The sequence below is a fragment of the Apis cerana genome, linkage group LG9 (genome assembly GCF_029169275.1).
Source record: "Apis cerana isolate GH-2021 linkage group LG9, AcerK_1.0, whole genome shotgun sequence".
NCBI lineage: Eukaryota > Metazoa > Arthropoda > Insecta > Hymenoptera > Apidae > Apis > Apis cerana.
The window spans coordinates 832,774-948,157 of NC_083860.1; the positions used below are offsets into that span (position 1 = coordinate 832,774).

A 115,384-nucleotide genomic window follows, 5' to 3' on the forward strand; every position below is an offset into this window, starting at 1 on the left:
AATCTTCAATCATATAATATGTTCTGTAAGTAATGGAACATCATAAAGATAATACTATTTATATCAAAATAAGTGAAAAATATAAAATAAAACTTTTTCATTTTATTTTTAAGAAAAATTTTATATGAATTTAATATATTTTATAAATTTTTAAAAAATTATTATTAAAAAAAATATATCGAATTTTATTTTATAATACTTTCTATTTTATTTTATTATTTTATTTAAATTGCTAATAAACATAATAATAAACATATTTTATCTTATTAATAAAACAATAAAGGATATATTTATGAAATAGTATAGAATAATATAGATTTATGAAATAGAATAATTATTTATAAAATAGTAAGTTTAATATAATTTTAAACGTTTCTAATTTCAAATATCTACTTCCATATATCATTTATAAAACGATTTATTAATAATACACATTTTAAACAAGAATACATTATTTTTTTATTATTTATATAGTAATAAAAAAAATGAACTTAATTAATAAAAAATAATATTAAAAATTATACTATAATATTATATTATATTATAAATAGTAAATGTATATTAATCTTATATCAAAATATTTTATTATTTTTATTATCAGATATTCTGAAAACGAATTTAAAATATCTTAAAAAATATTTAAATTTTAGTATTTAATAATTTAATTTTTTAATTTTTAATTATAATTGATGATAAAGATTCAAATTTGCGCGCGTAAGATCGATAAAGTCGACTAAGCAGTAAATTCAACCCAGTCACCCCCACTTCGTTATATCCAACTCAATCGATACTTCTTTATCGACTGTACAATCAGTCTCCTCAATGATCTCAAGCACTGCAGTTGTCGTGACACATTGTGTTGTATTGTGTCGCAATAACATCTTGAAATTTCTTCTAAAAAATACAAGAGTGACACAAACGGTTTTCTAGTTCAAAATACGTTTAAATACGGCCAATTCATAGATTTTATTGATACGAATGCCATGTAAAATCTCAAAGAACCGCGTGTGCTGTTAACTAGTGGACGATTTCGACCGAGAAAGTCTTACTTTCAGAGGCCTTCCGGTTTCTATTTTCTGTGCGGTATATTCACTTTTTTTCACAAGTTTAATGTAAATATGCATTAAGTGTGCTTTGTACCGACTTGAGTCTAAATTCTTGAAAATATCTTCTCTATTTTTGGTAATGGATTAAAAGCAACGTGTTTTAATCGACAATCTCAGGTGAGTCCACTTGTTCTGTATCGATAGAGCGTCTTTTTATAGAAATATAATATCGAATTGGTTAATTATATGTAATACATATCACTTGGTATGCATAATATACTAGAATATAATTTATAAATATTATATATATTTAAATATAATACTGATATAATTATACTTAAATGAAAAATAATACGAATGAATTGAATAGATAACAGATATAAAAGAATGATTACTTAGAAGAAAATGAAAAAGAAAAAAAAAATTATAAAGATGAATGACGAAATACATAAAACTATGAAATATAAAATTAATAAAAAGAAAATAAATATATGTATTTCTTTAAAATTATCTAAAATCATATATAAAACTATATCATTAATCATTTATTAATAAAAACAAAAAAATTTTATAATTACATCAAGTAAAAAATGAAGGTTAAATAATATATCTTGAATCATATAATTATTTAATGTTAAAATAAATTGTCATTGAAATAATAATAAATATGTATATAAGAAAAATTGAATATACATATAGATATAAATAAATATTTATCAATATTCTAATAAATATTGTGTGTAAAATCACACAAGGTTAAGTTCATATATATATATATATATTCATATCTTATATATTATTTAAAGAAGTATGGATTTTTATTCATATTCACTAGATAATTAATAATTGCGATAATTATTCATAAAATAATTATATATACGTATTTATTAAATTAAATTAAATATATATAAAATATATAAATATGTTTAAAATAAACATATTATTAAAGTTATTTTATTATTGACATAAATTAAAATTTTAAAATAAATCTAATTTCTCATTTAGATTAATATTATTTAGCATTCATAAAATAAAAATTCAATCTCGAATTTCATGATAAAATAAATTATATACATAATTTAATTATTGTTCATAATATAAAGCTATTTTCTATAATTTTTCATAAAATTATTTAAATATATACATATCACAAGTAATAATGAATATATAAAAATATTTAATTTCTAGTACAAATTAATATATATTACAGTTGTATTTATTTTGACAACATTTAAAAATAATTTTAGAAAAAAATATTTTATTAATTAACATATTTTTTTCATTAAATTCTTTCTTCTTTTTATTGTTTGTATTATATTGTATTATATATTGCATTAGATTTAATTCTTAGTAAAATTTTTTATTATTAAATATATTATATAATATTTATTTAATATTTATAATTTACATTTTACAATATCGAATATTATTTTATAATATATTTACATTATTTTAAATACATTTTATACATATATTTTAATACATATATTTTCAGTAGAAATTTAAATTATAAAATTTCTTACTATATTAAGAAATAAAAAATTTTATATCATTAATAAATATAATAAATTTAATATCTTTATAAATATTTATTAATAAATATAATATCATAATAAATATATATAATCATAAAACATATTTTTTATTTTGATTCTTTCATTCTAAATACGTGTAACAAGAAAGATGATATGAAAAAAAACGCGCATTAAAAGAGACATTGTAAATTTTTTAAAGAAAATTTGCTAGAGACGATCTTTTTCTTTAATAATCATATTCATGCATATGCATTTGTATTCAATTTTAAATTGTTGTCAAATAAGTATGATAATAATATGTAATTAAATTTTTTCGATATAAAAAGTAAAATTTTTTATTGTTTCTCATTTTACAAAATATTGTTATTAGTTTTTAAGTAATAATTTTTAATAATTTGTTACTCTATTCTTTTTTATTATATTTAAAAAAATAATATTTATTCAAAAACAAATAATTCGGTAATTTTCATTTAATATTATACTAATTAAATTGATTAAGTTTTTAATTTTATTTAATAAGTTTATGAAACAAATTTATGAATGATTATAAAAACAGGATTTCCATCCCTAGTTATCCTTAATAATTTTTTTTTCTAAAATTTTACTTTGATTTTAAATCTATTTTATATTAAAAAACTTTTTTTTAAAATATTTTTCTTTATTTTTTTTAACTCAACAAAAATATGTTTATATAATTATATTTATTTAAAAAACAAGACATGCTAATGAAGAAGCAATGATATAATACAAAAAAAAAGTTCAAAATTTTTTAACATAGCTAAATTATATTTATTGTTAAAATTATTGACAAAATATTTAGAAACTATCTCATTTATTTACGAACCAATAATGATAATAATATTGATAATATTTGATAATATTTTTTGATAGTATTAATAGTAAAAGAATAAAATAATTAATAAATTTATCATAAATGAAGAATCTTTTTGAAATTATTTAAAAATCTCGGCAAAAATATGTTACGGATTACTATTATCAAATTAAAAAACTGACATATTAGTAAACGTTTAAAAAAAATAGTAAAAAAAATAAATCAGTTCAGATTGAGTCAAAAATTTCTTTAAAAAAATATTATGTTGTGGTATAGTATTATTTATAAATAAATCGTTTATAATACAATATTGTGATTTTTATATTTAAAGAAATAATAATTAATAAAATAATATTAAAAAAATTTTTAATTATTTATTTAAAAAACTGATCCTTTCACAAATCATAATAACTCTTTTAATATGATCAATTTATCAGAATAAAATATACTTTTTTAAAAAAAAAGTAGAGAAAAAGAAATGTGAAAAAAAATTATATTTATAATTAGATATTATAATTAGATATTATAATTAGATAATAATATAAATAATATATTTATAATTAGATATTATTAATTAATTATTTTTTCAATGTTATCAATGTTATCAATGTTTAATAAAATAATGTTCTAATTTTTTTTATATCTTTTCAAAACAAAAATATCATCCTCTTCCTACTACTTTTCTATATTTATACTATGATTTTTTTTTTTGTTAAACTAATAAATATTTAATTATCGTTAATAACCGTTAAAACTATTTATTATTCAAAAAATATTTGAAATCTTTGAGATTGCAATCTTATATATTATTATATATATATAATATTTCCATTGAATCTATTGGAATATATATTTTTTTTAATTTTCTTTAAATTATAATTAAATTAAATAAAACACATTAAATTTTAAATTAATTAAATTAAATTTTTTGTTCTTATATTTTTAATTTAACATTCTAATTAATTTTCTAATATATATATATATATATACACATATATATTCTAGTGTCTTGTACTAAATATCTTTAAAATTATCAGAGATTAAAAAAAAATTACAAAATACAACTACAATTTTCTTTTTAAATAAAACTATAATAAAATTTTTTGCATAAATCAATTTCTTTGATCATTTTACATATAAAAATTTTGCTAATAATGTTAATGCTAATAAAAATATTTCTAATTATAGTTAAATACAAATAAATACGAAATATTTCAACTTTCTTAATAATATGTAAACATTTTTTTATCTGTATTTTATTATTTAAAATATTTATTTTATAGAATTTTTATAGAATTTTCTATAAAAATTAAAAAAGTAATAATAATAATAATAAATAAACTTAATATCAAAATATATACACATATAATATAATTGTGGCTATCGATAATAAATGAAAATAATTAGAATTCTTATTTTTTCTTATTTATTATTGAAGATATTATTAACGATTATTTATGAATTTCATTGAAAAATTTCATTGAAAACATTTCATTGATTTGATATATTCAAAATATTATATAAAATATCGTTAATATATCAATAACTCAAATAAAACTAATTTATATTAAATATTATATGTTTTTAAAAAAACAAAAAATAAATTCTATTTTTCTGTTTTTATTATAACTTATTACAGATAATATTTCTATGTACTTTAATAATAACTTCCAATAAAAAAAATTCCTCTTCTAGATCTAGTTAAACGATAAATATCGAGCATTTAAATTTTTTATTTTTTAAATTCGATTCTCAATCTCGTTTTATCCTTTATTTATTTTTTTACAGTTATTATCAATAAAAAATGAAATGAAGCTAGAATCTCTTAAATATATATAATATATATCCACAATTTATTCTGTGAATTACAAATAAATACATATAATATATGTATATAATTCATATTTCATGTTTCATTCTATTTTAAATTTAATTGATTGATAACATAATAAATTAAATCTAATTATATAACATCACATAATAAAGTTTATATATTATCATTATTTTTTATTCAAATAACATAAAATTAATCATAATTAAAATAGAAAGTTAATAAAATCATATATATATATCATATAAAAAGTCAAATAGAGATGAGAAATTGTTTAACTTAGCTTTATATCTATATAACTTTCGAAGATCATAAAGAAATGAACTGTCCATCATTTTAAACGAGTCATCCTTTGATTGATTGATTATATAATAAAGAAATGTATAGTAACATATATATGAACTACATGAATGAATAAAGAAGAGTATGTGAGTAAGATATTCAAATCATTTTATTTCATTGTATTTCATTATAAATCAAAAAACAACAAAACATGAAAGAAATAATACAACATGAAAAAAATAAATGAAAGATAATAATTTATATTTTTAATATGCATTCAAAGAACACATGAACTAACGCAGCTGTTTTCAAAATTTGCTTGCAGGAAATTTAATTAAATTGATATTAGTATGATATAATAAAAATTTCAATATCATCGCAATGATATTGGTGGCATTAAAAAAAAAACTGTTTGTTTTCAATAATTTAATAATCGAATAATCGAATATATCCCAATTTAAAATTCTTGATAGATTCATGTTTTTCTAGATTAATTCTAAAACATTTTTGCCAATCCATAAATTTTGAGAATTATGTATATAAATTATAACTTTCGTGTAATGTGTAATTCTTAAATTTGTGGGAATTATAATTTTTGTAAATAAAGGTGAGTTAACATATTGATATGTGGAGTCCTCATGAATCTTAATTTTTAAATATGTTAAGAAAATTTTAAGCAAATTTTTCTCTAATTATTTTTATATATAATAAGCAAACAAATTTCTATTTCCTCTATACTCTATATTCTCTATATTCCTCTATATTTTTAAAAATCATTAAAATCCATGAGTTACATATTGATAAATTTATCAAATGTGTTATAAGAAAGCTTTACAGAATTTGAAAACTGTTATATATTAATGTCAATTAATTTAATTATCATTCAAATTAATTTCTTGAAACAATTTATTGATTTATTTTAAATAATTACTATGAAGAATTAAAATTTCAAATTTTATATGAATTTAAAATTTAAATACATTGTAATAATCTCTAGAAATATTGAAAATCATAGTATTAAAGACAAAAATATTAAAGACAAAAAACATAAGAAGCGGCCAAAATAGCTTGATTTTTCACTAGCTTCAGTATATTGAACAGTTTTTTAAGTTTTTTAGAAAATTTATGAACGGAGAAATCGTAAGAAATCGTAGTATTTGTTTAGAACATTATTCAGTTATCAATCATCTGATCGCCGCAAGAATGAGAAATCAATCAAATATCAGTTAATAAAAATCGCAGAATTCAGTTAATCATTAATTGCAAAAACAATTAAAATTATTACTATTATAATTACTATTCAAAAAATTCACATTATAAATAATTGTATTGTTTCAAAACACAGTCTTTCAAGCAATAGTATTTAATTGAGACATTTCTTTTTTTTTTCGTAGAATAAAAAATAAAATTTATATTAATTGTATTAATTTATATTAATTGGATTTTATATTACATTAATTGGATATAAAATATCTTATTATTTTGTCTCGGATTGTAATTTAGAAAATTTTTATTTGAATCGCATAAAGTCATATTATATACTTCTTTAAAATCAATGTTCCTTCAATTTGCATATAGAAATTCATTCTAAATAATCTATCAAATATTTTATATGTTTATTAATTTGTGAAAAAACAATTTCGATCATCTTGATTTTGATATATTGATATCAAGAATATCATTCAACATTTATAATTTATAATTAACAATTTATAATTTATCAATGATTTTCGAAATATTTGCAAAAAAAAATTGCTAATATTGTACTATTACATAAATACTTTGTATTGTAGACAATTATAGATAATTGTAGACAATTGTGCACAATTATTTATATTATTTATATATAAACTTTTATATAATTATTTATATAAACTTTTTTATTTTATTACTTTATTATTATTTATCAATTTATTTATATATTAATTTATATATCATTTTATTTATTTATATATTTATAAACACATAACAGTTAACTAATACTAATACTCAAAATACATAATAAGTGAGCTTTATATTTATCCATAGAGAACATAGATATTTCGAATAATTTAGATCAATGGAATGTAAAAATAAATTCTATAAAATAATCGAAATTGCAAAATCAAAATTATAATGATCAAAATAATAATAGCAATATCAGCATACTCATTATTACTCATATTTATTACTATTATTTTGATCGACCAAAAATTGATTTATATTTTATTTTCTCATTTGAATCCGAAGGAATGCGAAATATCCACTATGAGTTAAGATTGACATATTAAGTCCATTAAAATTCATGAGGAAATTTTTTAACCGTTTAATCATTATATTTTTTGAATATCGGTCTGATATATTTATAAAAACAAATAAACAATGATCACATATTGATTATTATATTATCACAAATGCAAAATATATAAAATTCAATAACAATCATTTTTTATAAATATTCCAAAAATTGTCCAAATATAATTTTTACAAATATTCCAAAAATTAAAAAAAGAGATCGGCAATTAAATTATGAAAGAAAATTAGGATGATGTTCTTGAAAATATATATCAAGGTCAAAGTAATCGGATTTATCCTATAAAATAATACATAATTATCAATTGGGCAAAATTGTAATTTTTTTTTTAAATGATCAATTATATTGATTGCCTTTAATTATTGAAACAAGGAATTAAAAATAACTCGATTAAAAATTTACTTAAAGATTACAATAATTATAATTTGGATTAAAAATTCATTTTGCTAAAAATTTTCGAGATATTAATAAGAATTATTGCTATTATATAGTATTTATTAGAAAATATATGTATATACAAGATGATAGAATAATTTATGGTTATATGTTGAATTAAGAAAATTTATAAAAAATTCAACAGCTATATACATAATCAATCATTCTAGAATTATTTTATTTTATTTTCACATTTCATGAATTTAAAGAATTCACCATAGTTAATCTTTTTCTAAAAATATTAGCAACAATGTGATAATTTTTATGGAATGTTCAGTATGAGTTAGAATATTTGGAATTTATCACAATTTGAAATAACTAATTGATTCTTTATATATATATATGTATATATGTATATTATATGTATATATGTATATATATATATATATATATATATATATATATATATATATATATATATATTTACCTGATGCTTAATATATTTATATTAACAACAAATAAATAAATAATTCTAATACATACATTATATTATATTGTCATATAAGAAATTTTAAATAACAAATTTTTTTTCAAATATTTCAAAAATTAAAATCGAATGGCATAATGTATATAGCAGCTAACTAAATGCATTATCAGAATTCTGATTATACATATAGTAGTGATTAATGTATTTGCTCATGATGGGGAAATGCAAATATTTCGTACTTCTGAAATCGAAGTAGTGGGAAATTAATCGACGAGAAAAGATTCAACGCTCTCTTGTCCCGATGTCCCGAACTGAAATACAAATAATCGAACATTCTTAAAAGATTAAAAGAATAATAATGAAACTAATCATTTAAGATAAATTTGAGATTAAATAAATATATAAATATTTATTTATTTTCAAAATAATATTTTTGTAATTCAAACATAATAATAAATTGTAAAATTTTATACAGTTAAGAAAAAATTAGATTTTTAATTAGATTTATTATTTAAAAAAATATGTCATATAATTTAAAATATGTTTTTAAAAATGTTTGCAAAATATCAATAATTTTATTACATAGATTTATTTATATAAATATTATATAAATTGCTGTTCTGAAAAAAAATGTTTTACAAACATCAATAATATATTGGAGACTATTATAGTATTAGATAAACTATTCAGAATTTCCAGTTTTTAATATTATATTGTAATAAAAAATTCATTCAAAACATGATAAATTTGTTTATTTTTGTTTATATTCAATTATCAAACAAATAAAATTATAATTTTGGAAAAAAATATTCATAATAATATATTCATAAATAAATAATGTTTATGAAAAATATATAATTGCATAAAAATCAGTTTAATGTTTAAATGTTTAAATAAATAATAAAATTTTCCATTTAAACGGTTATCATGTTAACGTAAATCAATATGTTATATTATCAAATTCTTATTGTGCATAACTTTTGAACCAATATATTTCTCGATTCAAATATATAATACATTTCGTTTTTATTAGAAAATATAATAAAAGTTTAAAAAAAAACTGATTCTAAAAGAAAATTTAGACAAATTATTTTCCAAAAAATGAACAATTCAGAAGATAATTGTATTTATAAATTAAAATAGGTCATTCATATATTTTGGGAATAGAAAATTATATCAATTTTTAATAAAATAATAAACAATTTCAGATAGTTTATATATATTCTATTTATAATAAATTCATTTTACAATATTGATTGTTTATAAAATATATTGTATTTTTATGAGTTTAAAAATTAATATATATTAAGCAGGTCATAGCAATTAAATATATAACAATTTATATATTTTCATTTATATTTTCATGTTACATAAATTCAAAAAACGTACTAATACAACTATTCTTCAGAAGAATGTTTGCTATATCTTTGAAATAAATATTATGAATGAAAATATATGATTTATAAATAATTTAATCGAATTTCAAACTAAGATATATTAATAATTTTATCATTTAATTTTAAATATTATAAATAATTAATAAATAAATTCTTGAGAAAAATATAAAAAATAAATTATATATAATACTATATAACTATATATAATATTATATTTTATTAATCTTTTATTTTAAATTTTTCATTCCAATAATTTCATTATTTATTATTGAATGGATATCATATTGTTTTTTATTATTTTAATTTTTCAAGAGTTAATCATTATCTATTTTTTATGTTTATTAATAACATATTTGGATGTATGAGCATTTTTACATATAATATATATAATTCTAAAATTAATGTAAATTAAATTAATTGTTAATTTATTACAATTAGTTATATACATAAGTTATAATTAATCATTGTATGATATCTTCTAAAATATTCTCTCATATGTCAATCTAAATTTTTTTTCAATGTGTTTTGAATATATAACAAATTTTTTTTTTCCATCTGGTATTTTGCGATTTGAAAAGCACTAATTTTATTTTTTTAGTTTATATTATAAATGCAAAATAATAATATATAATTTCCCATCCAATTATTATTTCTAATCAGGCAATCGAAAAAATATATGCTTTTTTTGCATTATTAATAATGCAAAAATTTAAATAATATGTGTTATATTTTTTTGTATTTGGAAAAATTTATTTTATATTTGGAAAGAAAAGTAATGTCGAATCATACGTGATGTAGTATTACAAAGGAATAAGATTTTTATATTGTATAAAATTTAAATGATTTATAAAATTGGATGATGCATTATAATAAATTGATTTATTTTTGTTACGAAATTGATACTATTTTTTCATAAATTCAATGGATGCATTTACTTATTATTTATTATACTTTATTATTTAAAACAATAATTAAATAAAATGGAACAATTTAATTAATTATTTATAAAAGATATTATTCTCTTATTTTGTTAATTTTTTTTAATATATTATCAAGATCATCTAAATATAATGTTGAAAATTTTATTTCATAGTCGTTGTTTATTATAAATAAACTAACAATTAAATAAGTTTTTATTTAATTTTGATTTAAGAAATTAATCTTACAATTAAAATAAATTAATGCCAAACAAAAATTTTATTTAATTTCGAATTTATATTGAATTTGAATATATATTATATTAGATTTCATTAATAAATTTTTAGTAAAGATTGTTAAGTAAAATTTTTACAACGTATTAAAAAATCATCCAAGTATCAGAAAATGATACTTTTTTATAAATATTTATCTAAATATAAATAAAATATATATTAAATATTTTAAAAAAGAAATATTCATATATATACATATATATTTACAGGAAATATAAAATCATAAGAAGCGTGAAAATGCCGATGGAATTCTTGGATCGACTTCCAATCCCAAACCTCCGAGTATATACGGCAATCAGCTTCGCCGTGTTATCCTGCTCGGTATATTATGCTGTTCAAATCATTAAGGACCCAGCATGGAAAAGCAACCACACTTATGTGGAGACTGAGAGCGAATCGGCCAATAACATCGAGTCCGATCCAAGGAATTTAGCGATGCATTTGAAGGAATTGCTCGAATGCATGCTTGACGAGCCTATCTGCATTTGGGTAAGTGATATATTTCAATTGATTCGACTAAGGAAATTCGTTATAAAATAAATAAATAGAATAAATCCTGGAGAGATAGACTTTATTTTTAAAAATAAAATCTCATTAAATAAAATTTTATTATTTATCGTATTATTGATATTTAAAATTGAGATTAATTGAAAAATATATAAATTAAATATTAAATATATGAAAACCGAAATAATTATATAAACAAATATTATTTACATTTAAATATTAGTAAAATATTTATTTGAAAAATTATAAGCTTTAAAGATAACTATATTCAATAAATATTCCTTTTCTATTCACTAAAAATTTATTTATATTTATATATATATATTAATTATATATATAATTCTTTTTTTTAATGATACATAAATATATATATATATATATATTTGAAATATTATTTTCTTATATAATTATTATTTCAAAAAAATTTTATTAATTGCAAAATTCTATGTCGAAAAAAAGTAAAATTTCAGGATGATACAGAAATACATATTTATATTACGAGAGAAAATTTACATGTTAAAATTAAAATAAAAAGTTCAACTATGCAACTTCTTTATAATGTATTTCAGGTTATTTTAAGGACGGCCCACTTTTTATTTAAAGTGTTATAAAACAGCCAAAAAATATAAAAATTTTCAAAGTAAAGAGGTTTTATTTTTATTTTAAAAATAAAAGAAAAATTGAAACAAATTGAAGAATTTTTATAAAGTCATTTAAAAACAAATTTGCAAATTGTACTGAATGTTTTAAAATAAAAATTTTTTTTATAGAGTTTGAATTTGTAAAATTTGAAAAGAAAAAAGCAATTTCAAATTCACAATCCGTTTTATAATTGAGAATGAATTATTGAAAAAATGAAATTGAAGAATGTGAAAATAGAGATTTCATCCTTTAAAATGAACCCAAGATTACATAATTTATATAATTTAAGTTACATAATTTACTTAAATACATACTTAAATTGTTACATATTTTTTTAACAAACTATAATAATTTAAATATCAATTTTTTGACAAAAATTTAATTCGACTTCATTTCATTAATTTTGCATACTAATCTATGTTCATATGATCTAATCTTTTTTTCAGATTTACTAATAATTTTAATCTAATATTACTTCCGAAAAAAGTTTTTGAAATTGTAATGATATCAAATTCATTAAAAATTATTTTTAAAGATAAGTAATAAAGAAAAAAACATAATAGTATTACAAAAAAATATTTGTTCAGACATTAAACAAAATTATGCTGTGAAAACAATAACATTTTTAAGAGAAGAATTTGGATGACTCTTCGCTTTGTATATTTAAAAACAATTCAGCATAAATGACTGGAGTATCAATGTGATCCTAGAACCTGATATTTTTTCAGCCATGCCAATCTCAATAGCAATTAGCATTTATTTGGGAAGAATTATTGCAAATATTTGCAAAACAGTTTCTTGGCAAAAACAACGGATTTTATAATCCCTTAATCTCATTCTAAGAATTAGGAGTGTCGCTCAATCAGAAGAGTAATCCACAATGTTATTATATCATAGTCACTTGTATGCTGAAGACCGATTTCAACATGGAGGAGGCTTTAGAGAGTACCAGCATTTTAGGAGAATTTTTTGAATGACAGAACCTGCAAAAGCTTTGAATCTTCAGAACTTTCAGAAGACTTTAACCGTCAGAACTTTTAAAAACTATTGAATCTTTCGAATTTTCATAACACTTTAATCGTCAAAACTTTCAGAATCATTGAACTATTTGAATCTTTAGAATCCTCTAACCTTCAAGAACTTTTCGAATTTAGAACTCTTTCGAACTTGTAACCTCAAATTTTAATGATAACGTAAATTTTCATTAGCATATGGACTTTGCTTTTGATCATTTTACAATTAAACTTGTTAACAACGAACTTTGTAATAAATTAGTTTTATTATTACATACCATAGCTCCAAGAAGAAGTTGGAGCAACAATATTTAATCTTAAAAATATCAGAAAAACATATTATTGATTATAAATATTATTGATATTTATAAAGAAATAAATATTATTTTTTAAATATTATAATTATTTATTATTTTATATTAATATATATATTAATATATATAATTATTATATATTATTATTATCAATTGTATATTCTATTTTTTATATTTTATCAAATCAATATCACAACATTTTGTATTTTCAAAATTGCAAAATTTTTTAATTTTTTTTTACATAATAATTTTATAATTAATATTTTCTGAAATAAATCATTTCAGAACAAACAATTTTAGTTATAATTATATTTAATTAATTTTAAATAAAAGAAATATTAGTTTTTTATCACTTTTAATATATTAACTATCAATTAACTTTTGATTTGAAATAATTATCAATTTTGTTTTCTGTTTTTTAGAAATGCACATTGTTTCTATATTATTTATTTAGATCGTTATAATATTCATTTTTTCTCTTTTCATAATCATTTGAAAGATTCAATCTATTATTCAAATCATTAAAATTTTCTTTAATGAAATCTTTTTTATTTGTAAAAAGAAATTCAAAATAGAAAATAGCTAAAGAAATAATTATATCAAAGTTATTTTTTTATAATATCGGTACATATTTGATTTATATTATTTATATAATAATTGTTTTAATTATTATAATATATGATATATGATAATATAAATTTATAAGAACGAAGTTCAATAATATTATTAATAATATTTATATTAATTAATACTATAATTATAAAAAATTAAATAAAAAAATGGAAATGAATGGAAATTCGAATCCTCTGTTTTATAAATATTTCACTTTAACTATTTTATATATTTTTATAAAGTATATGTATATAAAAAATAAACATGTTTCGTTTATTTTTAAGTATGAATATAATCAATTATTTTAATTAAACTGTTATAATAAGTAAGATATTATAATATAATATAATAATTATAAATTATTATATACATTATAATATTAATATTGTACATTTTTATAAAATAAAATAATTTTAAAAAGTAATTTTTAAAAAATATAATATATGTATATATAAAAGTAGAAAAAAAAATTATTTAACTAATATAAATCTTGTTTAAAATGTCTAATTCCATATTACTAATAATTTTTTATTCTATATTATTCTATTCTATATATTCTATATATATTCTTAACAAATTTAAACTTAATTGGATTATTACCTAATATCAAAAATTAATAAATTGTAATGTTTTTATCTGTATGTTTTATATGCTAAAAACGATAGCAATAGAACATGTGATTTATAAGTCTCTCTAGGATCAACTAATATCAATTATTTCATAACGAACTTTCTTTTCTCTTATTTTTATCACTGCAGTTTATTTCGTAACAAGTATAACCAATCTCATTTTTTCATAATCTATTTATTTTATATTCATTATAGAATTTTATAAAATAATATGAAATAAAAATACAATCACAAAAATCTACATATTTTCTTGTAAGAAAATTCATTAATTTTGAAAATTTTAATTTTAATGAAAATTCGTATATAATGAATTTTGCATAAAAATCAATTTCTAAATTTTCCTCATTTTTTTTTATATTTTGTATAAATCTTACCTAAAAATATTTTTTATAATAAAACATTAGAACTTAATTATTTTATAATTGAAAATTTTACATATAATTCATATGCAAATGATTTTATGTATTTGAAATGATATTCCATTAATAAAAAAACATTTCCATACATAATCTATTATAATATATATATAATATATATATATATAATATATAATATATATATAATGCTTATATACAATATAAAATAAATAAAAATCATTGGTTTTGACAACACAATTTATTAAATTGATATTATTACATATACATTTATACATATGTTTATTTTATAAGCAACGAAAACAAATTAAATAATTTAATATATCATATATAATATATTATTTCAATTACATATTATCAATTCTTTATTTATTACAAACATTTTTTTGTTATTAAATATTTTTAAACAAGAATTTAAACTCAAAAATTGAAAAATAACGAATTTTTTTCATTAATAAAAAAATTGTTTGAACAAGAAGTCTACATTTATCATTAATATATGAATATAATATAATTATTTATATTTTTGTTAATAGGAAAACAAATAAAAAATAATTTATAAGAATAAATATATTTTATATTATAAAAAATAATCATTTTTTTATATTTAAAGATCCTATATCTTTTTAATTATTAAATTAGATAAGCTTTTAAATTAAATAGAATAATTATTAAAGAACTTAAATTCTTTTGGAGATTTTTATACTAAGTTGATATTTTTTTTAGAATGAAATAATCAATTTGTATATATTATAATTATTTTATAATAGCGAAAAAAAGTTATTCCTAAGATTTAATATACAAAAAGTGGTTTCTATAAAATTAATTTTTGATATTATAAGAATTTTAAAATTAATTTTTTGTTTTTTAAATTTTTAAGATATATTTATTCTTTCTTTTTTAGAATTTCTTTTCATTATAAAATTATTACATTACTTTTATCACATTATGAATTATAATATTTTTTCTTTATGAATCCTTTCATTTACTTTAAAAAATCTTTGCAATATAAATGAAAAAATTAATTAAGTTCTTGGAAAATAATTTTTTTTAATTTGTAAAAATGAAGAATAGTTATATATCTATTATCAAATAAATGCAATATATCGAATGTAAGAATTAATCATAAAGAATTCATTTACATATATATTTGTTATAATTCTGTATATAGAAATATCTTTAATTAAGTAATTTTTTTAATGTTATTTTTTTAATGCATGAATACAAATATTTAGTTTTCTTTTCATTTAATATAATAATTTAGTTTAATAAATAATATAATAATATAATATAATAATTTAGTTTAATAAATATTTTTTTGATTTTTATAAATTTAAATTAAGATTATTTTATAATTGCTTTCGATATTGGAAATAGTTTAAAAATTTTTTTAAATTTTAAATTTAAATTTTTATTAATATTTATTATTTTGTTGTAGAGATAAAGAGAAAGATGAAATTTTGATTCAATAATTCAGATAAAATATGTAATATGTAAAATAGTTATATAAAAAGTTTTTACAATAAATTTAATAATTTTTGAATTATGATAATTCAAAATCAATATATATTTACTTTAGACCATATACTTTCTTATATTTGTATATACATATAATATGAATATTTTTTTATGTTCATTTGAAATTCTGATCGTGATTTTAACCTATAAAGTTAAAATTGAAAAAATTAAAATTGAAATAATAGTAACTAGACTATTTAAAGAAAAGAAATAATTTAAAAAAGATAAAAAAAATTACAACAAAATTGGCAAAAATTAATATTGAAAAATTATAAATATTGAAAAATAACATGATTAAAATGATATAAAATGATAAAAAAAAATTATATATAATATATAATAAATATATTGCTTAAATTTAATACCAATAGAAAAAAAAAACAAATTCAAAAAATAAAAGTCTAAATTCCGAAGTCGAAATTGAATTAAATAAAGATTATAATATGACAAATTTTTAAACAAATAGTAACTGATTAAAAAAAAATTATTTTTACTGATTAAAAAATTTTATTTTTCCAAATATTTTTAATTTTTCATTTATATTATAAATATTTTTAATATTTTAAATATCAATCAAATCATAATAAAAAAAATTAAAACTTGAAATAGATACATTAAAGATTATTTTATAAAAATTACTTTTTATTTTTATAAATTTAAAGAATTAGAAGCAAATTTTTTTTTTTAATAGAATATAATCATACAATTTTTATTCTCTTGTCTATTTCTATCCTATTATATATATATATATATATATATATATGATAAATATATTTAAACTTAAGAAAAAAATAATTTTTATTCAGAAATTTTGATATTTAAAAAATTATGACTTTTTATGTTGCAAAAATTTAAATGTATAATTTAATGAATACATAAAATATTTCAATAACATATGATTAAAAAAATTATTTTTTAAATATGTTTATATTTAAAATTTATAAATTTTTAAATGATATAAATTTTATAAAAAGTGTTATAAATTTTTTTAAGTGATTTTAAAAATTTCTTTAAAAATACATCAGACATAAATAATATATATTATATGTAATTATATATATATATATATATATATATTTATTATATTATGATACCAAAAATATGTTAAAATAAGAATTAAAAAATATTTTTAATTATTTAAGTTTTTAATTTATTGAAATATATTGAAAAAAAAATTTTTTTTTATAAAAATTTTATAAAAGAATTACATTATTTATAAAGCAATTATATTTATTTTTAACTTCGAAAAAAAAAGTATACAAATTTTTTATTCTAATTTATTTATATAATTAATTTATTCAATCATAGAATTAATCTTTTAATTATTAGGTATTAATTAATCAATATTATTTATTCAAATAATAACTTAATAATAATAATAATAACTCAATAATAACTTAATAATAACTCAATAATAATTTATTAATATTAATAAAATATAATCAAATATAATATAATATAACATTAATGAATTTCAATAAAAATCTACATAACATAACATAACACAAATTTAAGTTAATTTGAATATTCAAGTAAGATCAGTAATTCTTAATTTGATTCAACAAGCATTATCGACTTCTAATAATATTTCTTGACACAGTTTTTTAGTGATGCTTATGAAGTTAAAAAAAAAAGTTGCCTTTCAAATTCCAAAAAGTAAAAATAACAAAAATATAAAATTATAAATGTTTTGTTTTAGAAAAATGTATTTTGTTTAGTAATGATTGAAATAATATCTTATATTTTTCTTTTCACATTTTTATATATGTTATATATGATGCATACTTCATATTTTATATTAAATTAGTACTATTATGTGATCCTTAAATTTTTATCCAATCTTTTTTTCTTTTTTTTTTCTTTAAAAATTTTTTAATTTTAAGAAATATGAATATTAAATTAAATTATTAATTCTGATTTAATAATAATTTATTATTGTATCGAAAATATAATCTTATAATTTTAAGAATATCTTTTAATTATTAATAATAATTATATAATATAAGTATATAATTTGTGCTTCTTAATTTATTTTATATTTATTTTAATTAAACAAATTTTTTAAAGTAAAAAATATAAATTATAATTTAATTAATTATAATTTAATACATGAGAAACTATAATTAATATAATATATAAAAAATATGATAATATAATATAATAATAAAGATAATAATCAAATTTGTATTAAAATTTGATAAATTTAAGTAAAAAAAAAATTATTTGCATTTTTTTTACAATAATTTCTATATTCTGAAACAATTATAATTAATTGAATCATTAATATGTTGCATCTTCTGACTTTCTTATTTACTAATTTAAAAATAAATTTTTATTTAATTTACATTTGCTGATCTTAACATTATTGACTTTAGCATTATTGATATATTTTTTTTTTTAATATGAAATAATTTACTAAATATTAAATATTTAATCTTTAACATTAAACATTTAACATTAAATGAAAAATCGTAAGAAATATATTTATTTCAAAAATCACATAAAAATATATTAATTTTAATTTATCACTATATGTAAAATAAAATGATATTATAAAATCTGTTAATTAGATGATAAAATTTAATGATAAAAATTAGATTATTAATAAAATATATAATATTATTATATTATATATAAATATATAAAATAAAATATATATTTATAAAATATATAATGTTTTATAAAATATATATATTTAAAAATAATGAAAAATGTTCATATTAATATAATCTTGTTTATAAAATAATATTTTTATATTATATTATATAAAATATTTTTATATTATATAAAAAAAAATAAATTTTTTTAATACTTTATATTTCTCATATTTGGGAATTCTTGTTCAATTTTGAATCGTAATATTATCTTTCAATATTATCTTTATCTTCAATGATTTAAAATTAAAAATATTAAACTGATAATATTTAAAACTGATTACTTTTTGATTATATTTATTATTATTTAATAATTAATAAATATTAATATTATTTAATAATTATAAATATTTGATAAGCGAAAATAAAATTCAAAATTAATTGTTTCAAATTGTTTTATTTATTACATATATATGAGAATTGATATGAGCTGACGTGAAATGTATTTTTTGAAAAGTGCAGCATCGTTTGTATTCAATGTTTGCATACGCACAAAATAAATTTTCAGATATATAAATTATATTCTTTATTTCAATTGTTTTTAAGCAAATAAATATAAGTTAAAAAAAAATATTTTTAAATATTTAATTTAATTATTTAATTATTTTTGTATATTAGCGATTTATATTTTTGATAGAAAAATTATAATTAATTGAATTAAAAAGATTTTATTGTATTATTTTTTATAAACCAAAAATGTAACAGTTAATCCATTGTTTAATGAAAAAATAAAAAAACAGAATTAAAAACTCTAATTATTTGATATCTCTTTTTGAAATATTTATTTATATATTGCTACAAATATTATAATACCAAATAATGAAATATATTAATCTTATAGTTCTTTTTTAATTATTCTTCATGTAATAATTTAATAAAGAAAAAAAAAGAAATTTTAGAAATATCATATAGTATAAAAATTGTTATGATTGATTGTTATATACTCAAGTGTATATTCAAATTCATTTTTATTGCAAAATTATTTGCAGTAGACATTATATTTTACTTTCGAATTATTAAGATATCATTAAGATAATAAATCAAATTCAATTCATCAAAAAAATAAAAATCAAAAGAAGACTCTTTGTTAGACTTATAGAATTCGCACAATTGATTATTTATTGATTATTTTATTTAAATAATAAAAACACTTATTTGCAAATAACATTTATTTAAATAATTCAAAAATAATGTTGCATATAATAAAATTATATGAAATTTATACTAAATCGCGTAAGTTCAAAAATTATATTGAGAGTCCATGATGTTCATTGTTTTGATTCCGTAAGTTTATTTTATTCATCTGTGAAATACTGCTTTGTAAAAAAAAAAATTATGCGTTGTCAATTCTGTTTATCTTTTATATTACGTTCTTTCCAGTCAGTTTCAGATTTTTCTACTGTTATAAAGTAACAAAAAAATCTAAGTTTGAAAATATATCCATTTTTTTGACCTATGTTCAATTATCTGTCAATTATATTCTAAAAAGTTTCATCATCTTGTTAGTCAAAATATCATCTTTTATATTTTCTTTACGTTTATAAATTTGTGATTACGTTTATAAATTTTTTAAATCTTAAATCTTAAAAATAAGAATAAAATAGAAAATGAATCTTCAAAAAGAGATTTCGATAACATAACAAGCTTAAAAACTATGAAACTGGCTCAATTTTTTTTTATTACTATATACTTTTATTATATCTTTTATTAATATAATTTTATATATATAGAATACATCAAATGTAGTAATGTAGCAACTTTTTTCAATTGTATATTTTATACTCAAGTGTAATTAATATCAAACAAAACATAAATTTATATATCAATTATTTTTATTGTTTTTGTGTCTCAAAAATATTGTTTATTTATTCTAATAGGTTATAGTATAATTTAATATTTGATAATTATTTAGAATAGATGGATTTTCACCAATTTTAATGATTTTTTGTTATTTTTGTTAAAGGACAAGATTTTCAATTACAAGAATAATTAATTCTTTTACATGTTATCACTGTTTTTCGGAATATTTAAAAACAAATTACTATATATATATATATATATATATATATGCTTATATATTTATAATATGTGATTGTCATTTATCTATTGTTTCTATAAACCAAAAATAACATAAACAAAATTTTAATGGTTGAAGTTAAAAATAAATTTCAATATTTCAATATGTTATTATTCAAATAATTTATTATTCAAAAAGTATGGAATAACTATAATCAAATGATTGAACTTATATGAAGAACGAATCAACTATAATATTTAATAAAATATAATATTTAAATGAATTAATGTTCAAACATTTTAAATTATATTATTAATTATTATTTAAAGTAACTTTATTCAAAATTTTAATTATTACTTTTTCAATATATTAATGCCCAATTCTTTATAATATTTTTAATATGTCTATATTTATAATATAAACATATCGTAACAAGTAATGTTCAAAATATATGATGGATGGATTGATTAAAAAATCTACTAAATATTTAATAAAATATTTTAAATCCAATACCAAACTTAGACGGTATTCCACGAATTCTTCAAATAAATCGAAATTATTATACAATGGATATTATTATAGAAATTAATACAACAACAGATATCAACAATGATATTAATATTCATAATTTTGGTTATCCAAGAATTATTTTATTTTATTTTATTTTTGCATTTCGCAAATCCGAAAAATGTTGTTGCTATGATATATTTTTAAATAGATAAACTGTGATTACAAATTGAAAATCTAATCAAAATCTAATAATAACAATCATTTTTTGCAAATATCTTAAAAACTGTAAAAGATTGTTGGTTAAGGAAATAAGGAAATAATAATGTGATTACTTCCAATATTGATATCAAAATAATTTATGAATTTTTGATGTCAAAATTTCTATGCATATTAAAAGCAAAAAATATCATAAAATATCAAAAGTATCAAAAGAAATCGATTCACTCTTCTTAATAGCTACACAAAAATATCGATATTTATTTGATATCCAATATAAGTATCGATATTAACGAAATATTTACTACTATTTATAAATATTTCATAAATATGTATGTGTATATATATATATATATATATATATATACACATACATATATATCATATAAGTCATATGCATATAACTGTAGATCGTATTATTTGTTTTTAAATTATATTCGAATCATAAATATGTAGTATTTAATTTACTTATAATATGAAGAGTATAGAGAGAAAAAATAATAAAATATCGATATTTTCATTAAGTATCAAATGAATATTCATATCTTTATAAAGTGGATTTCTATTCATTTATATTAGTATCAAATGAAAAAGAATGAGTATCGATAATTAATACTAAATATTTAAAATTTCGATACTTATCAATATTTATTTATTGAGTACTTTGATATCGGATTATTGGTATCAATGCCATCATTAGAAATAATTTTTTTCTGAAGAAAAGTTATTCATGATAATATTGTGGTCAAGATGATCAGAAGCTACTTTTTTTAATAATATATTACTGAATTTTTTCATATATAAACATAATAAAAAATATCAATATTTGTAGATTTTATATCCAAAAATATATCTTTCACATAATATAAGAATATAAAACACGATTCGATTATTTTAGTCCATAATAAGATGAAAAAGAATAGAACAAAATTCTTTTTTATTTTTCTTAATGTTTATATATCATTTAATAATTTAAAAATTTTCAAAGTATATTATACAGAAAATATTTAAGTTGAATTTGATTATTTCAAATTTTTTAAAATTCCTCCAATCATTATTATTTTAATTGATTTTATAATATTTTTATTCAATAATTTATATTATATTTATAATATGTATGATATATTTATAATATGTATTTAATTTTTATTTTTGGAAAATAATGTTTTTTTCTTTATAGAAATAATTTTGAATAAGAATATTTAGATCAAATTTGGAATAGAATTAAAAAAGATCATTAATATATATATTCTTATTTATAATATAAGATTAATAAAATAAGATTATAATATAAGCATAATTTTGTATTGATTGAAATGAAATTTAAAGAATGTCATAAGAAAGAGAGGAAGAACTTTAAATATCAAATTTTAGCTTTGGTTATTAGTTTCAAATATTATTATAAATTATATATAAATTTATTTTATTATAAATATATTTTATTATATATTTTATTATAAATACATTTTATTATATATTTTATTATAAATAAATTATTTATTATAAATTCATTATTAGTTTCGAATATTAATATAAAATTAATATAAAAATAAAAACTTTCATTAATGTATATTGAATTTTGTCTATATATTTGCTTCAAATATCAACTCTACTGATTTCAATTTTAACATTATGTCTATAAATTTATAATATTTCTTAAATTTATATTTTAAATTAAAATTTATTGTTATTAAAACCATAATAATGAAGAAAATTTCATATTTATATAAGAAAATGTATAAGTCAGTGATTTATATCAGTGAACAAAATTTATTAATTATTAAATAATATTTAATTTTTATACTTATATTCTTTAAATCTTAAAATCATTTTTAAAAATCACAATAATCATAATATAAAAAAAATTTAGAATAACAATTCAAGGAAACATAATAAAAAAAATTTTCAAATCATTCAAAATCTAATCTAAAATTTATGTCTAAATCTGATCATTGTTAATTTTGATACATTATATGTGTCTATTTTACGCTATCTAATATGTGTTCAATTTTCTTTCGACTTTTCGACTTTCGGATTTTGTTTTTTCATGATAAGTTTTTTAAGATTATTATCCTATTTTCCTAAAAATGTATTCATTAAAATGATTTATATCTTAAGATTTCTCATTCACATTACAAATTTTTTCTCTTTCTCTTATGAGTCTTTACAGTAACTAATTATACTATACACTCTTCGCATTTATTTATGCATTTCAAACATAGTATGTTTCAATGTATGTTTCAACGTATATGTTAACATACAATAATTAAAATTATTTTTTGCGATATCCGAAGAAAAATTATTTTAAAATAAAAATATTTAAACTGTAAATCAATTGTTACAAAAAATTAAAAAATAGAATAACGATCATAATTGAATTTTTTTATTTTTTTATAAAAATATTATATAGATATTAATTTCATTTGACGAAAATTAAAAGAAATTTTTTTTTCATTAATTGCGATTAAAGTTATTCAGTGACTATTAAATATTAGAAATCTTTTGTTTATGGCTTAACAGCATGTATAGAAGCATGTAATACAAGACGATAAAAAGTCGCAGTGATGTACGTCGTTATGAACGCATATATATAAGCAAAATTCAATGATATATTCAACGGTTATCTTGAAGGATTTTTCTTCATTCGACATGTATAGTCTTATCGCGTCAAATTCGCCCATACATTTTCTTACAGTATTATTATTTTTTTACTTATTTATTTTTATCCATTCCTCATTTTGCTTTTTTTAACGTTTTTTATTTATTTTATTATTAACAATTTCTTGTTTTTCTTGTTTTAATTGCTCATCAATTGATATTAAATCGATATGTTTCATTTATGTTACATTTTATTTATATATATGCTGATTCTATCTGTCTAGGTCAAAATATCAATTGATGAAGCTTATTTAATTAAATTTATAAATAATTGAATTTAAGTTTGAAATAGAGTTATGACGATCAATATTTTTATTGATAAATATCAATAATTTAATATATTGATAATATCATTAAGATATTAGTAACGTATAAAAGTAACTAAAATTTCTATTTTTTCTTCAATTCAATTTTCTTCAAATTTATTATTAAAAATAGTGTTAATGATTATTTATGGATAAATTATATTTCATTAATATATTCAAAATATCGTTGATATCAATAATGAATAGAAAAGATTTAAATTAAATTAATTACAATATTTAATTACAATAATTTTTTAATAAAGTCTATTTATTTTTATAACAATTTATTAAATAATATTTTTATATATTTTAATAAAAAATAATAGAAATTTCAATCAATTTTATTTCTTAACAATATTTTAATGATCTTAACAATATATCGATTATTAAAAACTATTAATAAGATACTATTAATAAGATAATAAAATAATAATAATCAATAATTAAACCTATAGAGATAGCTTCATCTCTATTATACCGTCATTTTGTTCTATCTCTATTTCATTTCATTTATTGCAAATTTAAATAATTTATAACTCAATAAATGGATTTCAAAAAATGTACTAACATTTATATTTATTTTGGCAAGAAATCCATAAATATATTTTATAAATCTATCTATTTTATTATAATTTTAAATTATATTAATGATAATTTATTGGCATCCTTGTATATAAATATTTTGTGATATAATACACAATTTATTCATTGAAATAAGTGTACTCTATGAACTCAATGTTTAAATATTAATAAAATGTGATTTTTTTTAAATTTTTCCGTATAGAAATAATTTGAAATAAATAAAGCAAATAAATTTTAATCCAAAATTAATTTTTATATTTCTTATATATACACTTCTATCATATTATAATAACATTAAAAAGGTATTAATAGCTTTTCTTATTGCAAAACAACTATCATTGACAATCATGCGTAAATTGTAAAATAACTAAGAGAAAGCAAAGTATTATTAAAATATGATATCTCATCGTAAATATATTATTAAAATAAAATTTTAAATGAAGTAAATTGGTAAAATACATTTTATTCAAAAAATTATAAATAAATTTTGAATCATGAAGCAAAATTTAATCGAAAAAGGAATTTTGTTTTTGAATAGTGATAAATGATTCATTTGTCGAAAAATTAAGATAAATGTAAAGATAAATATATAGAAGTTAAGTTAAACTTAACTAAACTTAAAATTGAAAGTTTTTTCATGAAATAAGTTTTTTTATGAAATAAAATAAATGTTAATCGAAATAATTTGAACAGGAAGAAAACAAGAATTTTATAGCAAAAATAGAATATCTCTAAAGTAAATAATGAAACTTCTAAGCCAATAGATTTAAATAATTTTAAATTTTTAATTTGCGAAAATATTTATAAATTGTAAAAAATAATAACTCCTTTTGAAATAAAATAATATTCTTATTTAGATAATTCAAATTATTTAGATAAAATCAATTAATTTAGAAGAAATGGAAAAAATAAATAATATAAAAATAATTGAATATATCAGAGAAAATCATCATAGAAAACGTTAAATATATGCTATATATATAAAGAAATACAAGTTAAACGCAGAAGAGAATTTATAGGATAAAATTATATAGGATTATATAGAATCGGAAATATTAAATACATAAACATAGAAAATAACAATAATATTTAAAAAAGAAATATTTTAACAAAAATTAAAAATATCGCATTAATTTCAATGAAGACAATGATAAAATATATATTATATATTATTTAATTATTAATAAATGTTATGTAATATACAAAATAAAATATTCTATCTAAAAATATCTATTTCTTTAATTAATTGATCTCAAATCTATCAAAAATAAAATATAGAAATAATTTTGAAGGAAAATAAAATTAATATTAAAAAATTACATTTTTATAATTGATTATTTTCAATGAAAATTAAGAGAAAAATAAAATAATATTTCTTACTTTACTTTATATATATTAAATACTTATATATAAGTAATATATATATTAACTATAGAAATTGATTTATTTTATGCAATCTCATTTATAAACTATTGATATATATATATTGCATAATAAATATATAAAAGAAAAACAGAAAAAATAGTATTTCATTTAAAAAAATTAAATTAATTTTTTTAAATGAAATACTATTTTTTCTGTTTTTCCTTTTTAACTTGATAGTACATTTTAAGACGAATACAATGAATAACAAAGCTATTTCATTCAATGATATGTTGTGAAACTGTCGAGAAGTCAAGACAATACGTAGTATTCACATTCAATCAATTAAACATTTCTTACCTGCGATATTCTTGAGAATGTTTTATTATTGTTTGAAAATTTCTTAATAATTCTTTTTAGAAGCACGCAGACAATTTATGAATAATTTTTCTAGGAAGTTTCAAATTTATAAAAACTTTCAAAGAATCGAGCATTATCGTATTAAAGACATATTTTTCGTTTCACAATATTAAAGTATTGATAAAATTTTATTACATTAACTCGTTCTTAATTTTTTGAAAGTATAAAATTGAAACTTTGCAAAAAATTTACAAATTGTCTGCATATTATTGTTAAGAGGTATTCAAACGATAATAAAAAAATTTTCAGGAGCAGCATAATTAAACAATGCTTAACTGATTGAATATAAGAGGCATATAGTGATATAATTTTCAGTAATTTTACATTTGAATGAAATGACTTAATTAATAATTCATTAGATTCATCTCAATATTCATTATTATATTACCTATAAAAAAAATATATATATATATGTATATATATATGCATATATACATACATATATATTCGATTTAAAAAACTAATGTAATTTTAAAATTTTTTACATTTTATTCACTAAAAAAAGTGATATATTACATTATGTTTTTCTTTATATTTAATTTAAACATTTTTTTATATTTAATAGTTCTTGATATATTCGATTCGATAGATAAATCATATCTTATATAACTATTATATTTTCTTAGGAATCTTATAATGTAACTACTTCAAATAACTCGTAAATTATTCATTTTATGAAAAAATGTTTCATTTCAAAAGTTTATAGTGTAAGAAAGGAAAAATAATATTATTAATTCTTTTGTGGAAAATATACAAAGATTAAATTTGTTTTTTTAAAATGAATTTTTTAATAAATTAATTAAAACAAATTATTATTTTCTACTGCAAAAAATTATAAAACTATCAATTTATAGTAAAATTAATATTTCACGAAATATTTTAACTTGAATTTTATAAAACTCATATAAAAGAAAAGGAACACGCAAAACTTTTTTTATTTATGCTTTTTTTTGTTTTTTATATAAGTTTTACAAAATAATATTTTATTATTATAACTATTTATTTAGTATAATTGATTTAATAGATTAAAAAATAATAATCTTCATAATTAATTTATTAAAGAATATATGATTAATATGTATTTCCGTTAATGTATTAATATATTTTCGTTCTTCATATTCGTCAAATATCTATTTACAAAAAAATTAATAATATCTATTATACTAAATACTATATTATATACATATATATGCTATATCCTTTTCTCTACCATACAACTTATGAAGCCTATTTTTGTAAAACAATATTTTAATTTTAGTTATGTATTTATTAAATCATCACAACTTATTCTATATATTATATATATATATATATATATATAAAATATCAATTATTTTAAATCTATAATTTTAAATAAAGATATCTCAAATAATTTTATATTCATTCTTACATTTTTAAATTAAATAAAAGAAATATATAAAATTGGTGCCAAATATTAAAACAAAATATATTAAAATATATTAAAATAAATTTTTATAATAACATTGAATCTATCATCACACGAAAGAAAAACACACAATTAGAGATTATGCTTTATTTTTCGAATATATATATGAAATATATATGAATATGTTACATTACTTAATTAAGTAACTTAATTAAGTTGTCTTAGTCAGATAACATCAAATCCAATTTATTTTATCTCTTATTTTGTCTCTAAAAGCAATGATATCTATTTTTAAAGTAATGAAATGAATACATTTTTCATATCATCAATAATACGTATATATCAATAAAATATTTCATATTAATAATATTTTTTTTACATTAAAAATAAATATTTCTATATCTCTTTACATCAACTTTTCTTTTTACATCAACTTTTTATGAACATAATACGTTTCATTTATTTTACAAAAAGGAGCATAGTTGTCTTCAATGTGATTCAAAGTATTTTTCTTTATGAAAAAAAATATATTTGTATGATTTGATACGAAATAAAATTGATGTCACTACAAACACTACATTATAATGAAAAATATGATTCATAATAGTATAAATTCAATCAAATATGGAAAACAAAAATTAAAAATCCCATCTTAAAATTTTAATATTTAAATATTATACAATCATTTATGTTAAAAATCGAAAACTAAAAAATATTTTAAAAAAACTATAACTTAAAAATCAATATATATTAAAATTTAATTCTAACATAATTTTATATATAATTGAAATACTTAAGCTAATGTGACAAAATTTTTTAAAAACTAAATTAATCAAATCAATTTGAAGAAAAACTGGACAAATTAAAGAGGAAAATGAAATTATAAAGATGAATGAAGTAAAAATAGACAAAAAAAAATGAAGGAAGGTTTGTTGAGAAACAATGGATTTTTGACGGAATTAAATGATTTAAGTAAACCAATCGATAATCAATGAAATACTTGAAATTATTTGAAATTATCAAGAAATTAAGCTTGACCCAATCATGTCCACATTACTGCTGAAAATATACAATTACTTGAATGACAAAGTCATAAATCAATAAACCACAAAATATACTTCATTGATCCGAATAATGATGCACATATTCCAAATAAGTATAAAACACATAATATGAATATTATGTTTCAGAGTTTAGAATAATTGCATAAATATCTTTTTTAAAATCATAATTGAAATTTTCTCAAATGATAATAATAATGTACTATATTGTTATTATTTTTTAAATATTGTTATTATTTAATTTAATTTAAATTCACTAATTTAAATATAATTTAATTTAAATTTATACTAAGTTAAATTAAAATATATTTCAAATTTTGAAAATACGATATATAATATGTATAAAAAAAGTCAAACTAAATAATATATTTCAATACATTTTTCATAAGACAAATGATATATGTTACTTTTTGTAAGACAAATAAAATATGTTACTTTTTATAATTTATGTCGAAATATATCTACGTGTTATGTAATAATTGCAACTAATATAGCATAATTGAATTTTATTTGAAAATATTATTTATGCAGTTTCTAGTGGCTAATATATATTCATATTACAAAATATCCATGAACAAGTTCTTTAAAAGCAATTTTTATATTTTTAATCATTATAGAATATAATCGTAAAATCTTCTAGATTTGTTTTATATATATATCCATATTGATTAATATAATATAATTTTCTTATATTCTTGATTATTTATAACTGAAAAATTATTACTTATTTTTTAAACATTTGTTGTTTGTTGTTATATTTATGTATTTAGAAAAAATCATATTAGAAAATTCTTTTGATGAATAAAAACAAAATAAAAATTTTTCTTTGATTTTTATTATTATTTTTAGCATTATATAATTTATAATCTATAATCTATAAATTATTATATAGAAAACATGATAAAATTATGAAATTGAATAAATCTGAAATCGGTATGTGGTATCAATATAAATATAATATAAATTATTTATTTATAATATATGTTTTATATTTATGCTATATATTGTGGATATATTTCCATATATGTATATATATCAAATATGTGTGTATATATATATATATGTGTGTCTGTATATATATATATGTGCGTGTGTACAAAATGTATATATGTAAATAAATACATACTTATAAAATACTGATTATTTTATTATTTTATATATTTTATTGATTTTTATTAAAATAATAATATTTTATGATATATTTTTATTAAATATAATTTTATATATTTAATTTATTAAATATAATTTTATATAAACATTAATTTATATCATATTATTGCAATATTATATCATTTGCTTCATATCATAAAATAATTCATAAAACATAAATATATTAATTCTCACATTTTTTCCTATTACATATTCGAGATTGAATTAAAAATCAAAGAAGAATGATGGATATTATATTAATTGTAATATGCAAAAAAAAAATCGAATATGTGGACAACTTTTTTTTCATTTTTCACATTTCTTGGAAAAATATATGATGCAACCATATCTTAACCATCATAGAATTAAAAAATCCCTATGATGCATATATTACGTCACTAGTTTCGAATGTGTAATTCTATCTTAATATAATGAAATGATACAAAGAATTTAATCAATTAAATCAATTTTTAATTAATTAAATATAAGAAATCTTTCATCTGTTCTATATTGAAATTATTAAATATGAAATTTTAATTTTTTTATATAAGTATATAAGCATCGAAATATTTGGTTTGATTTTGTATGATTTTGTGTATTACTTTTTCTATAAATTTTCAAATTTTATCTATCTATAACGCAGATTTAAAATATTTATAGCTTGTTAATTAATTCGAAAGAACTCTATGACATTATACAAGAAAATAAAACGTTAATATATATGTAATATATAAAAATTGATTCATACTATCTTTTAATATTCATACATTCTAAAAACTAAGTTCAAAAATATTAATTTTTTTAGTTGGCTGCTTTTTAATCAGTTAACAAGATATATATTCATATTAAATATTTCATTTAAATAATATAAGTGTAACATTATCTAATAATTGAAATAAATATTCATTTGTTAAAAAAATTTTTTATATACAATATTAATCATTTTTCTTTTCATAAATAGCCACATAGAAATCATGAAGATATTTAACTTTTTGTATTTGAAAATTTTTTTTATTTCAAAATGATTTCAAAAAATTAACAATTTGAAGCATATATTAATTATTATATATATGGTTATTAAGATTATATATTATATATATCGTTATTAAGATGACGAAATATTTTCTAAAACTTTTATATGTCAATTATATTGTATAAAATAATAATATTTGTTAATAATCAATATATTATTGCAAATATATTATTATATTATTATTATTTTATGTTATTATAATTTGATTTTTCAAATTATTATATTATTATTCAGATTTGTATATATATTATATATGTTGTATATATTTGTACATTATTATATACAATTATATATATATATATATATATATATTATTAAAGATTTTCGAATTATACATAATTATAAAAAAAATAATGAAAGAAAATGAAATATCAAATAAAAAGAAAAAAGATTTTTTAATCTTTAATATTACCAATAACTTCGAAGCGCAATGTATTGCGAATTCACGATCAAAATGAACATTTTTTATTTACTTATTCATAGATTTATTTATAAATAATTGTACTTATATTAAAAGATATAAGATTCAGAATATTAAAAACTTATTATAAATAAATTTTTCTAAATTAAAAAAATTAACATTATTAAAAGTTAAATTTTAATTTCTTATACATATATAGTATTTTTTTTCTATATATATATAGAATGTTCGCGCCCGCGATATTAATACTGTAATGATTAGTGGATAATAATAATAATAATGCCTTCGATTAGTCGTAATTAGGATACTTCATATTTGTTAACTATATATAAGTTACTTATTCGGAGACCTTGTCTATTAGAAAGTAAATCTCACAATATCGCATACATAATCATATCTGATATTCAGAGCACAATGTTTTCATAAACTAATTGTCGATCGCATAAACTATGACAATCATGAGACTCTATTTGGAAGTGACGATAAATAATCATGTCCAACATGGAAAAAACCTTTTATTAATTCAGTTGAGTCACAGTTTTCCGATGGGATAATAATCATAAACAATACTTGACTTAAGGAAAACTCTTTTCTTGATGGTGCTCTACATACAAAGAATTCAAGAAAAGCAGCTAAATGCATCCCCCTGACAAATCCCTCAAACAATACCATCATTATTGGTATCAGCCGTGTCTAGAACATGTGATGCTAAAGTCCGCTCAATCAGACCGAAATATGACAGAAATATCATATATGCCTACGAAACTTTCAAAAATAATTCTAGAGAATATCATTCATTATTCAACAAAGCATAAAAACAGAAAGGGACTTTGGGGAACTTTTCTGAACAAACTGCATATAAATCTGGAGAACAATAAGTACTTACAAACAATATATAGTATATATATAGAAAAAAAAAACAAATAAAATTTTAACTTTAAATTTTTCAAAATAAAAATTTTAATACTCTTTTTTTTAAATAACTCTTTAATTTTAAATGAATAATATATTAAGATTACATTTACATAAATATATATTTATAAAATTAAAGATAAAAAACAAACAGTTTAACAGAATTCCACCAATTATTATTTTTCGTTTAAATAAGCAAAATTTTGTTTAGATAAATGAATTTAATTTTATTTATTTTCAAATTACATTATCTTTTTTATGTATTTTTTTTTTATTTGTATCAGATATTCATGTAAGAAACATTTGATACTAATTCAAATAATAGAAACTTAGGTAGAGTTTATTAAATTGATATTCATGAAAATTTCATTTCGATAAATAAAGTTCAGATGAACTTCTATTTATGCATCTGTAATTTCATTTTTTTTTAATTTTTATTTAAATTATTTCATGAAGTTCGCGAATAATAATTACTTTAGAGCAAAGGATTAAGTAAATTATAAAATACTTAAGATTTTAATCGATGCAGTACTTGTTACTTTCTAAAAAAAAAAGATTAAATTAATTATATTAAAAAATCATTAATAGTAGATATCTTTAATTTATAATAATTTTTTTATATTAAACATATTTTAAATTAAATTTAATAAAATTGAGGATATAATAGATAAAAAAATGAAAAATATTGCTGTATGTTTTTCTTATATTTCATACAATATTACAAAATTCAAATTATAATGTATTACATTAATTATAAAAAGTTAAAAGTTAATTTTATTATACAAATGTTATTAAGTTATTTTATAACATAAATTAATTAAAATTTTTTATAAAAAAATATATAGATATTATCTTCATATAATCTTCTATATATTCATCTGTAAAAAATCTATTAATGCCACGTAATATAATAATTATCTTTTTATAGCAATTTTTATAACAATTTTTAATAAAAATATTTATAATTTCAATTTTTTGTAAAATATTCCATTTTTCTCTCTTAAATAAAACATCCTATGTATATATATGTATTTATATATTTATAAAAATAAATTGCATTCACCTAGAACTTTTTTATAAAAAACTTTTTAATAAATATCAGAATGAAATTTGATTGTAGTACTTTTTAATATTTCTATTCTGAATTATTTTATGTTTTCGTATCTTCATATTTCAAATATTCATATCTTTAATTTAACGATCATCTTTCATTTGTTATCAATGACATTAGAAATAAGCGTTCAAATAGAAAATCCAAATTGACATTTATTTTTTGTAGAAAAATTCAAGTATAAAATATGGTAACATCTTAGAGAGTCCAGATTTTTCTCTATATTATATGATTTTCATGTTTTTGGATCAATCTTTCCAAGCAAAGATATAGAAAATGTATCTAAGAAAATAGTAGTATGCCAGATGTTTCTTCAAAAAAGAAGTTCAATATAATGCAATAATGGTTGTCATAAGTTAGATAATAGAAAAATTGCATTATAATAAATGACTTTATTATAAAAAGATTATATAAAAGTAATCTTTACATTTCATTTAAAATTAATTTCAAACACTTAATTTTTTTCTATGAATGATACTTAATTTTTTTTTTATGAAATTTATTTTTTTGGTTTCTTTCTTTTTGATATATCAAAAATTTTTTTCCTTAATGTAATAGATAAAATGATTTCGCATTAAAGTGACTATCGACTGACTATATTTTGATAAATATCGATAATATGTTGTGATATATCGATAATTGCTAGAAAATTGTTAGAATATTAATATAATAACAGATGAAAATAAGACTATAAAACTTAAATTGCTATTTTATTATTAAAGATATTATTATATTATTAAAGATATTGATGACTATTCTATGAATATTTCATTAATTTCATTTATGTATGGATATTTCATTAATTTTTTGATATAAAAATATTATTGAGATATCAATGACACAAATAGAAATGATTTAACTAATATAGTTTTTCAATAAAATCTATTTATTTTTATTATATTTTATTACAGATAACATTTTTATATGCTTTAATAATAACTTACAATCAAAAAAAGTAAAAATTTCAATTCTATCTATATATTTTAATCATATTATTTATAATTAATATTGATTAATTAATATTAATTATAATTACTCTATTTGATATACCGGAAAATCAATATTATAGAGAAAAAGATATGAATATGAGATATTCATTTTATTTTTTGATATAGGGAATTTCAATAATAAATAAAAAAATTATATAAAAAAACTTTCTTTTTACATAGAATAAATATTATAGACTTTACAGAATGAGAATTTTGATTTTTTTTAAATAAAATCTGATTAGTACATGTATAGTTAGTATAGTTAGGAAATATTATAGTTAATAAAGATTACAGATTAGTAAATTTAGATAATATGAAACACTGTTTTGAAAAAAATAAGTCATGAAATTAAAATATTATATATAAAATATTATAGAAAGATTTTATTAATATATAAATATAATGAATAGTGTCAATATAATAAAAAAAAATTAGATGACACAAACAATTTATTTTGTTTTACATTAATGACATAAATATAATATATATAATAATTATATAATAATATATGTATATAATAAATATAAATTGTGCTTTCCACACAAATATCCACACAAACAAAAATAATTAGCATCATATGTATCTTTATAATTCGTTTTCAAAATCTTCTGAAAATTTCTAAAAATTTAAATATATTGTTATGAATCAAATATCTCAAGTTATTATCAATTTATTATTTTTGATTATATTTTCTCTTATATTATAACCAAAATACTTTAATCTTCAAATTTTTCATTAATCTATTAAAACTATGATTATTATATGACTTAGTTTTTCTATTTTTTAAAAAATCACAAAATAATCTAATATAATAATAATAAATATAATAATAATATAATATAATAATATAATAATAATAAATATAATAAATATAATAATAAATTTTACTTCAATAAACGCGCATAAAAACGTTCTATTACAGTTGAAATATAAAATGTTCAAATATCTATTTAAAAAAAATAATTGCTATAGAAAAATGTTTTAGTTGTCATAATATTTGAAATATAATTTGTGTACAGATCAAAATATTAATAGCTTGTATTTCTATCTTATATTTCTCCATTTGTTATCTTAAAATATGTATTCACATAGGTAGGAAGTTTATAAATCATTTGTAAACATTACTTGCAAGCAATTCGTAAATATTTTATGACTTATTACTTGATCTTTTTTCTACATGATAGTTTTCAAATATCCATAAATATTCTATTATACGAGGAATCATTTGAATTTTCTTTTCATATATTATTTATCAAAAAATCGAAACTTGCAATAAAAGTATTTACAAAGTAAAAATATTACAAACAGATTTTTTCAAAATGTTATTGATATAAATTTTTTATATATATATACAATAAGAGAGAAAATATTCATATATACTCTTTAAAATTATAATTTAAATAACTTTTTTTAAAATTGAACAGACAACTTTTTTTTGAGATGTTAAAAAAAATTACTTTATTGGATAATATGTAAAAAAAAATTTTTTAAATTGCTATTAATTGAAATTTTAAAGAATAAAAATTTAAAACATATCTTTTGTAAATCTGAGAAAGTTATATGTACATACTCAAAATTTTATCGAAATTAAATACATTAAAATGCTATAGATATCGAAAGATATAAAAATTTCAGATTGCAATTATAAATCGAAAATTATGAAAAATTACAAATTTCAATATTTTCGATTATTTGTAATTCATAACAATATTAACCGAATATTTTATCCACAAATTTTATCCACATATATAGATTTATTTTATTATTTAGTAAAAATTATTTCATTTTAAAAAATATATAAAAAAATTTTCTTTTATTATATATTAAACGATTACTGGAGCCAATCATTTAAAATGAAAAAATTTTTAAAGATTATCCCGAAAAATAAAAAAAGTATAGCTTCCAATTTTCTTAAATGAAATGATATATTAATTTTTTGTTATTTAGAAAGTTGTCGTCAAATTCAATAATATTTACTTGAAACATTGACTTCATTTTAATATGTAAGACATCGAAAGAGTGAAAAGAAAATATTAATCGAAAACTTATGTAAACAAGAATTATAATGATAATGATTCAAGTTGCTGCAAATTCATAATTTTCGAGATATTAATAAAAATATATGTACACTCATACTATTTTGTCTATATAACATACATTTGACACGAATACATAGTCAATCACTATTCAATATTTATTTCAACACTATACTATGATATCGAAGTTATAATGATAAAAACTAAATGCTATAAAAATTAAAAATTATTATCCATTTAAGCATTCACAATCATGACATTTAAGAGGGGAGTAATTTCTGCGAATTCAATTGAAATAGAAAGAAGAAATGAATACGAGTGAGATATAAATACTTAATAAATACAGATTTGAGTTATAAGGTGATTGCAAGATTCCAAGAACTGATAGAAATAGCGACGAATGTTTAAATGAAATATTTATTTGTTTGATCATTCAAATTATTTCAATTGAATTTTGAAATGTTAATGATATAATAATATAATTTTATTAATAAAAGATAGAGAAAATTCTAAAATTTAAAATTTATATTTTTAAAATTTTGGATTATATATATTATGTAACCTATTTTATAACATTTTTTACGCTTCACTATGTTTAGATTTATATCTAAAAAATATATAATATATAATATATGGAGACTGATCGAATAATATATGGGTACAAAGTAATTCCTTATGAAAAAATAAAATAAAATAAGATTTTATTTTCAAAATTAAAAAAAAAAAATTATGAAAATTTTTTAAATACAAATGAAATTGACTAATTTTGATTAAATGCGAATATCGATACGATTATTTTATATGATTATTTTATAGAAAATAAACAAAAAAATAGAATAAAATTTTATTATTTATGTTTAAATCTTTGTTTTTTTTAAGAGAAGATTAAATATATATAGTCAAAAAAATTACAAATACAATCAATAATTTCTAAAATTATGTTTTCAGAAATTAATTTTTAAATAAAATAAAATTAATTCTTCATTTCAAATATGATTTTTTTGAAAACTCTAAAAACTGATACGCTTATATATCGATAAAGCTTTGAAAAAATTCGTAAGTGACCGAAATTACAATCATAATAATATCAATTTTATATTCGTATCTATTATATTCAAAAATTTCAATTTTGTCAAATATCATTTTTTAATCATTATTTACTAATTATATACTTTTTAAATACATGCAGTATTTTTTTTCAAATAAGCACTCAAAAATAAATGATTATCGCATTAACTATCACATCAAATATAAACAGAATGCAAGAATATAATAATAATAATAATATATATTTTTATTAATAATATCTTGAAAACTATGAATTTGCTATTATGAATAAATTATTATCATTATTTCATAAATTTTTGATTGACATATATATGACATACTTTTAATCAATATCAAATGCTAAAGTTCTATATGCTAAAAAACATTTTTTTTATTTTGTATACTTAAAGAATTATAGGAATAAAAGAATATATTTATATAACAAGAGAATCATGTACTAACATATGCAATATAAATTTCCTTTTTATTTCTTATTTTCTTAAATATTTTTTGCTAAAATCCTTAATTATGTAAAACAGAAATATAATTTTTTTAATGAATATTATTAAGTTATTGCAATTATTTCGTATCTATTTAAAATAAAAAATATTCTATTTAAAATAAAAATAAAAAATCGAAAAAATTTTCCTAATTTTACTTTAATGAAAATATTTTAAATAACAGATAATATCTAACAAATAGATAAAATAGTATTTATTTCATACAAATATATTAATAAATATAATATATCTGAAACAATTTAAAATGTGTTTTTAAATATATTTGAATTAATTCATGTATATTTAAATATATTTGAATTAATTTATTTAATTTTGCCTCATATATTCATCTGTTAATAAATATTACGAAACATTATTATTAATACATTCATATTATTTATTTTTTATTTTGAAAATTCATTATGTTATACATCAATTTTTTTTATATTGCAATGATAAAAAATATTATAAATATAATCTTTTGAATTTCTATTTCAAACAGAATCCTAATTTAAAATTTTTATTAAAAATAAAATATTTAGTATAATTATTTTTATATAAAATAAAATTTATTTATTTTGTATATATATTTTATTATATATTTATATATTTCATTAATGATAATATTATAAGCAAAGTAAAAAAAAAATTATAACTTATAATAATGTAATGTATAATATATAATATGATTTGATAAAATTTTTCAAAAAAAATTAATTTATGCTGATTTCTTTTTTTATTTTAATATTAATAATCAAAAAACATAAGAAAAATAAAAATATAGAATTAATATATATTAGAATATAGAATTATACAAAAAATTAATAGAAAAATATATTAGAATATAGAATTAGAATATAGAAACAGTGCATATATATTATTTTAAGTATGTATTTTTTTTTTAGTGCTTAAATTCACTTCAAGCAAAATTAATCCATAAAAATTCGGTTATTTTTCATTTTTTGTTATAATTATTTTATTATAACTCAAAAACTACAAAAGATAGAAAAAAATTATTTTTTTTAATGAGAATTATTATTTAGTAAAATATTACCAACTGTTACATAATTAGAAATAAATTAGAAAATTTATAATTTTAATTCATTTTTTTTTGCAAAATCTGAATCAAAAGTTTCAATAATTATAAAATAATATAAAAAAAAAACAAATTTTTTTTTATTTCAAAGTTTTGTTATATTGCTAGATTTTGTTCTACTAATCTGAAAAGTTTCTGAATCTTTTTATATATATGTTACATAAGTAATCTTCTTTTAACATTTATAATGATAAAGATAATTTATATTATATATTAAAATAGAAATGGAATAATGAAGAAAAGAAAATTATTAAAAATTTTTTTATTTTTAATATAATTATTGAATTTTTATTTTCTTACAAAGTAAATAAGAAAATATAGAAGTGTATAAACAATAATTCGATTATTAAATAATAAATTAAGTATTATTAAGTAATAAAATTATTAAGTAATTTTAAAAAATATATATTATATAGATTATTCTTTATAATAATGAAATTTTTAGATTTATGTAAGAGAATTCTTTGATGATTTAATAATAATAGTTATTCGAATCTATTCCAGTGCATCATTTAATCTATTTATACATTTTCAATCATGAGAAAACTTATTATTGCATTTTTAAATTTCTATCTAACATCTCTTCAGCAAGATTTCCATCTTAAAATCTAAAAATTTCTATTAGTTTCAAAATTTAGGAAATTATCATTATAATTATATAAATTAAACATAATCTGAATTCAATATGCTTTTAATTTTCGAATATTTTTTTTCTTTCTCCTTTCATTACATAATTTAATTAAGTTAATTTTATTTAATTTAATTATAATTTAATTTAATTAAGTTAATCTAATTTAAGTTAAACTAACGGAAATTTCAAAAAATATATTATATCATTGAATTCCGCTTTTGATATATGAACACATCTCATTATTAGATCTATTGCTTTGCATTTTATTTAATTAACTAATTAATTAAGAGAAAGTTTTATTAAATTTTTAAAAAAATGAATTTATTACTTTATATCTTCTCTTTTTTGTTACTGCATTCTATAATGAAATAGACTATCGATTATCAATATCTTAATAATAATAGTAGTAGTTTTCAATAATATTAATAATATCGTTAAAAGAATAGAAGTGATATGAAAATATTATTTGTAATAATTTACAATAAAAATAAATAAATTTTGAAAAACTATATTGTAATTTATTTAAGTCATTTCTATTTGCAATATTAATATCTTAAAAAATATTTTGAATATGTCGAAAAATCAATAAAATATCATTCATCAATAGATAATTATTAACAATATCTTTAATAATAAATTTGAATAAGGAAAAATAGAAACTCTACTTATGTATATCTCTAATAATGTAATATTATTGTTAAGATATCGATAATTATAATTCCATAGATGTTTTAAGAAAGCAATATTGGTAGTTCATCTTCTTGTTGTTCAATATAAAATAAAGCTATTTCGATCGCAGCTAACCATTATTATGTAATATTTTGATTCGCAGTATTTTAAAACAAAATTGTAAAAAATCAAATAATTGAAAAGTTTAAAATACTTCATATAATAAATTAAATAATTAATAAAATAAAGAAATTAAATAATTAAATAAAATTCGGATAATTATATTTAATTTCATTTATAATTACAAACATTAAAATACAAAAATATGATATTGAAAATTATATGCAACATGTAAATTTCTCAGATATTATTATTAAAAGTTTATATTAAATTATTTAAAAAATTTATACTATTTAGCAACCAAATTATGGAATTAGAATAATATAATATTGTATTGTGTAATATATATTATTGTTAAAAAATATCTACAAATATAATAATTTAATATTTAATATTTTTAAAATAATTTGATATTTTAGATAGATTTAAATTTAGAATATCTTTTAATAAAATTATGTATAAGAATTTGCAATTGTAAAAAAAAAATTATTCTTTATTATCATTATTATTGATTATTATATCTATTATATCCAAAATAAAATACTATAATAGTAAAATTTATTTATAAAATTTTTTTTTATTTGAGAAAATATATTTCTTCGATTTATTCAATTTATTATATAGATATAGATATAAAACATATATTAATTAGAGATGAATATCACAAACACATATATATAATTAATATATTAATATTTCCATTTATCCATAATTTTTAAGATATTCTTAAGATATTTTAGAGATTTCTAAGATATTTTTAAGATATTCGAATCTATATATTTCGATACATAAATATTCGTGTATTGGAAATTATACGAATTAAAACATACATTAATTATATTAATTATTGACATCTATAAACTTTATTATAGTAAGATGTCCCATAAATTTCTTTCACACCACGTTAGGAACTTTAACTGGTTATTTTTATGTAAACATGCAGACTTATTTATTAGCTGTTTATGGCATTGGTTTCAGTCATCTCAGAGCTCTTTTAAAATATGTTTTATTGATAACATAGTTTTTTTTAAAACTTTTTTTTTATGCCATTCAATATAGATAGCAAAGAAAGCATTTGCGATATGTTATGCTTCATTATTTTAAAAAAAATGATAGTACAAATAATACTGCAGATGAGATTTTTACTGTTTACGAAAGTGATGTTACAATTATTATGATCATCTGCAATTGATTTAAGAAATTTAAAGCTGGCAATTTTGATTTGAAAGAAAGTGGCTATCCAATAACGATACGGACAGATACGAACCTTATCAACGCCATATTCGCTGAAAATCTGCAATATAGTGTGCGCAAGATTAGTGAATGCCACTAACATTCCTAAGACAATGGTATATAATCACCTGATCGGGATGGAATTTGTCAATCGATGTAAAGTTTGAATTCCATAGCTATTGACGGAGACTAGCCTTATGAATTGCGTCTCTATATGCAATTTCCTTTTCCAGCAACATGAGATGTTTTTAAAGAGACTTGAGACTAGATTTTGTATTAACTTAGATTTTTTATGAAAATGTGCATCGAAACATACTTAATTTAAAGATAATAGAGCTTTAACTATCGCAAAGCTTGGATTTCGAAGAAAGTTTTTTTATCTATTTGAAAAGATAATAGTCTACAATGAACTCCTTTCTCAAGATGAAACCATCTATTTTGGAAAATATTGCAATCAGCTTGATAAATTAAAAGATGCCATAACCCAAAATTGGCGAACTGACGAAATCATCGATAATGCAAAACATATATTGACTATAAGAGAAAAGCAATTACAGTTTGATTGGGACATTCTATCGCATCTTCTGTACCCAGATCTTGCTCTATCCGACTATTACTTGTTCCTATTATTAAAAAATTAAATTTCATGAAAAACGATTCCAATTCCCAAGCGAAATAAAAATGCACTACCAGGAATATTTTACAAATAAACTTCAACAATTTTTCCAAAAAGAAAATAATGAGATTTCCCGAGAGATAAAAGAAGGTGATAAAGCAAAACGATTCATATATAATGCAAAATCAATAAATCAATAAACAACAAATCGTATATTCATTTCGTATCAAAAATAAGAAAAATACATATTTTTAAAAACAATAATACTTTTTAAAAATAACTTAAATTCATCTAAATATTATAAGTATTGTTTGATAATATTTATAAACTTTATACATATATTTTTTCTATCAAAGTTTAAATTTATTTAATAAATCTTATCAATATTTTGTATGATAAATATTTATTTTTTCATTTATTCACTAAATAATATCTTTGAATTTTATGAAAACAAATATTTAAATTAAAATATATATTTATGAATTTATTACACAACCTAATGTTACCTTATTTTTATGATTTTTACAAGAAATTGAATAATCGATTTATGAAAATGATAATATTATAAAATAATTTTGTTGCAATTATTACTTTTAAAAAATGTATCGATATTTAAATATAAATATGAGCATTTTTATACTTTTTTTATTTTAACTATTATTGAATTTTTATATTTTACATTTATATTTTATGTTATATATTAGACATAATTTCATTGATTGAAATTTCTACTTTTATTGATTGAAAATATTAAGTCATTAAGTAGTCATGTGAAAATATATATTATAATTTATTTAAATTACTTGTATTACTGATATTTTATCGATTTGATTGTAAAAAAATCTATGAAATATCAATAGATAATGATCAACAATATCTTTAATGATAAATTTGAATAAGAAAAAAAATAGAAACTTTAGTTATGTTTATCTGTTACCAATACTTATATTTAAAAATAATCATAATTCTTTTCTTTCTGATTTTATATATTCAGTAATTAGAATAAAAATAAAGAACTTAGTTGCATTTTTGGATCAACTAATAAGAATCTGGACTAAGAATATTTTTAAAGAATTCTTAAAAATCAAAATAAACATAAAAATTATATAAATATGATTGAAATTTATTTATTAAATTATAAGTAATTAATTTCATTATGACAATGAAGTAAGGTAGGAATAGAATGCAATGGCAGTGAAACTGAGACAAAACAATTTCATTATATCTATATCTTACTTCATCTAATGTAATTTTCAATTACTTATAATTTATAATTTAATAGATTAGATTTAAACGATATATACTATATATATATATATATATATATATATTTAAATAATATATTATATTTTATATATTAACTCTTGTTTTTGTTTTAGTCTTTATAATTTTTTAAAAATTTATTATATTAATACTTATATATTAACATTTTATATACATTAAATGATTTACTGTTAAAATGAGCAGTAGTCAAAGAATCAAAAATTAAAATAAAGCCTCAACTAAAATTAATACTATTATTTGGCAACTAACATTGGTACGATTTATGTATTATCGATTGCTATGTATTTCCTGCCAAATCTTCTTTGCCAAAGAGAAAATGGTTTTCCTCTAATGCATACGAAATATCTAAGATATTTAACACTGATAAACAAATCTAAATACAAGAAATATTCACATTTATATTATAATATTTTAATAAATAAATATTTTATTGTTAACGCTATATTAAAATTATTTTTTGAAATTTTCCAACTTTTTGTTTATAATTTACTTTTAAACATATATATTTTATTTAAAAATTTATCAGAACACCAATAAGCATTAAAAAAAATAAAATAGTTCAATTTATCACTTCAATGTTTTATAACTTAATTATTTTAATTTCATAATTAAATACGATTATTGAAGTTTAAATATTTTTAATATTAAAATATTTTAATAAAAACGAGATATTATAATTTTGAAAATAATAACATAAACAAATAAATTATATATGTCATGCAAATAAGTATTGCATAATATGTAGGAAATTAAATTTTTAATTAAAATTTGCATTAAATAATCATATACAATAATAGGAGATAAAAGAATCAAAATTATATAATTATAATTTCTCATAAATTAATTTGTTTCTAAAATTTCCAGATTTTTTAATACACAAAAAATAGTTTTTATAAAATTAATTTTATCATATTTTAAAAATTTTGAAATTATTATTTTTTTAAACATATTTTTAAATATTTATTTTTTTTTTACTTTTTACTAATTTTTATTTTTATTATATTATCAATTATAATATTTATATATATTACTAATAATTATATGTATATAATATTATATAAATTAATATATATGTATAAAACAATGTACAATATTTAACATTAGATTTATAGAATCCATCAATTTGACGGATTTTCGATTTTATGCTCAAAAATTCTGAATATGCAAATATTATTTTTTAAATATTACATATTGGTTTTTAATGATATAATACAGCAAATATATATTTCTATTCGTTTTCTCTGAAACAAATAGAATTTATATTTTATTATTTCTAGATGTTGTATATCTATTTTTATGAAAATCTGTAAATTTGACGGCTTAATTTATATAGATCAATTATTAAAATAATTATTAAATAATAAAAGTGAAATAACAATGAATAAGAAAAAATAACACCAAGCAAATGACGACTGTTTAGCAATAAATACATAATCAAATAAATTGTTTATAATTGTTATATGACAATAAATAATCTCTTCAACGGTGAATTTTGCAGAGAAAAGAAATAATTTTTGTAAGTGAATCTATCTTTCTATTTTTTAAAACAAATAAATCACGTAATTTACGTGAGAAATAATTTCAACAGTGCGTTTTGTAAAAAAAAAAAAAATAAGTGCTATTTGGAAATTTAGTAAAAATTTATTTTTGTAAGTGAAGATTTGAATTTTTCAAGATATTTTCAAAACCTATCCAAAAAAATATTTTTTTTAGTCTTCAAAAGATATGGAATTGATAAAAAAGAATAATAAAAAGAATAATAAGAAAAATAAAAAGAATAACCAGCATAAATGAAGATCAATCTGAATTGGATTCTGATATAAATTATGCGAGAGCGAGAAAGAATTTGACAATATAAACGAAATTGAAGATTCTGACAGTGGAAATAAAAATTATCACAATATATACTGTAAAAGAAAAAGAATGCGTATTATTTCATATATTAAAAGCAAAAGTAAAATAAAAATTGCTGATAATGAAGAAAATATTATGAAAGCAGGACCGTAGACAGCTCCTTCATGTGTTTTATAATTGTTTTAGCAACCATCCTGGATTATTATACAAATTTATTATACCACTATCTGGATTATTGTACAAAGAGATTATTGAAATAAATAAAATTTTCTCTGACAATTAGAATTAGTGATCACGATGAATAAAATACTTCAACTCAATGTCCAGGATTTAACTATATTTTTGCATTAAATAAATATGTATGCGGTTCAACAAGTATATATGCGGAAAATATACATCCAAGATAGAGTTTATATGTAAAAAATGTATTGAAAACAACAATAAATAAATAAAAATAAATAAAAATCTATAAATTTTAAATAAATAATTTACAAAAAATTACATTTTAATATACCCGTTAAAAAGACGCATTTCAGTAAAAAATGATATATAATCAATGTAAATCTAGAGTTAATATATTCTGTACATGATGTACTTTATCATGTCTTTATATTACCATAAAAAATATAAATATAAAAACATAAATATATTGGATGTTAATAAATTTGCAGGCACAATTTTTATTCATTTATAAAAAGCCAAAATAATCATAGAAATTAATATGGAAAAATATTTATTAAGCCTTATTTATTAAGTTATAAACAATTGAAGTTTACATTAAATGAAGCGAGACGAAAACAGAACAAGTTGATAATATGACAGAAATAGAGCTATCTCATTTTATCTTCGCTTCTTTTTATTAAAACGTCAATTGCTTATACGCTTAACTAATATATAATATATATTTATATTTAATATGAATATAACTTATTTTAGATTTTTAGAATAGATAAAAATATATCACAAGTATATTAACTTATTATACTTCCTTCTTTCTTTATTATTATTTTATATTGTCATTCCTTAACTTATATTTAAAGTATCCTCTTTTCATATTTACTATATTTATTATATTTTTTCTGTTCTGTCATTAATAGAAAATATGGTAAGATTATATTATTATGATATAATTATATCACAAAATATAATTCTAATCCAAGTTCGTTACAAATTCTGTTACTTTAAATTAAATTTGTATTAATATTATTATGTCTTTTAGCTGTTTTTTATATTCTTTTCAGATTTATCCCCAATATTATCTCTAATCCAGACGATTAAACCTGTGTCTTTATTCCTACAAAAAAAATTATTTTATCAAGTTCTTAATTTCCTTCTTCCATTTATATCATATCTATTTATCTACTTTCACTTTCATATAACAATGTAACTTTTATCTTATGTGTAATATATTTTTATTTTTTTATATTATTATATCCTTTATCATTTCTTTAATCCTGTTTCTTTAATCCCTACTTTTCATTCATTTTTATATGAAATTATTTATTTATACTTTTACAATGTTTTTAAATGTATAATATTTTTTAAATATATAATATTTTGTTCATTTCTCTTAACTCCAATCTAATATCCAACCTATCATCCATCTATGAATTATTCTCTTCTCAATTATATAACTTTTTTCATTTGTTATTTCTATTTATTTATCATCTAATTTAATTTTTAGAAATCTTTGTTCTTATTTGTAAATATAATATTTTTTATTCTTTAATCCTATTCTAATGCATTCGTTTTATATAACTGGAATATGTAAATTGAATTTTTATTGTATAGAAAATTATTATTTGAAAATTATTATTGATATAATTTTTCTTTAAATTATAATAATATAGATTATATATGCTTCCAATTGAATAAAATTTACAAAAGAAGCAAATTCTAAATCTAAAATTTTAGCTTTAGATTTTTTATTAGTTTTCAAAATATTAAATTATTTTTAATAAAAAAACTTTTAATACAATATCTTAAATTTTGTATATGGAAATATAGCTACAATATTTCTGTATATAGAGATATAGGTAAATAATATTGAATGTTATTTATGTTATTGACACAAATTTTTTATTTTAATATTTTTATGGATTATTGAATATGAAATAGTAGAATAATGATACCGGTTTCAATATGCATATATTCCAAATATTATCTCGTCATTATTATAATTTCCATCATTCAAGAAATATTTTATTAAAAGTATGAATTTAATATAAGAATATTTATGCTTAATAAATACACACATTTATATTTAAATTTTATACATGCTGACGAATAATCCTACAATAAAATTTTATCAAAATAAAATAGAATCCTTCAAATTGTACAAATAATTGACACATTAAATCATAAAGAATACTAATAATTGATAAGTTCATGAATCAATAATTGATAATAGTTAAATAAAACATAATATTTATTTAAATTTCATTATTTAATTAAATTACAGAATAATTCCTATAACATTAAAAAATACTATATATAATATCCATAATATACATAATATAAAACAAAAATATAAAATTTTAAAAAATAAAAAATAAAATAAAATATCATAACTTTGATTATATATATAAAGTTATATTAAAGTATATATAAAGTTTCTTAAAATTATTTTAAAAAAATATATAATAAATAAAAACTACATTATAAAAACTAAAAAAATGTAATATAATAGAAAATGTAATTTAATATATATATATATAAATATATATATATATCATTATATATATATATATATATATATATATAATGAAAAGTTCTAAATTAAATATATATTTATTATTATATGTTATAGACTTTAACAAATTCTACATTTATTTAGTATTTTATGGAAAATAATAGATATAATATAAATTTATAAAAACTTTTAACTTTGTTAATAATTTTCCTTCAAATAATATCAATTATCAAATATTATACATATTTATGTATCAGATCATTTATAAATATTAACAAATCTAAATATTAATAATTCATAACTTATAATAAACAAATTATGATTATTAAAGGATATACTTTCTATATATATAGTGTAACTGGGACTTTCCAATTATTAAAATATAATAAATATAATAATAAAAATAAAACAAAATAAAACAAAATAACTTTGATTGAACTGATTTACCTTTCTAATAAATTCTTAAAGAAAACAAATTATTCAACAACACGTATCTTAACAACAAAGAAAAAATGTTTTCTCACTTATTCTCATATAAAAAAATATATAATTTTAGAATATATCGCGTATTAAATAATGTATTTTTCAAAATATTTTGTTTTTATTATAATAAAAAGATAAAAATGTTATTTCTTGATATATTTAATTTTCTATTATCATTTAGATATTATTTTTATTTTTAAAATTGTTTTCATCAAATTTTATTACATCTTTTTTTTATCTATTAGCCGAAATTTAAATATTTTGAATTTCTATCTTTTATATGTTTCACCCACGTTAAGTAACTAAACATAAAATGTTTTTATATTAAATTTCATTAATTCATTAATCATTAAAAATAAGATTTATATATACAAATTATTATTTATGCGTAAAAAAGATTAAATTTTATTATTTTTATATATAATATTTAAGATAAATATTTTTAAACAATTTTTTAGATGAAGCAGTTTTGATATTCATATTTATACAAATTTTTTTTATTATATTTATTTTATATATTGTAAATATATTTACATATTAATTCCAAAAATTATAAAAATTGTCTCTAATTGCTACTAAACTTTTTTAATTTATTTCTACACATATTTAATACACATATTTCTAAAACATATTTAGCTATATCTATTCTTTCTTTATTTCTTATAATATTTTATAATTTTGACTTTACTCAAAACATTCTCAAAAATAGATATATACTGATAACTAGTATTATAATCAAAATCTTTAAAAATACTTTATAAATACTAGTTATTTTCATTTAATATTTATGCATTATAATTATTTATAATGCATGATATTTCAAATCGAATTTTTTTATCTATAAGATTTTTGTATCTATAAGATTGTATTTTATATTCCGAATAAAATAGATTATTTATTTTTTTTTTTTTTGCCGTTCCTGTCTAATCTTAAAAATATATTCACGTGTAAGAATGCGATTATAATAAAGTGAGTGTTGCTTGCCAAGACTCGATTTTCAATACGTGAAGTTGCATTCTCATTTGAGAATAATAGAGAAGGGAAAAAACTAATTGAAAAGAAAATAACATGATGCGATTGCATTACCTACATTATCTACTGGAATTGGTATGTGTTAAGTACGGTTTTCACTAAATGTCATGATTTTCGTTGTCGTGACACTGCATAACAGCATGACATTGTATGTTGCAATAACAAATTCAATGCTATGACAATACAAAAGTCATGATATTTAATGTTGTGATCACAAAAATCATAATTTAATATCACATGAAATCATATCCTACATATACGTGCCACAGTATATTGTATAGTAATAATATGTATTATAATTCTCAGATGTGATATCATATTGAAAATTTAGAATTTCTAACAAGATTATTTGCGGCAAATTCAAATCAATGTAATAGAGTGCAAGCGTTTATTTATTATAAAATGTCAAAGAAAGCTGCAATGAGAATAATGTTTTTATTTCTAGCTTTCTAGTTTTCTATATCAGTTTCCTCAAAAAGTTTCCCCTTTCTTTGTTGTTTCATAATTTTCGAATGAATACTAAGAAATACTATTTCTTTTAATCCTCTTTTTTAATTCTTGAAATATGGATCATGTAATAGCTAGATCAAAATCTAGCTATGATCTATAATAATCTAAACTTATCTATATAATTTTTATTATCTATTTAGCATTATTAATATCATATATTATTTAATATATATTAATATATATCATTATTTTTTGATATTCTTTAATCTCATTTTATTTTTCTTTATTTATTATTCTTTTTTTTTCTTTTTCTTTCTATTTTCAAACAGATATTTCGTTGTTGTTAATTACAAATTTTTCATTATTCTCAGTTTTGTTTTTTGTTTTATTCAAATGCATTTTAAACTTTATCGTCATTCCTTACCAATAACAATTAATAATTAATATTATTTTTAATTCTTTTATGTCAAAAAAATTGTTTATAACTTTGTAAATAAAACTTAATCATATAAGTAATTTAAATTGATTTTAAAATATCCGAAACTTAAATTTTAAGATGTTCAAAATAAACGTAAGATATTCGGAAATTGAATATGAAATATGACATGAATATGACAGAATTTTTATATTAGAATTTTTATAATTTTTTAAAATATATATTGCAATCAGCGTAATTTTAAAAGAAATAAAATAATTTAGTTAAGTTTACTTAAGAAATAAAATAAATTTATCTTCCCTATTATTCTATATTTTAATATTTTATTTAGCTTTCATGTAAGTTAAAATAATCATGATATTTTGTCCTATTTGTATTTTTTTTGTATTGTAATGTTTTCATACAACACTCATTTTCATTTCAACATCCATATACACAATCCATATACATAATAATTTTTTTTTTCATCATAGATTAGTTTCTCACATATTTTTTATTCAAAAATAGTAATCCAATTAATCTTTTCTCATTTAGTCTAATTATTCTATTTTTAATTAATTAGTAAATTAGTATAAAATTAGTTATATAAAATACATAAGATAATTGCAATAGATATTCAAGAAATTTTAGAATAAGAATCATTTTAAGAATGCTTTAAATCGATACAAATATATATTTCATGAAAATAAATTGTATATAAGAAATTTTTACACTCAACTGAAATTGAAAAAATGATATACTACGTGTTACATGAGCATAACTTAATTAAATAAATTTCTTAATATTTAAGACCTAATTTAAATAATAGAATTAAAGTAAGTTAATAATTGTAACATCAAATGAATATTTCAGAAGTTATGCAATCGATCCATCTTCACAAAGTCTATCTATACTAGATTTTATAGATTTACTCTATTTTAAAAATATAAAATATTATATTATAAATAATTATTTCTATTTTCAACAGACTTTGATTAATATGGCATATTGCGTACTGGTTTTGCTCGGTAAAACAATTCAAAAGCTTGTTTTCGGCGAGCTTCGAGCATCCGAAAGACAGCATCTGAAGGATAAATTCTGGAATTTTGTTTTCTACAAATTCATCTTCGTATTTGGTGTACTGAATGTGCAGTATATGGATGAGGTGGTTTTATGGTGGGCTTGGTTCACCGCGCTTGGCTTCCTAAGTCTCCTCAGTCAACTTTGCAAAGATCGATTCGAATACGTAAGTAACTTTTATTGTGCAACATCATTAAATTTCTGTCTATAATTCGAATTATATTTCACATGAATTTATTATTTTTATATAATATAATATAATGTAATTAAGTAATTTAATATAATTAGTTATTAATAATAAAATTGAAACAGATGATTAATTAAATTGACACGTTCTTCAAAAATTACATTATACTGTGTGATATTTCTAAACGCATTATTTCGTTTCTTAAACGCATGTTACGCTACACAATATTTTTTATTTATACGTATTTTATGTGTATTTCCGTAATAAATCAATATTAGTTACTTATTCCAACTATTTTGCAACATGTAAAGTTATATGTTTGATAGATTCAAGTAAATGATTAACTATGATCTTCTAATCAATGCATATAAAATAATTTGTAAATTTTTAAATTATGCAAATAGTTTTATCCTGTTGTTTCTCAATATTTTAAACATAATAATTTATTTGATAAATTTCTTATTTTTGAATCTTTTACATATATAAATTTTTATAAAAATATATCCAGAATGTTAATATATTTAAATATATTCATATTCAGAGAATCAATTCTAAAATAAATTTAAAATAAACACAAAAATTGAAATTTATTTGTCTAATTACAATTGAAATTTTTGTAAAACGCGACGAGAGAGTAAAATAGATCTATCTGTCATATCACTTCGCTCTGTTTTTGTCTTGTTTCATTTAACGTAAACTTTAATTGCTTGTAATTCATTAAATCTCAACCAATAATTTATTTTAAACTTTAAAATCAATTTTGTTTCTTGTTGAATATATTAATTTCCTGTATATAAGATATATATAACTGAAGATAAATATTATAGATAAATTTTACAATATAAAGATTTGTATTATATATATACATATAAAATATATAATAATATATAAATATTTAACACGAATGATGCATAAAAATGAATATATAAACATAATAACAATAACAACAACAACAATATAATAATAATTTAAAAAAATATTGCAACACAATAGATAATCATTATACTAATAATAAAATAAAGTTTGTAATAAAAAAATTAATTTTTTTAAAATTAATAATATTTCAAGTTAAATAATTTTTTTATTTTTATTTGTTATATTATTTGTTATATATTATTAATAAATTTAAAATGTAATTTTATTATTGTATTATCTAACACTTTAGAATATCAAAAAATGATGAATACATAATATATTTAAAAAATTGAATTGTCGTGTATTGACAGACATAACCTGCTTACATCTATTTGATTATACTAACAGGATTAACTCGAATTCATTGCATAATGAAATCAAATTCTTTGTTTTTATACTAAAATTTTCGACCAATTTATACTTTACATATTTGTTTTTATATTTTTGTTTCTTATATTTTAAAAATATTTTACATTTCAAATTTATACAATAAAATCATTTTTTTTATTGATTATATTTAATATTAGAAAAAAAATATAATATAAATTGAAAAATCTTTTAATGAATTTAAAATAAAAAATAAAGTTAAATTTCAAAAATAAATATAATTATTTTCATTACATTACAAATAAATATAACTATTTTCATACTTTAATGCATATTAACTCTAAGGATTGCATTATGATTAATTTATTTTAGAAATTTCATAATTATTTGAAAAATTTAAAATGAAATTTTTGCTTATAATTATATTTTAAAATAATTATATTCATTAATACTAATCAAAATTATATGATAAAATATATGAAAGTAATTTCATTTTTTAAGTTTATTTTCATTCTTTTTAAGATAAGTTAACGTAAGAAACTTGTTAACATTTTTAACATTTTATAATAAAATTATAAAAAAATTATTTATAAAATAAAAGTCTAATATTAAACAATTATATTAAACAATAGAATTCTTATCTTATAGATTAATGAGATATTTAATGAACAAAGTCAGATTAAGTTAAGTTAAATTTAAATGAATAAAATTTAATAATGATTATAAAAATATCAACATAATTAAAATGTAAATCTATTTATCATTTAAAAAAATAATATTCTAAATAGTTGTTCATACAATTTTTTACATTTACATATTATTTACATATATTTACATATATATTATTACATATATAATAATATTATTTATTATATATATAATATTTACATATTATTATATTACATATTTTTACATATTACATATTACATATATTACATATTACATTTTACATATTATTTACAAATCATTAAATAAAAAATTTATATATAATTTATATATTAAAATTCATAAAAATATAGATAATGTTAAAAGATCCCCTTTTGAATGTTTTACATTCAATTGAAATGAAAATTTTTAAATGTATTGATACAAATAAAAATAAATAAATTTAAATCACTATGATAAATAATTTATATAGTAATTTTAAATTTAAATAGTTAAATTTATTTAAAAATCTGAACTTATCGTTATGTATTATTATAAACTAACAATTCTTAAAAAATAATACTTAACATTTATATTTTTTTAATAATTTATTTCATTTCTCATTTATTAATATCATGTTTAAAATAAAGATATATAGACATATAGAAAAATATAAATATAGTATGTGTATTTTACGTAACTTTTTAGAATACTGTTATATATAAATATCTAGCTAATAATTTACTATCAAAATGTAAATATTGTTTATCATCAAAAGGATCTAATTATGCGTTTTCATTTAAATAGTTGAAATAGTTGAAATTACAAAATCTATTGCATTTTTACCTTTTTAGCAATAGAATCTGTTACAAAAAGTCTTTTTGCTTCAATAGTTTATGGTGATTTATTTCCAAAATTGAAATGTCAAAATATATAATTATAATTTTATATAGATTCTATCAACTTTTACTATAAATCTATTACTAATTACTAAATTGTATGCAAAATATTTGCTACTTAGAATAATTACACAATATCATACATAATTATATAATATTTACAATAATTAATGCAATTACAATAATTAAAATACAATATCTATTTTTTAAAGAAGTTTTTATAATTCACATTATATTCATCAATTTTTTGTGTAGAAAATTTATATTTTTTATTCTGAAGTTCAAATACTTTATAATTTATAATTTATAATTTAAAACATATTTATATAATATAAAACATTTATATCAAATAGTTTCATTTTATTATTATAAAATTTAAATTACCAATTTAAATTTAATTAGTAATGTTACAATTTAACAAAATTGAAAATTAAAATATGTAAAAGAAATTCAATTCTATTAGTTTTCATTCACTATAAATATTTTATCTTTATAAATATTTTTAAAAAAGTATAATAAAATTAATTAGTTTTTATTTATTAAAATATTTTATTATATTTTAATATAATATATTAATTAAGATTTTCAAAACAATTTTAATTTTCTTTAATAAAAAGAATAATAAGTAACTTTAATTGTTTATTATTATAAATAATATACACAATATTAAAATATTAAATATTAAAATAATTAATTAATTAGTTTTTAATTCTTAATATGATATTAAAATTTTAATAATATTTTTTTTATTAAAAAAAATAAATTAGTTTAATTTTTTGTAATCATACGATATTATTATAATATAATATATATTAATTAATAAAATATATTTTAATATAAATATAAATCTAATTTAATTTAAATATAATTTTGTAAGAATTAATAAGAAAATTTATCTATTAACACATTAATTAGTATTATTAAAAATATTAAATTTATATTACACATTAATTTTGATAAAAATCATAAATTTATAGTTGTATATAATAAATATACTAAAATTATTTTATCCCTTTATAATTGAAAGAAATATATTATATATATTTTATAATTTCTTTACAATTTATTATGAATCAATTAATTTAAATAATGTATATATGAAATTATACATTTGCATCTCATTTTTAGATGCATTCCTTTTCAAATATTATATCGATTATCTTGTTGAAGTAGCAAGCGTATAAATAAAAAAATTTCTTTCTCTAATTTAGTTAATTTTACTCATTAGTATTTCATAGAAAATTTTATTTTTATTTTTTTATATAATGTAAAATTAAAATGCATTATATATATATATATATATATATATATATATATATACACACACCTATTCAAAAATAAAAATTTTTACTAGCTTTCATAGAATATCGCAAGGATACAATACAAGAAAAGAAGATATTTTTATATGAAAAAATAAATTGAGAATAAAATTTTTTAAATAAAATTTTTTTATTTAAGATTTCGTTTTCGAATAAATAATATAAATCAAGTTTAAAAGTTTCTAAATATAAATGAAATTAGTTATTTCTTAATTAGATACGAATAAATTATCATCGATAGATTTATATGTAAATGAGAATCAGCAAGAAATATAAAGTTATTGATTAAAAAAATATTATTTATTAAATCCTTATTTTTGTGAAAATTTTTTTTTATGAAAATTGTACATATAGTTAAGAAATTGCATATTCGGCGAATTTATTTTTTGGAAAACTAATTTTTTATATAAAAATTTTTTAAGTTTTTTAAGTATATTTATATTAATTTATATTCTTATCATATATTTTTTAATCATAAAATAATACTTTATAATAAATTATAATAAATATATAATATAATATAAATAAAAGTTATTATATAAATAAAAATATATATAATACTTTAATAAAATTTTTTAGTTAATTTACATACTATTTTGTACTTATATTTTTGACATAAATTACAAAATATTAAATATATTCATATAAAAATCTATTATACTTTTTTTTTTACTTATATAATTATAGAATATATAGTTTAAAAAAATTAAATTATTATTAAATTACTATTATTAATTTAGTTTTTAAAAAAATAAATTATCATAATTTATTTTTTACTTTTATATAATTTATTTTTATATAAAGTATCCTAAAAGTGAGAACATCGCTTAATTGAAGAGTAATTTTAAGCAATATTTTCTTTTACAATAAATCTTTTTATTACATATTTATTTTATTACAAAAAATTTTAATATTATTTTATAAACCGTTTAATAATATTCTTGTATAATCATATATCGTTCTTTAATAAATAAAAAGAGAAATATAGAAATAAGAAATAAATAAGAAATGCAATAAATTAAAATACTAAGAAGAATATTTAGATATATAATAAAATCAAATATGTAAATATCTGATATTTGATGTATTTAATATATTTGATTTCTTTATATTTATATTAGATATAGTTAAGATTATGATAATGAATAATAAAAAATAAAACTTATCAAAAAAAATCATCAATATCAATCTTATAAACAAGTACATATAAAGATATTAATACAAAAGTTTCAAACTATTCCTTTAATTTTTGATCTTGTAAAATCTTGAAAATTAATTAATTGGAAATTAATTAAATTATTATGTTGATATACAGCAATATTATATAATAATATTATAATGAAATTCTCTCATGTACTAACAAATAATTTGATATGACATACAAATTTTACTTATGTTATATTATATTTAAAAAATTAAAGATCTTTATTTTTTAAAATTATTGGAAATACAAAAAAATAATTAAACTTTATATTGATTGAAGAAAATTGCAAAACTTCTTGTTTTTTAATTTTTTTGTACTTACTGAAAAAAATAATTAGTAATTAATATTAATTACTAATATATAATTAATAACATGAACTGAATAATTACTTGCTATTCATTATATATAATTATATATAACTAATAATTATCGTGTAAATATTAATTCATTAATAATTAAATTAAATAATGAAGAAAAAATTGTAAAAATATATTATATATTTTATATATGTATTACAATACTTATTTTTGTTACAACTTATTCTTTGTTATTTAATTTCATTATTGAATATTCGACAAAATAATATTATTAATAAAAAATAATTTAAATTTTAGTATAATATATTATAAATTTAATAATAATTATATTAACTTTATAAATATATTGATTAATTATATTAAATTTAATAATTATATATAAAAATAATAATGAAATATTATAAAACTTGTAAATATTAAATATTAATATATATATAAAACATGTAAAACAATTTTAAAAGAATTTTTGTAAAAATCCCTTAATTAAAACGGATAATATTTTAATTTTTTTATATAATAATTATAAAGTGATTATTTATATAATTTTTTAATTTTATTATTTTATATAAATTTTATGAAATTTTTTTTTAGTTATCATTTTCACCAACAACACCTGGTTGGAGTCATGCAAGGCTTCTTGGACTTCTAGCAACTATCCTTGCATTATCTTCCTTCATGTTACTTCTATGCACAGCTGCAGCATTCTTCTTCGTTTCTTTCAATACTTTTGTCTTCACTGCAGCTGAGGTGATTATTGATATAAATATATTATTAATATAATAAACTTTGATTATTGATATAATTTAATAAAATATTTATATATTTGATTAAATTATTTTAAAATATTTAATATTCTGAAATAATAAAATATATTAAAAAATATATTAGAATAGAACATATTATTGTTATAATATTGTTATAATATATTTAATATATTAGGTACACATAATTCTAAAAATTTATTTCTTTCTTAACAGTGCATTTTATTAGGTGTCAGAACAATTCATGTTATGATACGATATATCATTCATTTATATGATACTCGAGGAGCTGGAACTTCCTCACAACGTTCTTGGGATAAAAGGGGTCCTTTAACATATTATACAGATCTAGCAGCAGAATTAATAGTGCTAGCTGTAGATTTCCTCCATCATGTTCATATGCTACTTTGGAGTAATATATTTCTAAGCATGGCATCCCTTGTAATTTGTATGCAACTTAGGTATCTTTTCTATGAGATACAACGCAAAATTACAAAACATAGGAATTATCTTGCTGTCTTAAATCATATGGAACAGAAGTGAGTATTTTTTATCAGAATTTAAAAAAATATAACAAAATATTATTTTAAATTTAAATCTTTATTTAAATTTAAATTAAAATTAATTAATTTACTTGCAATATTTAAAATATTCAAATATTTAAATATTTATTTTAGCTATCCAATGGCAACTCAAGAGGAACTAGCAGAAAACTCGGATAATTGTGCTATTTGCTGGGAGAAAATGGAAACAGCTCGAAAGTTACCTTGTGCTCATCTTTTTCACAATTCTTGTTTACAATCTTGGTTAGAACAAGACACTTCTTGTCCAACTTGTAGACTTGCTTTAAGCATGCAACCTAGCCACCGAGAAAACACACAAGAATTACAAAATGAACCACAAACACCAGCTAGACGGAACGAAAATCATTTCTTTCATTTCGATGGCTCAAGATATGTATCTTGGTTACCAAGCTTCTCTGTTGAAGTTTCTCATAATAGATTGCGTGGGAATATTTCTACTATTACACATAATAATTCACAAATGGATGCTATGATTAGACAGGTGTGTTTAATTACATAAGTATATTACATACATATATTACATAATCATATATTTTTTATTAAGATTTCATAAAGTTAACTCTATAATAAATTGAAAAGCTAATTAAAATTCTTCTAATTAAAAAAACTAACATAACTTTTACTCATCTATTAATATCATTTAATAAATAAAATAATAATTGGAAAATAATAATTGGAATTAAATACTGTTCGAAGTTTATATATATATTTATTTGAAATAAAATAAAAAATTTATTAATAAGACTTTAAATAATAAAAATGATATATAATTATTAATATAATAATAATATAAATATTTTTTGAAAAAATATTTTTCATATTGAAATTAAAAAATAAAAATAGTTCTCAAAGTTAGAAATTAAATATATTTCATAGAATATTTTTAAATTTATTAAATTTAGAAAAAAGATTTATATATCAATTTACTTTTTTTTAATCAACTATTTCCACATTTCAACTATATAAGAATTTTTCAAAATTATTTATTTAAAAAATATTGTTTTAAAAAGTTTTTATTAATTTTTATTATAAAAATTAAAAAAAATAAACACTTTTTAAAATAATATATCAAATTGCAGAAATATTGCAAATTTTGCTAAAGATAAATTCGTGTTAGAAATGTTTAAATTCTGTTTGAATAATTGATTACAATTTGGCGGCATGACAATATATAAAATATAACAAAATTTATATTGTATAGTTTAATGATTGAAACATAGAACATAAGAAACTCAATTTTAACATTGTTGTTTCAGATTATAAAATATGTTGTAAAACTAAAAACTAAAAACAAATGACAAAATAAATAATATAGTTTCGATGCCAAATTTTCATCTTTGATATAAATTTGATTTCAATCTGCTATCAATTTGCTATTAGATGATTCTAATTATTTATTCAAATTGATAAAACAGTTATATGAAAAATTTATAATCACTATTTACATGTACATATATATATATATATATTTTTTATCTATTCATTATTAAAAAAAAATTCTTAATATATTTAAAGATTTTATTAATTTGTTGAAAAGAAATATTATATTATATTTTCTACTTTCTATATACTAATTATACTAATATTAAATTTTTTTAATGTTGTATTTTTATATATTATAGCAAAGATAAATATTAGAGAAAGATATTCATTAATTATTAGAATTAATATATATGATTATATTAAATTTATATAAAAATATGCAATATACACTTTTTATTATATTTGATTTATTATTATTTGAATCAAAATAAAATTTTTATTTAACTTTCCATTAAAAAAAGTCATTAAAAAATTTCAATATTAATTTTATTATAATAAACGAAAATAATAATATTATTCATTATTGAAACAGGTGCAGCAATTATTTCCACATTTTCCGCGTAATCTAATTGTAGAAGATCTCAGAATGACCAGATCAGTTGAATGGACTGTTGAAAATATATTGGATGGAGTGCTAATATCTCCTCATCGTATAATCGAAGAACCACAATCGGAATCCGTCCTTCAAATCCATACCAGTACTACTGAAACTAGTGTTTCTTTAAATAGCCCTTCAGCGCCATTATCATCAGATCCAAGATTTGATATTCCTGTGGCTGATAGGTATTTTCTTTTTTTTTATTCTTAATTTTAATATATAAATAAATATATATATATAAATAAACATTAAAATTAAATAGCTTTTAAGAACTTTTTTAGGAAAACTATTAAAATAATTATAAGATGGTTTTTTTTATTAATTTGTCAATTTTAATGATTCAAATATGTTATTAAAGCATTATTTTAAAAAATATATTTCTTTATACATAAATCTTTATACATAATCAATAGTTGATTTTAATTTTCAAATTATTTATGAAAAAATTTTGGTATTACGTTATTGATTTCTATTTATAGGTTTTTAACAAAGTATGCATATATTTGATCATTCCTTATTATATACTGTATACATTTTTTTACATTCTTTTTTACATTCTTTTTATAAATTATAACTATAATATATATGATATATTTATATATTTATATATATAATTATATATTATATATTATATATTATATAAATATAAGTATATAAATATATAAATATAGTAATATAAATATAAGAATTTTTAATTATATATATATATTTAAAAATTCTTCTATTTATAAATAAAAATAAAATTATATATTGATACATATGTTATCATGGATGCACATATAAATAGAATATAATGATAAAAGATTTTTGAAAAAAACTTGAAAAACTTGCTAGTTATATATAAAAAAGAAAACTGCTTAATATAATGTCTTTAATATATTTCAAATTTGTTGTTGAAATCGATAAAAAGATAATATTAAAAAGTTGATCAAATTTTTATTTTAATAAATATATGGATGAAAAATTAGATCATATAAAATTAATAATCTTTAATTATTATATACAATATTTTCTTTATATTTCTTTCTTATATTTCAAAAATTAATTTGAAACAAAAAAATAAACAATTATTCTATATATATTTTATATATCTATAAGAAGTTTTTAGTTAAATATATTAAGATAATTTTATTATTTAATTTCAATGATTTTCCTTTTGATTTTTTTAAATCAAGTTAGTATTAAGAAAGAATATTTGATAATTTATTAAATTCAATGATTTCTATTAAATTCATTACATAGTATTTTAAAATTACATCAAGTATTTATTATTAATTAATATGTATTCTTTCAAAGAGACTTTAAAATGAAATTTTGTTTTGGATGTAAACGATTTAATACTCCAAATATTCATGGAGAATTAAATAACTTCACTTTTTAAACACTTTTTTAAAATAATTCATAAATATATTTTATTTATTTCTATTGTAGTAAAGCTATTTTATTTCTGATTTCAATGATTTTTTTTGGATCCGTGAAAAATAAAATAGATATTCAAAGTTATAATAACAAAAATTACAATATAACAATATTGGCTTTATATCATTTAGTATCTATTATTATAATATCAATCATTGTAATTTTGATCTCTCAAGAATTGTTTTATATATTTTCATATTTCACTTCTTGCTATGAATAAATATTAAATGTGTTTAATTCATTTATTATATAAATGAGTTATTATATTATATAAATGTGTTTAATTCATTTATTATATTAATTCATTAATATCTTGAAATTAATTCATTCATTATTTATTTTAGGTATCAATCGCAATTTATATAATATTTTAATATAATACTATATTTTATTATCAAAATTATAAATAGTTGATAAATGATTATTATTCTAATGCTGACATTATGGATATATATATATCAACATAAGCAAAATTTTACATAATAATTTTTTTTGCAATTTTTTTTGCAAATATTTCGAAAATTAAGACCGATTACTTATTATACGAAATTATAAGAAAATTTATAATATTATAAGAAAATGTTGATTTCTACAATATATTCCAAAATTATTGAAATCGGAGAGAAAATAATTTTTTGCAACTTTACTTTGTTTTAAAGTTATAATATAATATAATTTGATTAATATAAAAATTTTTAAAATCAATTATTATAGTGGAGAAGAACCTTCCAGTCTAGGAGGACGGTTTTCCAAATCATCGTCCGAAAGAGAACAAATCCTACAGCGTCGTAAAGAGCTACTAAGACTTGCTGCTAAGAAGAGATATTTCGAAAAACGCCGAAAAAAGCACGAAGTTGATCAACATGTTTCTAATATCACTTCCTAAAATATTGAAAACAGAGAGATATATATTGATATTTTTGATTTTTGTGCTTCGTAGCAGGCATCTTCTTAAAAGAAGATTATAACGACTGATTTCTTTGAGTACATGTCCACTGATATCCATTTACTTTTTTTTTCCTTTCCTTTTTTCTTTTTTATTATCAAATACAAGGTTGCCAGAAGTAAGGAAAAAATAGTAGTTTAAGAAATGATTAATATGATAAGAACTGGTAAACGATAGGAATTTGGAAACTGAATGATGCGTATTATGATGTGACAGTTCATATACTTTAGATACATAATTGTGGATATATAGGATTGTGAATTATAAAAATATTAATATCAATAATTTTCGTATGATATATTTGTATTAATTATTTAACATTATTATATCATCTTGCGCTTAATAGAGAATTCTTCTGGCAACACTGAGTTATATTATTTCCTTTTTATCTTTCTATGTACAGCTATAATCTTTATTTCTTGTTTATGAACTTAAGAATTTTTGAAAGATTTTAATTTTCGTTGTATTTTTAAAAAAGACAAGTTTTAGGCACAGTTTTTTTCTCCATTAATTTCTTTTCTTTAATTTTCATAAAAATTTCGCACTCATCAATATTATATTTGCTTTTTTTTTATTTTAATATTATTATATTATTTAAGATCTCGATCTTTAGCAATAGATTTTTTAAAAATTATTTTCTAATTTCAAGAATAATTTTTACAAAAATATATTTTATTTATTTTTGAGTAAAAATATGGACGATTAACTTAAAGTATTAATCATTTCATTTTTTAGTGCTAATAAGAATTAACTTAAAAGTATTATTCGCTTAATTTTTAATTTATTATTTATTAAAATTAAGAAATAGAATAAATTTTCAGAGATCTTAATCTTTTTTTTTTCTTATTTTTTTTTTATTACCTTCAAAAATTTTTGAACCTTAAGCTTATATATTAAAAAAATTCATAGAAAATTTAATTTCTTATAAAATCATAATATCTTTCATAAATATTTTTTAATAACGTTAATGTTTTTATTCTTTAAAAAAATACTACTTAGATTTTCATTTATTTTTTGCCGAAAAATAATTTTTTTGCCGAAAAATAATTTTTTTGAAAATCTATGTATTTGTGTTTTTAAAGTTTTATTTTTCTGTTCATAAAATTATTATATATCTTAAAAATATAAAAAAAGATTTTATTTTAATTAATCAACTGGTTGTGAATTATATATTTATCATTAGAGGACTGATAATATATTGTTGAAAGTAATATCATTTTTTTTAATTTGATTAAAAAAGAAATAAAAATTTAGCATTTTTGTTAATATATTTTAATTTTTATTATTAATTTTAATTTTATAAGTACAAAAAAATTGTTTTTTTTCTATAAAACAAAATTATTTAAAAATCAATGATCTATATTTATTTAATTTTATGATTTATACATGTCTTATTTATATATAATAATAAATAGGATTATATATATATTATATATAGGATTGGTTTAGTTGGGCTTTATTATTTATATATACACGCGTGCGTGCATACATATATATACAGATAAAATAAAAAAGTTTTACTAGTTAAAATATGCAATTTGTATAAATAAATATTAATTCAATTATTTTTATTCTTCAAGTATAACTTATTCATTTTTAGCAGGATTCAATTTCAAATTTAAATGTAATAATAATCTTAATAGTTTATTATAAAATTTTACAAATCAAATTTTATTTTTCATTTTCAACCAATGAAATTCATAACAACAAGATGTAAAATTACATGTGCAAAAATAAAATCTGCAAATCCTCTCTCTGGACTTATTCCATGAAATTGATTTTTGTTTTGGGGATTCACTTGTAGTCGTAAGCAAACTGAAACATAATAAAAAAAAATTAGAAAATATGCTTATGATAAATTTTAACATAGATTTTGTGAATATAGAAATAGAAAGACTTTTATAAAATATATATATTATATTAAATTTATATTAAATATATATATTAAATTTAGTATCTTTTATTATAAAAACTAGTTAAAGAAAAATATTTTATATATATAATTTCATATTTATTACAATAAAAATTTTTTCAAATCTTCATAACATAAATATTTATAAAATATACAAAATAAAAAAAAACATTAATGATAAAATTTATCATAAATTTATTAAAGAAAAATATTTTAATATATGCAAAATCATATTATAATTTTTTTTTCATATTAAGAAAGATATAGAGAATAAATAATTTCAATCATTCATTAAATTCCTTATAATAAATAATTAATATATAGGATATATAATAAAAAACATATGCTAATCAAATGCAATCATATTCATACAATTTTCATATTATAAATTATATTTTATATTAAATATAAATACTAAATGTAGGAATATATATATATACATATAAATAAAATTAAAATATATATATATATAAAATAATATTATAAAATTAAAGAATACAATTAAAGAAATAAACATAACAAGTCAATTTAAAAAATTTTTTAAATAATAAATAGAACTGTAATTTTTTATTTTAATTGATACATAATTAGAAAATTATATAATATATTTTATAATAGTAAAAATAAATATTGAAATTTATAAAAATTATAAAATTAATAGAATAAATAACATTCACAAAAAAGTATATGGATTTAGAATAGTAATATTACTAATAATACCTCCAAGAACAAAGCATGACACACAGGAAATAAATCCACTAAGAAAACTATTGAAAGGGAACGTGCCGACCAAACAACAATATATGAATTGTATAACACCCGTTAAAAACACATAAAGTAGATAAGCATCTATTATTTTAAGCTTTTTTGGTGTAGTTTTCGTATACTCTTGCCAAAATTTTGCAATAACTGCTAATGCAGTCATTTTTCTATGTTCGTAAATTTTTTGACGTTTCGTTTAAGGTTAGACTAAACTTCAAGGTTAGTATGCGTGGCACCGATCGTTCTATTATAGTCGGTATATATCGATACTTTTAATTATCGATAATATATATAATTTTAAAAAATATCGATAGTATCGAATGTTAATATAGAGGTTAGAAATAAATAATACATTAAGTAAATAAGATAAACATATTAAAAAATATATATTCTTAAAAGATATATAATAAGAGAATGTTACTTATATTAACAAAATGACAGACGAAAAAACACAAACACAAGAATTTAAATTAGATCCAGATTGTGAATTACGATTTGAAGTTGAAACGAAAAATGAAAAAGTTACATTAGAGGTATGTACAAAATATATTTTATTTGTATTTATATTACATTATTTTTATATTATTTGCTTTGATTATTCATGTATATAATTGCATTCACGTATATAATTTCATTTTTATTTATATCTTCATTTCTATTTTAATGCATCAAAATGTTTACAATAATTTTTTTATAGTTAAAAAGTGGATTAGCAGAAGTTTTTGGTACAGAATTAGTAAAAGGAAAAAAATATGAATTTACAGCTGGTGCAAAAGTAGCTGCATTTACTTGGCAAGGCTGCACAGTAGAATTAGTTGGAAAAACTGATGTCAGTTATGTTGCAAAAGAAACACCGATGGGTCTTTATTTAAATTGTCATGCTGCAATGGAAAGGCTCAGAGAAGCTGCAGAAAAAGAAGACACTAGAGGTCCAATAACAATGATTGTTGGTCCTTGTGATGTAGGAAAATCAACTCTTTGTAGACTTTTATTAAATTATGCAGTTAGAATGGGTCGTAGACCAATTTTTGTAGATTTAGATGTTGGTCAAGGTCATATAGCAATACCGGGTACTGTTGGAGCATTATTAGTTGAACGTCCATCTAATGTAGTTGATGGTTTTAGCCAACAAGCACCTTTAGTCTTTCACTTTGGACATAAATCTCCACAAGCCAATGTTGCTCTTTATAATCTTCTTGTAACACGATTAGCAGAAGTCTGTTCTGATAGACTGCAGGCAAATAAAAAAGCCAGAGTTTCAGGAATTGTAATAAATACTTGTGGTTGGGTAAAAGGAGCTGGATATAAATTATTGACACATGCTGCTCAAGCTTTTGAAGTTGATGCAATTCTAGTACTTGATCAAGAAAGACTTTATAATGAACTTGTTAGAGATATGCCAGACTTTGTTAAAGTTGTATTTTTGCCAAAAAGTGGTGGAGTTGTAGAAAGAAGTCAAACTCAGAGAACAGAAGCCAGAGATCAAAGTGTTAGAGAATATTTTTATGGATCTAGAATGCCACTTTATCCACATAGCTTTGAAGTGAAATGGAATGAGGCTAGATTATATAAAATTGGAGCTCCAGTACTTCCTGCATCTTGTATGCCACTTGGAATGAAAGCAGAAGATAATTTAACAAAATTAGTAGCTGTTACGCCTGGGCCAAATCTTCTTCATCACTTATTATCTGTTTCATTTGCTGATTCACCAGAAGATGATGTAGTACAAACTAATGTTGCTGGATTTGTTTGTGTGTAAGAATCATCATTAAAATATTTTAATACTGTGTAATAATAATTATAAATTATAAATATAATTATAAATTATATAATTATAATATATAATTATTAATATAGTTATTATTTTTAAAAACAATTTTGATATTGAAAATCACTTCTTATTTACAGGACTAATGTTGATGTTGATAGACAAACATTTACAGTTTTAAGTCCACAACCAAGACCTTTACCAAATACAGTTTTATTACTTTCAGATATTCAATTCATGGATAGTCATTAATTTTTTAATAATTTATAAATTTAATAAAACAATTTTTTATTAATATATAAATTTGTATTGTTTTTTCCATATCTTTTTCTTTTCTGATAATAGTATTTATTTCAAAATCAAAATTATTATGATGTTTAAATTTATATATATTCAAATATATATATATTTGAATTTAATAAAATATACATACATATGTATGCTTATATAAATTTAATATTTCAAATCTTTATTCTTTAATAAATTTATTCTTTATATAAATTGTAATTTATATAAAAAAATATATTAATATTATATTAATATAAATAAATAAGCTTAAATATTTCCTTTATTTTTTTCTTTTTTATATTTCAATTAAATTCTTATAAAATTAATATTTTTTTTGTATAGTATAATGTTTTCATCAAGTTTTATAGATCGATATATTTATATAAAGATGTCAGTAGTGTTTCATACTTTGAATAACTTATATATAGTAATTTTTACTACATACTACTTTATAGAATAAAATAAAACATAATCGAACTAATAGATAACTTAATAAATTAATTCTTTAATAATTAAATCAATCGCAAAGATGAAAAATATTCAATTTAATACCCCAGATATTTTTCTTTTTGAGAAAAAATTTCGCGAAATAATTTATGAAGTTCAACGAAATATAGTAAATATTATTTTTATAAATTTTTTAATATAAATATATTATATAGAAAATTCAAATATGAAAATGATACTAAAATAATTTAATTTCTTATAATAAATATTATAATAATCAAATATTTAATAATAAAATTTTTTTAGAAAGAATTAGATAGTTTAGAAAAAGAACGTCTTTTGATAAGTGAAGAGCTTTGTTCAAAAAATTCTCTTTTACAAAATGAACGAAAAATATCGAATGAATTAAGAATTCGTTTAAAGTCAGCGTTAGAAGCAATTAATCGTTTAGAAGAAGAAAAAATGCGTGATAAAATTAATTATTCAAATTTATCAATAAATTACGAAAATGTGCTTAAAGAATGCGAAATTTTAACAAAAGAAACCTTATTTTCTCAAACAAAAACTGCAAAATTTCAACTTAAAATTGAAAGTTTGGAGTATATATTAAAACGAGAAATTCAACAAAAAGAAAAATTAGAACAAACATTAATAGAATTAAAAAATAATAGTGAAAAGATCATTACTAATATTAATATGTAAGAAAATATAAATTTTTATTAAATTATCTATTTAAATGCAATTATGTATCGCATGATAAAAATTGTCATTCATTAAAATAATTTTCAATATTTGTATTGATTATATAGATTAATTTTTTTTTTAATTTAATATACTATATTTTATTTAATTATTTAATATACTATATAGAATATTTCAATAATATTCTATAATAATTTCAATAATTTCAATAAGTAATCAAACTTTAATGTTTTTATTTTTTGAAAAAAAAATTTGCAAAATAAAATCTGAAAATTCTTTTTTTTTTGAGACAAAAATCTTTTTTGTTTGTAATAAATTATTTAAAAATATTTAAAATTTACTTAAAAAAATAATTGTTTCTGTTAGTTTGCATATATATAAATTATCTTAATTAAATTATCTTAATGATCAATTGTTTAAATAGAAAACTATGATGTAAAATGTCTTTTTGAATAACTTTTTCTTACTCAATTATAATATTTAATATAAAAAATATTGATTAAAAATGTAATTTATATAAAATTTCAAAGTGAATAAAAATAAAAAAAAATATTTATATAAAAAGAAAAAATTTACGTTTTTGATTTATATACGATTTTTTTCATTTTTAAAAAAGTTTGGTCATTTATTTTTTGAAATATTTAAAGTACATGCGTATGCGTGTGTATATACATATATATATATATATATATATATATATATATATATATATATATATATATATACACACACAGAATATTTATAAAAATATAAAACGGATACTAGAATTTTTTTCATCATTTTGATAGAATTCTTTATAAGTATGTCATTTTTATAAACATGTTCTATGCACTTATTTTCAATATACGGGATGTTAATATATTCGTAAGACTTTTTTGAAAGATTAATTCTAAAAATCAAAACAAAAATGTACAAAAATTGTAAATTGTTAATTGTTAAAATATTTATTATTAAATTATAAATCATATAATTATAATTGAAATTTGTATGAGATGAAGACGGATGAATGAAAATATTTTATCTGTCACTACTTTATTCTTTTTCTATTTCATTTCATCTAATATAAATATTAATTGTTTATAACTTAATAAACTTTATAAATTTTATCAATTTTCATATTCTAACTTTTATGTTTGTTTCAGTCTCTGAAAGTATATTTTAGTAATCAACATTTTCATATTCTAACTGTTATGTTTGTTTTAGTCTCTAAAAGTAATATATGAAATATATTAACATAATTACAAGTATATATAATAATAAATAATTAATAATAATATTTAGTTATCAATTACAATTCATTTCTAAAATATACTATTTTTATCAATTTTTTATCCTTTTTTAAATCAGGAATATGGCTAAAATTGAAAAAGAGCAGAAATATCTATTAGAAAGTACCAAAGCTATAATCCAATTGAACAAACGTTTGCAAACTTTTGGTCTATGTTTTCATGCAATTAATCAAAAAAACAAAATCGATATAAAAAATTTACAACATAAACTAATTACTTTTTCTGTTAACAAATTTATACAATCATCTAATACTAACACAGCATATCCGGAAATAGAAAATCTGTGTTCTAAAGTACATATTGTAATTATATTATATAATCAATTAAGGATATATATATATATATATATGAATTATTATTGAGTAATTCTTTTTTATACTGATTATTTATTCGTATTTCTTTATTTCTTACATTATTTATTTTCAGCTAAAAGAAATGTTGATGAAATTGAAATTAAAAATGCAAAATGTTGCATTATATGAAGAAAAATTGAATATTATATTCAATGAATTATCCATAAATTTAACACAAATACAACAATAATCTATGACATTATTTAATCAATAATGAAATAATTATAATAAATAAATTTAATTTAATTAATGATTATCAACATTTATTTCATTTTAATTTCTTAATACATCTGATAAATAATAGTTATTTCAATTTAATAAAATATTCCGAAATAAAATCACATTACTAATCATTATAAAACATGATAAAAAACTACTAATAATTTTGTATATATAACATTATCTTTATTTTAAATGCAATTGGAATTTTAAGAAAAGTTTATCCATTAGTTCGTTGCCATTTTTAATTTGTTTAATTATTAATTTAATAATGTGAAATTTAATAATATGGAAATTTATATCGATATCTTGATTTAATAGTTAAGTATAAAAAAAATTTTTCTTAAAAAAGAAATTCGTATATGATATATAGTTTTCTTTTCTTAAATAGTCTATACATTAAATTAAAAAAAGTCATTGTATTAATGATGAAACTTGTACTACAGTGTACGCGTAAATTACCAGAATCTTACTCTTTAAAAATTGTTTCAATAAATTATGCGAAATTAAATTATGTGAATAATTAAACAATATTATGGTCATGATTATACATATATAACAATTATATCATTGATCGAACAAATTTAATTTTTCATCCATGTTCATGATTTGATAATGATCCAATATAATATTTTGAAAATTAATAATTAATAAATTTAATATACGAAAATTAGATTTTAAATATTTGGATCTATATTTTTTTATTTTATTAATAGCTAAATAATTTGATAATTTAATATTTTCAGAAAATTTTTTCATCTTGAAATAACTTAATAGATTTTGAAATAATATAATATAATATGATATTGAAATAATATTATGTACATTATATATTGTTTCAGTAAAGTCTTTTATAAGAACTTTTTAAATACATATTTTTCTAAATTCATATAGATATGACAAACGATTCATATACAGAGTATTCATAAAAATTCACTATTTCACTGTTTGTGCAAATATATGCAACAAAAAATATCCACTAAAATAATAATCTTATATTTTTAGAATAATTAGAATATATATAGTGTAAATAATCTGTTTGCAATATGTATAATTATATAAATAAGAATTTATTTTATTATCTATATTTTTTACGTTGCTCATGTTCACAAGTATTCATATGAATTTGTGTCCATTGTAACCATAGTTTAAGTCATTGTAATTATAAATAATATCAATAACATTATAAATGGAATTATTATATAACATTATTATTCGCAACTAATCGATAATATAAGTAAAGAATAAGTAATAATGAAAATGACAAATTAAAAATTGTTTCAATATTAGAGGAAAGGCAGGTTATTATAATAAAAATAGACAAATAGGATTAATATAAAATGTATTGTAATAATCTTATATTTTAAGTATAAGTGGAAACAGATCGAAATCCCTTTTTCTTGTTCATGAAGAGACAAAAAAGGAGAACCCTCTGTTTCTTCAGAAAGAAAACTATTACAACAAGCGTTTCAAATAAAGTCCGTATTCCATCTTTTTTGTTACATTTTTTTATTTTTTTTATCATTTTCCTTTTTATTACTTCAACAATAGAAAGAAAGAAAAGAATAAAAAGATATGAAAAGAAAATCAAAAGAGCCTTCTTTTCTTGAGTTTTAAATTTGCACTAATTATTAATTAATGAATTAATTAAATGAAGAATTTCTCTTCGATTCGGTGAAAAAGCTAATTTGTGATGACGTGTATATATATATATATATATATAATATATATATATATATATATTACATAAATATATATATATATATTTATATATTTATTTATATATTTATATATAAAAAATGACCGCCCATTGTTCACCTATTCGCACCTTCTTTCTTTTTGTATTTTTTTCTTTTTGCAAAGTCTTATTAACAAGTAGCTTCAAAATGCTTCGTAAAAAAGAAAAGATTTCTCATGTGAGAAGAGAAATTTTTTCTTTTCTTTTTTATTCATTTTCTTTTTTTTTTTTTTTATTTATTTAAATAAAGCGAATACTAAACATGCGTTAAAAAATCGATTGTACCCCTTGATTAATTGAAACATGGAGGAGAAACTTCGTATGCATAGCATACAAACATAAAATACAAACGTATCTTATGTTTCTCATATCTATGCACTATAACAACGTATTTAATATAATCATATTTTTATAAAATATAACCAAAACTCTTGAGAACAGAGGTTTTTAAAATATAAGTTAATTAACATAAAAATAATTCAACAATTTATTATTGCTTTTATGATGTCCAACTTTCAGTTTATCGCAGTTTATTCACAGCAAAACTTGCAACGTATATAAATCGTATGTTAAACGAAAACAAAAGTGCACTCTACTTAAAATGCACAATTCTCGAAATCAATTTACTTTCTAGATTGTTCATTGATTGGGTCTAGGAGTTAAAATTAATCTCCTTCAACACTATACCGATTTTATATATCGAAAGGTATTCTAAGATAGTTCGATCAATTGTATGATAATTCCTCATGGTATTTCATCATAAAATGTGAGAAATAGAAATGATGTGATTCATGGTATTGTTAAAAAATTATCAAAAATTATCACAATTCGCGATTCGTTTCCTTCAAGAAATTCTCTTGAATGTCTTTTTTTTTTCTTTTTTCTTATAGAAAGAGCGAGGGAAAAGATAGTTTCTCCTCCAGGATAAAAGAGTTCGTATAAGTAATCAGTAAAAAAGAGAGACCGGCAGCGACGGAGGGAAACGAAGATGGTCGTCAAGGAGTAAAATCACAGAAGTACTCGCAACGTACAGCGAGTGAAGGAGACCGAAGATAAAAAGTAGAAGGTGACGGTCGAGGATATGCCGGTTGAAGGGTCAGAGTATAGTGCATCGTGCAAGCCAACTTGGTGGTTTCCTTTGTGGCTCGGATGCTTTCAGCTGATGTCCTCCTCCTTTCGGTGGATTTGATGCCTCCTATTTTAAAATAATTTCATCATTAAATAATAATTTCGTATATTATATGAATCATTTAAAAAAAATGATTCAATGTTGTTATTTATTTATTCTTTATAATTTTAATTAATTAATTAGTTAATTCTTTGTTTTGATTCATTATTATACATCAATACTTTAAAACGAGTATTACATCATTATTTTTATAAATTTTTATTTATCAATTTGTTTATTAATTTTATGTAATATTGTATTTGTCGCAATTAACATACAGTTTTTCATAGTTTACAAAAATTAAAATACCTCAATTTATACTAATATCATAAGAAGATCAAACGAAATCTTTTTTCTTCAAGAAATAAAATTTTAATATTTGTTATAAATATATATTATTTAGCAAAATTTCAAAATTAAAATTTAACTGCAAATTCATTGAAATGCATTTTCATAAAACTATTTTCATTCATGTAAAAATGTCGATTATTTTCTAAAAAATATTTAAAATTTAAAATAAAACTATTAAAAAAAGTCTATATGTTATAATTTATAAGAGATTTAGTCAAGAGATTGTAAATGTAAAAATTTACTAGATTAGTAGAAACTATTAAAAAAAGTCTATATGTTATAATTTATAAGAGATTTAGTCAAGAGATTGTAAATGTAAAAATTTACTAGATTAGTAGAAATTTACTTAAATCTTGCTAGATAGAGATTTTAGTTTGATTCAAATCCTTTCATTTTTTTTTGTTTTTATGAATTATCATTTTTTTAAATTATTTATTTTTCGAATAAACTTAAATTATCAAATATACTAAATTTAATGTTTTAAAAGTTTTACTATATTATCTATAAAATCATCATTTATCGATATTATGTTCTCATATTTTGATGATTTTTAAATATGTTATAGACAACAAGATTTTGAACAACTTTTTCTTTTATATATATAACTGACTATTTTATTTTAATTTAATTGATAAAAAATAATTGCAAATATTTCTATATTAAATTTCTATATGAATTCTTTGTATATATTTAAAAGATTTGTAAAATAAACATGGATGGATCAATGATCAATGGATAAATATTAAGGAATGAATAACCAAATTTTAATATAGTAATTATTTTTTATAAATATTTTAAAAACTAAAGTCAGTTTTACATATATATATATAATTGTTCAAAATTTTACTTTCTAAAAATCCATAAAGATATTACACATCAATAGATTCACTGTCTAATATTAATAAGCATTTTTTAAATTTTATTTAGTTTCTCATTTAAAATAATTGGCTTCAAAATTTACGAAAATTATGAAAAACAAATATATATGATAAATAAAAAAATTAATTTCAAAATTATAGATTCAACTAAATTGATATCTAATTTGAAAAAAATAAATAGAAAAAAATAAAATTTAGAATTTTTGCTTTCTCAATTAAATGTCATTTTTTAAATAATTAAAACTAAAAATGAGATTAAAATAACAAATTTTTGTAATTTAATTGAAAAATGAATTCAACAAGAATTAATAATTTTTTATTTTTTAAAATGCACTTAAATAGATATTGATATAATTAATAACAAAAATTAAAATATTTTAATTTCTGTAAACTATTGTATCTGTTATACCAAGTTATAAGAAATAATGTTAATCATTGTACAACTTTACTATAACTTAACTATTATTATACATAAATTAAAAATGATTTGTATAAAGTAATAAAAGAATTTTAAAAGTAACAACATTGAATTAATAAAAAACAATATAAATAAAATTTTTATTTAACAATGTTTATATGAATATTAATAATTTCAATTATTTTTATGCATAAATTTGCATCATTAATATTCACCATAAATAGTTTATAAATATTTATAAATAAACTTAGAAGAGATATTGATAAATAGTAAGAATGTTTTTCTATTATATTATGTTATATATGATATTATATGATATTATTATCTTATATCTTATATATTAAAATTTTGAATTATAATCTATATAATATCACTTATGTATCTCAATATTTGTATACAAATTTTTTCATAAAAAAATAAATACAAAAATATTGAGATGTTATCAAATGTTCAAGAATCAATAACATAATTATGGATTAAAATCAAAACTTGATTTTATTTGTAAGAATATTTATATTTAGTCTTTATGCATTAAAAATGAGTCATATTAAAATATTTATATATATTTTTATAATAAAATTACTTGTTATTTCTTAATAAAATTTATTTTTAAAATTTTTATTTTAAGCTTTTTATAAACGAAATAAAAATAAATAAATAATGGACAAATAATTTAATAAAATATAAATAGTTAATATAAAATTAGTATTATATAAAAGTACAAAAAATAGTATAAAAGCAATAATAAAAAATGATATCTATGTATTGATTATTGTTATGTGTTAACATAAATTGCACATAAATTATTAATATGCATATTATTGTACATTAAAAGCAAAATTATGTAAAAAGTATATTTCAACATGCAAAAAAATAATTATGCATTAAAGAGAACGCAAATGAATATGATAATGATTAGTAATAATATTAATAGTTACACTGAATCAAAAAATATATTTTTTATTTATAATATGAGATATTTTAAAATATCTGAAAAAAACAATTTATTAATTAAAAAATTAAAATAATTAACAATAAACAAAAAATTATTTTTTAGTATTTTGATACAGTGTAATAAGTGTTAATAATTAAATTACAAGTGAATATGCAAAATATGTAATATTTAGAGAGAGAAAGAGTTACCTTCTGCCGAGACAGACCCGCACCAAACACAGAGAAACAGACACAGGAAACAAAGAAATGGTGGTTAATTATTATAAAAATATGCTAGAACAAATCTACGAAAGCAACTACATTATATATAGATAAATATCAGTTTTAATTTTTGGAAAATCATGAATCAAATTTCAGAATTGAAAAATCATGAATCAAATTCCAGAAACCACTGAAAAATATTAATTTTATATAATATATATAATATATTTTAAGAGTGTTAATATATTTGAAATACTTTTTAAGGGTTGATTTTAAAAGCCAATATAAAAGTTATATATAAAAATATCAATTAAAACTTATTTATAAAATTATAAATAATTTAAATTTATATTAAATGAAACGAGTTTATATTAGAGATTAAATAAGACGATGTATGACAAAGATAGAACTGTTTCGCTATATTTCTATCTCGTTTCATCTAAAATAAATTTTAATTAATAAATAAATCTCAATATTGATATTTTGATTAAATTAATTTTTGTATTTTTAATATTTGATCTCTAAAATTGATTCTTAAATTGATCCTAAAATTAATCTTCCGAAAAATGTTTCACAAACATATTATCATTTTATATATATTTTTACTGATTTCTTTATACTTAACCCCTTAACACTCATATCCACAGATATATAGTCACATCAAAGCATCAATTCTGCATAAACTTAGTAACTATTAGGAGTACTATTTATAGTCAATTTGAAAATAACTTATATTCGCTGCTGATATTTATAAATTGTAATTATAAATTTTCCTAAGATATATATTATCTTTTTGTTTTATTTTTATATTATTTTTTTATTTTATTGCTTTTCAATTTATTTAAATTCAAATATAAAATGAATAAAAATAAACGAAATAAATGAAAAATAAATATATGAAATGAATAAACAATAATAAATATAAAGAATTTTAATTGACTGTTATTACTTATTTATTAGTATTCAATAATCAGCGTGTAATGTATTTTTTTTCTAATGTTTTTGGTGATTTTGAAATTTTTACTTATTATTGTTTTTATTATTATCGCTATTATATTTTTATTTCATAAGAAAGTAATCTACAATATTTATATTTTTTTAACAAATTTTTTTAATTAAAAATTTACAATATTTTTAATTGAATGTATTGTAATTATGAATTTTCAATTTCAACTGAATGTAATTATAAATAAGCAATCTAATAACAAGATTTCTGATAATATATAAATATATTAAGAAACTATATAAGAAATTATGTAAGAAAAAATACTTTTAGATGGCAAATAAATTTAAACGTTAAGAGGTTAAATTAATAAAAAAAAAAATTAAATTATATAAAAAGAATTATATATTCTTAAAAATAAGTGTTTAATTTACTTTTAATCCAAATATTACATATTTAAAGATAATTTTAATATAATTATTAAATATTATTTTTCTATATATTAGAAATTACTTCCTTTATTAATTTATTTCAATATGCAAATTAATTCGAAAATTCTGTAAATATTATTTTCCAGTATTTTATATATATATATATATATATATATATATATATATATATATATAGAAAATGAATTATATATATAATAATATAAAATAACATTAATTTCTCAAAGTTATACACAATAAAAAATAGTAAATCAAAAATTTTAAAAAATGTCACAAAAAGTAACTTTTTTATGCTAATAAAATTATTTTTTTATAGTTCTGTGTTCTAGAAAGTTCTAAAAAGTGTTCTAGAAATTTAAAGATTATTTTTACTTCTTTTGATTAAACTTTTTTTTAATTTTCTAATAGAAACTTTAAATGTATATATAAGTTCATTTTAATATAATATTATAAAAAAATATTAATATATAATAATCTAATATAAATTGTATAGTGATATAATAAATGAATCATTATATAAAAAATTATATAATAAATAAATAATATTATAAAAAAAGATATTCAGAATTTTAAAAAATAAGAAAAAGATAACAAGTAATTACAAAAGAATTTATTACAATTTTTTTTTAAATTTATACACATAAATTCTTCTAAATTTTTGTGACTAAGTAATCAGAATCAATTCTATTCTAATATTATAAGTTAGTATATTAATAAGTCTAATCAATAAAATATTTAAGTAAGTATTCATTTATTTTTCTATTTTTCAATTTTCTATTTAATATTACAAGATATCTATTAATACAATATTATCTATCATTCTAAAAAATCATTATTAATTTTATTTAAAAAAATAAAGATGACTTCCAAATCTTTCAAACATCATCATATAGGAAAATACATCACTAATAATTATATACTATGCAATTTTTTTCATAAAAATTTTATCATTTCATTTTATATAATATAGAATATAATATGCAATTAATATATAAGCTCATATTTAATATGATTTTATGAATTTTAAAATCAACATTTTATTTATCTTAGTTTATTAATCTTTTTTTATTAATAAAATAATTTATTTAATATATTGGAAAAAAAGCTTCATACTTTTTATATTTCTAGATAAAAGACATTCTAAAAAAATTGTATTGATTGCAAAATCTTTAAGAATTAGATTTATAATTTATATAATAGAATTAATATTATATTTTAAAAATTATTATATATATAAATTAAAAATAATTATATTTCTTTAATACTTATTACTTTGTTTTTAGAAAAATATTTTTTCTAAATAATATTATACTTTTAAACTCTTTTTTTAAAATTAATTTTATTCAAAAAAGTGAAATATTATTAATTTGTTGATTAAGATTAAAAATCTAAATAAAGTATAATAAATATAAATTATATAAATAAAACAAATTTTTATATTCAAATCGCATAATTTTAATACTGATAAAGAAAATAAATAAAATATATGATTATCTATTATGATTTATAATACATGTCAAATTAATAAAAAAAATTTATATTTTAATTTAATAAATTATATTTTTTATAAATATTTCAATTAATCTATTTTTTATTAAATTTTTTTTATTATTATTTTATATATATACTTTTATAATATTATATTTATTTATGAATATAATTATGAATATAATTATTTATGAATTTTTTTTTCATTACTCTAGTTACAGAAAAAACAATAACATTGAAAAAAGATATTTACCAATTTTTTTTCCATTTTAGCTTTAATATCTCGTGCAAGAGTATAAAATGCCTCTTCAACATTAATGCTGGATTTAGCAGATGTTTCCATAAATTTGATTCCATATTCAACAGCAAGTTGCTCTCCTCGTTCTTTTGAAACTTGTCGCTTTTCTGTAAGTTCACACTTATTGCCCAATAACATTTTTTCAACATCTGCTGAGGCATTTTCTTCAATGTTTCTAATCCAATTCTTTATGTTCTCAAAACTTTTTTCATTGGTTACATCATAAACTAACATTATACCCATTGCACCACGATAATATGCTGTAGTTATAGTACGAAACCTTTCTTGTCCTGCTGTATCCCTTAAAAAAATATAGAACAATTTTATTTGTATAAATAATAATAAAATTATACATAACAAAATATTTAAAAAATTGAAAATGAAATATTATTATATAGAATAAATCTAACTTAATTATTTTATTTATTTTCATTAATAATTGAAAAAGTATTCATAGAAATGTTGTACATAATTTGAACAATCTGATATTTGTTTTCATAAATTTTATTTTTATTATTTAAAATTATTTATTGTTTATAAAATTTAGATGAATATATCTTATTATTCTATTTAGAATATTATTTTAGTAAAAATAGAATAATTTGTTTAAAAAAATATTATTAATATGGAAATTTTAAGAAATATAAGAATCTTCATAAGAATCTTATGAAGAAAAATTGTTTAATAAATATTTTACATTATTAAATTTTTATTTAAGAGAATCATTATTATTTAAAATATTTAAGATTCTTATTTAAATAATCTTTTTATATTAAATAATTTTTTATTATATATTTTACTTTTTTATCATAAAAATTACAGAAATATTTTAAATTTTGACTTTAAATGATGTTTTTATATCAATTCATTCATAAAACTTAATTCTTTTTAAGAAATAAAGATTGCCTAAAATTAACATTATTATTCTTTTATCAAAATTAATTATTTTTTATCATTCTTTTTAAATAGAATGAATCATATGAATCATTTAAAATATTGTTATTATATATTTAAATCTTAGAAGCTTTTTTTATGTAAGATACTTTTTATTATATGTGTAAGATTCCTTAATTATAAAATATATATATATATTTCAAAAAAATTTTATTAAGTTTAATGATAACTATATAAATAATAAATAATTAACTTTTTAAAAAATGAAAAAGAATATTGCAAATTTATTCCAAAAATTTAATTATCAATAATTATTTAAATTATAAACATTTATTATTCCGATATATATATATATGTTAATATCTATAATAATATAACTATTAATTATATTTTATATAATTCAATTTGTATATTATATTACAGCATTGAAATATATTAAATATAATATATACTAAATTTTAAAATAATTTAATACACACATTTATTATACTGTAGATTTTTATAAATTTATAAAATTTAATCTAATTACTTATTACTTACCATATTTGTAGTTTTATTTTCTTGCCATCTAATTCTATGGTTCTTATTTTAAAATCAATTCCTGAAAGCATGAAACAAATATTAAAATAGAAATAGAAATTATTAATAAAAAAAAAATATATTTGAAAAAAAAAATAAATTATTAATGTAATTTTTTAATTTTTGAAAATATTATGCATATAACATTTTAAACATTAATAAATATTAAAAATAAACATTAATAAATATTATTTAATAAACATTAAAAATATTTTTGAAATATTAGATTGAATCCTAAATTTAAAAAAATTAAAAGTTAAATAAATATCTAACTTTAATAAATATAAAAATTATAATATCCGTATAATATTTAATATTTAATCCAAATATTTAATATATTTTGTTTTTTAAAAATATTTTTCACTTCATTTAATCAAAATTGATATAAATCAAAATTATAAATATTAAAATTAATTATAAATTATTATATTATATATATTTATAATTTTAATTTATAATTATTAATTATTATATTATATGTATTTATATTAAGATAAATTTATTATTTTATATACAATTATATAAAGTTTATTTTCAAAAAAGAGAACAAATATACTAAGAATCATATTTAACAAAAAATTATTCTAAAAATTTGTTTCTGTTTATAACTTTTTTAACAATACAACCATTCAATTCCATAATACATCCTTTATCTTTTGTTGATTGAAATTATTTGATTTAAGTTATTTATTAAAAATATATTAATTTTTATATAAATTATTAAAATTTTCATTTTAAATATATAATTAAAATATATAATTTTTTATAAATAAAAAAATAACTATTATATAATAATAACTATATAATAATTATATGGATTTTTATGTATTTAAATATTATAAAAATTAAAATATTTATAAATATAATATTAATAACAAATTATAATATTATAATTTTCATAATATTTAATCATATATATAATTTTATTTATATAATTTTATAATAAAAATATAATAATTAATTTATTAAATAAATAATTTAATGAATTACATTACATTTACATAAATTTACGTCAATGAAAAAATTATATTCAATAAAAAAATTAAATTTTTTAATTTTTATTTTATATCATACATTTTTATAGTAAATAATATCTAAATGAATATTTATTAAATGAATATAATAATGAATGAAATAATAATAATTAACATAATAATATATAATAATATCAAGTATTATAATATTTCTAATAGATCTTATTTCTCATATATCAGTATCTTTTTCAATTTACTTGATACAATGATATTAGAGATTTGATTAGCAAATAGAAGATTTATATAACATTTAATTATATTTAATAACTAATAATAAATTTATAAAAAAATATATATTATTATTACCATTAAAATTTTTATATATTATTTATGACAAAATAGTTTTTATATTTATTTCACATTTAAATTATAATATTGTATTTTATAAAAATTTTTCAATTATAATATATAATTTAAAAAATTTGAAAAAGAATAAATAAAAAAATATTAATATTTAAGTATTAAATATTTAGTAATTAAACTTTTAATAACAATAAGTTAATGATAAATGAATAAACAAATAAATAAGAATAAAAATAAATTAATAAAATATTATTATTGTGAAAATTAAATAATTAGTAATATTTAAATAGTAAATTAATTTAATTTTAACATTTGCATATGACATTATATTATTGCTCCCAAACAAAAAATTAATTATATTAAATGAATATGAATATGAATAAATAAACTATTATATTGAAAACTATAATATGAATATAAATATATGAAATAACATAAATATATATATGAATATATGAAATATATATACATAAATATATGAAAATATAGATAAATGAATATATAGATAAGAATTTATAAAGTTGCACAAATATTTCATAAAATATATAAATAGATAAGTATTTATATAGAAATATAAATATATTACAAAAATATATATATATAAAATTGTTAAAGATAGATCAATAAAGTGAATAAATAAAATTGATTATTAGTATAAATTAAGTTAGTATAAATTAGTATAAATAAAGTTATAAATATTTTTCTAAAAATAAATTTTACTGAATAAGAAAAGGCAATTTATATTACAAATTAAGATATATAAATTATAAACTAATATGCAAATTATATTATTAAAACATTTTTATTATAATTATTACTGCAATAGTATTAAATTTATTTAACAAATAATCATTGCATAAGCAATGAATATCTGACTTCTTTTAAAGAAATCTATTCTCAAAAAATCTAATAATCATTTACACTTTTAAAATAAAAATTAAGATAAAAATATTTTCTCAATAATTATTCTCTTTCAATTATATATAATATATATAAAATATAAATTCATAAAAATTTTATGAATAATTTATATACATATTTACACACATATAAACATAAAATAACATTTTTAATGAAAAATATTTGACCATTAAATTCAAGTTTAAAATCTTCATATCAATAAGTGAATAAAAGCAAAAAAAAAAGATAAATCAGTGAAAAAAGAAAAGAAAAAGGATATAATAACTTACCAATGGTCGAGATAAAGGTCGTGTTGAAAGCATCCTCAGAGAACCTGAAAAGGACGCACGTCTTGCCGACCCCTGAATCACCAATCAGCAATAACTTGAACAAATAATCATACGTCTTCGCCATACCCTTTGTTTTTAATCACACTTTATTTCACGTAATTTCGTTCGCACTTCTTTTATTCCTTCTTTTATTCTTTTAGCTCTCTATACAATCTTTTCAAGAGATTGTGATCCTTGGAATTTCAATGACGCACCCTTTAAACTTAAAAGAGCACTCTTAGTTCAATATTTTTGTACTATTATAATAATATTGAATTCATAGAATGCCTAAAGATGAAATTATCGTAAGAATTTGTTCGAATAAGACGAAATTCGCGTGATAAAGCACGTAAAAACATCTGTCAGAAAAAGCAATGACAGCCATTGGTAAGTACAACTTTTTCTCTGCTGTTGTGGCCAGCCTTCTGACTGCACTACGCTACCACAGGTGATGCGCGCATGTATATACGCATACGCAACACGTGTGTCGAAAACAAGCTGAATCTTTAAATAAGCAAATATATTATGGCGTATTCATATAGAATTGATAATTTTTCAATAATAAATCAAATTTTGACGAATAATTGTATTTATTAATCAAATATATAAAAATTTAAAATAATATTTATTTTGAGATTTAAATTTATAATCTATAAAATATATTAAAAAATATATTAAAATTTTACAACATCAATTTTTTTATTTCTTTGTATTTATTTTTTTTTTAATTTACATAATCTAAATATATTTAAAAACATCATATTTTCTTTATTTTGTTAAAAAACGCATAGAATTAGAATATATTTAATTAAATTTTTAATAAAAATATATTTTAATAAAATAAACAAACTTTAATAATAATAAAATATAAAATCTAAATAGAATGATATATAATATAAATAAAAAGATAAAAAGAATATAACAAAATATAATAATATTTTTAAACTTAAAATAAATAAATAAGGTAACATTATTATATAAATAGATTTGAAAAATATTTTTATATAATATAATTTTAAATATAATGTTTTAAATATTAAATTTAAATTTTGAGAATGAATGTTTTGATATTATATAGGAAATCCTAGAAATTAATTGGTAAAAATTATATCGAAATTAACGATATTTGATAATTTCAAGCACCTTGTTTATTTGAAAATTTTTATTTCATTTTTATTACAGAACACAATATATGTTATTAAAAACAAATTCTTAATTTATTAAAAACATTGACCAATTATAAAACGTGTAGAATTATCGCATACGGAAATATTGATATAAACTAGTGAAACATAAAACACAAACAAACAATCAAGTCAAGGTAATATGTATCAAAATTATTTTATTCATATAATGTTCATGAATAAGATATAATTCGATATAACTTTTTATAATAATAACTATTCGACATATTTAAATACATATTGCTTCAATTTATTTATTGACGAATCGCTAACGATACTCAACATTATAACGCAACGTGACAAGTCTATATGTTCTGATTGGCCAATGTTTTTTAATTAATAACTCGTTAAGAAAATCAAAACAAAAATTTTCATAAAAGAAAAAATTAAAATTTAGAAATTATCAATTAAATTATCAATTAAATTTTACGATTGACTTCTGGAATATTTTGTATATTCTTATCTTATTTTTCAGTAGAAATAATGATGAAACAATTTTCTGAAAATATTGATATTTTTTTCTATTACTATTTCATATATACAATAGAATCATCAAATTTTCTTACAGATTTTATATATATATATATTGCAATATGCACTGAGCACATTGCAATTGAGCATTTCTAATTGACATCATTTATTGTTAATATTAATAGTTTATATTAAAAATATTAAAAATCAAAAAAAATTTATATTAAAATTAAATCTGTTTAAAAAATATATATATATTGACATTAATCCAGATAAATAGAATATTCAGATACAATCAATCGAACTATCTACAAGAATTAAAAAATCAAGAATTAAAAAATAATATTAATATTTTGTATATTATATAATATTTATATATAATATATCAATTTTTTAATTTTATAAATAATATATTTTATAAATAATATATTAATTAATTAACATTGATTGATATTAACATATTAATTTTTTTTATATTTCTATATATCTATATCAGAGAAATCTATATATACATATATGTAAATTCATATATATTTATATTGTATATATAAATTGCTTTTTCAATAAATATTATCTATTATGTTATCATAAAATGTAATTCTCCAAATAATTAGCTTAAATTTTTTTTTCTATATATCATTTGCCGAATCAAATAAGTGAATTTTCGTAGAAATATTAGAATTTATATAATTAATATAATTTATATTTAAATAAAATATATCAGTAAATATCTCATCGATTATTTATTTTATAAAAATGAGTTATATTTATTAATTATTTAATCATTTTGTATGCGTTATGTTTATATTTTATATATGTTTATTATTACATTATTTATAATAATAATTCTATAAATAAATTATTATATAAAAAACTAGTTTCTTATTTCTAAATTATAAATTTGATCTTAATTTCTTTACATTTTTAATTACATATTTTTATTTACATTTTATTTATATTTGATAAATTTATTAAATTATATATAAATTATCTAATTTTATTGATTATTACGATAAAATAAGAAATGCAATATTTTAAAAAATGAAAAAAAATATAATAGAAAATATTAATAAATTTCTAGAAAATCCTTGATTAAAAGAGAAGTTATTCAGATTTATTTAGATGTTATTTAGATTTTATTATTATTACTATTTATAAAAATTAAAAACTGTAAAACATATTTTTATATAACATAATTATTAAAAAATAACGTAATGTAAATTTAAAAAAAAATATAAGAAAATTGAATTTAAAAAAAATAAAGTCATAAAAGTATATGAAAATATAAAAAATATTCTGCAAAAATTTGTTTTTTTTAAATAATCACTGAAATAGATAAAAATCATTTAAATAATCATTGAAGTTACAAACTATTAACTTATTAAGTTAACTTGTATATTTATAATAATAAATCGTATTATTGAAAATTTCAATGTTATTATGAAAAATATTATTTATTAAATTATTATTTAGTAAATAATTTTTATTTATTAAAAAGTAATAAAATTTGTCAAGGTTTATCTATTTTCATTATTCTTTTTCTACAATAATATCAAAGTTCCTAGTTATTCACTATAAATCATTTTATACCAATAATAGTAAATTAAAAAAATAAAATAACTATAGTAAAAGAAAGAAATCAAAATATATAAATTTATATTAATATATGGAAACTTCAATGTTAAACAGAAAATTTTAAAAAGTATCATAAAACTTTAATGTTAAATGAGAAATTATGAAAAGTATCAGACAATCAATATATTATTATACATTGAATAAATTGTATATTTCTTTTTATATTTTATATATAATTTTTTTGATTTTAATGAGAGATATATGTTCTAATAAATATTTCTGATTTTTTGTGAAATTATTATTTTATATAGATATATAATATATATGTGTATTATATTATATATGTGTGCATTATTTTGTATTTTTTTTAATTTATTTATTTATGTACTATTATTATTATTGGAAATTAGATAATAGTGTAATCACAAATTAAATAATCTTTAATAATCTAATGTAATTAATTGCAAAATTACAATAAAAATTATTTTTTATGTATAATTTATTTATTATAATGTTTTTTCAATTTTTATGAGATTTTAAAAAATAATTATTTTATTTATAAAAATATAATGATCATTAATAAAATAATCATTAATTATAAATATCAGTTAAATAATCATTTTAAATTAGTTTTTGCAATTTTATATTCTAATTGAATATAAAAATGTCTTTATATTTTTTAAAACATTTTAAATTAAAAATCAATTTAAATATTGACAAAAATATTTGATTTTATTTTTAAAAAAATAATAGAAATAAATAATTTAAAAATTTTTAAATTATCATCATAAAAAATATGTATATATTATATATTTTATATATATATATATATATATATATATATATATAAAATAGAAAAAAACAAATGATAAGAAAAAAAAAAGAAAAAAACAAAAATTAAAATTAGATATATAAAATAATACATGAAGTTATTTATATATTTCTCTCAATTATGATGATATAATAAATTTTTTGTATATAATTTTTTAAGTCTTATTAAAAAAATATATTACAAAAAATATTTTTAAATAAAAAATTTTATTTTTTGGAGTTTTTAAGATCATTAATTTTTTTTATGTAAATATATATTTTTTTATTTACTTGGTTTAAGTTATAGTAACCGATATAAAAATAAATTCAATGATATATAATGACAAACTTAAAATGATCTTTAACCAAAATTAGAATTAACATTTAATTAAAATTTATTTTCAAAATCATAAATGATAAGCAGGATAAAAAGAATAAGAACTTATGAACTTCTAAATAAAATATTTCAAAAGAATCATTAATTATCAAATATCTAATGATTTATCTTGAATCATTCATATTTTTATTAAGTTTTAAAAAATTATAATTCATTCTTTATAATAATGTTTTGTCTGAGAAAACGAGATATGAGAAAACAATAATTTTTAAATATAGTTTCATTATTTATATATATATATAAATGGTAATAATTTTGTCTTTTATATTTTTTATTATTATATGTATATATATTGATCATTATAAATATCTTTAATTCTTATCAAGAAAAATTCTACAAATATAAGATTTATGTTTCTATTACATTTAAAGATTTTTAAATTTTCTATTAAGAATTTCTTTGGCATAAAAAAATGTACCAGATTATTATTTTATTGATATATTGCATTATTTCATAAATGCTTAATAATACATAATGTAAAAGTATTAATGATTTATCTTGATTTATATATTTTTATTCATATAATATACTATTTATAAAATATGAATCAAATATTTCATTATATAATATAACATACTGAATGTTTATAATCTATGATTTTTGTCTATCTTATCTTAAAAACTGCAGTTTCTGCTATCCAATCTAATAATGCATCTAATAATGCATAGTAGATTTTGAACCATAATTAATAAAGATGCCTTGTTTTTTTAAAAAATTAATTCAATTTATTGTTTTTTTGTATGGTTTTAAATCCTAATAAAAAGAATTATAGAAATCTTTTCCATAAAGATTTTAATGAGAAAATAAATAATATGAATAATATGAATGAAGTTTTAAATATTTTTACAAAATAGTTTTTACAAAATATTAATAAATCTATGTTATTCTAATTGCTAATTGCATTTTTTTTGCTCAAATTATCTAAAATTAATATAAGGATTTTTACTGTTATTATTTATAATTATTTTCATATTTATATCGTATATAATAATTTTATATTTGTCATGTTTTTTTATATTAACACCATTTATGATTTTTTCAATTTTTATAATCATATGTATATAATACAATAAGTAATGCATAGAATATTTTATTTTGTATATTTGAATTGCTTCTTTTAAAAGCTTTTCATTTTTATTATAAATAAGAATTATATTAATTTTCTATCAAATAATTTATTGTATAATTTATGTACATACATATTTTAATTTATTTAAATAAAAGAATAGTAAAATTTTATATTTTGTTGTTTCTATGATATATGATCTTAAAAAAATAAATTATATTTTAGTTTTGCAAATCAAAATTTACTTCAAATTCATTTTATTATATTTAATATTTAATGTATTTTAATATCATCTACCATATGCAAGAAAAAATAAATTTATGTGATATATAAAAAAATATTGATGATTTAAAAAATAATTTTGATACAAAAATATTTTTTATAATATTTAATACATATTTATAGTTTAATATTATATCCAAATTATATACAAAATATTTTTTTCTATTATTATAATATAATTTCTTATAATATTTCTATTATTATAAGAAAGATATTTTAAATGATTATCTTCGAATCATTTATGTAATTAACAGTTATTAAAGAAAGAAAGAAGAAAATAAATCAAAAGCGATTAAAAAGATAAGTACAAAAATAATGGTTATTAAAACTTTAAATGAGAATTTTTAATAATAAATTATAATTATTTATTAATTAAAATAAAAAATATATATATATTAAAAAAATATTAAGTAATAAACTATAATATATATTAATTAATTAATTAAATAAAAAATTATAATGTTTTAATTTAGTTACAAAATTAATTGAAAATTTCTAAAATTCTAATTCAATTGAAAATCTATTGATAAACAAATTTAAGTTATATAGTTTTTGATAAGAAATATCTATTGTTAATTTTTTCTAATTTAAAGTTATAAATATAAAATTTTATGATAGTTATAAGAAGACAGATTTCTGTTTGACTATATTAAAAGAATTAAATTATATAATATAATTTATACAATATAATATAAATATAATATATACATAAGTTACATAAAATATTATGAAATTATAAGTTTAATTATATACAAAATAAAATATAGTAAAAATATAATAAAATATATATAATATTTTATATACTTAATAAATTAATTAAATTAGTATATATATAAATATTATATGCATATATTCATATATTTATATAAAATATAGAAATTTTAAATTTTAAATTTGTATAGACTTTTTAAATATTGATAATAACTTTATGAATTTAAATGTTTTGAAATAATAAATCTTAATTATATACTTTTTATTACTTTTTTTATTGAATATACAATTTGTGTTATTGATATATATATATATTAATGCAAATATATAAATTTATATTAATATGGTGAAAAATATTTTTTCATAATTAAATAAAAATTATAAATATTAATTAAAATTTATATTAATCTTAATTTATAATCTTAATCAGATATTTCTTAAGCAAACTTTTTTTTTTATTATTAGAAAATATGTATATATTTAAACAAATATTCAAGTTATTTAAATGAGACATTTTGTATCATTGTATATTTTGTATCATTATACATAAATTATATAAATAAATAAAAAATAATTAATAATTACAGTAATATATAATTTTAGATTAATATATATAATAAATAAATAGCATTTTTATATAATTTTTAATATAATATTAATTATTTTATTAATATTAATAAAATATTAATAAGATACTTTTTATATAACTTATTATATTTACATATAATATATATAATATATATATATTTATTTATATATATAACAAAGTTTTTTATTTCTCATATTAAATTAAATGAATACAATCTATAAATGAAAATAAAAAGAAAATATTATATAAAGTTTTTTTTATAAATGTTTTGTTATGAAATTATAAACAAATATTGAATATAATGACTATTATTATAGTAACAATATATCAATAACAAATGAATTATTTTTAATTTACATGAAAAATAAAAAATTATAATTTTGTTAAAAAATAAAAATATTTATATACTTCTTAAAAATATAATGGCTAAAATATGTGAAAAATTTTATATTACTTAATTTATAAATATAAGTATATTTTTTAAATTTATTAATTATTAATAATTTAATTTATTAATTTATTAATAATTTTATATATAATATTTTTAAAAAATTATTTGATAAAACATTTAACAATAAAAAATATTTGTAATATCAGATTTTATTCTCCAGCAATATCAAATATCGATTCATCTTCGTCATCTTTAGATAATTCGTAATTATTTTCTAAATTAAAATCAATATTATCTTCGGAAATAGTTTCAACAAATTGTTCGGAAATAGTTTCATTAATTTCGCTATTTTCAATCAATGTTTCTTTCTTCTCATCCAAATTTTCAATTTTTTTTGTCTAATAATTATAAATCATTAGTATATAAAATATAAAATTTAAAAAATTATATTTAATTATATTAATTTAATAAAAATATTTATTTACTTTATTTAAAATTTCTTTACTTAAGGATTCTTTTGTTATAAACATTATTAAATTAATATCTTCTATATTTGAATTTTCTTTTATATTTGAAGTAGATTCTAATTTGTCAGGTATAGATTCCGTCCTTAATTTATTTATATGTTAATTTAATAAATAACTTTAATATTTTAATAACTTTATATAAATATATATATTATATAGATACATATAAAAAATAATTTTATACATATATATATATTTAGATATATTTACATATACAAAATAATTTTTCAATTATTTTAAAAAAGATTAAAAATATAAAATAATTTTTTATAAAAATATATTCTTAAATGCTTTATATTATTATATATTTTGGTTTTTATATATCCTAATGCTATAAAATTTATGATTGAAAAATCAATTTATCAATTTTTGATAATTTAGATTAGAGAAATAAAAATAAACTATTTTTAAAAATAATTTTACTTAATTAACATATATATAATAAAAAATTTAAAAATATAAATATATTAATAAATATATTAAAAAGAAACAAAGTACAATCGCTAAATAATCATTTAATTAATAATAAATTAATAGTTAATAATTATTTTGTTTAATGAATATTTACGAAAATTTCATTACTACTTTACTATTACTTACGACTCAACAACATAATTTTCAAATTTGATTTGTCCTTTAATAAGTATATCCCTCAAAAACAGAAACACTTCAATACAACTCATTGTTATTAAATCCCAACGACTATAAGGATACTAAAATATACAATTTAAATTAATTAATGTATGAAATTAATATTTGATATAATTAAAATAAATATGTAAATTCTTAATATTATTTAGATATTTAAAATTTTTAAAATTTTTAAAATAAAATTTTAAAAATTAAATAAGAATTAAATTATTAAAAAATATACTACTTTTAGTAAACATGTTGCATTATACTTTAAATCATAAATAGTTTCAAAAACTGCTCTTATTTTGGATTCTATTAATTTCAAAAAATGTTTTGCAAGATTAATTTTCAATCTTATTTTATGAAGTATTGTTTTTAATGTTGCGAGACGAAAATGAATATTGCATTGCTCATAAATAGTTTTTTCTATCAATATCATGTATTCTCTTTGTTTTGCATCCTCAGGAATAGAAATATGTGATAAGTTTTTTTTTGCATTTTCTAATTTTTTTTTTATATATTCTAATATTATATCTTGTATTTTTGAAATTTTTATATTATCTTTTATAAACATAGATTGTGTATCCAATTTTTCTTTATAATTAATTTGTGAGTTTCTACACAATAAAAGCATAAACAAGAAGAAAGAGATATAAACATCTATAAATTAATTGAATTATAAGAAATTTATATATTAAATTATATTGAAATTCTATCTATGTAGATAGAATTTGATTTTTAATAAGAAATATAATAAAATCTAAGAAATATAATATAATGTAATATAAAATATAATATAATGTAATACAAAAAAATAATATATAGTTATAGATATAAAATGGGAAATATAATCATTTGCTAATTTTTTTTGATTAAACAAAAAAAACAAATAATTTTTATGAATAAACGAAAAAAATATACTGTTAATATTATATAATATTATATTATTATTAATTAATAAAATTATTATTACTAATTACTAATTAATAAGCTATTATTACTAATTAATAAATAAAAAATTTGCTAAATAATAAATATGTTTAATATCATTTAATAAATTGCTTCTATAAATTGATTATTAATAAAAAATATTTCAAATATAGCAAATATATAAAAAAAGAAAATATTTTAAATTACATATTCATTGTAAAATGATAAAATTTAACTATTACTTTAAATAAAGTTCAGTATCCATTTTTGATGAAATATTCTCAGAAATTTGTAGTAATTCATGTTTCAACATAATATTTTCTCTCATCAATCTTTGATTTGGTAAATTTATATGTTTATTAACTTGCATTTGAAATTGTGCTGCCAAATCAAGAAGACAATCGTACATTTCATTTTTAAGCCTAAATTGAAGAAATTTTTATAAATCATTTTTTATAAGAATTTTTTTCAATAATCATACATTATAAAAAAAGTAGCTTTAATCATCTTAATTTTGATATTATTAAGGATATTATCTTGATTATTTATATTTATATATGTATTTATGGTGATTGTTACTCAAATGTATACAACAAATTTGTATATAACAAATAAATTAATATCATATCAGTTAATATTAGGAATATAAAAATAAAATATAAAACAATTTTTATCATTACAATTTTCATTTATTATACATTTTGAATACCAATCACTGTAATATATTTGTAGAAATAGATAAATTTAAATATTGATTGATAAACATTATTTCACATGCATATATATATTTAATATGATAATAATTACCATTTAGAAATATTTCAAAAATCAGATTGCTAATTAAATTACGAAAAATTTACAAAATGATATCCTGATTATATATACTACATTAAAATCAAGATGATCAAAACTACTTTCTTTATAATGCATAATTACTTTTTTTCTTTTATTTTCTTAATTCATGATAAAATAAATAAAATCAATTTTTGATAATATATAAATTGAATAAAATTTTTATACATTTCTTTATCAAATTCAATTTTTCGATTAACAATTTCTATAGTTTCTTTTACTTTCTTTTCATTTTTTACCATTTGTTCCTCATTCTCTTCAAGTTTTTCTTGTAATATATTTTGTACTCTTTTAAAATCTTGCAAAACATTGATTTCCGCATCTGAAAAAAATTTTTTTTATAATGATAGTTTGACAATATAAAAAATCAAAAAATGAAATAAATAAATGATAAAATACAACAAAAGAATAACATAATGAAAACTTTTTAAGTTACTTAGAACTTTGGCTTGAGAAATTAATTCAAATTTCGTTTTTTTATAATTTTGATTAAATAATTCTTTTTTCTCTTCATGTAATCGTTGATTTTCTATTCGATCATTTTCTATAGTATTGATTTTATTTTTTAAACTTTCTACCAAACTATTTTGTGTTAAAAATTGTTTGTTTAAACTTGTAATTTCTTCAATTGTTTCTGTATCTATTGTAGCTGAAAGTTCATTTGTAGTTTCGATTTCCTCTAGTAATTCTTCATTTCTTTCATCTAACCTAAATATTAACTTTAATATTATGATTTTTAATGTTTTTAAAAAATTTATATTTTTTTTATGTTAATATTAAACATAAAACTAAATAACAAAATACAAAATTTATTTATGAATAATAAAAAAATTTCATTTTATTTATTTTACCTATTTATTCTAGATTCAATGTCTGCGATTTTAATAGTATAAAAAGTTTTTTGCATATTAATAATCGTTGGTTTTTTTTCATCATCATTTTCGTATGATTGTAATTTTGCTGGTAATGAAATATTTCCTTTATCCTTCCCGTGTAAATCCACCATTTTTGTATTTTTTTTATGAATATAGTATACTTAAAAAATAAAATACACTTATATAAATAAATATAAAAAAAAATTAATAATAAATATAGATTTGTAAATATTTACTATAACTATTTGTGTGAATATTATTACAATTAAACTATATTATATCAAATTTTAACAATTTGCTATCAAATATTGTATCATTCCGTTACAAAATTCAGTCATTATGTTAAACTTTATAATATTGTTATATAGTCATTCCAAAAATTAAATTTTATAGTATAAATATTATTCACTTATAATATTAATATCATTAATATTAAAATTAATATACAATATTAATATAATAATTATGAATAATTATGAATAATTCTATTATATTTATATAATTTTATTATTTAAATTGTTTCATAATTTTAAATGTGTAATATACATAAATCTTGATAAATTTATTTATATAAATAGTGTTTATTATGGAAAATTCATTTTGATCAAAAGGAATCTAGCAAAAGCATCAAAGCATCATTTAGGTAATTAAATTTCTTAGAATGTATAAAGTTACATATTTTCAATTAAACATTTTTTTTATATAAATTTGAAAAAAAAATATCCAAAAGTTTCTTTTAATCATGTTTTTTTAAATAAATATATCAATAATACTGATAATAAATTAATACATTAACTCTGTTTAAATATTAAATATTAATTTTATATTTCATATTTTTTAATTTTTTTATCTTTTATGATTTACAAGATTTATTAATTTATTATGTACATAATAATTAATGTATAATGTATAGTGTATAATTATGTATATAATAATGTAATAAAATATATATTTATTTCGAAAAAAGAAATTATGATAGTTGTTTATTAATTAAAAATAATAATTATTAACAATAATATTTATATTAATTTTAGCTTAATGAAATATATAATTTTTTTTTCATTTTTTTAATTATATAGTAAATATAAATAATTAAATGTTATAGTTATTATGTTATACGTTATAGTTTATTAAATTTTTAATATTAAATCATGTTTATTTGCAGGTTATGTTATTGTTGGAATAAATAAATATATATATATATATATACATATATATATATATATATATATTTGATAAATGATAAATTGTTATATATCATCAAATATACAAGTTTTTTAGTTTTAAATTATTATCTATTTAATCTCTGAAATAACTAATATTTATACAATTTGGAGCTAACTTCAGTTATTTAATACACAAGCAATGTAATAATACGCAAAATTTTTTAAAGGAGTTGTTAAACAGCTGAGTAGGAATTGTTAAATAATATATTTTTGAGGTCAATGATTATATAATTATAAAGCATTACTTATTTAATATGAAAAAATATTTTTAAAGTACTCATAAATATTAATTTGTGCGATAACCGAAGATGTGCGTTGTCGCGTTTCAATGACGTAACTTTATCTTTATGTCACGAAAAGTCGTATTCTTCAGACCGATTTTTTAAAATGAATTCAAGAATATCTTTATCAAATTGTTCAAATTAAAAGTAAGAATTTAAAATAATTATTTCGACATAATTTATTTTTTTTTTTACATATATTCGTAATATTCGTTGAAATTTAGGTTATAATACAAAAAATATAAAAAATACAAAAAAATGTTACAATACAATAAATGTTATAATGTTATAACATAAATATAAAATCTTTTATATTAAATATTATTATGTATTAAGAATGAGGTATTTTTAAAATTAATTTTTATATTTACCATAATATATATATAGAATAAAAATTTTATTTTATAGTTATAAAGCAATAGTAATAGATTTAAAATAAAAATTATTATCCAAACATTTTTATTATATATATTTCTTTTATTAAAAATAATTTATTAATGATTTAATTATCATATAATTAAATTTGGTCATGTATTATATGTTAATAAAAAATATATAATTTAAATATATAATTTAAAAATACTGAAATAATGAAATAATAAATAATAAATATTAATTATTTCTTATTAATCATCTTTTATAAATTTTAAATACCTTAATATTTTGAAGTATACTTTATAAAGGAACAAATAAATTAAAAATTAGTTAAAAATGAAATATATTAATATTTAACTATTTATTTCATATTTGAATATATCAGTTATTATATTATAATTATTGAAAAAAGAAAAATAATTATGTATTTATATAATATTTATATAATATAATTATATTTATATTTTTATAATTTTTACAAGAATGAAACAAAAATTAGAAGTCTTCTATTCTCTTCTAAAATATGATACATAAGAAAAATGAGGAAATGAAGATCAAAAATATTTTTATCCTCATTAATATTTGTAAATCTGAAAAAAAAAGTTCTTTTAAAATTGTATTTTAGACTTTTTAAAATAGTATAAACTAAATAATATATAATTTAATATAGTAATAATATTGTTTTTTATTTTTGATTATTTGTGACAAGTTATTAAGAATGTCATTAATTATACTATTTAGACTTTCTTTTGTTTTTTTTTCAAATAGATTTTTTAATTTTTGCAATATTATTAATTTTTAGCTTCTTTGAACTTTTTTTTTTTTGACTTCTATTATAATTGTTGTATTATAATTGTTTTTATCAAAATATAAAATTAGGTTTTTAATGTTAAGATTAATATTAAGATATAAGAATGAAGAATTGGGAGAATTACTTTTTTAGCAGGAAAATTTTTATTGATCTAATAAAAATGTGATTTGAAAAATCGATTTATAAAATTGATTTATTATCATAGTTAGTTTTAAATTTTAATTTCAACACTATTAAAAACTTATATTTTATATTCTGATAAAAAAAGTTTATGATCAGAAGAAACCAAAAATTAATAACAATTTCAAAAGTTAAAGAACACAAATTTGAACAAAAATAATAAAAGAAAGTCTAACTAATATAATTAATATTAATATTCTTGGCAATTCTTGATCACAAATAATTAAAAGTAAAAATTGATTAAATAAATATAAAAATATTAAAATTACATATTGAATTTATTTATATTAATAATTTAAAATAAAAATTTAAAAGAATATTTTTTTCTTTTTTCAGATTTACAAAGAAAATAACTTTTTTTGATTTTTCATTTTACATTATTACATTATGAAAAGATATAATATTTTTTCAAAATTTATTTCATTTTTATAAAAATTATGAAAATATGAATATGTTTATAGTTACAACAGTATTTTATTTGTACATACCTAGAATATTAATGAATTCATGGATATTTTTAGAAAATTGATTTTCTAAAAATTAAAACAAACAAAAATTGATATAAAAAAGTATTGATTTCAGCTTATTTATTAAATTATTAACAAGTCAAATTTGTGTTAGATATTAATTTATAAATAATTTTAATTTAAATACATAAACAATTAATTGTAATTGTAATTTTTATAGATAAAGAAAATGAAATGAATTGTTTCAAATGAAACATAATATAATTTAAATTTTTTTGTAAATATGTAAAACTTTATTAAATATTTCATATGAATATATCTTTTTAAATAAGATCATTTTTTCATATTAATTAATTAATAATTAAAATAAAAATATAATTAATTAAAATAAATTAAATAATTATAAATAAGTATTAATTATAAATTAATTATAAATAATACAAAAATTAATTAATTAAATAATAATTAATTGAATTAATTAAATAAATAAATAAAAATATAATCCTTTTTTTTTAGAAAAATCATTAGTTTAGGAGATATATTATTTTAATAATAATATAAAATAATAATAGTATGAATATGTATGTATTATATAAAGTAATAATAATTTGAAATTAAATTAAATCTTTTAAGCTAAATCTAAATGTAATAATAATCCAATGTAATTAATTAATTAGATTTTATGTTCAATAAAATGTGCAATATTTTTTAATAGATATATTAATATTGTAAATTGTAAATTGTAATTCTTGGAAAATGTGAATAATTATTATTAAATCATCAAAATTTCAAAAAAATATTGATGTTACTAACTTTGCAATATTGAAATTAAAGTATTAATCAATGAATAATGTCCTAAATCAATGACTTTTTTACAATGGTTTTTTACAATGGTTTACAATATAGTTTAATATTTTTTTTAAGAAATAATAAATTATATTGTTTGGAATATTATAATTATAATTCAACTAGAAAAAATATGTGTCACTTTCATATGAGCTTTAGATACTCTTTTATAGAAAAACTGATATTAGATTATGTTCTCTTCAATACTATTTAATATTTGGATTATTTTTTTTAGAGAATATAGAGAATAGTTTAGTAATTTTTACTTTATACTTCTTTCTATTTTTGTTTTTTTTACTTTTTTTTTTTATTTATTTTTCTTTCTATTTATTATTTATATATACACACATATATATATATATATATATAAATATAAAGATATATATATATAAAATTATAAAATGAAATATAAGATTTGTTTTCTTTTTAATTCTTATATTACAAACTATATAATAATAATTTATATAATAATTTAATTGATTAATTAAAATATTATGATTTTAAAGAAATAATTATTTTTTTTTATTTACCAAGATCAGCTGATTACAAAAAGTACAATCAAAATATAAATTGAAAAATGAAGTTACGAAAAGAGTTAATTTTACTTTTACTGATAATGTCTGTTACTTCGGAATCAGTCATTTCCAAAAAACAATCTGAAACTTCTGAAGAAGAAACAGAAGAAGATGTTAGTTTAGAAGAAAATGCATTTGAACATTTGCAAGAATTAAAAGCTTTACATGATACAATTCTGAAGATTGTACCAGCCTCTGAACCATATCATCTCAATGATAAAATCACAAAACAAAAAGATGAATCAGAAAATGAACCAAAAACAAAAGATGAAAATCCAGTAATGAAAAACGTTTGGATGAAAGCAATGATAGCTCAAACTAAAAATATAGATTTACCAAATAATAATTTAAGAATTGAAGAAGAAGATAGTGAAGTATGGAATGATGAAGAGCAACTTGAAGCATTTAATGAAGAAACCCAGGAATCACTTACTCCAGAACAACAAGAAGGTATTTAAATTAAAATTTATTAAATTGTTTGTAATTAATTTATATTGAGTTAAAATTTGTTATTAGAATAAGTTTAAGATTAGCTTAATTTAAATTAGAATTAAATTTAATTTTATTGTGAATTATTATTATAAAATTATAATTATGATTATAATTATGAATTATAATTATGAAATTAATAATAATTTCAGTTGTATAATAATATAAGATAAATTAATAAGATAAATTATTTTAATATTTATATTTCATTTGCTATTTAGATATTTGATTGTAAAAATATAAAAATATTTTTTATAATGAATTTTTTTTAATAGAATTTTTATTCTATAAAGCAAGTTTTTTTTTTGTCTAAATATATTTCTTTTTATTTTTAATTTATGCACTTCTTAATCTATTACATATAAGAATCTATTACATATAAAAAATTTTATTATTTATTTATTAATATTTATTTATATATTTTACTTATATATTGTTATCATTATTAACTTTAATTTTCTATTATTATTTGAAATAAATAAATAAAAAATTAATAAATAATAGTTTGAAAATAATTTATTTCTCAAATAAAGTTTTAAAGAAGTTTTATTTGCAAATATTTGTATTTCAAATAAATATATTTTTTAATTTATTTAAAATAATTATTTACTCTTTTTATTTTTATTTTTATTTCAATTAAAAAATATTCATAAATATTCATAAATAAATTTCAGTATTATAAATGTTCTTAGATAGATTTACTTTGTAATAACAATTATTATTTTTGAGAAATAGAATTAGTATTTTTATTCTTTGTAAATCAACTTTTAGATAATATGTGTTAGAACATGTGTTTGCAAATTTAATTAATATTTAGTTTTTTTTTTTTGTTTTTATATCTTAATAAAAATTATACCGTAAATCTTAGAATCTTTTTAATTATTTTAGATTATATTTTTCAATATACTAAATTTTTTTATGGGTTTTTTCAAATATATTATTCATATATTATCCATATCTTTTTGGAAAAGAAAATACAAGTTATTAAAAACTTTGGATGAGAAATTTTACAAACCTAGTAGATATTATAAGTAGATATTACAACACATTTAATATATAAGCATAAGCATAACAAAATAGCTTTTGTTGAATCAATTAATTATAATATATATAATTTGAATTAGTAAAAATATATAATACTATTCAATAGTTCATATTATTAGGCATAAGTATATTAAATATATAAAATATATAAAAAGTATAAAATGACTTAATTTTTGCATTTTAAATAAAATAAATTTTTTTTAATTTTCAGCGGAGCTGATATTTAAGAAGGCACAAAGTCTCTTAAATGCTACACGCACAAATAAGGAAGAAGCTTATAAATTATTAACATCTGCAGCAATTCTTGGGCATCGTGAAGCTTGGTCTATGATAGCATGGGCTCAATTATTAGGAACTCAATCTGGTTCAGCTTCTGGTCAAGATATTCCAGCAGCTTATGAGATATTTAAAGAACTTATTGAAACTGGTTTACCATCTGCTCATATGGTTTGTAAATTATTGTTTTTATTATTATGAATCATTATTTTTATTGTTTAACTTTTTAATAAAATATAGTTTATAAATTAATAAAATATTCATGATATTATATTGATAATATATTGTTTGTAGGGTATCGGCTTTTTATATGCAACTGGTTTAGGTGGAATACAAGCTTCACAAGCAAAAGCATTGCTTCATTACACAGCAGCAGCTCTTGGTGGAGATACTCGTGCACAAATGGCTTTAGGTTACCGGCACTGGGCAGGAGTTACAACTCCAGCTTCATGTGAAAGAGCTTTAGATTTTTATCGTAAAGTAGCCAACAAAGTTGCAGAAGAAGTTTCTCTTAGTGGAGGTCCAGTTGTTCAGAGAGTTAGACTTCTAGATGAACAAGAAAATCCTGCATATAGCTCAGGAATCTTTGACCAAGATTTAATAGAATATTACCAATTATTAGCAAAAAAAGGAGACATACAAGCTCAAGTGGGATTAGGACAATTACATTATCAAGGTGGAAGAGGTGTACCATTAGATCATGAAAGAGCATTACAATATTTTCAACATGCTGCTGATGCTGGAAATCCTCTTGCTATGGCTTTTTTAGGAAAAGTAATAAATATTAAATTTTTTTGAGATTTATTTTTAAGATATTTTTAAGATATTTTCTTGAATTAAATTTCTCTTTTATATATATATTGAATAATAACTTATTATTTTAGTATTATTGTATTAAATATATTATACATGTTATATATATATTATATATTATACATATTATACTTATTATATATGGAAATTAATATTAAATTAATGTTAATATTAAAATTGCTTAATTATATTATACTTAATTTATTTTTTTATAGATTTATTTAGAAGGCAGTGACATAGTAAAACAAGATAATGAAACAGCATACAAGTATTTTAAAAAAGCTGCAGAACTTGGAAATCCTGTTGGACAAAGTGGTTTAGGACTTATGTATCTTTATGGAAGAGGAGTTGAAAGAGATACAGCGAAAGCTCTTCAGTATTTTAGTCAAGCTGCAGAACAAGGATGGGTTGATGGACAACTTCAACTTGGCAATATGTATTTTAGTGAGTTTTAAGAAATTAATTTTACAAATTCGTATTTTTTTATTTTTTAATTATATATAAATATATTTATATTAACATTGCTAAAAAATTACAATGCTAAAAAATTTATGGATTATACTGATTTTATATGGATCTATATTAATATGATAATTTAAAATATTTCCTTATATTTTTCACTATTATTTTATTATTATATGTATTTTTTATCCATTCAAAGTTTTTAATTTATTTTTTAATTTTTTAATCTATTTTATTATCAAATTATTCTTGGATAATAAAATTGTTATATATAATAATAAACATAAATATTTAGAAAATTGAAAGTCAAAATAAGTAAATATTTCACCAAATATTTCATATCATTATTTAATTTATAAAAAAAAAATATCATAATAAATCTATTCTTTTTATATGCTATTTTCTATTCATGTTTTATTATTATTATTATTATTATATTGTTACTTTATATTTTCACCATTTTTAAAATTTTAAATGTTTATGTAAATTTTTTTATTTTAATTTATAATATATTGATATATCAACAATGTTTGTTAATATCTTTTATGTGCATATGCACACATGTGTATTTTTATTTTTTGCCTTTTAATAAAATATTGAGATTAATAGAATTTGATGTACTTAAGTACTTATTTTAAATATTAAGTACTTATTTTAAATATAATCTATATGTATAATCTATATACTTTTCTTAAAACAAATCTTGCTCATTAAGAATTTTAATTTTTTAAATTTTTTTATTAAAATAACATCTTTTATTAGAGTATTTTTTATTTTAGAAAATATTTTTTAATCAATTTTGAATATATAATATTCAAAAGTTATAATGATTTTAAATGAATAGGTGAAGAAAAATACAAATAAAAGAAAAATAATTCTTGAATTTAAAATAATATTTTGATAATATTTTAATAATATTATGTGATATTAATATACAATAAATTTATTTTAATAGTTCAATTGTTTAATAGGTGGCACAGGAGTAAGACGTGATTATAAATTAGCCAACAAGTATTTTAGTTTGGCTAGCCAATCTGGTCATGTTTTGGCATTCTATAACTTGGCACAAATGCATGCTACTGGTACAGGCATGATGCGTAGTTGTCCAGCTGCTGTTGAACTTTTGAAAAATGTTGCTGAAAGAGGCAAATGGAGTGACCAATTAATGATTGCTCATACAGATTATAGAGAGGGTAGAATAAATGAAGCTTTCATCAATTATGCTCTCCTTGCAGAAATGGGTTATGAGGTAGCACAGAGTAATGCTGCATTTATACTGGATAAAGGAGAGACTACAATACTATCAGAAGAAGAAGGATTGGTTAGAGCACTTGCTCTATGGGCTAGAGCTGCTGCTCAAGGATATTCTGCTGCTCAGGTATTTATTAATTATTATAAATGATTTTTATAAATGTCTGTAATAATACAATAAATGTAAGGATGTCTGTTCACGAACTGTTGCTTTAAAGACACATTTTAGATATAATACTTATTATATACTATTATAAAAAGAGAATATAAAAAAATGGCTAACTGTCCATGAAGCAACAATAACACTTCATTTGTCATGATGTTTAATAAAAATTGATTACTAGACATATATTGTTAAAAAATAATAAATTTTATTGATTATTACATAAATATAAATGAATATCAATTTATCAATGAATTTTATTTTATTCATATTTTTGAAAAAAATATATGAAAAATATTTTAATTATAAGTATTTATGTAATTATACATTATCATTATGATTATTAAATTTCATTTTATTGCTTTTAACACTTTTCTATTTATTATAAATTAATGAATTCATTATACAAATAATTCAATTATAAAATAAATTTTTTAATACTTTGTTTGTTCTTTTATTATTCAATTATTATTTTATTATTATTTATTATTATTTTTTATTATTTGCTATATATTTGAATAAAATAAGATATAATTATTCCAGAACTTCGAAAATTATATAGTATTAATAATTATTTAATTAAATAATTTAATTATATTTGTATATATTTTAAAATTTTTTAAATCTTTTTTTTAATATTTATATATTGTCATATGTTTGTATTCTTTTTTTCTACTTAATCCCATTATTTATTTAAAATTTTATTTATTCTATTCATTTTCATATATTTCTATACTCATTCTTCAAAAAATAAAAAATTTTAAATTTAGCATTGTTTTCTTATTAATTTTTTGATAGTCATAAATATTTTTAAATTTAATATTTTTTTGAGTATATAAATGCAATCAAAATTTTTTTTTTGTTATTATAAATATAATTTTAAATAATCATAAATAATCGTATTGTTTTCGACATTTTGTAATAGATGAAATATTTCATTATGCATCAAAGTGTATTACACAGCCTAAATATTAATCCTTTATTACTTGTATATCATATTTATTAGCATATATTTATAATAAAATCACTAAAAATTATATGTTATAATTATATATATATTTATATGAAAAATAAGTTTATTTCGTGATATTTATTTTTTTATTTTTATTTTTTAAAAATTTCAATACAATTTCAATACAAAAATTTCAGAAATAATTTTAAAAAGTTATTTTAATAACAAAATTTTAATAAATTAATAAAGTTGTATTAAATGTATTTTTACTTATAAGAAATTTATAATGATAGGTCAAATTAGGAGATGCTCATTACTATGGACGAGGAACAAAAGTTGACTATGAGGCTGCAGCTAGCCATTATCGATCAGCTTCTGACCAACAACACAATGCTCAAGCAATGTTTAACTTAGGATATATGCATGAACGTGGCTTGGGTTTGGCAAAGGATCGACATCTAGCAAAACGATGCTATGATCTAGCAGCTGAAGCTAGTCCAGATGCAAGAATTCCTGTAGCATTGGCACTAATTAAGCTTTCATTTCTTTTTGGATTGGATTATCTACAAGAATTTAGTCTTACTGATCATTTAAATAAATGGGATCAGCTTTTAGGTCAAAATTGGGATTTATATCTCATTGGACTACTTACAGGCATGCTTAGTTTAATTATTTATTTTCGCAGACCACAACCACCACCTCCACCTAGAATTAACTAATTTTTAATTATTTTTTCCGAGTCCATTTCTCTTTATCTTCTAGATGAAATGAAGTTTGTTACTGATGGTTCATAAATACATGCACATGTGTGCATATTGAGATGTTGTTTTCATTAAATTACCTTGTTTGCATAAAATTTTTTGAAATGCTTATGAACAATGTATATTTCAAAAATTTTTATTCTGTGTGAACATATATAAATCAATATTATCGAACTATTTATTTTATCAAATTTTAAAGTTATAATTATAATAATTTCTATATAATATTTTGGACAATTTTAAAAATATACAGATATTTGTTTTCTGTATATGTGTATATAGAAAGTAAAATTTTTAGAGAAATTGCAAAATTTTAAATATTTAATATTTATTTAGTTATATAAATTGTTTTTGTTAAATGAAAATTATTTATAAATTAATTTGGAATAGATTTAGGTAGATTTTAATTTTTTCTTGATGCATAATATAATTCAGAATAGAGCGTATAAGTTATTTTCTTCAAAACTACTATGGTTATCAACATTCTTTAAATAGTTGGTAGAATCTAATGATATAAAATGTTTTAATATATTATTTAATATATTATTTAATAGATTATTTATGTAATAAAATAAATAAAAAATTAATTATGTTGTTCCGTTTAAAAAAAATGACAGAGAATTTTTTAATTTCAAGATACACTTCAAAAGTTTATTATATTATTATTCATTTTAAATCTTGATATTTAATTTTTATTTATAGTTTATTAATCTAATCTTATTAATTTTAGTATTCTTAGTAATCTTTAGTAATCTTAGTAATTTTAAATTAAAAATTAAATTTTAATTAAAAAAAATGGTAGAGAAAATTTTTTGAATTTTGAGATACACTTCACACATGAGATACAAAAATTCACTATATTATTCATTTTAAATCTTGATATTTAATTTTTATTAATTTTAGTATTTAATTTAAAAAAGTATGTTGATATAAAAAGTAATTTTGAAAAAAATAGGTTGTAACAAAATTTTGTATGTATTTTTATATTATTTTGAAAAAAAAGAAATATATAAAGTATTAATATATTCGTAAAATCTTTTATCCGGAAGATTGATTCTAAAGATAAAATCAAAACAATATAGAAATTGATATACAAAAATATGATTTGATTGAAACATAAACCTCAAATTATAAGCAATTTTAATTTGTACTAAATGAAAACAGATGTGAAAGATGAAGAAAACAAAGTGAAAGGCGAAGATAGGATAAGATGTTGATGATGATGATGATGATGATGATGATATAGTTGTTTTATTTTATTGCATATATCTCGCTTCGTTTAATACTTAAATTGCTTATGACTTAATAAATAAATTTCAACCAAGACATTTTTGTATATCAATTTTTATTATATGATGTATAGAATCAATTCATCAAAGATATTCCATCAATATCTTACAAAGTGTCCCATTATGAATGAATGACATAAAAACAAAAAAATTCATAAATATATGTCCAATTTGACTTTGTTAATAAATTTCTTCTTCAACATTTCTTCAACATACTATTCTCGTTTTTCTTTATAATCATAAAGATATTCAAATGACTTATATTAGGATGTCCCATAAGTTTCTTTCGCATAACGCTAGAAATGATTTTAACTGATTATTTTTATATGAACATACACGCTTATCTATTAGTCGTTTATGGCCTCAGTTATCTCAGAGTTCTTTTAATGTATGTTTCATTAGTGACATAGGTTCTTTCAAAACTTTTTTCTACACTATTCAATATGAATAGTCAAAGGAAACATTTGCGATTATGCCTGATTGTTTTAAAAAAAGTAATAGTGCAAATGATACCGTAGACAAGATTTGTACTGTTTACGGGAATGGTGCTACAACTATTACAATCATCCGCAATTGATTTAAGAGATTTAGAACTGACAATTTTGAGTTGAAAGATGAAAATCATAATAGCTGCCCAGCAAAAATGAATATGGACCTTATCAAAGTCACGCTCATTGAAAATCCGCGATATAGTATGCAAGAGATAGTAGATATCATTAACATTTCACTAACAGGGAAACGGTAGATAATCACCTGACTAAAATAGGATGTCAATCGATATTAAGTTTGAGTTCCACAGATATTGATGGAAACCGATTTTATGAACCGTGTCTCTACGTTCAATTTTCTTCTCCAGTGATATGAAAGAAATTTTTTAAAGAGGCTTGTCATCTGAGACTAAATTTTGTATCAATTTGAATTTTGTATGAAAATGTGCATCGAAAACGCACTTAATTTAAGGACAATAGATCTTTAACTGTCGCAAAGCTTGGATTTCACTCGAAGAAAGTTTTTTTATCCATTTGGAAAGATGATAGTCTACAATAAACTCCTTTCTTAAAATGAAATCATCAATTTTGAAAAATATTGCAATCAGCTTAATAAATTGAAAAATGTCATAGCAGAAAAACGGCCAAAATTGGTGAATTGATGAGATCATCACGATAATGCAAAATATGTTGTATTAACTAAAGAAAAGCTATTACAGTTTGATTGAGACATTCTATCGTATCTTCTGTACCCAGATCTTGCTCTATCCAACTATTACTTGTTCCTATTATTAAAAAATTCTATCTATGATAAACGGTCCCAATCCGTAAGCGAAATAAAAATGCATCTTGAGGAATATTTTACAAATAAATCCCAACAATTTTTTCAAAAAGGAAATAATGAGGCTTCCTGAGAGATGCAAGAAAGTAATAAAGCAGAAATGGTTCATATATAACGTAATAAATTAACCTTAAACAACAAATATCGTGTATTTATTTGTATTTGTATTATTGTATCAAAAAAAAGAAAGAAACTTATGAAATAACCTAATATAATAAAATATTTTGGTGAATTTTAAATAACCTCATAGATAAAAATCTATTAGATTTAAATCAGATACGGATAGGATATAGGAAATAAGATCTATTATTTAGATTTAAATATTTATTATTATATTCCATTTATGTTGAAATTGTTCATTTAAAAATTATTTCGCCATTTAATTTCTACATAGAAAATTAATTAAATTAATTAAGATAGAATTAATCTTCCAAAGAGAAAAAACGAGATTAAAATATTTATTATTCATGTCTATATATTTAAATTAAATTTTTGATTTGGTCTGGTACTATAAGAAAATGATTGGATGTAAATTCTTTTTAATACAATGATGTTTATTATAAAAATTTATTACATTGTTTTTAATGAATTCAGTTTTATTAGTAAATTCAGAATTCTAGTCAAATATTTGAAAAAAAAATATACCAAGTACAAATTATTCTGGGTTTAAAATTATTTTTTTAAAAATGTCTAAATTCGTTATAAGGATACAATTTTCTGTTTGCCATTTTCCAATTCTGTCTTTATCATTTCTATGAATGCGATTAAAAATTCATTTTTCTAAATTTTTTAATTTTTGAGCATGATTAATATTAAAATTTTTATCAGTACCAATATTTCTTTTTCAGAAGAATTCACGAAAATAGTAGAATTTATATGTTCTATTGGATAGACATTTGCTTGGTATTTGGTTTTATATATAAATGTTTTGTTTTATCAGTATTATATTAGACAAGATACATATTAGGTATCTATCAACTATTTCTTGAAAGAAATTTTTTATTTTGAATGAAATGAATTGAAATTGTTATGATTATGTTAATTCTTATGATTAATGACTAATGATTGTTATATAAGATAAAAAGAAATTTATAAAATTTCACAATATAGAATTTATACAATAAAATTTGAGTTCATTTATAAATAATGGAATTAGATTTCGATTAGAATTCGTTATTCGATAGAATTACTTTAAATTACATAAAATTTTTATATTTTAATACAAAATCAAAGTCAAATAAGACATACATTTATATAAATTTTTTTTATTTTTTTCATATGAATTTATTTACTAAAATTCATTTAATGCGACAATTCTTCGATGCGATGGAATATTTTGTATTAATATATAAATATATATAATATAGAATCACGAAAAAAGTATAAATATTTATGAATGGATATAGTATTTGAAACAGAAAAAATTGTTCATATTTAATAAACATTTTCATATTATATTATATATTTGTATACAAAGGTAAGTTTCTAGAAATATTATATTTTTATGGAAATGTACAAATAAAATAAATGTAAAATATATTAGTATAATAATACTATATTATTTTGAATTTTTTATTTTGTTTTTATATATTATTAATAAAATAATATTAAAATATTTTTCAATAAAATTTAATAAAATGAATTTATGTAGAATATTTTATTTAATGGTTATAAATTTAAATTATAAATTTATTTTTTGCGAATATATATTTCTTTATCTTTTTCAATGTTAATAAATATATTATCCATTATCATTTAATAAATTTTATTACAATTTTTAAGAATTAATATTATATTAATATGGATTTATAAATATTTTTTATAAGAAGAAATATCTTTAATGATAATAATGAAAAAGAAGAGAAAATATAAAAATATAAGTTATAATCAATCTCACAAAAACGTATTTATTTATATTTTTTTGTGATTTATTTGTTAAATAAAAATATAATAAAATTTTTTTATAATATAAAAAATATATATCAAATAATATATTTGCATTTAATTAATAATTAGTTCAAACTTTTTCGTTGTTAATTATATCTTTATATGATGTTTTCCACAAATTTTTCGATATATATAATGAATAATGATTCGCTTCAAATCATGATTTGTGCAAGTCTCCTTATAACATTATATTTATTTTTTTATAAACTCTTTTGGCTTATATATATGCTAAATAATAATAATAACAGTTATTAAATTTTAATATTTTTGAGTAATAATATAAAAAAATCTCTTTAAATTTTTTAACATAGATATCATATGTTATGAATTATTCAATGACATAATCAATATTAATTATTTTTAAAGTATTTCTATACTTTTTAAGCTTTTTTTCTATTTTATGATTGCTATAAAAAATAAATCCTTAAAAAATATCAAAGTTTAATCATCTTTTTGATTGTTAATAAAATCCATTAAAAATAAAAAGCTATTAATTTCATTTTGCATATACAAATTCTTTTTGTTAAATTATATTTTTCCATACGATAATAATCCTTTGGAAAAACTATTTATTCACTTACTTTATTCAAATTTTAAAATTCAAACATTTTTTCTGACAAATGTTTAATTAAAACTCATTTTAAAGAAGAAAAAGTTTATTCATTAATCGTTTATCATTTTTAAATTTATCAATCAAAGTAAATATATTTTTCGTACATATTTTTCAATATATGAATACAAATCGCGAGAAAAAACGAATCTAAAATAGTCTAAAATAATTGTATTAATTATCTTTAATACATTGGATTTGTATTCAAAATATATAAAAATCAAATAAAAAAATTGTATAAAACAATTTGAAATTTAAATTAATATTTAATTTTTTAGAATATCTTAATTTAACCTTTTCATATATTTCTCATAATATATGCTTATGTGATATTGATTTTTTCAACAATTGTACATATTAAAAATCATATATGAAAAAAAATTTCAATATTACTTCAATATATTAGAAATATAGAAATTTATTTTATTACTATTAGATTAGCAATTATGATAGCGCAAATATATTAATAATAAACAAAAATGATAATAAAATAATTTCTAAATTTATTTTATTATAATTATTATTGTAATTTATTTTCTTATAAATGTAAATAATTTTTTCCTATGAAGAGTGTAATTATATTCAAAAATATTCTTAAATATTAATGATTATAATGCAATAAATTAATATATGTAAACATAACTATTCCATTATGGAATTACATTTAATTTATTAGCAAAAATGTAACTTATAAATTTTACTTAATACTTTGTTACAAAATTATTGAAGAATTTGTTACTAAATTATCCAAAAAAATTTTTGAATAATACGTTAAGAAGATTTCCAAAAGGAAATATTAGAATTATTATTATCGTATTCTTTCTCGTTACCATGGAGTCATAAAATAATTGATTTAACAAAAAATATCATTGCGTACTGTTCCTTAAAGTGACGTGCAAATTGTTCGTGTATAATCATAAGTAGAAGCTAATTGATAAAAATGCAAGCTAAAAAAAGAAAGGTCAAAACTAAAAAAATAAAGAGAAAATATTTGGATGAAAAAGAAACTTTGTCTTATGAACAAGAAATTTTGGATAACAACAGACAATTAGCACGGTAAATATATAAATGCATAGATAAACATTGATTTTTTTTAGATTCACATATATTGATATATATTAAAATTATTGAATATACAATGTGTATGTATGTGTATATATATATTTCTAATTATAAGTAGGAATTTAAATGAATTTAGCAAAATATCGATCAAATTATAATCGATTTTATTATTTATTTCTTCTCAGATAGCACAAAAACATTTTATATACATAATTAAAAATATTTAAATACTAATATATCTTTAATTTTAATAATCCACATTTTTGTTAAAAAAATTATGAAAAAAATAAATTCAAATTTGTTTTTTTCGATAAATAAATACATATTTATTGTACTTTATTAATATGTAACTTATTTAATTAATTTGATATATAAAATAATATTAAAAATTAAATGAAGTTACAACTGCTTTTCATATCATAAATATATTCAGATATAAATATATTTTAATAATAAAATATTTTTGTAATAAAATTATTAAAATAATAATTTTTTTGTAAAAATTAAATATTATTTAATTTTAATATTTTTTTAGTTCTATAATATATTTTAGTAATTTGAGATAGCACAATATTTTTTTTATTAATTTTTTATTATTTTTTAAATTTAATAACATTGATATAAAAATATTCATGCAATTGTAAAAAATTCGTTACTTTAATATGCTAACTTAAATATGTAATATGTTTGAATATTCACAAATTAAAAATACATTTTTCTTCAGTTTATGTAATAAAATAATATTAAATAATAAATTAATATATCATTAATTTTTCTATAACTATAATATGATATTATTATAATATTATAATATATAATATTAAAAAAAATGTATTATATAATCATTACATCATTATAAAATTACATCACTTAGTTTTCAAAATATTTGTAAAAAAAATTATTATAATTTCCACTATATGTATATATCTGTGTGAAAACGTGTACGATTATCGATTATTAACTGTGTAAACATATTAAAATTGATATCAAAAATGTACATATTTAATGTACATTTTAATATCACATAATATCACATAATTACACATATTTAATGTTAAATTTAATGTTAAATTTATCAATGAATTTTTCGAAATGTAAAAATAAAATATAAAATAATTTTTTATTATTTTAAGAAATTACAATGATCGAAAGTTATAATGATTGAAAGTATGATACTGATATTGTTACTATTTAATTTTATAATATCAAAAGTCAATTCTCTGTAAAGAACAAAACATTTGTATACAAAAATTTTGATTAAAACTTATTTTTTAAAAGTGTTTAAATATAGTAGAAAGTAGATAGTAGTATAGTAGAAGTATAGAATGATAATTATAAAGCAAAGAATATTCTATCTTCACACTGACTTGTTTTATCTAATAAATTTAAATTATTTATTATTTTATAAATAATTTTCAATATTTTTAAAACATTTAAAATTTAGATTTCAAGAATGAATTAATGATGAATAGATAATAATGAATAGATTTCATGAATTAAGAAACAAATATTTAGAATATGGAATTTAAATTCCATATATAAAATTAAAATTTATTAATATCCTAGGGATATCTAAAATAAACGTAATATATACAAATAAAAATTGAATATAATGCTATAGATATAATGCTAAGAATATAAATAGATATAATGCTATCTGGATTTATTTTATTAGAAGAATATAAAATAATTAAAAAAAAATCGATAATTATTCATATAAGGGAGAGGATTCTTGATTTCGATGATTTTTGAATATATTATAGAATACAAGAAATTTTGAAAAAATTTTTTTTTTGCATATTGTCATTCAATTTTAATTTTTAAGATATTTTCAAAAGAGATTATTACTA

The 115,384-nt window shown here is 17.1% G+C and overlaps 8 protein-coding genes across 14 annotated transcripts in view; 5 read left to right on the forward strand and 3 right to left on the reverse strand.

Annotated features, from left to right (window-relative positions):
- The first annotated feature begins 805 nt into the window (after nt 1-805).
- LOC108001958 (E3 ubiquitin-protein ligase AMFR) lies at nt 806-64,426 on the forward strand. Of its 2 annotated transcripts, XM_062079779.1 has the most exons (8): nt 807-1,223; nt 11,499-11,778; nt 52,832-53,089; nt 59,328-59,483; nt 59,714-60,036; nt 60,175-60,562; nt 61,937-62,187; nt 64,136-64,426. In XM_062079779.1, the coding sequence occupies exons 2-8, from the start codon at nt 11,527-11,529 to the stop codon at nt 64,305-64,307; spliced, it is 1,800 nt and encodes a 599-aa protein (XP_061935763.1). In that variant the 5' UTR covers nt 807-1,223; nt 11,499-11,526; the 3' UTR covers nt 64,308-64,426. The 2 variants fall into 2 exon arrangements, with proteins under 2 accessions (XP_061935764.1, XP_061935763.1); XM_062079780.1 differs by lacking the exon at nt 52,832-53,089 and having other exon boundaries at nt 806-1,223.
- Nucleotides 64,427-65,992: 1,566 nt separating this feature from the next.
- LOC108001961 (dolichyl-diphosphooligosaccharide--protein glycosyltransferase subunit DAD1) lies at nt 65,993-67,204 on the reverse strand. The gene is made up of 2 exons (XM_017063304.3): nt 67,000-67,204; nt 65,993-66,182 (listed from the first exon to the last, which is right to left on the reverse strand). The coding sequence occupies exons 1-2, from the start codon at nt 67,202-67,204 to the stop codon at nt 66,052-66,054; spliced, it is 336 nt and encodes a 111-aa protein (XP_016918793.1). The 3' UTR covers nt 65,993-66,051.
- A 229-nt stretch (nt 67,205-67,433) lies between these two features.
- LOC108001960 (protein CLP1 homolog) lies at nt 67,434-69,112 on the forward strand. The gene is made up of 3 exons (XM_017063303.3): nt 67,434-67,574; nt 67,739-68,796; nt 68,950-69,112. The coding sequence occupies exons 1-3, from the start codon at nt 67,476-67,478 to the stop codon at nt 69,059-69,061; spliced, it is 1,269 nt and encodes a 422-aa protein (XP_016918792.1). The 5' UTR covers nt 67,434-67,475; the 3' UTR covers nt 69,062-69,112.
- Nucleotides 69,113-69,547: 435 nt separating this feature from the next.
- On the forward strand, nt 69,548-70,263 carry LOC133666649 (uncharacterized). The gene is made up of 2 exons (XM_062079098.1): nt 69,548-69,713; nt 69,851-70,263. Exons 1-2 carry the CDS (start codon nt 69,627-69,629, stop codon nt 70,244-70,246), a joined length of 483 nt encoding a protein of 160 aa, XP_061935082.1. The 5' UTR covers nt 69,548-69,626; the 3' UTR covers nt 70,247-70,263.
- Nucleotides 70,264-73,432: 3,169 nt separating this feature from the next.
- Nucleotides 73,433-85,592, reverse strand: LOC133666715 (ras-related protein Rab-8A-like). The gene is made up of 4 exons (XM_062079781.1): nt 84,994-85,592; nt 82,428-82,488; nt 80,949-81,294; nt 73,433-75,040 (listed from the first exon to the last, which is right to left on the reverse strand). Exons 1-4 carry the CDS (start codon nt 85,115-85,117, stop codon nt 74,942-74,944), a joined length of 630 nt encoding a protein of 209 aa, XP_061935765.1. The 5' UTR covers nt 85,118-85,592; the 3' UTR covers nt 73,433-74,941.
- Nucleotides 85,593-91,782: 6,190 nt separating this feature from the next.
- LOC108001953 (nuclease SbcCD subunit C) lies at nt 91,783-96,696 on the reverse strand. Of its 3 annotated transcripts, XM_062079786.1 has the most exons (8): nt 96,302-96,456; nt 95,887-96,158; nt 95,619-95,772; nt 94,841-95,020; nt 93,913-94,285; nt 93,636-93,748; nt 92,994-93,117; nt 91,783-92,906 (listed from the first exon to the last, which is right to left on the reverse strand). In XM_062079786.1, the coding sequence occupies exons 1-8, from the start codon at nt 96,454-96,456 to the stop codon at nt 92,718-92,720; spliced, it is 1,560 nt and encodes a 519-aa protein (XP_061935770.1). In that variant the 3' UTR covers nt 91,783-92,717. The 3 variants fall into 3 exon arrangements, 1 of the variants encoding a protein (XP_061935770.1); XR_009831224.1 differs by adding an exon at nt 96,562-96,696 and having other exon boundaries at nt 91,783-95,020; nt 95,535-95,772; nt 95,887-96,169; nt 96,302-96,485; XR_009831223.1 differs by lacking the exon at nt 95,887-96,158 and adding an exon at nt 96,562-96,696 and having other exon boundaries at nt 91,783-95,020; nt 95,535-95,772; nt 96,302-96,485.
- Nucleotides 96,697-96,826: 130 nt separating this feature from the next.
- On the forward strand, nt 96,827-107,355 carry LOC108001950 (protein sel-1 homolog 1). 4 transcript variants are annotated; one of them, XM_062079785.1, is made up of 7 exons: nt 96,827-96,968; nt 101,046-101,536; nt 102,831-103,066; nt 103,190-103,669; nt 103,924-104,152; nt 105,142-105,548; nt 106,830-107,355. In XM_062079785.1, the coding sequence occupies exons 2-7, from the start codon at nt 101,089-101,091 to the stop codon at nt 107,253-107,255; spliced, it is 2,226 nt and encodes a 741-aa protein (XP_061935769.1). In that variant the 5' UTR covers nt 96,827-96,968; nt 101,046-101,088; the 3' UTR covers nt 107,256-107,355. The 4 variants fall into 4 exon arrangements, with proteins under 4 accessions (XP_061935769.1, XP_061935768.1, XP_061935766.1 ...); XM_062079784.1 differs by having other exon boundaries at nt 96,829-96,968; nt 101,051-101,536; XM_062079782.1 differs by lacking the exon at nt 96,827-96,968 and adding an exon at nt 97,553-97,979.
- A 5,498-nt stretch (nt 107,356-112,853) lies between these two features.
- Nucleotides 112,854-115,384, forward strand: part of LOC133666716 (cilia- and flagella-associated protein 157) — an 18,797-nt gene continuing 16,266 nt past the window's right edge. Inside the window, exon 1 of the mRNA XM_062079787.1 lies at nt 112,854-113,528. Within this exon, the coding sequence (XP_061935771.1) occupies nt 113,413-113,528 (116 nt within the window). The 5' untranslated portion in view covers nt 112,854-113,412. The remainder of the gene's footprint in view (nt 113,529-115,384) is intronic.

What these genes read in the sequence shown, in the direction of transcription:
- LOC108001960 (XM_017063303.3), top strand. Translation starts at nt 67,476, where the DNA reads ATGACAGACGAAAAAACACAAACACAAGAATTTAAATTAGATCCAGAT. An exon ending in ATGAAAAAGTTACATTAGAG is followed by an intron (nt 67,575 to 67,738) that starts GTATGTACAAAA and finishes ATTTTTTTATAG; the next exon opens with TTAAAAAGTGGATTAGCAGA. An exon ending in GTTGCTGGATTTGTTTGTGT is followed by an intron (nt 68,797 to 68,949) that starts GTAAGAATCATC and finishes TCTTATTTACAG; the next exon opens with GACTAATGTTGATGTTGATA.
- LOC108001958 (XM_062079779.1), top strand. Translation starts at nt 11,527, where the DNA reads ATGCCGATGGAATTCTTGGATCGACTTCCAATCCCAAACCTCCGAGTA. An exon ending in GCAAAGATCGATTCGAATAC is followed by an intron (nt 53,090 to 59,327) that starts GTAAGTAACTTT and finishes ATTTTTTTTTAG; the next exon opens with TTATCATTTTCACCAACAAC. An exon ending in TTAAATCATATGGAACAGAA is followed by an intron (nt 60,037 to 60,174) that starts GTGAGTATTTTT and finishes TATTTATTTTAG; the next exon opens with CTATCCAATGGCAACTCAAG.
- LOC108001950 (XM_062079785.1), top strand. Translation starts at nt 101,089, where the DNA reads ATGAAGTTACGAAAAGAGTTAATTTTACTTTTACTGATAATGTCTGTT. An exon ending in GTTTACCATCTGCTCATATG is followed by an intron (nt 103,067 to 103,189) that starts GTTTGTAAATTA and finishes TATTGTTTGTAG; the next exon opens with GGTATCGGCTTTTTATATGC. An exon ending in CTATGGCTTTTTTAGGAAAA is followed by an intron (nt 103,670 to 103,923) that starts GTAATAAATATT and finishes ATTTTTTTATAG; the next exon opens with ATTTATTTAGAAGGCAGTGA.
- LOC108001961 (XM_017063304.3), bottom strand. Translation starts at nt 67,204, where the DNA reads ATGACTGCATTAGCAGTTATTGCAAAATTTTGGCAAGAGTATACGAAA. An exon ending in GTCATGCTTTGTTCTTGGAG is followed by an intron (nt 66,183 to 66,999) that starts GTATTATTAGTA and finishes ATTATGTTTCAG; the next exon opens with TTTGCTTACGACTACAAGTG.
- LOC133666715 (XM_062079781.1), bottom strand. Translation starts at nt 85,117, where the DNA reads ATGGCGAAGACGTATGATTATTTGTTCAAGTTATTGCTGATTGGTGAT. An exon ending in AAAATAAAACTACAAATATG is followed by an intron (nt 81,295 to 82,427) that starts GTAAGTAATAAG and finishes TATTTTTTTAAG; the next exon opens with GGATACAGCAGGACAAGAAA. An exon ending in CTAAAATGGAAAAAAAATTG is followed by an intron (nt 75,041 to 80,948) that starts GTAAATATCTTT and finishes ATTTTAAAATAG; the next exon opens with GAGGCATCAAATCCACCGAA.
- LOC108001953 (XM_062079786.1), bottom strand. Translation starts at nt 96,456, where the DNA reads ATGGTGGATTTACACGGGAAGGATAAAGGAAATATTTCATTACCAGCA. An exon ending in ATTGAATCTAGAATAAATAG is followed by an intron (nt 96,159 to 96,301) that starts GTAAAATAAATA and finishes GTTAATATTTAG; the next exon opens with GTTAGATGAAAGAAATGAAG. An exon ending in GAAAATTATGTTGTTGAGTC is followed by an intron (nt 93,118 to 93,635) that starts GTAAGTAATAGT and finishes AAATAAATTAAG; the next exon opens with GACGGAATCTATACCTGACA.
- LOC133666649 (XM_062079098.1), top strand. Translation starts at nt 69,627, where the DNA reads ATGAAAAATATTCAATTTAATACCCCAGATATTTTTCTTTTTGAGAAA. An exon ending in ATGAAGTTCAACGAAATATA is followed by an intron (nt 69,714 to 69,850) that starts GTAAATATTATT and finishes AAATTTTTTTAG; the next exon opens with AAAGAATTAGATAGTTTAGA.